The 144,179-nt window shown below is 45.4% G+C and overlaps 1 protein-coding gene across 1 annotated transcript; it reads left to right on the forward strand.

The window, feature by feature from the left end:
• The first annotated feature begins 5,216 nt into the window (after positions 1-5,216).
• LOC142905591 (exosome complex exonuclease RRP44-like) lies at positions 5,217-107,069 on the forward strand. Its single transcript, XM_076052216.1, has 6 exons — positions 5,217-5,224; positions 12,381-12,653; positions 13,637-13,818; positions 95,609-95,738; positions 96,688-96,869; positions 107,062-107,069. Exons 1-6 carry the CDS (start codon positions 5,217-5,219, stop codon positions 107,067-107,069), a joined length of 783 nt encoding a protein of 260 aa, XP_075908331.1.
• Positions 107,070-144,179: the final 37,110 nt, after the last annotated feature.

Consider the following 144,179-nt stretch of genomic DNA (forward strand, 5'->3'; position numbering starts at 1 on the left):
TTTGTCAGCTGAGAGGACTACAATATCATTCCTCTTTTTTAATTTATATAATTCAAAACGCTCATCTTTGCTGAGGTTGCTAGCTGGCATCTTAGCGTTTTTGAGGGTTGCAGCGATTTCAGATCTTGCTACGTCTGCATCGATGTGACCCAGGCCCCTGAGAGCAACGTCTACTTGGGCAATTATATCATTAACTGGTATGTGTTTAGGTGTGACTGCAAAGTTTAGACCTTTAGCTAAAACGGATTTCAGACTATCGGAAATAGAACTGTTACTGCGATTAATTACGACTTTGTTAACGTCTAACTATAAATGCACCGTTTAAAAATAAATTTATGCAAACCAACACACCTGAAGACGACCGTTTGAGTTATGTTCGAAACGTCGTGAGAATTTTTGATTGTTTTATATATATTTTATTATTTTGTTGTTTCCCTTCAACGTGACTTTACCGAAAAAAAACTAAGATTATAGTTTTAATATAGTTTAAACAAAGAATAACAACAAAAACTCAACCACTTCAAGAGAGACCTTAAACATAATGAACACCGTGTGACCAGACAACAATCCACATTAGAGATGCTGTTAGCTTGATTTTGCGTTTATTAAATGACTTTACATTACATTACTTCAAAATCAAGTCAGGAGTGCTAATCATTTCATACTATTTTTGTATGTACGTAGGGGTTATTTGACCATACTTCGATGCGGGTTGGTGAACAGGGGGGGGCATAGATCAGGAGCATAGAAGGACAGGACAACAGTTCATTTTGCTGTACTGCGCTCTGCTGCCTGCCATTTTGGCGCAGAGCCTATACCACCTGTTATGCATATCCAGGCTCAACACGGTGGCGCTTCCACGGTCTGAGCTCCTTTTTAATGTTTATTTTAATTAACTTAATTAGAACTCAAGAGATCAGGACACGTATCATTTGCGAGAGTGACCTGGGTCACAGGGTGGCCTCTATATTGAAAACTAATTTCTTTAGAACTGCTTTTTGTATTTAGATTGTTGTCCTTTCCGCGCACCTCCGATTAGCATGGTTGGCTGTGTACGGTGCGAAATAAGTTCTACATGCATACATACCACAGTGACAAAATGCAAAACATAATAAAGTACAGCAATGAAGTTAATTGAAATTGGCACGAAAACAACTGTGGTTTATGAAAAGTCGACAATATTGCACAAACATAAACAAGTGTTAGATATTAAATCGCATGTATTGCAAGTTGGCTTGGGCAGATTATTTATAGGCTGACCATTGCACAGTTATACTTATTAAAACGTTACGTAAACATTAAACACATATAGGGTGACTGATGTGCTAAGCAGGTAAGAGAAAATGTCAATCAGTGAAATCATAAAGAATCGAGAGATTAAGCATCAAATTGTGAATTAGATGGGAGGGTAACCTTTGTTGTAGATAATATTGGTCGCAAAAGCTTACGCGTTTTTTTTTAAACGTGTGGTATCTGATGGGCGTGTTCCGGTTGATTCTATCAATCGCCAGAACTGTTTTAACTTATAAATATTTACGGAGGACTCCTCACTGTGATCTTTTGTCATTTTAACAAAGCGTCAGTCTCATTATTGACATTGATGAGACACAGCATGAAACCACATCCGCAAGTTAAGCGCTATTGTTTTGGATTGCTCCTTCCCCTTCAAGCCAAATTGTATTGTGTTATGCAGTGAGTTGGTTAAAAAAATAGTTATTTCATTATTTCAGTGTGTGAGAGAGACGCTACTGTGGTGAGTGCTCATTTGAGTTTGCGTTGTCATCTCCCGGTGCTATCCCAGCTGCTGCTGCTGTCGTCGCTCTTGCTTAGATTACGCAACACGATGTTTGTCCTTTGTTTTGGTCTCCAGCTGAAAGCCGAAAGTGGGAAGATGCGTCGGCCCACTGGCAAAGTGGTCGGCATCATCAAGCGGAACTCGAGGCCGCTGTGCGGCATGCTCATGCCCAGCCCAATCAAGGAGGTGGGCTGATCTGCATGTGTGTGTGTACGTGTGGGGAGCGGTAATGTAGCGGTTAGCGCGCTGCGCTACGAATCCTGGGACCCGAGTTGGATTATATTTATCGCTCATAACCAATAAACAGCGCCAAATGTCTGAACCTGTCTTGGGCCCTTCCCTAGGTCGACTCGGCCATAAATGAGTCTCTGATGTGGCATGTAAACATCAGCGCTGTGGAGACAAAGGCGGTCGGACATGGTGCTGGCCGTACCCACCCCGTCGTTTGCCGTACCAGCTTGAATAGGTGTGTGCTGACGGCACTTGCCCAAACAGTTTGTTGAATGCCTTACTGGGGGCTCTTTGGGCGTGTTGCAGGCCACCCGCCACCTGTTCACGCCCACGGACCGCCGCATGCCACGAGTGCGGGTGGAGACAAGACAAGCAGCGTCCCTGCAGGCCCACCGCATCGTGGTGGCCATCGGTGGCTGGCTGCGACACTCCCGCTACCCGAACGTACGACTGCACCGTGACGCCCCGGACGCCGTGACACCTCACCCGTCTGTCCCGTGGTCGGCATCGTCGGGCTCATCCTTCTGTCACTTGACGCGCGGCCACGCGGCTCTGTATGCAATACAGCCGTCGAACCCAAAACACGAACGGTGACACGGTGAATTGGAAGTCAGGGTGGATGAAGTGGCACCACTGTGATATTTTTTTGTTTGAAAGCATGGCAAACTCACCTGTGATTCAACCTAGGTTATTAAGGTGTTGTAAGTTGATAGTCTCAGCCCAGTCACCAATAACTGCACCAAAAACGATATTAAATTTGGTCGTGCACTTCGATTGTTTGATTTCCATCTCTGAGAAAACTACTGCGTTTGACTGCCATGTGATGAACATTACTTTGATTGGCAGAGTGGTTGGAAAAGCACTGCCCCCCTACAATTTGGACTGCATTTCACTTCAATGGATCTTAGAAGTAGCTCTGTTATGTCTGCTCCTGTGGGTCGTCCTTGACCACGAAGGGTTTGTATAGATTGCTTGTCTTGTGCGATACCATTAACACAATGAGAAACAAAATTGGTGAAAAGTTAAATATATTGTTAAGATGTATTCTTTGGGTTGTATCTTTGTTTAAACAGATGTCGGTTAATATTCTACATAATGTACGTTAGGTACAAGGTTGGCATTGTGGTTGTGCTTTTCATACCTATTTGCCACTGCACAACCGAGTGACACCATGGCTGGCACGGTTTAGTAGGCTGCAGGTTGTTTATCCACTGCAAAAGCGGATCCATGCCATGGACGGTCAATGCTTTGAACAAGGCTAGGCACGTGCAGATGACGCTGTGGTGCCACGTCCCCGCGGTGTACTGACTGCCGTCACACAATTAACGTGTCGCTAGCCCCGCCCCTGGCCCTGCTCGGCCCCCGGATATATTTGGATGCCTTGTGGGGCCAACATACTACGGTTTGGTTCTGGTTCGACACGGCAAAAAGCCAGTGGGTGACCACAGACACTTCGAGAGATCTGCACTGTCTGGGTTCCAATGTACCAGTGGAAAAGGGATACCGGTGACGATTGGCCACGTATGTGCATATGCATGTTGAACTTCTTCCGTACCATACGTAGACAACCGTGCTAATCGTCGGTGTGCTTGTGCAGGGCCATTTTGTGCGCTCTCTGGGCGAATGTGGGGATAAGGAGACGGAGACGGAGGTGCTGCTGCTGGAGCACGACGTGCCACACCAGCCCTTCAGCCAGGCCGTACTTGCATGCCTGCCCCCTCCCACGTTCAGCATCACAGCAGAGGTACGCATGAGACGTGTGACGATATGTCAATTCATCGATTGAGTTCAATTCTTACGCCTGCGGTGTGTTGGTGTGTTCGGTCGTGCATGTGAGAATCCTTTACTTCAATGTTCTTTATTACAAGGCCCACGGGCCACTGGTGGCCCCTGGGTGGCCTTTGGTGTGGCCCATGACGTGTGGCCCCCGACGTATAGGCCCCCGACAATAGACAAATGCGAAAACAGCCCCCATCATCATCATCGTGCTGTCAAACCGCAATAGTTTCAAGATGTTTGGCCTGCGTAGAATACCTTCTAGAGGACCTCTCTGGAGCTCTCCCTCCAGTCGAGGTCCTTCCGCTGCACTGTCATGAACGAGAAGCCACGGGGCTCTACACCTTTACCGCAGACCGTATATAGAAAAGCCGTCGACCTGAAAGAAAGTCGATGGCTCGGACACATCATCGTAAGAAGAGAGGAAATTCACATCGGAGGAATGAAGGCGATGGACTTATGGAAGCACCAGGGCGGAGACCCGAGAGGCAGGCCTCGAGAGATGCGGATCAAAGTGGTGAGCCAGGATATGGAGGACTTTGCAGTAGCCGTGGAGATGGTCCAGTACATAAATGAATGGAGCAAGGGGACTACAGACTTTTTTCCTATAATGCTGTACTTGCGTTCCTGAAGAACACCGAATTGTGGAAAAATCGCATAATAAATAATATAGGGTAAAGCACAGTCCGCGATAACACGTGAGATGCGTACGCAGGCTTAACAAAGACTTCGGGTACGTGAGTAGCATCTAGAAGCATCCAGAAACATCCCGCCTTGTGTGATGCTACACCGAGGCAACCGTACAACCGCTTATTCTGCCTCGCACAACGCAGTTCTGTTCACTCGATCGCCTTTTATCCAATTCGCATCCATGTTATGAAAAAATGTGTTCCCTAATGCATTCATCGCATTATATCTGATTCACGATATGAAAACACGCAGAGTTATAGGAGAACGGACTGTACTTTCAGAATATTCAGTCGCCTATTGAGAAGATAGAACGCCATTAGAATGAAGTTGGTTTACCCATGTATGGCTCACCCTGTGTTTTGTTTGTTGTAAGGCAGCGTTTTGTTGAACCTGGTGCTGTGTGTGTCCCGTACAAGGACCAGGCTGGCAGGGAGGACCTTCGTGCGTTGTCCATCTGCAGTGTGGATCCTCCAGGCTGCACAGACATCGACGATGCCCTACACTGCAAACCGCTCGACAATGGGAACACCGAGGTATTCATTTGGTGGTGGTAATCGTGGTCACGGTCGCGGTAATTCGTGCCTATTCCTTTCATGGTTTTGTCAATGCTAGCGGAGGTTACAAGGGGAGTTTAAGTGGCACAATGATAAGTGCACTGCACATTCATCCTGTCAAGCTGGTTTAGTTCCAGTCATGGCTAACACCGGTCAGGACTGATTTCAACATGGCTTGGTTCTGGCTTGATCTGCTCCGTTGCCTCCAAAGAAGTATGAGTGGCTCAGCTGTGCCTTGGCTCAGGCTCAGCTCACGGAAATTCTGAGCGTGGCTGGGAGCATGCAGAGATATACGTGGAGGCACAAGGGACACGGAGGCTCAGGGCTGTAACCATGCTTAGAGGCAGCTTGGGTTTTAAGCGTTGCTTTGATGTGGCTTATTGAGAATTAGAATCAGAATATTTATACTGGAGGAATCCAATGAGCTATAAAGCTATTTTTCACATGTCCACTAGAGGCGGGTAAGAATGTTACAACAGCAAACAGTACAAAAACATAATAGTAGTGCAAAGTACAAGAAAGATCAACAAATAACCCAAACACAAACAAATACAACTAAACCATCCCCATCTTACCAGGAAAAGCCCACTGAGGTATTGATTTATTTTTGATTAGTGACCTGGCCACAACTGAATAGCTCAACAAAGTGGCCCATCATTTGGACATTTATAGCAGCCAAAATAATAGAAATAATCTCAATGCATGTTGCGCGAGAGCCAAGCCTGAGCCAAGCCATGGCTAAGACCCCACTGGCCTAAGTGTCCACGTCACTGGCCGAATGCCTGGTTCACAATGAATGCACCAGGTAGTAATGGGTGTGCATTTCATTTCACATTATTGTGCTTTGGTTGGAGTGGCTATGGTGGAGGTTATGCATGCATGTGGAGTGAGCAACTTCCGCCAGACGTCTAGTAGAAGGCGTCTTATTTATTAAAAGCACACAGGGCGATACACTTCGTAACGCGGCTACACCTAGGCTGTACAAACACGCAGCCCATTTGCGTCCTGTGTAGCTACGCTGGCTGGTTGACGAGCGTAGCGGTGGAGACAGAGCTGCTCTTGCAGAAGAACCAGCCACGTGGTCGGAGACGAAGAGATGACGACCGTAGCGACGCAACCAGGACCCAGACCCCACGCTAACAGCCCCGAAGTTCTGATTCGGTGCTCTTTATATCTGCCTGGAGTGGCCAAGCTCCACCTCTGGCCACGCCCCCTTTCTAGAACCTTCTAGGCCCTTCGGGATGGTTCCCAGAGCTTCTCGACTGACTCCGCCGTTGACCTTTACCCCAGATACGCCCCTTCATAATAAGGCATTATGTAATGCAGCTATAACCTTCATTACCCTTACAGGCCGCAGGTATCACCCTGTCATTACACATCCATGCATGTGAGGGTGGTGACGGTGTGTTAATGTGTGTTCTAGGTTGGGGTACACATCGCCGATGTGAGCTATTTTATCCGGCCGGGGAATGCCTTGGATGAGGAGGCATCTCTGCGTGGTACCACAGTTTACCTGTGTGAGAAGGTGAGATGTGGATTTCTTCTTGCCACAATATCAAGTGTTTTACGACCCGCCGATTTCATCCTTTCATTCTTAACTTTACGACATGATGTAAAATATTACGATGTAACGATCATCGCGGTACCAGTTTCCCCACAACTTTGTAATTGTATTTGACATTTTCATCACATTTTTTTGCGTGCTTTTCAGTACTTCCCGTATGAATAACGATAACTTAAAAATGAATTAGAATTTAAAAAATGTGCAACAACAATGCTAAATATCTCTCATGATGTTTTAAACGAGGTGATTTTTTGTGGATTTCTTATAATATGATGTACCGTGACATCATGAGCGGCAGGCTATCGGCGCAGTGGTAACACTCGTGCCTTGCAGCAAGGAGACGCTGGGTTTGATTACTCAACTCTTGTGCCTTTTTGCTTGCAGCTTTGTTTGTTCTCCCCCCTGTTAGTGAATGGGTTTCCTCTGGATTCATCAGATTTCCTCTAAATAAAACCCATACAATCTTAACTGGCATTCGCGAAAACATCCCCTTGCTGAACAGTTACCTGCAGGTGACTTAATCATGTGTGGGTTTGCTTGCAAAACACTCGTTGAGTTGGTGCATATGTATTTGCCAGATTGTGTTTATTGACAGAGAAGTTGTTGCGTTTATGTGTTTGTGCGCCTGCAGAGGATTGATATGGTGCCAGAGTTATTGAGCTCAAACCTGTGTTCCTTGAGATCCAACGTCGACCGGTGAGATGCACCAACAACTGTGAACTCGCGAGTGTGCACATTGCAACCCATACTCAGCAGCTAACGTGCGTTGTTGCCAGGTGCACATGTAATCCCATGATGCGTGGCACTGTTTAAGTGTCATTGTACAGATCCACACAAGCATGTGTACATACATAAGCAGCCAAACCAGGATGGCACAATGGTAACACATGTCTCACAGCAAGAATGGCCTAAGATTGATGCCCGACTTGGTTGCCTTTCCATGTAGATTTTGTATGTTCTCCCCCTATTTAGCATGGGTTGACTCCAGGTTATCAGGTTTCCTCTCATCGCTAACATAAACGTGTTATTACTACTATGATCCTTAACCATGGAAAGCCTCACTGAATCTCATAACTTCGGGAGGGTACTGCAAAGCTTTTGCAGTCGAACAATGGTTGCTACATATATATATTCCAGTTGAGTAATTTGTAACAACCCAAACCGGTATTTGGCCAAACATCCCGCTGCTGAAAGAATGACTCGACTACCAAAAACTTGGCAAGACCCTCCTGAAAAAGAGTCTCGAGACTTTGCGAGGCTTTCCTGAGTGAACACCCTGCACCACTCCAATGTCGACGACTCTGCCACTCGACGGTGAATGGCGACGGTGCATGTGCTGTGCGCGTGCAGGCTGGCGTTCTCGTGCATATGGGAGATGACTCCAAAGGCTGAGATTGTGAGCACACGTTTTACCAAGAGCATCATCAATTCCAAGGTGATTCCCCCCCCCCCCCCCACAGACGTTCAGTTTTTGTAAAACTCTCGTTTGCTTTCACGTGTATTGTATCGGTGCCTTGCTATGTTAGTGCAGTTGAGGTTTCCGGATGGCTGAGAGGTCAGAGCGTTGAGCTTGCACCTCTGAGTTCACAAGTGTAGCGAGATGAAACGGGTTCACAAGTGGTAGTATGTATGTTGAACTTCTTTCGCACCGTACGTAGCCAACTGTGCTAATCGGAGGTGCGAGGTAGGACATGAAAGTAGTGAGTTGATGGTCTCTGTCCAGTCAACAATCACTGCACAAAACACAGGTTTGTTTTTTTAGGTTAGATCGTGTAAATATGTAAATGTGTCATTAAACCCACCCCCACCCGACACAGCCAACTAATAAGGGTTGTCACGTAAACAGAACATGCCAATTCGTCACGAGTACAGCACACCGGTGTGTTGTACCAGTGACGAATTGGCCACGTTCTGTTTATGTGACAACCCTTACTAGTCGGCTGTGTCGGGTGGTGGCGGGTTTAACGACACATTTATGTATTTACACAATCTAACCCAAACAACCTGTATTATGGATGATATTGGTCACGAAAGCCTACGTGTTAAACTCACTGCATGAAAGACCACCAAATTACATTGCACTAAATTTGGTTAAATTCCAGCTTTGAGAATTAAAAAAATATATCAATTTTACTTTCTTTGGGTGAGCGTAACTCTCAGTGGTCATCGGGAGCCACGTAGACATCTGTTGAGTTCTGGCTTGGGCTTGGATCAGGCGTGGGCATTGTGTAATTGCGAGGACCCCATGGTTCACCCGTGGTGTGTTCATCGTATCCCCGCAGGCGTCTCTGACGTACGCAGAGGCTCAGCTAATGATGGACGACGCTGGGCGGAAGGATCCGGTCACCAGCAGCTTGCGTGGCCTCAACTCCCTGGCCAAGATCCTCAAGCAGAGGCGCATTCAAAACGGGTAACTCATTGTCAAGATCCTCATCCCCTCCACCGCCACTGGAGCGATGAGCCGTATTAATGTGTGCACCGCATTTAGTCGATCGGCAGGTCGCCTGTGGCGCGGTAAAGTGTGGTTACTCCCGTGTCTTCTAAGACATCCGGCCAGCGTGGAAGAGTAGGCTAAAATACATTGAGAGGGACTGTAAAAGGGTGTATCCCTAGAGGGGCCGCCTCTTATGGGAGCCCCCTTCTTCCAGCAGTGGCTTGAGCAAGCAATTGCAAGGCTGCACCTGTTGCTTTTTTGACCCTATGATGCATGAGGCTTGGGTGAATATCATGCACAAACAAGTGTTACAGGATTCATACTCTGTTTTTTTTCCGTAAAGTCACGTAGGTAAAACTATAAAATAAAATAACAACTAAATTAAATCACGACGTTTCGGGCGCAACACAAGCATCCTTCTTCAGGTGGGACAACCACAGCCAGAAACAATTGCTGAAGTGGGCAAAAAAGGGCTGTTGTAACAAGAGGCTATATAGGTAAGAGAGTGGGGGGGAGCAAGGGGGGAGAGATAGAGATGGGGGGTGTGGGGTAGGGGAAGTGGGGTGCTGCTAGAGGGATTAAAGGGGCGAGCACGGCAAAATGCCGGGGGGGGGGGGGGAAGTGAGTGGGGCTGGGAGTGGGAGGCTGAAGAAGCTGGAGATGCGGAAATGAAGGCAACAATAAAGAAGTTAAGGTTTTACCTGGTTAATAACATCCTTCTAGATTGGAGTGTTACAGGCTGCTGCGGGGCTACATTGTGGGCAATAGAGGACAATGCAGTGACATAAATTTTTTACTCTTCTTAATGCTCCCATGTCTGTGCTCCCCCACCTTTGCCAACGTGTACTGACCACCACGGTTAAGTACGGTAAAACCACCCCACGACCCGTATGACAGGGGGCGGCCCTCATCCAGCAGTGGATTGACTTAACGAGCTGTGCATGTTCAACTCAAATATCTGAGTTTGTGAAGTGTCTTATATTAAGATTCTGTGTTGTTTTGGCTGGACATGATAATCGCTCATGTCCCTTCTCCACCCGTAGGGCATTGACTCTGGCATCCCCTGAGGTCCGATTCCACATGGACAGCGAAACCCACGACCCGATCGACCTGCAGACCAAGGAACTCAAGTGAGTCTCGTCAACAAGACACCTCCCATGACTGCGATCCGACTGTTGTACAGATCTCTCTATCAGAATCAAAATATATATTTCTACTGGAAGAATCCGATGAGCTATAAAGCTCTTTTTTCACAGATGTCCAGTTGGGGCAGGTCACAACGTTACAACAACAAACAATACAAGCACACGTTAGGATTGCAAAGTATTGGAAAGGTAAACAAATAACTTAAACAAATATACAAATAAAACTAAACTATTTTTATCTTACCAAGTAAAACCCTGACCACAAATGATAGCTGAACAAAGTGGCTTATCACGTGGGAAATTTATTATCAGCAAAATAATCTAAGATAAAGAATCTTGACCCTTGTGGTTGATGTGTTGTGGTGGCGGAAACTGGTGCGTGTACACAGGGAGACCAACTCGATGGTGGAGGAGTTCATGTTGCTCGCCAACATCTCCGTGGCGGAGCGCATCGTAGGCGAATTCCCCGAGTGTGCGCTGCTCCGACGCCACCCGGCGCCTCCGCCTTCCAACTACGACATCTTGGTGAAGGCGGCGAAATCAAAGGTAGAGTTAGAACCACTTTTAACGACCACCCTTGTTAACTAATCGCTTAACAACGGGCCTCCATAGAGCTCAATGTGTAGGCTTAACCGACCATTTCCCTGTTAACGACGGGCTCTTGTAGGTACAGTAAATATGAATTAATGCCACGTAAAAGGAAAACAATAAAATAAATATAAAACAATAAAATTATCACGACGTTTCGACTGCAACACAAGCAATCATCATCAGGTGTGAAAACCACAACAAGAAAATTTGAAAAAGTGGCAGTTATTTTTAACGTTAGCACCACGGAGAGAGATTTGACAGTTTGTTCAGATGGACGAGTCCATCTATGTTCGGAAAAGAGGAGGGGGGAGACAAAAAATAATGGATGCGTTCTGACACCCACCTTAAGCGTGATCAATCAATTAAGACCCGAAATGGCTTATCAAATCTCTCTCCGTGGTGCTAACGTTAAAATAACCGCCACTTTTTTCAAATTTTCTTGTTGTGGTTTTCACACCTGATGATGATTGCTTGTGTTGCAGTCGAAACGTCGTGAGAATTTTATTGTTGTATATTTTTATTATTTTATTGTTTCCCTTCTACGTGAATTTACCGAAAGAACCAAGAATATGAATCCCTGCAGTCACGAAAGTTTTAAATCAAAATGAATTCATGCATTTATTAACAGTGTTTATTTTAATATGATGTGTTTATAATGTTAGTATCTTTATGTATTAATATCCATTGTTTAAATATTATAAAGTACGTTTTTTGGGTGAACAAGGGAAACTTTCGATGCTATCGGAACGAATTAAGCTTTTAACACGTATTTCCTATACTCGCTTAATGACCAAATCCTTTAATGCTCGTGTTCGTGGAACCAATTACCGTCTTTAAGAGGGGTTCTACTGTCTCTAGATTGCTGTTAACCTTCCTTCAATATCATCCTCCTCGCAAGGAATTCAGAGGTCGTCGGGTGGCTCAAATTTTTGTTTGAGGTCTTTTGGTTTAACCGGGTGAGAACTCAAGAGAACATAATAGTCTCATTTGCAAGGGTCACCTGGGTCACCCTATGACCCAGAGATTACAGCTGGGACCCTGGCTTCAAAATCCAGCAGCCACATTGAACATACTGTGTTATCAAGTGTAGGGAGTTGAAGGACTCGGCTCGTTTCCCAGCTACTCCACAGAAATAAGCAACAAAAAACCATCACGATAAATGTAGTACTGTATTTAATTTTAGATAAATTCCAGCAATGAAATGTTGAAATATCAGGTCGACTTATTGTGATGAACATTATGCTCAAAATGGGTGGGAATGTGCTACCCCCTACTGTGAAGCAGAGGTGTCTTGAAACGATGTCAGTATTGGCCTGAGCGAGCAATTGCAGGGCTGCACCTTTTACCTTTATCTTGAGATGTAGCCGTATAGTTTCCACTCGCCCTTAGAGGCAGAACAACTCAAAAGGTGTGACGAACCACAGACAACGCTGGAAGGCAGCCAGGCACTGTGCCAGATGTAGATTAATCCACTTGCTGTACTGCCTTCTCCTGGCAAGCCAGGTTATGGAAACCTGAATGCCCACAGGAAGTGCGCTGAATAACGTTTTTTTTCCAATACACCACAACCCTTGCTGCTTCCCCAGCACTGAACTACAAGCCACGTGCGGGATAGTCACCTCACAAACGCCGGTGTGCCCGATTTTTTTGCGCAGAACATCGAGATCCAGGTGGACTCGGCTAAGGCGTTGGCCGAGTCCCTGGACCGGGCGGCGGTGCCGGGAGCGCCACCATACCTCAACACTCTGCTGCGCATCCTGGCCACGCGCTGCATGATGCAGGCCATCTACTTCTGCTCCGGCATGGAGCCCGACACCCACCACTACGGGCTCGCCACCGCCATCTACACCCACTTCACGTCGCCCATTCGACGGTGACGTGCTCTGGCGTCAGGCACACGCGTTAAATCGACCTTCGCGATTATTGAGGGGACTATGTTGTTGTCTTGGTGTGGTCTGGGACTGTGCTGCCTTTCCCAAGTTTAGGAATTTATTTATTAATTGATGTACTTATGCAATGTTAACTTGTGATTACGGCACACCTCCAATTAGCACGGTTGGCTACGTACGGTGCGAATTAAGTTTAACATACAACTTGTATATCTTTTTTCTATTATTTACTTTTACTGATTTGTTTACCTTTCCTCTTCTTAGCACTCCTATCATATACCTACTGGACATCTGTCAAAACGAGCTTTTATCGCGAATCGGATTTCTCCAGGATAAAGATTCAGATTTTGAGTTATTTTTCTAAAAGGTCCTATAAACGGGAAGTTTGGCCAATTCCTTAAATGGTTGTTTGGCTTGTGTTGGGGAAAAACTAGAGGATCCGGAGAACACCAACGCCTACAAGGAGGGTGACAGTGTTCCACGTGCAGAATCAAGAATCCATTGCCGTGTTGCAGCGGCGGCCAAAAGTGAAATGCAATTCTGCCATGGATCGCTAACGATTTTGTTGTGGATCTTAAATAAGAACACAGATATGAGCAGGCAGCAATTTGTGCTACATCTGTTGACAAATAAAAAATCCTCAACAAAGAATTAAATTCATACATTAACAAAGATAATTTCCACCAGCAGATGGTGCTAGAACGTGGTATGGCCAGAGTACAGTATTCTATCACAGCGTTAAATCCATCTGAGTCATTGTTTGCGTAGCTTTCTGGTGGATCGTCAAACCCGCTGAGATCCACCAGAATGAATCGCGGTGCTTGGTGGATTAATACCGCTGCTCCGTTGGCATCTCGTGGCCATACCGCAGCCTGTATCTACTGTAAATTTAATCTTCATATTAAATAGAGGCTACAACAAATGTGAATATTGTTGTTGTTGTTGTTGTCTCCCTGTACCGTTACAGATACTCGGATGTGATTGTGCACCGGCTGCTGGCCGTGTGCGTGGGCGCCGACCCCACGTACCCGGCGCTCACCGACAAGCAGAAGCAGCAGCAGCTCTGCAACAACCTCAACTACCGCCACAAGATGGCGCAGTACGCCCAACGCTCGTCTGTAGCTTTCCACACGCAGGTGGGAGGCGGAAGTGTGGGCCACGTGGAGCTTGCACGGCGTGTGCTTAGGCACCTGATAATGCGTCCATTCGTCTCTTGAAAACCATTTTTTAAGGTCACGAAAGCAGGCATCGTATTGTGCGTGTAGTAAGAATCAATTGTTTTCTATTCACACGCTTACGTGTGGTGGTGCCGTGGCTGTACTGGTTGGCTACACTTGACATTGCTTTTCAGCATTCTTCTGTGTTTGCTGAAAAACCTCGTCACTTGGCACATTTGCCCATGATGTGACAACTTTATTTGATTGGCTCTGTCAGGTGATGGAGGATTATAGTCAATACAATTGACATTGTACCTTCACGATTGAACTCAAAATAATCCCCATGACATGATGCCAATAGCACAACTGGAATAAATTAGCGGGGGGATGCGGAAAATTACCTTAAATTTTGTTAAGTAATTATGGGCTTGGTAAGTGATGCGCGTGTGTCTGCTCTTGGCCACGTAGCGGTGATTAACGGCTGTTGTTGTTGTGGTCTCAGTTGTTCTTCAAGAGCAAGGGAGTGGTGAGCGAAGAGGGCTTCGTGCTGTTTGTGCGCAAGAACGCCGTGGTGGTGCTCATTCCCAAGTACGGCTTGGAGGGGATGGTTTTCTTTGACTCCAAAGATCTCAAGCTCAACGTTACCTTCGACGAGGAGGTAGGGCATGTGTTCACTTAACCGGGAGGCATTGGCATTTCCCGAACGGCTGAATTCTGCATTTAAACCCAGGACTGGCTTAATGCACTGGGACCCAAGCCCACTGACCATCTCTCTACGATTAGGTTTCTATCAGACACACAGACACTTGGTTTAAGGTGGAAGAACGCAGTGAGATACGAAGCTCCGTTTTTTTTGCCATTTGGCAGTGTGGACTATTACAGAGGAAGTTACACCGGTGGATACATTAGAGCCGGATGGCTCACAGGGCTATACCAAAATAAACTGAAACTGAATTAAATGATGTAAATGCGTTTCAAATATAAAACGGTCACAATTAAATTTGCTTTGGAAATAACTGCCATGACTGAGCCCGTATTGTCTCGGAGAGGACATCACATTAAAAATACAGTAAAATCCCTCAGATCCGGAAGAATTATAGAGAAAATCTAATGCTTTCTGTAAACAATGAGAAACTCGAAGGGCAGAAAAGTACTTGTAGAATAAAAACAAATGAGGGAAATAGTAGTTGATGCAAAAAGTGATCTCTAGATGGCAAAAAGCACATTTGTGATCAGTGGATCCGGTCCTTTCCAGCATGCCTTGTATGCCGCATTACATTGTCACTCTGTGTGGATAATGCACACAGCCTAATTTGGACCAGAAGCTCAAAAGGGTCAACATTTGCAGCCATATTTTAGGTATGTTCTTAACTGCAATTGTACACTCCATATAACCTAAGGGGGGTTGCATCTACTCCTTAATGATGGCCAAATAAGGCTTTAAAATTTCTTGGCTGGCCCGCACATCACGATCCCTCGGTTGGTTTGGTCATTGCAGCCATCGGCTTCTCATGCCTGGTTTTCAGCTCGCGGTGAGGTGGCCCAAGCGGTATTGCATTCGCTGTGTGTTGTGGAGGTTTGCGTTTCAAACTCGGTGGCCACTCCGGTTAATACTGTGGTGTGTATTAAGCGTAAAATATTTACAGGCTATCCGCTTTAACAGTGGACGTTAAAAGATCCTGTAACGTTATTCGTGTGCCAGCATCATGGTCCAAGGTTGGCAAATTACATGCAAATTACTTATTTGGGGAGCACATATTAATCGTTCGCCTCCTTTTACAAAAACGTAGCAGTGACCTTGAATGCAAACGTTTTGAGAATCAGTGAGGCTTTTCTGAGTGACCCTTGTAATTGTATGAATAATAACGTTGGGTTCACGTCAATCCGTACTTGTATGCAGGGCACTTGGCAGAGAGCAGTCAGCGGTAGTGTAGCGGTTAGCGTTCTGTGCTACAATCCTGGCGACTTGGGTTCGATTCCTTCGCACGGTCAACACCAGTGATGATTATCTGAACCGGTCCTGGGCCTCCCCTAGGTTGACTCGGAACTCAATTGAATGCCTGGTGCGGTGTGTAAACATCGCCACTGGGGAGACAAAGGCGGCCGGGCATGGCGCTGGCAAACCACCCCCTTGTGTGCTGTGCCGGCCTTCATCTGTGCTCCTCGCCAACAGCACTTGCCCCAACAGTCTGTTAAGGCTACATTAGAGATGTCTTTGTGTTTTGTGTAGGGCCTCACACTGTGCGTGGAGGGCATCGCGCTGAACATGTTCGACCGCGTGCGCGTGTCGCTGGATTCGTCCAACCTGCAGCACCAGCGGATCCGCATGCACCTCGTCCGCCCGGAGGTACTCACCGTGCGGCGCGACGCGCAACCTCGGAATACCACCGATTTGTATTGTGACCATGCTGCTGTTGCTGCTTGCTGCGCCAGCAGTAGTGCACAAAAAACAAACGCTCGCCGCATCGGAACGTCAGCGGGCCGAAAATTAATGACACAAGCCACAGCATAGCGCTTGTTGCCATGCAACCCAAACTGTGGGACCGTATAGTAAACCCATAGAGACACAGAGATACATAGGAGATACAGAGAGACCCATTATGATTCCTAGAGATTCATAGAGACTCATACAGATACATAGCAGTGCATTAAAAACAAGCTCCTGTACGATTGTGGCCATGCAACCCAAACTATGGACCACATTTTACACCACTGTAGTCTGCGCTCCTTCAATGGAGGGGGTGGCAAGATGACACAAACTCTCTCCTGAGGCTCTCCCGTGGCTATCAGACCCATCCATTGGCATTTAGCCCCTGAACTTAATACCCTTATAACACAGGAATAAAATATAAACTCCAGTCTTGGATGGAAAAAATATATGTATAGCTAGCATTTTGAGCTGCAGTCTGTTGTCCTATACCTCCTGTAACTGGCAAATTGGATATAACGCGATGATGAATGTATGAGGGAACGCATTTTTTTGTATAACGCGGATCTGAACTGGATTTAACTCGGTTGAATGAATGGAACTACGTCGCGCGATTAGGAATAAGCGGTTGTGTAACGGCTGCCTCGGCGTAGCATCACACAAGGCGGGATGCTGCTGGATGCTTCTAGATGCTACCCACGTTCCTTAGTCTTTGTTCAGCCTGTGTTACGCATCTCACGCGTTATTGCGGAATGCGCTTTACCCCATATAATATATATTATCTATTATAACACGATTTTTCCAAAACGCGGTGTTCTTGAGGTACGCAACTACCGTATTATAGAACAGACTGTATATCCAAAGCCTATGGGATACTATCCCTACCTATATCAGTTGTGACTGTCCGTGTGTTTAAATCCAGCTTGAAAACGTCGTTATTAATTGGCTTTTCCTGGATTCTGATTGGTTATTACTGTGAGGGGAATCATTATGATTAGCTTTTATTACATTTTGCATGCTGTGTAAAGTGTCAGTATCACTGTCATTATTGTTATTATCGGCTTTTACTTTATTTCTATTGGCTTGTATCTATACTTGAGTAGTTTTTTAATGTCCAGTGCTTTTTTGAGATATTTCGATATCCAAGGTGCTGTATAAATTAGATTTTTATTATGGCCCTAGTTCATTACACAAGAAGGGCCATTATCTGAAACGTGACCTATTTAAATGATCGTTTGGGGCTGTTGTTGATGAATGCGAGTTCTCAAAATACCAAGCTAAGTCAGGGTGTGGGAGCCTTGATAGATATCAGATGTCTTAACAAAACTCCATGAGTCTGTTCTGCATGGGTTTCCTCCGGGTTCTCTGGTTTCCTCCCATATCTAAAAAGAATCATGTGTTGAAACTGGTATTAAGGTAGTTTACGTATCGCCATGGGCGGCAGGGTGGCACATTGGTAAACCCTTGCGTCTTGCAGCAAGAAAACTGGGTTTGATTCCCAACTAGAGTGTTACTGTGTGGAGTTGTCATCTTCTCTCCCCCTGTTCCTCAAAAGTCTTCAGACTTGGCGAAGTTTTTCAGTGTTAATAAGTGTAATAATAACGTATCACTTGTGTTGGAAATACTCGCATGTGTGTGTGTGAGAGCATTGGTGTAGTGGTTAGCACGCTGCGCTATGAACCCGGCAACCCAATTCCCACTCACCGCCAACACCAGTGAGGATTATCTGAACTGCTGTTTTGCCTACCCAAGGTCAACTCTTTCTTAAATGAGTACCTGGTGCAGTGTGTAAACATCAGCACTGGGGAGAGGTGTTGGCCACTTACCCCCTCGTGGGCCATGCCGCCTAACAGCAGCACAGTCTGTTAAAGGCTTATTTTGGTGACTATCTTCGTTGTACGTTTGTGCCATTTGTGTGTCCGCTGTCACAGATTCCAGGCTACAACCCTGCGGAGTCCACCCCATGGGGCTCGCCTTCTCCCCGGCCTAAGAAACCCAGACAGCACTAGTGTATCGTGGATGCGGTGTCAACAAGATGTCGGAGGAGGTGCATGAGTGGGCACACACTCTGGGTTTTACATCTGCAGAGTTAATTAAGTGTACATTGTGCTCGCAAGCAGAGGTGAACAATTGAAAAAAAAGCAGTGGCGGTTATGAGAAATGTTACCCTGAAGTAACAGACGGTTTGCACTCTGAACTTGCAATCCAGAGGTCACCGGTTCTTCGTTCTCCTGTCGCAGCGGTTCAAATGGTAGTACAATCAGCCAATGAAGGTGTATACGCGTCAAGATGTATGAAAGGTTTAGGATATCTTATGCCCCACTTCTTTGCCAGCCAAGACACTGACCCCCTTGTGATGAAGGTGATTTCACAAAAATATTGGTTACTGAATCGGTGGTGTTTATTGACTAACGCAGCAGTGTCCAACCCACAAAGCACTGTGATCCATTCTGGTATATCTCAACATGTTCCGTGATCTACCAGCAATATATGACCAACAGTTACCCGGATGGATTTAACCGACTAATAGAACACTGTAGACATGCCAAGTGCTAGTGCGATCTATTGGTTTAAGATATATATTATTAATCCATTAATTCTTAGTCGGGGATTTTGTTTTGCCATCTGCTATAACAAGAATTGCTTTATATTAGAGGTGTTAATTCCTATTTGTCCAGAGATCCACAATCAAATCTTTTGCGATCATCCACCCATGGATCGCGATTCACATATCGGCTACCACTGATCTAACAGTTGAAAACCAGTTTAACACGTAGGCTTTCGCGACCAATATCCATAACACAGGTTTTTTGGGTTAGATCGCGTAATAAATATTTAAATGTGTCGGTAAACCCACCACCACCCGACACAGCCAATTCGAAAGGTTTGTCACATTAACAGAACGTGCCAATTCGTTACTAGTAACATCACACCGGTGTCTTGGAGAGCAAAGCCCCAACATTTATAATCTGAGTACAATGTTTCACCAGTAATTACAACCAGCTTCATCAGGCGACAGCCAGATTCGTGGCGAATCCTCGTTCCTTAATGCGCATGCATAATGTGTGTTGATTAACATATAAATAACCCAATCGGCAATGGATACCCGTAGTCATATGCATTCATTGATTCCCCTCCCAATTCGCGAAAGAAGTGCTCACAAGTGATGGCTGTCGCCTGATGAAGCTAGTTAGTGCTGGGGAAATGTTGTACTTAGATTGTAAATGGTGTGGCTTTGCTCTCCAACACACTGGTGGACTGTACTAGTAACGAATTGACATGTTCTGTTTATGTGACAAACCTTACTAATTGGCTGTCGGGTGGTGGTGGGTTCAACAACACATTTATATATTTAAACGATCTAACCCATAAAACGTGTATTATAGTTGAAAACCTACAATTGTGCCAAGTTTGTCCTGTCGGAGTGGGCCATTAGGGTGGCCACTCGGAGGGCAAAGCTCTGGGGAATCCGAGCAAGAGCTTCGAAGTATGATTGTGCACGGTGACACCCGCAGGGGTCTCGTGATGGATGGCAAATGGAAGATATTTTTTATCGCGAGAGGATTCCCTGCAAGGGATGTTAGGTTACTTATTCTTGTGAGGATGCCATTTACTGTATGAAGGGGCAGCGGTCAGCTGCATAGAACAGAGTATAAAATTCCCCGAGCTGTTGCTGTTTAAATCGTCGGTTTAATGAAGAATTTCACATCAGGTCTTTTTTACACAGCTACCCCACCCCTCATCGGACTCTGTGCAATCACACAAGGAATGTTTTTGGAAAAAATGTCGGTGTCAGAAAATTTTAAGGTTTAATCGTTTACAAATGCGCATTTCGTTACAGCTTCTCTTGTCCTTTAGACGTGCAAAGATAATTTCTGACAAAATATTGACACGTTTTCATATTGTTTCGTAAATGGTTATAACTTTGCTCACGTATATACAGTACTTGGGCAATAATTCTGAGCTCCTGGAGTAGTGGTAAAGATTTAAGGGAGTTGATGTCTTTGCGACTTTGTGTAAATGTGTTTTACATTTTTTAGCTGAATCGTATATTCACAAGCATGTACACATGAGTTATACGCGTTTATATACAAAATTAAACCGATTTCTTTTCCATGCATCTTCTGTTATTTTGGTTACTTTAAGTTACGTTTTCCACTGCTGGATGAACATCTCGCCACGTGATGTTGGATGTCAGGTTTAGTTTGACCATACTTCACCATGTTGGTCACTGTTGGATGATAATAATGTCCACTTGCAATGCACCACCGCGCAGTATTCACTCGCCTTCGAATCGAGTCCTGCACCGCCGTTTCACATGTAAATTTGATTCTCAATCCCTGGGCCAACTTGCTCCTGATTAGCATGCGATTTGCCACATTTCGATCTCGGAGGTGATTAAATGCGCCGGCTTCCAGGCTTGTTGAGCCGCTCGGAGCCCAATTAACGAAAATTGTTGCCAAAGCAAAAGCGTGAGCTCGAATGTTTGTCCGTGTTATTTTCAAACCACCAGTCGAACGCCGGCCTCTGCCCACTCCGACCGTGCGGAGGCCCTGGCCGTCGGGGAGGCCCTCATGGTGCCACACGGCAAACGTGGGGCCCGGGTGGGCGCGTCGACGGTTGATCGTGTACAGGCGGTGCAACTCCCACAAATGAAACATCACACCTTGCTGATCTCGTGTCCAGGAGCATAAACGATCATCACGCAAACTCCGGTCATCCTCGCAGCAGCAGCTCTTGGCCATCGAACAAAGACGATCACCGCTTCCTTCCGATATTAGAAGCCACGAGCTATGAACGACTCGGAGGTTCGAGCAACCACAGCCGAGTGGGAAGGCAGCAGCAGCCCAGGCGGTGAGCCAGCTCCAAAATCCCCCAAGCACTGAAGTTCTCGATTTAGTACATTGAAAAACACGACGGTAAGTGAAACAACGTAAATCGAAACCAATTTTGCCATTCACTTGAGGGGCCGTCCATAAATGACGTCACGCAATTTTTGACCTCTCGTCACTCGGCGTCACAAAAAGTCAGACCCCCCCCCTCAAATATGACGTCACAAAGCTCTGCCCCCCCCCCCAAAACCATATTTCCATTTTGAAAATAAAACATGCTTCAACTATTGTCATTGTAGTGCGTGGCGCTGCACTGATGTTGTAGGAGTGTTATAACAATTAGTGTTATAACAATTCTATACTTAAAGTTGCGCATTTTGATGTAACGTCACATTTCTCAAACCCCCCCCTCCCCCTCGTCACAAATGTCTGAACCCCCCCCCCGAGGTGCATGACCGCGTTACCGTGTTCATTCTGTGGTGAAGGGATGAGGAAAAGGAAGAGGGAAAAGCATCCAGTGTCGCCGCACGCAGGCAACGTGTTTATTACACAGTGGTCAAAATATAAAAATGCATATATATGTAGTGGGTTCCACGGACACTGGAGACGTCTTTAGAGGCAACACGGTTTATTTGTAACTTTGAACAGAACTCCCCTTAACTCCCACTATCTAGGGAGGTACAGCCTCCGGGCTAGCGTGCCCTCGCACTGATCAAACCTGGCTCTCAGCCCTCTGGCTATCTGTGCCCTAGGGGAGGCTAACTGACCCGACCCAGCCAAGGTACGGGTCCTGACCACTGGTCCGAGCTCGGCCCAGCCCTTACAAGGACGTCGGACTCGAGGTCCCAGGGTCCTAGCTAGGGAGGCTACTCTGACCCGACCCAGCCAAGGTGCGGGTCCTGACCACTGGTCCCCGCTCGGCCCCGACCCTTATAAGGATGTCGGGTCCCAGTGTCCTAGCTAGGCTGGTCTTCTGTTCTTCGTCTTCGGAGCACTGCCCCGAGCTGTCCCAGAGGTGCCCCTTTAATACACCTCTCGGGGGCTCTCCGCCCCCGGTACCGCCCCCTCTCTAGAACCTTCCAGGGGGCTCTGGAAGAACCCCCCAACCCCTCACCTGGGGCCTGGCTCAGGGTGGCACCCCCTATGGGCTTGTGCCCGCAAATGCAGGTAAGTATACCGACGGTATAGGATGTGCATTTATGACGCTACATATATGCGAGAGAGTTTGTGGACAAGAGTCTGCTCTGCGGGAAGCAAGCATTGCCATACGAATGAGATGAGCTCGCGTTTGATGCGGGCAGTCTTGAGGACGACCGTCGACAGGCACGTGTGGAGGCACGCCGTGGTCACAGCGCAGCGCCGACTCGTGTAGGTGGTGATGGCCCAGTTGTAGAGAGGAATGCTGGAGCTTGGAGCAGATGTAGCCGAATGTAGGATAGAGCATCTTGAGGAGCGTTGCCCTCAACCCCCTCCGGGAGGCCGTATGGTTTACTTGGCACTCCCGTCCCTTAGAGTCCAGTCTGATGTAGGCCTCCTCAGGTTCCAGCAGCCTGGCTTCGTAGGTCTTCATTGCACCGCTCTGCTCGTCTAGCATAGTCAGAAGGGTCATATGTGGCTGCCTCCTGAATCTTCACCGTCCTGCAAACCTTACTCGACATCTCGTTGAGGACCCGAAGAAGGGCAGTATTCTCTTTGTTTTGTTTTTTACAAAAGGGCTTGTAAGAGCTCTCGTTCCTCCCACCGCGATCTCTGGTGTCAACTTGAACGGGGGGGGGAGGGGAGACAAAGCTATGGCTTTTTTCCCAGGGGATCTGTCTTCCATGGAGCACAAAGATACAGGCGGAAGGTCCCCTTGGCCTAGCCATGAGGTCAGGCTCGAGTTGCTTACTGAGGACCCTACACCTAAGGAGGCTGTGGATCGTCCTAGGAAGCTCCAAAGTAGAAAACCAGCTTTCCAAGGCCCCCTATAAAGTGCCTGAGCCCAGGTAGAAAAATAGGAAAACTATCAAACAGGAAAGCGAGTGGTTATGTTGGGTCGAAAAAGGTAATGTTCTAATAATGTAGGGGTTGGAGCGGTCATTGCTGCTTACTCGGCCATGACGTCACTGCAACTCGTTTGATTAACACTTTTAAAATAAAAAATCACGACGCGTACTGAACATATTATTCCGAATCGGTTTTACCACCACTACCACCATGACACAGTGGCAAGGCTGGCACATCGCAGTGCAGCTGCTACGCTGAATCATATGAATAAATATAATCAAATCTAGAAATATCCTTTCTGTACCCAGGAGAGCCACATTGAGTCTCGAGACTCATTATTAGCTCCGTGCTGCATTGAGATGTTTGGACAATTTCAAGCATCAGGGTTCGGCACGTAGGAGGAAACCGGAGAAACGCGCAAATGTTGTGAAGCTGGCTTGGTGGTAGAAGTCAGTCCAGAACATTTGGCCCCACACCTATCACTGTAACGAATCAGTGTTCTACGGGGGCATTCTAAGCGAGGACTGATTGTATTAAAATCTACTTTGATCTACGAATCGTAATGTATCAATAATGTTAACGTGTAACATGCCCCACGGTTTTTCTTAATCTGGAAGGAGAGAACAACGGATGATCTGTGTGCTGATGATGTTGGTGATGATCTCGTAATGGCTGTTCACTTCGAGGAGTGGGAGAGTCTGATGGTGAACCTGGATCGTGCCAATAAGAGGTAGGGCCTTACCATTCGCCCTACCAAATAAATCAAAGCAGTACCTGCCTTGATATTTTGTATGTCTTCAAGGACTCCACCCCCTCAACTCCGCATGATAGGTAGTTGTGGAAAGAGTGGAGGTATTCCCATATCTGGGCAGTTGTTCATGACCAGCTCCAATTTCAGAGCGAAGGTCTTACTCTGAATTAGTTCAATGGCATATCCTTTTTTCAGCTGTTTAGCGCCGTATAAAAGTTACATGGCCTATCACTTCATACAAAGCTCTGGTTCTTTTCTGCCAAACTTGTCCTCTCCCTCCCAGCTATAACCTCCCGAAAGCAACATGTGACCTTTGTTTTGGCGTGACAAACACCAGTGAAAGCAAAACACCGAAAGTGTAATGACTACACATAATGCAAGAATCTCAATTGTATTTCTCAACGGGTATTGAATATGAAGTCCCAGGAGTGGTGAAGGTGCATCAGCCTGCAGACCCACAGGTGGCAGCGGTGGATTGGCTTGCAGACGTTGGGGTGGTGGTGGATTGGCCTGCAGACGTTGGGGTGGTGGTGGATTGGCATGCAGACGCTGGGGTGGCAGCGGTAGATCGGCCTGCAGACGCAGGGGTGTCGGTGGTGGATCGGCCTGCAGATGTAGGGGTAGCGGCGGTGGATCTTCCAGCAGTAGCCGACCAGTGAAGTTCTCGAATAAATTTACGCAATTTGCCGAACCTGGTGGCTTTGGCACAGGCGGTGGTGGTGGTGGATCTCCCAGCAAAAGCTGGGGAGGCAGTGGTGCATCTGCCAGCATGAGCTGGGTTGGGATGACAGCGTTGGATCTCCCGGCAGCAGCCGGGGTGGTGGTGGCGGTGTTGGAGATGCCAGCAGCAGCCGGGGTGGCAGCGCTGAATCTGCCAACATCAAGCGCCATGGCGGTGGGGGTGAATAATATGCCAGAAGCAGTCGGGGTGGGGGTGGCGATGCATCTCCCAACAGCATCCCTGGTGGTGGCGGCGGAACTGCATGTGGCTGCCAGGATGGCGTTGGAGGCAGTGGTGGTGTTGGTGGAGACCGTGGCCGTGGCTTTCTCCAGCTCCTTGAGCTATCGACGCATCATTTCCAACTGCAGATGGCGCTCCACATTCTCCCGTTTGTATACTTGAGTGCAGGGAAATCATCGACAGTTTGGTCAACATTAGCCCCTACACGAGCCTTCTAATCATCGCAACTCTTCAAACTATATCGCTTATATAATGTACATAATTTCAGTCACAACAAAAATTACATATAACACATCGGGGCTGTGAAAATTACGGCTTCGTATTGTCATGCGAACGGTGAGGAATCAGCCCAGAACTACACGGGAGGATCTTGTCAATGATCTCAAGGCAGCTGGGACCATAGTCTCCAAGAAAACAATTGGCAACACACTACGCCGTGAAGGACTGAAATCCTGCAGCGCCTGCAAGGTCCCCCTGCTCAAGAAAGGTCATATACATGCCCGCCTGAAGTTTGCCAATGCACATCTGAATGATTCAGAGGACAACTGGGTGAAAGTGTTGTGGTCAGATGAGACCAAAATGAAGCTCTTTGACATCAACTCAACTCACCGTGTTTGGAGGAGGAGGAATGCTGCCTATGACCCCAAGAACAGCATCCCCACCGTCAAACATGGAGGTGGAAACATTATGCTTTGGGGGTGTTTTTCTTCCAAGGGGACAGGACAACTTCACCGCATCAAAAGGACGATGGACGGGGCCATGTACCATCAAATCTTGGGTGAGAACCTCCTTCCCTCAGCCAGGGCATTGAAAATGGGTCGTGGATGGTTATTCCAGCATGACAATGACCCAAAACACACGGCCAAGGCAACAAGGGAGTGGCTCAAGAAGAAGCACATTAAGGTCCTGGAGTGGCCTAGCCAGTCTCCAGACCTTAATCCCATAGAAAATCTGTGGAGGGAGCTGAAGGTTCGAGTTGCCAAACGTCAGCCTCGAAACCTTAATGACTTGGAGAAGATCTGCAAAGAAGAGTGGGACAAAATCCCTCCTGAGATGTGTGCAAACCTGGTGGTCCAACTACAAAAAACGTCTGACCTCTGTGATTGCCAACAAGGCTTTTGCCACCAAGTACTAAGTCATGTTTTGCAGAGGGGTCAAATACTTATTTCCCTGATTAAAATGCAACTCAATTTATAACATTTTTAACATGCGTTTTTCTGGATTTTTTGGTTATTCTGTCTCTCACTGTTCAAATAAACCTACCATTCAAATTATAGACTGATCATTTCTTCGTCAGTGGGCAAACGTACAAAATCAGCAGGGGATCAAATACTTTTTTCCCTCACTGTATGTGAGGAGTCTGTGGGTCGCAACATCACGTACGGCTGGAAGTAGGACATTCCAGACTAAGAGGGTTCATGATGGCAATGTCAACGACACTGAACCAGCCAGCACAACTCACTGCCAATAACACATATCACATAATTCACTCTTAAGCAATTGTTCAATCAATTAATTTAATCACTACAATTAAAACCAAAGAATCTCCCAGAACAAACACTTCGCACTCTCCTCCGTCAGCCACCTGCATCGACAATAAAAACGCATCAGTCCAGCAGTGGATAAAACCTGGCGTGGGAGGTATGGGGGGGCGGCTTACACTTGCGGTGGACAGCAGGGGGGTGTCTGGATGCAGTAGCCATCGCAGATCAAGCGGTAGTACTTGTCATCGACTGCCATGCGCCAGGGTAATGGGCCTCTCCTACACCCACACACATCACACATCCAGCGGCACGCACGTCACACCGAGGAGCACGCACGTCACACACCGAGCAGGTTGCACAGGTCTCCTTTATCAAGACAAACGTGGAGCAGATTACAACTACAACTCTTCTACGCCTGTCACAATGCCCCCCTTTCCCCCCCTCCCCAGTTTATGGGGTGGCGCGGGCCTCACTCCCCCCTTCGCGTCAGCCCCTACTAATAAATGGTCCGGTTGCATTGTGAATGCACCACTCGAATGACGTGCAGTCCCGTGGCGCACTGTAACGGGCTCGTGATTTACTCACTAAAATTCAATGTAAAAAAATAAAAACGATCCCAAGACATTATGTAAAATAAAGGATGGCCATCGTTTGTCAGCATCACAGGCGAAAATTGGCATGCAAAAAAACTTCAATGGGAATCACTCAATTGGGATTGCTCGCAGCAAACAGCACTTGACCTGCTTGCAGGTTAGGTGCTGAATAACCGTGTGTCACACAGAGAACAGTTGCCACTGAGGGTGCTCTGTTCAAATGCTTGAGATGATATGTGATTATCGGGTGTAACTGTGCACACTTAAAAAATTATAAGCGAACTATTATCGTTTCAGGTGGCAGGGTGGTGCAGCGGTGATCTTTGACCCTCGCAACAAGAAGGGCCTTGGTTAATTATCCGACTGGCACTTTGCGGAGTTTTCTACGTTCTCCCCTTTGTTCTGTATGGGTTATCCAGTTTGCTCACGTAGCTAGAAAACACACTATCACAATGTAACTGGGTATTGGCCAAGCATCCCAATGCTAAAGTTACCTGCAAATTACTTCACTGGGATGACACTCGGCAGCAGAGCCGGATGATGGCTTGCTGGGGCCCTATGCCATTGGCAAGCTTAAGAGGCCCCTTCTATGAATGCCTGTATATTTTTGTAAGCAGAATGAAAATCACTGCTTTGGAGAGTCTTTTTTTCTCACCGATCTTAATTTTTTTAAACAATTATGTTAAAACTCGAAACCTTGAGTCCATTTCTTGTTTCGTATTTAGAGCCCCCCCCCCTCTCTTAATGCGAGGCCCTAAGCTGTAAGTGTAGCCGGTGTGAGCTCGCCTGTGATGAATCACACGTATAATTGTGCACTCTTATTTTCTATGGGTGGCCAGGAGAATTTATTATTATTCAAGTGAATGCAATGGTGATCAGGGGATTGGACCCAGAGCCCCACGTACACAGTAGAGTACAAGGGAACGCCCACAGTACAGATTTGAGCTGACCTCCAGATTGAGAAATTGAACTGTGTTATGACTTGGAGAGTGTTTCTGAACGCGATTGTTACCGACCCGTCCCGAAGGGAGGAGAGGGGACAGGGTGGACCGGCTGCATGAGCTTACTCTTTGGCACTGCACAGCACAACATCGCCTGCCTACTGCAAAAAACTCGGCAGGACCTTCCTGAAAATAAAAGTCTTCGGAATCAGTGAGGCCTGTCCTTCGGAGGACAGGCGTAGTCTTGGTCGTCACAAGCGAACATTTGTTTCTCCACATTAATTTGTATCCCCGGGTTACCATCAGGGCTGGGCGCTGCAAGCTTAGCTTCTGAGATCTGATGAGACTGGTAGCCGTTTTTTAAAAGGTAATTTCGGCATCTGGAGCCCAAGCATGCAACAACTTTATGCAACTTCTTGGTTCTTTCGGTAAAGTCACGTAGAATGGAAATAAAATAATAAAAGTAAAACATAATAAAAAATAAAATTCTCACGACGTTTCGGCCACAACACAAGTAGCCTTCTTCAGGTGAAGGAACAGAACTGTCGGGACGACAGCGCTTCAATAACTGCTGCTAAAATTCGCAGGGTCTTTTAAGTTAGGTGGGAGAGGTAAAGCGCCTTGACAAAGGAGTTTACATATCAAACAGGAGAATTTAGCATTGAAATAGCTGTGTTAAAGTGTTGGATCAGCAGGGTGTTAAAGTCAGAAATTAGCATGTAACTGGGAGATTAGCATGATGTTAATGTGAGGGATTAGCATGCGACTGGTCACGGAAATAGCTATGTTAAAGTCAAAATTTACATAGCAACAGAGGCATTTAGTATATGGACGCTAAAGGACTGCAACAACCTAACTATTATACAATGAAACCGATGTGAAAAAAAAACTAAGTATAAACTACATCAATATAATAAATGTACTCAATATATTCTTCAATAAGTTGAGCTATAAACATAAAGTAACTGGGTATACACTACACTATATAATGAATACCATATAGTAAACGAATTAACAAAACTAAAATATAAACTACATCAATGTTATCAATAAACTCCATATACTCTCCAATCAGCTGAGCTACTAACAATAAGTCATTATACATTACAATGCCCTATGGCGAAAAAATGGGTGGCGGTTTTTTCCTTCTTTCCAACGTTAGCACCACGGAGAGCGACGAGCCTCGTTCAGACGGACGAGTCCATCCATGCTCGGAACGGAGGAGGGGGGAGAAACAGCCACGATGCGCTGCTCTGTCCTGTGTTGCGTTACAACCATGCCATAAACTAGACTACTATACATTGTAATGTTATACCTTCCAATCTAAACTACATTGTATTATATCGTATACACAGCCCAATGTAAGCTCTAACATTATGCAGTATATTGATATGTCTCCAACTAAAATTTTCCAACATTACACGACTATTCACCATAATATACACTACCATAGACAAACCCACCCTTGAATTATAAAATGCGTTACTTTACACTACCCTATACTTTAGACTGTAAAATGTTAGACTTGTAATATTACACTATGTATTATTCTACCAACCCTACTGTATACCACACTGCTGTATATTCACTATACAATTACGATACTATATATTGCCTTATGAATTATGTTAAACATTACAATGTTATACTATTTATTATTATATAACATGCTATAAACCATACCATTGACCGTCGTGTGAAAGGTATTAAGAGGCAGTGCCAGTGAATGGACTGCGGTCTGAAAGTCACCATAAAATACAATCAATTAAGAACCGAAATGGTTTATAACATCTTTCCAATGGTTACTAAGCCAGAATCCATCTTCTCGGTTGAAATTGTCTCTGTGTTTGTATATGTGGATGGCCTCATGAACGAATCTCTCATGGTAGCCGGATGGCTTGCAGAGAACGTCCGTCTTAGAGAAGTCAATGTCATGTGAGCCCACTGAATTATAACAGTGATCTGCCACGGCTGAGGTGTTCGTCCTACCATGTTTCAAGTCTGCTTTATGTTCACGGATGCGGTCCGAGATATGTCGTTTGTTTTCTCCAATGTAACTGCTACCACAGAGGCAACTTAGTTTGTAGACGCCCGGGTACTGTATGTCTGGAACCACATCTTTTACAGACGGAACCAGATCACGGATTTTATGTACTGTGTTGAATCGGACCTGGATCTAGTGTTTATTCAGGATTTTGGAGATCTTTTTTGTGACCCCCGCAATGTAGGGTAAGGTGATGGTTTTGAATGGCTCCTCAAGAGGATTCTTCTTCATGGCTGGAGTGATGGCTTTGCGGATTGTGTAGTCGGAGTAACCATTAGCCTTGAGAGCTTGGTGTACGTGCTTGAGTTCACTGGCAATGTGTTCCTGGTCGGAAATGCATTGGGCACAATGGTATAGAGTCTTGATGAGGGAGTTCTTCTGGGATGGATGGTGGTGGGAATCCGGTTTTAAGTAAGCATCCGTATGGGTAGCTTTCCTGTAGACAGAGTGGCTCATTGAACCATCAGGTCTCCTTTTAATAAGGACATACACAAAGGGTAGCTTGCCATCTTTTTCGACTTCCATGGTAAATCTGATGGCTGGGTGTATGGAATTTATGTGGTCGAGGAATTGGTCTAGAGCAGGCCGGCCATGTGGCCAGATGATAAAAGTGTCATCCACGTACCTCTTCCATAACGTCGGGCGTAGAGTGGCAGTCTGGATGGCATCAGTTTCAAATTTCTCCATGAAAACGTTGGCCCCCGTGGTGCCTCACCACAAACGTGGGGCCCGGTCAGCCGCGTCGACTGTCGTGATCGCGTACAGGTGGTGAAACTGCCACACATGAACCATGATACCTTGCTGATCTCGTGTCAAGGAAAATAAACCAGCAGCCCGTCGTTAGCAATGGGAATGATCGGTAAGGGAACACATTGGTCTCTACAGAGGCACTCCACTATTATACACCACTACTATACAGTAAACATTGGGCTCTATGGAGGCCTATCGTTAAGGGATTACCCGTGAACATGGGGTGGTCGTTAAGAGGGGTTCTATTGTATATAACAAGTTTAAATATTTAATAAGTTAATAGAGAGTACTCAACTGAGATGGCAGAGGAGTTTGCTAAACTCACAATACAAAGACCACTGTTCCAGCCTCTGTGGTTGGACCATCTCTAGCTCCACCCACCTACCTTGATGCACCTATCTCAGGCCTATATAAGACCTTGTCTCAGCAACTTTCTCTCTCACCTGACCTGAAGACGATTGCTTGTGTTGCGATCGAAACGTCGTGATATTTTTATTATTTTTTATCTACGTGGCTTTACCAAAGGACCCATAGAATATAATCATAAACAGGTTACGTCCTCTACATGGACCCCCCCCCCCCCATTATTAATCATGAGCAGGTGACGTCCTCCAAATGGACACCCCCCTCCATTGATAATAATTAGCGGGTGACATCACTCCACATGGGGGGGGGGGGGGGCGAGGTGCCTCCTCTCCCCTCCTAAGCGTCAACTTATCAACTCACTACAAAGGCAGAACCCTCACGTAACGCGATCTCCATAACGCTATTGAGACATCTAAGTAAAAAGAACGTCATGATGAACAAGGGATTATAACCTTTAAAGGAAATAGGTCTGTCACCGCGGCCTTACAAATTGCACACAAATGGATGCAATGAATATCACTTTGCGGTCTGCTTTGCGCTTGCAAGTTTCAGATTTACTGCAATACACCCATGCTTGGACGGGCAAAAGGCTAGTAAACAAATAATCCCCTCGCCCGCTCCCCACCACGATATCACACAATGATATAGTACTTCCTTGTACAGTATACCCAATAAAGACCAAACCTAATCCCCATGATAGGTAAATTGATATACATAGAGCTTGCCGGCGATAGGTCTAAACCACGAACTATGAACTCGTGATATTCAAGGGTCTCCCGTATTTGGAATTTGCATGTTCTCCCCATGGTCACGTTGAGATAATGACTATGAATTTTCACATAAGCCACCTCGTTGAGCAATCATATGTGGCCAGGCTGCTTCTGGAAAAGAGCTATATATCTCAGTGGGCCTTACCTGGTCAAATAAAAATAGGTTGCTTACAGGAGTTGAATGGATTGCCACATCACAGGGATGTGAGGAATCGCAGCATGGAGAGGGCTTCATCCAGCAGTGGATTGAGTGTTCTTGTTGAAACGTGTGTATTTAATATTTCTCTGATGTTCTTTTAGTCTCGTGCTGATCATTCGTCCTGTTTGCCCAACATAACATTTGCCACAAGTGCAGTTAATCCTGTACAAACCTTCTGTTGATAGCTTAGGTAATACATATTTTATACCAGAAGTCGAGTTCAAGAAACATAAGTACGTTTTTATTTCAACTGAAATGTATATATACATATATAAATATACATGTCCATACAACCACATCTCAATGTCTATGTCTGGGAGAACATGCTAGTTTCTCCCTCTGTGGAGTCTCCACCACTTCTCTTTCTTCTTGTTTCCCAGCTCCTCGTCTTGGTGCTCCTTCCCTCTGTCTCCTCCTCGTTCATTCTCCTCTTCATCTTTCTCCAGCTGCCGTGTGCAGCACATGAAGCTCCAAATTGCCCAACGCCAGAAACTGTTCTTTCTCTCTCCCTTAGTAGATGGGATGTGCTTAATCTCTTTCTTCTCTTCCTGAACACTCTCTGCCCTCCAAGATTGCTCACATCTTCCTTCCTCATTCACCACTTCCTGCTTTGTATCGTCTTCAATCGTGTCGACCTCCTTCAGCTCTACCTCATTTGCCTCTAACTCAATAGCTCCTACTTCTTTTGCGTCTACCTCTATTGCCTCTACATCATTCGCCTCTACCAAAATCACCTCACTCTCCTCCACCTCAAAATCCCCTACCTCCACTTCTACCTCAATCACCTCTATGTCATTCGCCTCTAACTCATTCGGCTCTACCTCCATAACCACCTCCTGCTTGGCCTCTCCCTCAATCTCCTCTACCTCTTTTGCCACTTCCAGGATGGCATCTACTTCATATGCCTCGACCTCATTTGCCCCTTCCTGCTTTATTTCCTCCACCACGTTCTCAACTTTTTTTGCCATTTCCTGTTTGGCCTTTAGCTCATTCGTGTCTACCTCATTGATCAAGACCTGCATGGCCTTTTCTTCGATCGTGTCGACCTGAATTGCCTCGACCTGTTTCACCAACTCCCGCTTTGTATCTCTCTCAATCCCTTCTACGACATTGGCAACAACCTCTTTCACCACTTCCTGCTTGGCCACTGCATCTACCTCAATCACCGCTACCTCTACCTCACTCGCCACTTCCTTTTTGGGCTCTACATCATTCCCCTCTCCCTCAATCTCGTTTTCCTTCATCTCTTCTACTTCCCGAAATTTCATCTCAGTCCTTCGTAGCTTCCTATTCCTACGTTTCCTCTGAACACCATCCTCTCCTTCTTTCTTTGTCTCCACAACATTATCAACTTTCTTAGCCACTTCCTGTTTGGCTATTCCCTCATTCCCATCTACCTCACTTACCTCTACCTCTTTCCCTAAGTCCTCCTTGGCATCTCTCTCAATCCCTTCTACGACAATGGCCACTACCTCTTTCACAAATTCCTGTGTGGCCACTGCATCTACCTCAATCACCGCTACCTGTACCTCATTTGCCTCTACCTCACTCGCCACTTCCTTCTTGGGTTCTCCATCATTCCCCTCTCCCTCAATCTCGTTTTCCTTCATCTCTTCTACTTCCCGAACTTTCATCTCAATCCTTCGTAGCTTCCTATTCCTACGTTTCCTCTGAACACAATCCTCTCCCTCTTTCTTTGTCTCCACAATATTCTCAACTTTCTCCGCCACTTCCTGTTTGGCCATTCCCTCATTCCGATCGACCTCATTTGGCTCTACCTCTTCTGCTAATACCTGTTTTGCATCTCTCTCAATCCCCTCTATGACATTGGCTGCTATATCTTTCACCACTTCCAGCTTGGCCACTGCTTCTACCTCAATCACCGCTACCTCTGCCTCATTCGCTAATTCCCGCTTGTCATCTCCTTCTAATACCTCTACCTTATTCAACTCTACCTCATTCATCACATCCTCCAAAGCCACTGCCTCAATCATCTCTACCTCAATCGTCCCAACCTCCACCACTTCCTGCATGGGCTCTCCGTCACTCCCCTCTCTCTCAGCCACCTCTTCTTTCACTGTCTCCAGGACTTTCTTCTTGTTCTTGTGTTTCTTCCTATTCCTACGTTTCCTCTGAACACCATCCTCTCCCTCTTTCTTTGTCTCCACAACATTATCAACTTTCTTAGCCACTTCCTGTTTGGCTATTCCCTCATTCCCATCTACCTCACTTGCCTCTACCTCTTTCCCTAAGTCCTCCTTGGCATCTCTCTCAATCCCTTCTATGACATTGGCCACTACCTCTTTCACAAATTCCTGTGTGGCCACTGCATCTACCTCAATCACCGCTACCTCTACCTCATTTGCCTCTACCTCACTCGCCACTTCCTTCTTGGGTTCTCCATCATTCCCCTCTCCCTCAATCTCGTTTTCCTTCATCTCTTCTACTTCCCGAACTTTCATCTCAATCCTTCGTAGCTTCCTATTCCTACGTTTCCTCTGAACACAATCCTCTCCCTCTTTCTTTGTCTCCACAATATTCTCAACTTTCTCCGCCACTTCCTGTTTGGCCATTCCCTCATTCTGATCGACCTCATTTGGCTCTCCCTCTTCTGCTAATACCTGTTTTGCATCTCTCTCAATCCCCTCTATGACATTGGCTGCTATATCTTTCACCACTTCCTGCTTGGCCACTGCTTCTACCTCAATCATCACTACCTCTGCCTCATTCGCTAATTCCCGCTTGTCATCTCCTTCTAATACCTCTACCTTATTCAACTCTACCTCATTCATCACATCCTCCAAAGCCACTGCCTCAATCATCTCTACCTCAATCGTCCCAACGTCCACCACTTCCTGCATGGGCTCTCCCTCACTCCCCTCTCTCTCAGCCACCTCTTCTTTCACTGTCTCCAGGACTTTCTTCTTGTTCTTGTGTTTATTCCTATTCCTACGTTTCCTCTGAACACCATCCTCTCCCTCTTTCTTTGTCTCCACAACATTATCAACTTTCTTAGCCACTTCCTGTTTGGCTATTCCCTCATTCCCATCTACCTCACTTGCCTCTACCTCTTTCCCTAAGTCCTCCTTGGCATCTCTCTCAATCCCTTCTATGACATTGGCCACTACCTCTTTCACAAATTCCTGTGTGGCCACTGCATCTACCTCAATCACCGCTACCTCTACCTCACTCGCCACTTCCTTCTTGGGCTCTCCATCATTCCCCTCTCCCTCAATCTCGTTTTCCTTCATCTCTTCTACTTCCCGCACTTTCATCTCAGTCCTTCGTAGCTTCCTATTTCTACGTTTCCTCTGAACACCATCCTCTCCCTCTTTCTTTGTCTCCACAACATTATCAACTTTCTTAGCCACTTCCTGTTTGGCTATTCCCTCATTCCCATCTACCTCACTTGCCTCTACCTCTTTCCCTAAGTCCTCCTTGGCATCTCTCTCAATCCCTTCTATGACATTGGCCACTACCTCTTTCACAAATTCCTGTGTGGCCACTGCATCTACCTCAATCACCGCTACCTCTACCTCATTTGCCTCTACCTCACTCGCCACTTCCTTCTTGGGTTCTCCATCATTCCCCTCTCTCTCAATCTCGTTTTCCTTCATCTCTTCTACTTCCCGAACTTTCATCTCAATCCTTTGTAGCTTCCTATTCCTACGTTTCCTCTGAACACAATCCTCTCCCTCTTTCTTTGTCTCCACAATATTCTCAACTTTCTCCGCCACTTCCTGTTTGGCCATTCCCTCATTCCGATCGACCTCATTTGGCTCTACCTCTTCTGCTAATACCTGTTTTGCATCTCTCTCAATCCCCTCTATGACATTGTCTGCTATATCTTTTACCACTTCCTGCTTGGCCACTGCTTCTACCTCAATCCCCGCTACCTCTGCCTCATTCGCTAATTCCCGCTTGCCATCTCCTTCTAATACCTCTACCTTATTAAACTCTACCTCATTCATCACATCCTCCAAAGCCACTGCCTCAATCATCTCTACCTCAATCGTCTCAACCTCCACCACTTCCTGCATGGGCTCTCCCTCACTCCCCTCTCTCTCAGCCACCTCTTCTTTCACTGTCTCCAGAACTTTCATCTTGTTCTTGTGTTTCTTCCTATTCCTACGTTTCCTCTGAACACCATCCTCTCCCTCTTTCTTTGTCTCCACAACATTATCAACTTTCTTAGCCACTTCCTGTTTGGCTATTCCCTCATTCCCATTTACCTCACTTGCCTCTACCTCTTTCCCTAAGTTCTCCTTGGCATCTCTCTCAATCCCTTCTACGACATTGGCCACTACCTCTTTCACAAATTCCTGTGTGGCCACTGTATCTACCTCAATCACCGCTACCTCTACCTCACTCGCCACTTCCTTCTTGGGCTCTCCATCATTCCCCTCTCCCTCAATCTCGTTTACCTTCATCTCTTCTACGTCCCGAACTTTCATCTCAGTCCTTCGTAGCTTCCCATTCCTATGTTTCCTCTTAACACAATCCTGTCCCTCTTTCTTTGTCTCCACAACATTCTCAACTTTCTCCGCCACTTCCTGTTTGACCATTCCCTCATTCCCATCGACCTCAATTGGCTCTACCTCTTCTGCTAATACCTGTTTTGCATCTCTCTCAATCCCCTCTATGACATTGGCCACTATATCTTTCACCACTTCCTGCTTGGCCACTGCATCTACCTCAATCACCGCTACTTCTGCCTCATTCGCTAATTCCCGCTTGCCATCTCCTTCTAACACCTCTACCTTATTCAACTCTACCTCATTCATCACATCCTCCAAAGCCACTGCCTCAATCATCTCTACCTCAATCGTCCCAACCTCCACCACTTCCTGCATGGGCTTTCCCTCACTCCCCTCTCTCTTAGCCACCTCTTCTTTCACTGTCTCCTCCAGAACTTTCTTCTTGTTCTTATGTTTCTTCCTATTCCCACGTTTTCTCTTCATACCATTTCTCTCCCCCACTTTCTCCATCTCTTCAATCTCGTTCTCAACCTTGTTGCTATTCTGACATGTCTGCTTCACATCCTCATTATTGGTGCTGACTCCTGCCTGCTGCTGCTCTTCTGCCTTTTGATGCTGCTGCTGCTGGTGGTGGATGATGAAGCTCTTCAGCTCGGTGCTGTTCTGGAATTGCAGCAGCTCCCGCTGATATTTGGCCTGCTGCTGTGCACAATGATCCAGCAGGATCATCTCAAGCTCCAGAATCTGGCGCTTAGCTTCTAGTCTTGTGTCAACGAGGAACCTCTTTCGCTGCCCCTTCGAGCGACGGTCTGGGGAGTCACATGGGGAGGAGAGAGCAGCACCACAATTGATTCGTTAATGGGTATTTGAGTATTTCCAGTATGATAATAGGTTTTTCCCGTTTTTACTGGCAACAAAACAGGTGTTAAGATGTTAAAACACCAAACTGAAACCTTTTACAAGGAATCATGTCTGCATTAACCATGATGCTTGTGGTCAGAATGCAAACAAAAAACATACTCTGATAATATATGCATTGTCCTTGAAACTGATTGGTCCACACCAGGGACAGCTTTCTTTTGAGCCTCGTCTCAAACGGTGTTAGACCAGAGGACGCCAAAAGGCGTATTTCCTGTATGTTATTTTGGTAAAGAAACTTGGCACCATTGACAGGAATCTAACTTAACTTGAGACCGATGTAACAATGATAACACTCGATTTAAAGCTTTCGTGACTGCAATGATTCATCTTCTTTGGTTCTTTCGGTAAAGTCACGTAGAATGAGAATAAAATAATAAATTGATAAAATAAAATAACACAATAATATTCTCACGACGTTTCGGCCACAACACAAGCGGCCTTCATCAGGTGAAGGGAGCGAGACTGTCTGGTAGGACAGCGCTGGAGTGAGAGAGCCACGTTCAGATCACGGCTTTTTAAGCTGTGTGAGAGGAACAAAGAGCCTTGACGAAGGAATTAGCATAAAATTTTGCATTGAAATGGCTGAATGATTACCTTGTGACTGGTCACAGAAATAGCTATGTTAAAAGTTAAAGCATACACATCCGCAGAGGCACCCATTGTTAAAAGGAATTAGCATAGAATTTAGCATTGAAATAGCTAAATTAAGGCATACACATCTGCAGAGGCACCCCTTGATAATGGGATTAGCATAGAATTTAGCATTGAAATGGCTGAGTGATTCGCTTGTAACTGCTACAGAAATAGTTACGTTGAAGTCAGAGCATACACATTCACCGAGGCACTTAGTACAAATCAAACAGGAGAATTTAGCATTGAAATAACTAGGCGAATTTAGCATTGAAATAACTGGGTGATTTGCTAGTGACTGGTCACAGAAATGACTACACATCTGAGCTATTCACAGTACTATATAGTGAACCAATAAAAACTAAAATATAAATTACCTTCATGTTATCAATAAACTCTATATTCTCCAATCAGCTAAGCTACCAACCATAAGTCGTTATATATCACAATGCTATATGGCGAAAAAATGGGTGGATTCTTACCCTCAAATTTCCGTACCACGGATAGCTACGGGCCCCGTTCAGACGGACGAGTTCGTCCATGGTCGGAACAGAGGAGGGGGAGAGAGACAGCTGCGAAGCCCTAGTATACTCCATGTTGTAAACCATACCATTAACCGTGGTGTGAGAGGTATTAAGAGGCAATGCTGGCGAAAGAGCTGCGGTCTGAAGGTCATCGTAAAATTACAATTAATTAAGAACAGAAATGATTTAACACATCTTTCCAGTGGTTACTAAGCCTGAATCCATCTTCTCGGTTGAAATTGTCTCTGTGCTTGTATATGTGAATGGCCTCATGAACGAATCTCTCATGGTAGCCAGTTGGTTTGCAAAGAACCTCCGTCTTGGAGAAGTCAATGTCATGTGAGCCCACTGAATTGTAACAGTGATCTGCCACGGCAGAGGAGTTCGTCTTACCGTGTTTCAAGTCTGCTTTATGTTCGCGGATGCGGTCCGAGATATGTCTTTTGGTTTCTCCAATGTAGCTACTACCACAGAGGCACTTTAGTTTGTAAACGCCCGGGTACTGTATGTCTGGAAGAGCATCTTTTACAGATGGAACTAAATCACGGATTTTGTGTACTGTGTTGAATCGGACCTGGATCTTGTGTTTATTCAGGATTTTGGAGATCTTTTTAGTGACCCCTGCAATGTAGGGTAAGGTGATGGTTTTGAGTGGCTCCACAAGAGGATCCTTCTTCATGACTGGAGTGATGGCTTTGCGGATTGTGTAGTCGGAGTAGCCATTAGCCCTGAGAGCCTGGTGTACGTGCTTGAGTTCACTGGTAATGTGTTCCTGGTCGGAAATGCATTGGGCTCTATGGTATAGAGTCTTGATGAGGCAGTTCTTCTGGGATGGATGGTGGTGGGAATCCGGTTTCAAGTAAGCATCTGTATGGGTAGCTTTCCTGTAGACAGAGTGGCTCATTGAACCATCATGTCTCCTTTTAATTAAGACATCCAGAAAGGGTAGTTTGCCATCTTTTTCGACCTCCATGGTAAATCTGATGGCTGGGTGTATGGAATTGATGTGGTCGCGGAATTGGTCTAGAGCAGGCTGGCCATGTGGCCAGATGACAAAGGTGTCATCAACGTACCTCTTCCATAAGGTCGGGCGTAGAGTGGCAGTCTGGATGGCGTCAGTTTCAAATTTTTCCATGAATACGTTGGCTACAACCGGAGATAGGGGGGAGCCCATTGGGGTGCCCTCAGTTTGTTTGTAGAAAGTTCCATTCCAGGTGAAGTATGTGTTGGTTAAGCAATGTCTCACCAGGGGGGGTACATCAGTATGCAGTCCTTGATGAACCAGGTCTTCAATGATAGCGATGGTGTCAGGTACCGGGACTTTGGTGAACAAGGACACCACATCAAAACTGACAAGCAGGTCGTTTGGGGACAGGGAAATGTCTTTGATTGTCGATACCAGGTGAGTAGAATTTAGTACCGCAGAGGTGGTTTTTCCAGTGAAAGGTCGCAGTATATCAGCCAGAAAACGTGCCAGTTTGTAGGTGGGGGAGCTGATAGTAGAGACGATGGGACGAAGGGGTGTATCTTCTTTGTGTATCTTTGGAAGGCCATATAATCTTGGTGGTCTGGCAGCAGAGGGTTTCAACAAGAACTGTTTGTTCTCATCAATTAATGCTGTTGAATCAGAGATAATTTTGTTCGTTTTGGTGACCAGGCTGTTGGTGGGGTCTCTTTTTATTTTTGTATAGCTGCCATCGTTGAGTAGTTCTTGAATTTTGTTGTTATATTCTGTTTTGTCCATGATGACAGTGGCATTGCCTTTGTCGGCTGAGAGAACGACAATATCATCCCTCTTTTTTAATTGAGATAATTCAAAACGTTCGTCTTTGCTGATGTTGCTAGGTGGCAACTTAGCGTTTTTGAGGGTTGCAGCGATTTCAGATCTTGCTACGTCTGCAGAGATGTGACTCAAGCCCTTGAGTGCAACGTCGACATTGGCAATGATATCATTAACCGGTAAGTGTCTCGGTGTGACAGCAAAGTTTAGACCTTTAGCTAAAACGGATTTCAGACCATCAGAAATGGAACTGTTACTGCGATTAATTACGACTTTGTTGACGTCAATCTTTTCGGTGTGTGGATCCGATTTTTTGCTGGAGAGGTGATTGAATTTGGAAATCAAATTGTCCCTACATTTGTTCGACATAGTGGCAGCCGAAGAGGTAGTCATATTGTCTACATGTTCCCAATCCGATGTAGACATTGTTGCTGTCAATTTTAAGTGTGATTTGTAGAGTGTCTTGTCTAACTGATCGAGTTCGGTGCGTGTAAGTCTGATTTTTTCCGAGATAAGAGCGAAGCTAGTTCTAGCTAGAATTCGTTTTGCATTGAGAGAAGTTGCAACAGCAGAGGTTAGTGTAAATGCGGTTGGTATTACCTTAGAGTCGCGGCATCTCTTCAGAAAGGTGAGAGACTCGATTAGTTGAGCCTTCTTATCCCGAAGTCTGTTGAATGATCTTAAGGATGTGTGGAATCCCTCCCCGTAGAGGCGGTTAAATTTCGATTTAAAGCTTTCGTGACTGCAATGATTCATCTTCTTTGGTTCTTTCGGTAAAGTCACGTAGAATGAGAATAAAATAATAAATTGATAAAATAAAATAACACAATAATATTCTCACGACGTTTCGGCCACAACACAAGCGGCCTTCATCAGGTGAAGGGAGCGAGACTGTCTGGTAGGACAGCGCTGGAGTGAGAGAGCCACGTTCAGATCACGGCTTTTTAAGCTGTGTGAGAGGAACAAAGAGCCTTGACGAAGGAATTAGCATAAAATTTTGCATTGAAATGGCTGAATGATTACCTTGTGACTGGTCACAGAAATAGCTATGTTAAAAGTTAAAGCATACACATCCGCAGAGGCACCCATTGTTAAAAGGAATTAGCATAGAATTTAGCATTGAAATAGCTAAATTAAGGCATACACATCCGCAGAGGCACCCCTTGATAATGGGATTAGCATAGAATTTAGCATTGAAATGGCTGAGTGATTCGCTTGTAACTGCTACAGAAATAGTTACGTTGAAGTCAGAGCATACACATTCACCGAGGCACTTAGTACAAATCAAACAGGAGAATTTAGCATTGAAATAACTAGGCGAATTTAGCATTGAAATAACTGGGTGATTTGCTAGTGACTGGTCACAGAAATGACTACACATCTGAGCTATTCACAGTACTATATAGTGAACCAATAAAAACTAAAATATAAATTACCTTCATGTTATCAATAAACTCTATATTCTCCAATCAGCTAAGCTACCAACCATAAGTCGTTATATATCACAATGCTATATGGCGAAAAAATGGGTGGATTCTTACCCTCAAATTTCCGTACCACGGATAGCTACGGGCCCCGTTCAGACGGACGAGTTCGTCCATGGTCGGAACAGAGGAGGGGGAGAGAGACAGCTGCGAAGCCCTAGTATACTCCATGTTGTAAACCATACCATTAACCGTGGTGTGAGAGGTATTAAGAGGCAATGCTGGCGAAAGAGCTGCGGTCTGAAGGTCATCGTAAAATTACAATTAATTAAGAACAGAAATGATTTAACACATCTTTCCAGTGGTTACTAAGCCTGAATCCATCTTCTCGGTTGAAATTGTCTCTGTGCTTGTATATGTGAATGGCCTCATGAACGAATCTCTCATGGTAGCCAGTTGGTTTGCAAAGAACCTCCGTCTTGGAGAAGTCAATGTCATGTGAGCCCACTGAATTGTAACAGTGATCTGCCACGGCAGAGGAGTTCGTCTTACCGTGTTTCAAGTCTGCTTTATGTTCGCGGATGCGGTCCGAGATATGTCTTTTGGTTTCTCCAATGTAGCTACTACCACAGAGGCACTTTAGTTTGTAAACGCCCGGGTACTGTATGTCTGGAAGAGCATCTTTTACAGATGGAACTAAATCACGGATTTTGTGTACTGTGTTGAATCGGACCTGGATCTTGTGTTTATTCAGGATTTTGGAGATCTTTTTAGTGACCCCTGCAATGTAGGGTAAGGTGATGGTTTTGAGTGGCTCCACAAGAGGATCCTTCTTCATGACTGGAGTGATGGCTTTGCGGATTGTGTAGTCGGAGTAGCCATTAGCCCTGAGAGCCTGGTGTACGTGCTTGAGTTCACTGGTAATGTGTTCCTGGTCGGAAATGCATTGGGCTCTATGGTATAGAGTCTTGATGAGGCAGTTCTTCTGGGATGGATGGTGGTGGGAATCCGGTTTCAAGTAAGCATCTGTATGGGTAGCTTTCCTGTAGACAGAGTGGCTCATTGAACCATCATGTCTCCTTTTAATTAAGACATCCAGAAAGGGTAGTTTGCCATCTTTTTCGACCTCCATGGTAAATCTGATGGCTGGGTGTATGGAATTGATGTGGTCGCGGAATTGGTCTAGAGCAGGCTGACCATGTGGCCAGATGACAAAGGTGTCATCAACGTACCTCTTCCATAAGGTCGGGCGTAGAGTGGCAGTCTGGATGGCGTCAGTTTCAAATTTTTCCATGAATACGTTGGCTACAACCGGAGATAGGGGGGAGCCCATTGGGGTGCCCTCAGTTTGTTTGTAGAAAGTTCCATTCCAGGTGAAGTATGTGTTGGTTAAGCAATGTCTCATCTGGCCACATGGCCAGCCTGCTCTAGACCAATTCCGCGACCACATCAATTCCATACACCCAGCCATCAGATTTACCATGGAGGTCGAAAAAGATGGCAAACTACCCTTTCTGGATGTCTTAATTAAAAGGAGACATGATGGTTCAATGAGCCACTCTGTCTACAGGAAAGCTACCCATACAGATGCTTACTTGAAACCGGATTCCCACCACCATCCATCCCAGAAGAACTGCCTCATCAAGACTCTATACCATAGAGCCCAATGCATTTCCGACCAGGAACACATTACCAGTGAACTCAAGCACGTACACCAGGCTCTCAGGGCTAATGGCTACTCCGACTACACAATCCGCAAAGCCATCACTCCAGTCATGAAGAAGGATCCTCTTGTGGAGCCACTCAAAACCATCACCTTACCCTACATTGCAGGGGTCACTAAAAAGATCTCCAAAATCCTGAATAAACACAAGATCCAGGTCCGATTCAACACAGTACACAAAATCCGTGATTTAGTTCCATCTGTAAAAGATGCTCTTCCAGACATACAGTACCCGGGCGTTTACAAACTAAAGTGCCTCTGTGGTAGTAGCTACATTGGAGAAACCAAAAGACATATCTCGGACCGCATCCGCGAACATAAAGCAGACTTGAAACACGGTAAGACGAACTCCTCTGCCGTGGCAGATCACTGTTACAATTCAGTGGGCTCACATGACATTGACTTCTCCAAGACGGAGGTTCTTTGCAAACCAACTGGCTACCATGAGAGATTCGTTCATGAGGCCATTCACATATACAAGCACAGAGACAATTTCAACCGAGAAGATGGATTCAGGCTTAGTAACCACTGGAAAGATGTGTTAAATCATTTCTGTTCTTAATTAATTGTAATTTTACGATGACCTTCAGACCGCAGCTCTTTCGCCAGCATTGCCTCTTAATACCTCTCACACCACGGTTAATGGTATGGTTTACAACATGGAGTATACTAGGGCTTCGCAGCTGTCTCTCTCCCCCTCCTCTGTTCCGACCATGGACGAACTCGTCCGTCTGAACGGGGCCCGTAGCTATCCGTGGTACGGAAATTTGAGGGTAAGAATCCACCCATTTTTTCGCCATATAGCATTGTGATATATAACGACTTATGGTTGGTAGCTTAGCTGATTGGAGAATATAGAGTTTATTGATAACATGAAGGTAATTTATATTTTAGTTTTTATTGGTTCACTATATAGTACTGTGAATAGCTCAGATGTGTAGTCATTTCTGTGACCAGTCACTAGCAAATCACCCAGTTATTTCAATGCTAAATTCGCCTAGTTATTTCAATGCTAAATTCTCCTGTTTGATTTGTACTAAGTGCCTCGGTGAATGTGTATGCTCTGACTTCAACGTAACTATTTCTGTAGCAGTTACAAGCGAATCACTCAGCCATTTCAATGCTAAATTCTATGCTAATCCCATTATCAAGGGGTGCCTCTGCGGATGTGTATGCCTTAATTTAGCTATTTCAATGCTAAATTCTATGCTAATTCCTTTTAACAATGGGTGCCTCTGCGGATGTGTATGCTTTAACTTTTAACATAGCTATTTCTGTGACCAGTCACAAGGTAATCATTCAGCCATTTCAATGCAAAATTTTATGCTAATTCCTTCGTCAAGGCTCTTTGTTCCTCTCACACAGCTTAAAAAGCCGTGATCTGAACGTGGCTCTCTCACTCCAGCGCTGTCCTACCAGACAGTCTCGCTCCCTTCACCTGATGAAGGCCGCTTGTGTTGTGGCCGAAACGTCGTGAGAATATTATTGTGTTATTTTATTTTATCAATTTATTATTTTATTCTCATTCTACGTGACTTTACCGAAAGAACCAAAGAAGATGAATCATTGCAGTCACGAAAGCTTTAAATCGAAATTTAACCGCCTCTACGGGGAGGGATTCCACACATCCTTAAGATCATTCAACAGACTTCGGGATAAGAAGGCTCAACTAATCGAGTCTCTCACCTTTCTGAAGAGATGCCGCGACTCTAAGGTAATACCAACCGCATTTACACTAACCTCTGCTGTTGCAACTTCTCTCAATGCAAAACGAATTCTAGCTAGAACTAGCTTCGCTCTTATCTCGGAAAAAATCAGACTTACACGCACCGAACTCGATCAGTTAGACAAGACACTCTACAAATCACACTTAAAATTGACAGCAACAATGTCTACATCGGATTGGGAACATGTAGACAATATGACTACCTCTTCGGCTGCCACTATGTCGAACAAATGTAGGGACAATTTGATTTCCAAATTCAATCACCTCTCCAGCAAAAAATCGGATCCACACACCGAAAAGATAGACGTCAACAAAGTCGTAATTAATCGCAGTAACAGTTCCATTTCTGATGGTCTGAAATCCGTTTTAGCTAAAGGTCTAAACTTTGCTGTCACACCGAGACACTTACCGGTTAATGATATCATTGCCAATGTCGACGTTGCACTCAAGGGCTTGAGTCACATCTCTGCAGACGTAGCAAGATCTGAAATCGCTGCAACCCTCAAAAACGCTAAGTTGCCACCTAGCAACATCAGCAAAGACGAACGTTTTGAATTATCTCAATTAAAAAAGAGGGATGATATTGTCGTTCTCTCAGCCGACAAAGGCAATGCCACTGTCATCATGGACAAAACAGAATATAACAACAAAATTCAAGAACTACTCAACGATGGCAGCTATACAAAAATAAAAAGAGACCCCACCAACAGCCTGGTCACCAAAACGAACAAAATTATCTCTGATTCAACAGCATTAATTGATGAGAACAAACAGTTCTTGTTGAAACCCTCTGCTGCCAGACCACCAAGATTATATGGCCTTCCAAAGATACACAAAGAAGATACACCCCTTCGTCCCATCGTCTCTACTATCAGCTCCCCCACCTACAAACTGGCACGTTTTCTGGCTGATATACTGCGACCTTTCACTGGAAAAACCACCTCTGCGGTACTAAATTCTACTCACCTGGTATCGACAATCAAAGACATTTCCCTGTCCCCAAACGACCTGCTTGTCAGTTTTGATGTGGTGTCCTTGTTCACCAAAGTCCCGGTACCTGACACCATCGCTATCATTGAAGACCTGGTTCATCAAGGACTGCATACTGATGTACCCCCCCTGGTGAGACATTGCTTAACCAACACATACTTCACCTGGAATGGAACTTTCTACAAACAAACTGAGGGCACCCCAATGGGCTCCCCCCTATCTCCGGTTGTAGCCAACGTATTCATGGAAAAATTTGAAACTGACGCCATCCAGACTGCCACTCTACGCCCGACCTTATGGAAGAGGTACGTTGATGACACCTTTGTCATCTGGCCACATGGCCAGCCTGCTCTAGACCAATTCCGCGACCACATCAATTCCATACACCCAGCCATCAGATTTACCATGGAGGTCGAAAAAGATGGCAAACTACCCTTTCTGGATGTCTTAATTAAAAGGAGACATGATGGTTCAATGAGCCACTCTGTCTACAGGAAAGCTACCCATACAGATGCTTACTTGAAACCGGATTCCCACCACCATCCATCCCAGAAGAACTGCCTCATCAAGACTCTATACCATAGAGCCCAATGCATTTCCGACCAGGAACACATTACCAGTGAACTCAAGCACGTACACCAGGCTCTCAGGGCTAATGGCTACTCCGACTACACAATCCGCAAAGCCATCACTCCAGTCATGAAGAAGGATCCTCTTGTGGAGCCACTCAAAACCATCACCTTACCCTACATTGCAGGGGTCACTAAAAAGATCTCCAAAATCCTGAATAAACACAAGATCCAGGTCCGATTCAACACAGTACACAAAATCCGTGATTTAGTTCCATCTGTAAAAGATGCTCTTCCAGACATACAGTACCCGGGCGTTTACAAACTAAAGTGCCTCTGTGGTAGTAGCTACATTGGAGAAACCAAAAGACATATCTCGGACCGCATCCGCGAACATAAAGCAGACTTGAAACACGGTAAGACGAACTCCTCTGCCGTGGCAGATCACTGTTACAATTCAGTGGGCTCACATGACATTGACTTCTCCAAGACGGAGGTTCTTTGCAAACCAACTGGCTACCATGAGAGATTCGTTCATGAGGCCATTCACATATACAAGCACAGAGACAATTTCAACCGAGAAGATGGATTCAGGCTTAGTAACCACTGGAAAGATGTGTTAAATCATTTCTGTTCTTAATTAATTGTAATTTTACGATGACCTTCAGACCGCAGCTCTTTCGCCAGCATTGCCTCTTAATACCTCTCACACCACGGTTAATGGTATGGTTTACAACATGGAGTATACTAGGGCTTCGCAGCTGTCTCTCTCCCCCTCCTCTGTTCCGACCATGGACGAACTCGTCCGTCTGAACGGGGCCCGTAGCTATCCGTGGTACGGAAATTTGAGGGTAAGAATCCACCCATTTTTTCGCCATATAGCATTGTGATATATAACGACTTATGGTTGGTAGCTTAGCTGATTGGAGAATATAGAGTTTATTGATAACATGAAGGTAATTTATATTTTAGTTTTTATTGGTTCACTATATAGTACTGTGAATAGCTCAGATGTGTAGTCATTTCTGTGACCAGTCACTAGCAAATCACCCAGTTATTTCAATGCTAAATTCGCCTAGTTATTTCAATGCTAAATTCTCCTGTTTGATTTGTACTAAGTGCCTCGGTGAATGTGTATGCTCTGACTTCAACGTAACTATTTCTGTAGCAGTTACAAGCGAATCACTCAGCCATTTCAATGCTAAATTCTATGCTAATCCCATTATCAAGGGGTGCCTCTGCGGATGTGTATGCCTTAATTTAGCTATTTCAATGCTAAATTCTATGCTAATTCCTTTTAACAATGGGTGCCTCTGCGGATGTGTATGCTTTAACTTTTAACATAGCTATTTCTGTGACCAGTCACAAGGTAATCATTCAGCCATTTCAATGCAAAATTTTATGCTAATTCCTTCGTCAAGGCTCTTTGTTCCTCTCACACAGCTTAAAAAGCCGTGATCTGAACGTGGCTCTCTCACTCCAGCGCTGTCCTACCAGACAGTCTCGCTCCCTTCACCTGATGAAGGCCGCTTGTGTTGTGGCCGAAACGTCGTGAGAATATTATTGTGTTATTTTATTTTATCAATTTATTATTTTATTCTCATTCTACGTGACTTTACCGAAAGAACCAAAGAAGATGAATCATTGCAGTCACGAAAGCTTTAAATCGAAATTTAACCGCCTCTACGGGGAGGGATTCCACACATCCTTAAGATCATTCAACAGACTTCGGGATAAGAAGGCTCAACTAATCGAGTCTCTCACCTTTCTGAAGAGATGCCGCGACTCTAAGGTAATACCAACCGCATTTACACTAACCTCTGCTGTTGCAACTTCTCTCAATGCAAAACGAATTCTAGCTAGAACTAGCTTCGCTCTTATCTCGGAAAAAATCAGACTTACACGCACCGAACTCGATCAGTTAGACAAGACACTCTACAAATCACACTTAAAATTGACAGCAACAATGTCTACATCGGATTGGGAACATGTAGACAATATGACTACCTCTTCGGCTGCCACTATGTCGAACAAATGTAGGGACAATTTGATTTCCAAATTCAATCACCTCTCCAGCAAAAAATCGGATCCACACACCGAAAAGATAGACGTCAACAAAGTCGTAATTAATCGCAGTAACAGTTCCATTTCTGATGGTCTGAAATCCGTTTTAGCTAAAGGTCTAAACTTTGCTGTCACACCGAGACACTTACCGGTTAATGATATCATTGCCAATGTCGACGTTGCACTCAAGGGCTTGAGTCACATCTCTGCAGACGTAGCAAGATCTGAAATCGCTGCAACCCTCAAAAACGCTAAGTTGCCACCTAGCAACATCAGCAAAGACGAACGTTTTGAATTATCTCAATTAAAAAAGAGGGATGATATTGTCGTTCTCTCAGCCGACAAAGGCAATGCCACTGTCATCATGGACAAAACAGAATATAACAACAAAATTCAAGAACTACTCAACGATGGCAGCTATACAAAAATAAAAAGAGACCCCACCAACAGCCTGGTCACCAAAACGAACAAAATTATCTCTGATTCAACAGCATTAATTGATGAGAACAAACAGTTCTTGTTGAAACCCTCTGCTGCCAGACCACCAAGATTATATGGCCTTCCAAAGATACACAAAGAAGATACACCCCTTCGTCCCATCGTCTCTACTATCAGCTCCCCCACCTACAAACTGGCACGTTTTCTGGCTGATATACTGCGACCTTTCACTGGAAAAACCACCTCTGCGGTACTAAATTCTACTCACCTGGTATCGACAATCAAAGACATTTCCCTGTCCCCAAACGACCTGCTTGTCAGTTTTGATGTGGTGTCCTTGTTCACCAAAGTCCCGGTACCTGACACCATCGCTATCATTGAAGACCTGGTTCATCAAGGACTGCATACTGATGTACCCCCCCTGGTGAGACATTGCTTAACCAACACATACTTCACCTGGAATGGAACTTTCTACAAACAAACTGAGGGCACCCCAATGGGCTCCCCCCTATCTCCGGTTGTAGCCAACGTATTCATGGAAAAATTTGAAACTGACGCCATCCAGACTGCCACTCTACGCCCGACCTTATGGAAGAGGTACGTTGATGACACCTTTGTCATCTGGCCACATGGCCAGCCTGCTCTAGACCAATTCCGCGACCACATCAATTCCATACACCCAGCCATCAGATTTACCATGGAGGTCGAAAAAGATGGCAAACTACCCTTTCTGGATGTCTTAATTAAAAGGAGACATGATGGTTCAATGAGCCACTCTGTCTACAGGAAAGCTACCCATACAGATGCTTACTTGAAACCGGATTCCCACCACCATCCATCCCAGAAGAACTGCCTCATCAAGACTCTATACCATAGAGCCCAATGCATTTCCGACCAGGAACACATTACCAGTGAACTCAAGCACGTACACCAGGCTCTCAGGGCTAATGGCTACTCCGACTACACAATCCGCAAAGCCATCACTCCAGTCATGAAGAAGGATCCTCTTGTGGAGCCACTCAAAACCATCACCTTACCCTACATTGCAGGGGTCACTAAAAAGATCTCCAAAATCCTGAATAAACACAAGATCCAGGTCCGATTCAACACAGTACACAAAATCCGTGATTTAGTTCCATCTGTAAAAGATGCTCTTCCAGACATACAGTACCCGGGCGTTTACAAACTAAAGTGCCTCTGTGGTAGTAGCTACATTGGAGAAACCAAAAGACATATCTCGGACCGCATCCGCGAACATAAAGCAGACTTGAAACACGGTAAGACGAACTCCTCTGCCGTGGCAGATCACTGTTACAATTCAGTGGGCTCACATGACATTGACTTCTCCAAGACGGAGGTTCTTTGCAAACCAACTGGCTACCATGAGAGATTCGTTCATGAGGCCATTCACATATACAAGCACAGAGACAATTTCAACCGAGAAGATGGATTCAGGCTTAGTAACCACTGGAAAGATGTGTTAAATCATTTCTGTTCTTAATTAATTGTAATTTTACGATGACCTTCAGACCGCAGCTCTTTCGCCAGCATTGCCTCTTAATACCTCTCACACCACGGTTAATGGTATGGTTTACAACATGGAGTATACTAGGGCTTCGCAGCTGTCTCTCTCCCCCTCCTCTGTTCCGACCATGGACGAACTCGTCCGTCTGAACGGGGCCCGTAGCTATCCGTGGTACGGAAATTTGAGGGTAAGAATCCACCCATTTTTTCGCCATATAGCATTGTGATATATAACGACTTATGGTTGGTAGCTTAGCTGATTGGAGAATATAGAGTTTATTGATAACATGAAGGTAATTTATATTTTAGTTTTTATTGGTTCACTATATAGTACTGTGAATAGCTCAGATGTGTAGTCATTTCTGTGACCAGTCACTAGCAAATCACCCAGTTATTTCAATGCTAAATTCGCCTAGTTATTTCAATGCTAAATTCTCCTGTTTGATTTGTACTAAGTGCCTCGGTGAATGTGTATGCTCTGACTTCAACGTAACTATTTCTGTAGCAGTTACAAGCGAATCACTCAGCCATTTCAATGCTAAATTCTATGCTAATCCCATTATCAAGGGGTGCCTCTGCGGATGTGTATGCCTTAATTTAGCTATTTCAATGCTAAATTCTATGCTAATTCCTTTTAACAATGGGTGCCTCTGCGGATGTGTATGCTTTAACTTTTAACATAGCTATTTCTGTGACCAGTCACAAGGTAATCATTCAGCCATTTCAATGCAAAATTTTATGCTAATTCCTTCGTCAAGGCTCTTTGTTCCTCTCACACAGCTTAAAAAGCCGTGATCTGAACGTGGCTCTCTCACTCCAGCGCTGTCCTACCAGACAGTCTCGCTCCCTTCACCTGATGAAGGCCGCTTGTGTTGTGGCCGAAACGTCGTGAGAATATTATTGTGTTATTTTATTTTATCAATTTATTATTTTATTCTCATTCTACGTGACTTTACCGAAAGAACCAAAGAAGATGAATCATTGCAGTCACGAAAGCTTTAAATCGAAATTTAACCGCCTCTACGGGGAGGGATTCCACACATCCTTAAGATCATTCAACAGACTTCGGGATAAGAAGGCTCAACTAATCGAGTCTCTCACCTTTCTGAAGAGATGCCGCGACTCTAAGGTAATACCAACCGCATTTACACTAACCTCTGCTGTTGCAACTTCTCTCAATGCAAAACGAATTCTAGCTAGAACTAGCTTCGCTCTTATCTCGGAAAAAATCAGACTTACACGCACCGAACTCGATCAGTTAGACAAGACACTCTACAAATCACACTTAAAATTGACAGCAACAATGTCTACATCGGATTGGGAACATGTAGACAATATGACTACCTCTTCGGCTGCCACTATGTCGAACAAATGTAGGGACAATTTGATTTCCAAATTCAATCACCTCTCCAGCAAAAAATCGGATCCACACACCGAAAAGATAGACGTCAACAAAGTCGTAATTAATCGCAGTAACAGTTCCATTTCTGATGGTCTGAAATCCGTTTTAGCTAAAGGTCTAAACTTTGCTGTCACACCGAGACACTTACCGGTTAATGATATCATTGCCAATGTCGACGTTGCACTCAAGGGCTTGAGTCACATCTCTGCAGACGTAGCAAGATCTGAAATCGCTGCAACCCTCAAAAATGCTAAGTTGCCACCTAGCAACATCAGCAAAGACGAACGTTTTGAATTATCTCAATTAAAAAAGAGGGATGATATTGTCGTTCTCTCAGCCGACAAAGGCAATGCCACTGTCATCATGGACAAAACAGAATATAACAACAAAATTCAAGAACTACTCAACGATGGCAGCTATACAAAAATAAAAAGAGACCCCACCAACAGCCTGGTCACCAAAACGAACAAAATTATCTCTGATTCAACAGCATTAATTGATGAGAACAAACAGTTCTTGTTGAAACCCTCTGCTGCCAGACCACCAAGATTATATGGCCTTCCAAAGATACACAAAGAAGATACACCCCTTCGTCCCATCGTCTCTACTATCAGCTCCCCCACCTACAAACTGGCACGTTTTCTGGCTGATATACTGCGACCTTTCACTGGAAAAACCACCTCTGCGGTACTAAATTCTACTCACCTGGTATCGACAATCAAAGACATTTCCCTGTCCCCAAACGACCTGCTTGTCAGTTTTGATGTGGTGTCCTTGTTCACCAAAGTCCCGGTACCTGACACCATCGCTATCATTGAAGACCTGGTTCATCAAGGACTGCATACTGATGTACCCCCCCTGGTGAGACATTGCTTAACCAACACATACTTCACCTGGAATGGAACTTTCTACAAACAAACTGAGGGCACCCCAATGGGCTCCCCCCTATCTCCGGTTGTAGCCAACGTATTCATGGAAAAATTTGAAACTGACGCCATCCAGACTGCCACTCTACGCCCGACCTTATGGAAGAGGTACGTTGATGACACCTTTGTCATCTGGCCACATGGCCAGCCTGCTCTAGACCAATTCCGCGACCACATCAATTCCATACACCCAGCCATCAGATTTACCATGGAGGTCGAAAAAGATGGCAAACTACCCTTTCTGGATGTCTTAATTAAAAGGAGACATGATGGTTCAATGAGCCACTCTGTCTACAGGAAAGCTACCCATACAGATGCTTACTTGAAACCGGATTCCCACCACCATCCATCCCAGAAGAACTGCCTCATCAAGACTCTATACCATAGAGCCCAATGCATTTCCGACCAGGAACACATTACCAGTGAACTCAAGCACGTACACCAGGCTCTCAGGGCTAATGGCTACTCCGACTACACAATCCGCAAAGCCATCACTCCAGTCATGAAGAAGGATCCTCTTGTGGAGCCACTCAAAACCATCACCTTACCCTACATTGCAGGGGTCACTAAAAAGATCTCCAAAATCCTGAATAAACACAAGATCCAGGTCCGATTCAACACAGTACACAAAATCCGTGATTTAGTTCCATCTGTAAAAGATGCTCTTCCAGACATACAGTACCCGGGCGTTTACAAACTAAAGTGCCTCTGTGGTAGTAGCTACATTGGAGAAACCAAAAGACATATCTCGGACCGCATCCGCGAACATAAAGCAGACTTGAAACACGGTAAGACGAACTCCTCTGCCGTGGCAGATCACTGTTACAATTCAGTGGGCTCACATGACATTGACTTCTCCAAGACGGAGGTTCTTTGCAAACCAACTGGCTACCATGAGAGATTCGTTCATGAGGCCATTCACATATACAAGCACAGAGACAATTTCAACCGAGAAGATGGATTCAGGCTTAGTAACCACTGGAAAGATGTGTTAAATCATTTCTGTTCTTAATTAATTGTAATTTTACGATGACCTTCAGACCGCAGCTCTTTCGCCAGCATTGCCTCTTAATACCTCTCACACCACGGTTAATGGTATGGTTTACAACATGGAGTATACTAGGGCTTCGCAGCTGTCTCTCTCCCCCTCCTCTGTTCCGACCATGGACGAACTCGTCCGTCTGAACGGGGCCCGTAGCTATCCGTGGTACGGAAATTTGAGGGTAAGAATCCACCCATTTTTTCGCCATATAGCATTGTGATATATAACGACTTATGGTTGGTAGCTTAGCTGATTGGAGAATATAGAGTTTATTGATAACATGAAGGTAATTTATATTTTAGTTTTTATTGGTTCACTATATAGTACTGTGAATAGCTCAGATGTGTAGTCATTTCTGTGACCAGTCACTAGCAAATCACCCAGTTATTTCAATGCTAAATTCGCCTAGTTATTTCAATGCTAAATTCTCCTGTTTGATTTGTACTAAGTGCCTCGGTGAATGTGTATGCTCTGACTTCAACGTAACTATTTCTGTAGCAGTTACAAGCGAATCACTCAGCCATTTCAATGCTAAATTCTATGCTAATCCCATTATCAAGGGGTGCCTCTGCGGATGTGTATGCCTTAATTTAGCTATTTCAATGCTAAATTCTATGCTAATTCCTTTTAACAATGGGTGCCTCTGCGGATGTGTATGCTTTAACTTTTAACATAGCTATTTCTGTGACCAGTCACAAGGTAATCATTCAGCCATTTCAATGCAAAATTTTATGCTAATTCCTTCGTCAAGGCTCTTTGTTCCTCTCACACAGCTTAAAAAGCCGTGATCTGAACGTGGCTCTCTCACTCCAGCGCTGTCCTACCAGACAGTCTCGCTCCCTTCACCTGATGAAGGCCGCTTGTGTTGTGGCCGAAACGTCGTGAGAATATTATTGTGTTATTTTATTTTATCAATTTATTATTTTATTCTCATTCTACGTGACTTTACCGAAAGAACCAAAGAAAATGATAACACTGTAGGGAGGTCTGGAGGTTGACTCATGTGCCGGAGACACCTCCTCCTCCAAATAACTTCATTAGGATTATGGGCTGGTTGGGGAGGCCATATTAAGTTTGCGAGGTCTGGAAACTCCAGGCCAAACATAGAAAAACTTCTGTTATCTCAGAAAAAGTAAGATGGATTTATGGGCAAGCTGTGGAGGTCTGGCTAAATTTAAAAGATGTCCATTGTTTCACAAGAGAGAACATGAATTGGATAAGAAATATACTATTAATTCTTATACACTGGTCCATTCATACAATTAGTATATTAGTGGGCTACGTTAGAAAAGATAAAGGGAGGAGAAGAGGAGGGTGAACAAAGGGGCCAGAGAGCCAGGGGCAACCCTAATGTTTATGTTGGCTGGATAGCATGTGCTCCCGTGCATGTGAGGTTGCTCTCAACAGAAGTCATTCCTTGCACGAGAATGGCTGAAACGCTGAGTAACCACTCAGAGGTATAGTGGTTAAGCAGTGGAGACGGTATAGTGGTAAAACAGTGGAGATTTTAAAAGCAAAGTTTAAGATTTGCATTTGTCACTTTATATTGAGCCGATACATATGGCAAGTGAAATTAAGAAGACTTAAAGTGAGTTTTACAGAAAGAGAGGATACATGTGTGTCTCTTGGAGAAGGAAAGGCATTGCTCAAAACTGTGCTGCAAGGTCACGTGCCATGAATCACATGAGTTTAGAAAAAACGTGACTGTAAACCAACAAGCCTGTGAATAATTATCATGGTGAAGACACCTCTATACGTTGGATACTGAAGGAAATCCATCGTGCTACACATCGTCAAAGCCCGACAACACCTGACATTCGAGAAAGAAGTACAATTGCATCGTTCTACACATCGTCAATACCCCACCACATCTGGAAAGTCACCAGCTGCATCAAGCACCTGACTTGTATTGTTCGAAAGACACTGTGTGTAACGACTTTACATCCGCCGGCACTGCGGGTTTCTAAACGCCTGCCATGTCACCTTCTCAACACTAGCGTCTGAGACCGTCTGATACAGACTGAAAGCTTATTTCCTTTGTTGCACTGTTTGTCTTTTCATGAATGTCATATTGTGCACTGGGTTATGCCTTATTAACCTAAATTCTGAATTTAGCTATTCATGTATTTCTATTACAGTATCACATATTCTTTGGACCAAGTGTCAATTGCCTATTTGATGACTGGTACTCTGATTCTTTTTTTACAAATCAGGGACTTGTTTTAATTAAAATGTGTGTGTGTGTGTGGTTGAACGGTATAACAAATCCATGCGTTACATGTGTAGTGTTGCAGCGCCGACCTGGTCAAGGCCTACGATACAATCAGTAGGCCAGGGCTCTGGATTGTTACTCGTATTTCCGGAGTCCCTAACCCTCTGCTCACAATCATTAAGTACCTTCACGATGGTGGGCAGGCCCGGATAAAGTTGCGTGCCCGGGAGTCAGAGCAATTTCCTGTTTACAGTGGGGTGCGACAGGGATCTACTCTGGCTGACACATTATTTAGCATCATCTTCGACCACATAGTTCGAGAAGTTTTTTTATGGCTGTACCGGTGGATTTTTTAATATTTGCTACAGATACAATGGGAGGCTGATTGATGCCTGGGTGAGGTCAAGGGATGGCTCCCTACTGGTCAACCATGTTATGTACACTGATCATTTGGAAGTTGATGCTCACACTGAAAAATAGTTGGAGGTTCTGCTGCTAAGCCTGGAGCGTGTGACAAAGAGGTGGTGCCTTACCATCAGCCCCACCAAAACTAAGCACCCGCCTGAGTATTTTGTGTAATTTAATACTCCGCCCCCTCAACTACTCTTGAGGTCTCACTCCGAATCGGTCAAGTGGCATATTTTCATCAGCTTCGTAAGACTTTGGGGTATCTACCTGGTCTGTCACTCGACACAAAACGCTGGGTCTTCTTGGCCAATGATAGAATAAATGAAAAATCTGAACCAGCTTTACACTTTCAGACTGGCCTGCCTACGATCCACCCTGGGTTTAACTACGCTGGAATGTGTGAACAGCTCACAGTGAGCTCCACTGGTGGGCAGGGCTGCATTGCCTGGGTCATGTACCCTGCTTGCTCAGCCACCGCATCCCCAAGCAGCCTCTGTTTTTCCAGATAGAGGGGGCTAAATGGGCGTGGCACGGACTGGAGAAGAGATGGACTGATGCAGTACAGGAGGATACGGAACTAAGTGGACTTGCCAAAGACTGGTACCACTGGTGTCAAGATCTGCCTCTATGGAGGAAGCTCGTGAAGGATGCTTATGGGAAGTTGGTGGCAGTTGCCCTCAAGCAAAAAAGGAGGGTGAGAGGAGCGACGCTCACAACAACAGACGGTGCACTGGATGACTAAAACGCAGCAAGTTGGCACAGTAGGATGCAAAGGTGGTGCGTCTGCCAGTCATCTCAGTCAGTCAACCCATCGCACTGGGGTCTGTCCCCTGATCTCCTGTCGGCAAGCCTTCGACACTTCAAGTGGCCTCGGAGTGCACCAGGCCTGGCACAAGCGCCATGGTGACGTCTCCGTCACTTAGTGGCGAATGAGGGCTGTTGTTGTTATCTGAGTCGGTTAGGGGCCTCCCCTAGGTCCACTCAGCCTCAAATAAGTATCTGATACGGTGTGTAAACATCGCCACTTGGGAGACAAAGACGGACAAGTGTGGTGCTGGCAACCCACCCCTCGTGTGCGGTGCCGGCCGTCATAGGTGCTCACTAACAGCACTTGCTCCTACAGTGTTTCAAGGCTATACACAAGATTTCTGTCTTTGTTTGTGTCTATGTGCAGTGTCTGTATGAGTGGTTGGGAGCAGTTGTGTCTGTGGGGATCGACCTGAGTTCGATTCCCATTCACAACCATCAGTGACTAATAAATAAAACCGGTCGTGTGCGTCCCCTACATCTACTCAAACTTAAAATAGTACCTCGTGCAACGTATAAACATCAAATGTGGGGAGACAAAGGCATCCGGATGCGGTGCTGACCACCCACCCCATCATAGGTGCTAACTCGCTAACAGCACTTGACTCAATAGTCTGTTAAGGCTATACGGGGATCTGTCTTTGTATACAGGTGCATGTGTCTGTGTGTATGTCTGTGTGTGGAATTACAGTACTCACTTCCCGTCGGCTTGCTCATCTCTCCACCCTGCAACAAAATCACAGCAGCGCACGTGAGACTCTAATCATATCACAGCTTACAACCACCACCACCATCATCATTACCGTCCTCATCATTAAACATTTCGAACAGACACACATTCACATATAGATGTTCTCTCAGATTAATGTTATCCTGATACAGCGCGCGTGTGGATGTACTCACGGAAGATATCGCCTTGAAGGCAGAACGAGAAGTCACGGATGGTCACGTTTTGTCAATAGATTTCGTTAACTGTGTTAATGAAGTGTTCAACCTCACGGATGTTTGTCAATGAGGTTTACCAAGTAATTTAACCGCGTTATCGATGTTCACTGACGACGTTGTCGAAGTGTGCTCCCGAATGCGATCTTTAAGCACACAGAGCGCGCGTCCACCTCCGTCTGTAACGATCGACCGTTGCTAAGGAAGTGACGTCACTTGTTAAGGTAACGAACCCCGGAAACCACGTGGTCCACTGTATCCTCCAGGCCTGATTAGTTACACGACTGTCAAATTTTTACTTTAAACTTTCGTAACTTGCAGGAATTCATATTTTTGGTTCTTTCGGTAAAGTCACGTAGATAGAAAATAACATTTTAAGTGAAGGCAAAAAACCCACGAGGTTTCGGTGGCAACACAAGCGGTCTTCATCACGTGTTGCGATCGAAACGTCGTGGGTTTTTTCTTTTATTTTAATTTATTTTTATTGTTATTATTTTCTATTTACGTGACTTTACCTGAAAGAACCAAGAATATAGTAACGATTGTACCCTGGTCGCCACGGATGAAGAGGCCGAGCGGGCTCGGTTCAACTGTTGCCAGGTACCTCCACCACTCAGCTCGCAGCACACACACACACAGTGTCCACTATGTAAAAATCAGGCTAAACTAAACCTTTCTAGAAGTTACTAAAATAATGCTATAAAACAATGCAACAGTGATCATAAGAAATGTGATTGAAAGTTAACAATAGCGACATATATAACATTACTAAACCTAGCATCCTTCGCTAGCTGCTTGAGTCAATCCATAATAGCAGGAGTAACAATTATGTATGTTGATTAACTGCGAATAACCCAATCAATAACAGATATCCATTGTAATTTACATCAATACATTACCCCCCCTCCCCCCCCGTCTTCGTATCGGATCTGCTTACAAGCGACGACGTCACATTTATCCCCCGTCTACGTCTATTAAAGACCGAAACAGGGGAAGGATTTCACCACAACTCTGGCTGTCACCTGACGAGGCGGGTTGTTGTTGTAGTTACAGGCGAAACGTCACGGTACTTGAATTGTAAATGTTGTGGGTTTACTCTCCAACACACCGATGTGCTGAATTAGTCACTAATTGGCATGTTTTGTTTACGTGACAAACTTGACTAAGATTTACGCGAGCTAACCCAAACAAACAAAAACACCCTCTAATAAGTAAATATTTGTATTAATTCCATGAATGGACCTTGGCCTGGGACTGTGGGGATTGAGAAGTTATGGATGCAGCTTCTGTTTGTGCTGCCATCAGAATGCCCAACAAATAAATAAATAATACACACGGATTGGTGACTACAGTACTAGACCCCCAGTGCTTTTATATTTAAAAGTGTATGTGCTTTGTGGTTGCTTTATTGCGCGTGTGTACGTACTGTGTAACACTTGTTTGAACGCAGGTGATGGGGTTGTCCATGTTGGGTGTCATTACAGCCAAAAACAAGCAGCAGTACGAAGACCAGGACGCCGTGGCCGACCATGAGGACGGAAATTGGCCTCGCCCGGTCACAACGTACGACAGCAGTACAGGTTTCCCTCCACACATGCACACACCTACGAGTTTCCCACTACAGAGACGAAGGTCCCCCATATAGCCTTAACAGACTGTTGTGGCAAGTGCTGTTCGCAAGCACCAATGAAGGTCGGCATGGTATATCAGGGGGTAGGTGGCCAACACCACACCCGGCCGCCTTTGTCTCCCAAGTGGTGACGTATACACACACCGCTCCAGGTATTTATTTGAGGTTGAGTCGACCCAGGACCGGTTCAGATAAATAATCGTCACTGGCGTTGGCCATGAGCGGGACTCCAACTCGCATGTTTGCGGGGTTTGGAGCGTAGCATACTATCCACTGCGCCACTGCTACCTTCACATAACGCACACAGAAACAACACACAGGGACCCACACGCACGGACACACAGGGACCTGCTCAACATTGAAATGTGCAGCCCTTGTGTGGCGGCCTGCGTTGAATTTGGGCGTTCATCTCGTCACCCATACAAAAGGTCTCGACAATCAATGGCAGTCCCCCTTGCCCTGCCTGGCACGCACATCGGGCCAGTCACCCCACGCACAGCGCACACAACGTGCGCGTCGCGTATGCCAAATCAAGAGTCGTCCCCGAGTGTCCGGCAAATTGGACCGACTATCCCGGGCCCCGCGCTTCGGGGGAGGCCCCACGTGTAGACATCAGTGTCACATGTAATGCTTCTGGTTTAGTTTGAAGGCATCGGGGGGGGGGGCCCACGCACCCCCTATGGACGGCCCTGGTCAAAGCACACGGCAGCGCGGAGCACGCGCGTCACGCGCACGGGCCACGTGCGTCACGGGTACGTGACATCTACAAGGCAAGCACCTGCATCGCGTGGTCATCACTTGTAAGGCATGCCCTTTGTGCATGGGACGTGCGTAGTGTGTGCAACACGTGGCACATGTATGTCACACATGCGCATCGCAATGTGATGTCATGTGTACGTGGACATTTGAATCGCATGTAGCTGTCTGGTGGGCAGGACGGATCTACGCGTGGGCAAGTAAGGGGGTGGCTGAGTAAGACTGATACGGAGACACGTCAAGCCACACACTCACCACACACTCACCGGTACACTCACACACACCACATTCACCGCACACTCACTTACCGGCACACTCGCACACTGGCACTCACTGCACACTCACACACCGCACACTCACCACGCACTCGCTTACCGGCACACTGACTGCACATTCACACACACTCACCGCTCTCACCACGCACTCACTTACCGGCACACTGACTGCACATTCACACTCACACACCGCACACTCACCACGCACTCACCGGCACACTGACTGCACATTCACACACACTCAGCGCTCTCACCACGCACTCACTTACCGGCACACTGACTGCACATTCACACACACTCACCGCACACTCACTTACCAACACTCTGACTGCACATTCACACACACCGCACTCACACCGCATTCACACACACTCACACACACTCACACCGCACTCATTCACTCACACACACTCACTCACACACACTCACACAAATTTACACACACTCACCACACACTCACACACACTCACACTCACCGGCACACTCGTGTGCAAGCACACTAGTGAGCTTCCACAAGATGTGCTGCACATTAGTGAGGCCACACACCAGCAGGTTTACACATCAGTGAGCTTACACACTAGTGTGCACACACACAGTCGTAAGCTTACAGATTAGATAGCGTACACACCAGCTCACCGGTGAGGTGAGCTACACACTGGTGAGTTAACACACCCACCTGTTCACGTGCGCAAAGCTCTTAACCCTAAACCTAACATATCCCAAATGCCATGGCTAAAGTTATTTTACACACGCACGTCCATACACGCATGCGCATATGAAGGCACGCATGCACACATACGTGCACACAAACACACATGCACGCACATGTTTAAACATATACAATTCCATGGCGTTGGACTTGAGACTCCCAGAAGTGGAATCAGGACTCCTGAGTGTGCGATATAGCTCAGTGGGCCTTACTTGGTAAAATTTAAATAATTAATTTAGTTTCAGGATGTAGGGTTCTGAAGATATTTCATCTTTCAGTCCTTTCTGACCGTTTGAGTGTGGGTGAGTGAGTGACAACTACTTATGCATTTTTTGTTATTACAAATACAAGCATTTACAGCTATTGACATGAAATGTATTAACTCTGGAAGATGATGGTGATACAGGTGGTGGGTAGCGGTAGTGTAGCGTTTAGCACGCTGCGCTACGAACCCGGCGACCCGAGTTAAATTCTCGCTCATGCGCAACGCAGGTAACGACTCTCTGAACCGGTCATGGGCCTCCCCTAGGTCGACTCAGCCTCAAATGAGTACTTGGTGTGGTGTAAACATCACTACTGGGGAGACAAAGGCGGCCGGGCGTGGTGTTGGCCACCCACCTCTCGTGGGCCATGCTGGCCTTCACAGGTACTTGCTTACAGCACTTGCCCCAATAGTCTATTCGGGCTATACGGGGAGTCTTTGCTTTGGTGGTGATAATACAGATGGTGATTGATTATACAGATGGTTAGGATGATGATAATGATACATTTGGTGATGATGGTGGTGATGATGGGACTGTAAGAGTGGTCCTTGAAGATATTTACTGTGTAATATTAAGACACACTAATATAAATGTAATCATTAAAGCACAATATATAACACTTGTAATTTCTGTTGAAAGCATGTGCTTTTAATGATCACGTGTATTTGTACGTGGTTGTGCATGAATGCACGTGTTTTTATTTTCTGTATTAGGTGCTTGACGACAGCCCTTGGCCCAACAGTCTATATTGGTTGTACAGGAAATCTTTGTGTTTTGATTTACGAATGTTCCATTCACGAAATGTAGTGAAAACGAAATTGACAAATTAAGGATACTTTTCGACTTACAAAATAGAATTTCAGCGGAAACAATATATCACATGGCACGCGCCATGAGATCATCAAGCAAGAAGCTGTCATCCATTCACGACAGTGTCACGGTATCCCCATAGTGCAAAAGTAACGCCTCGTCACCTCTCCAGTCATTCCAACATGCAGATCTTTTGGTGAGTTCCTTGAAGATGTTAATTATTTTTGTTTTAAATTGATTATTATTCAACCGTTGTAATATTTGTTCTCTATTATTTTTTGCATTGTGAAATATTGGTGTTTATTTTGGGTTTATAGTAGAAATGACTGTCTGAAACACATCGCAAGTTTTTCGTATTCAATTAATGGGAAAAGCCCTTCCGATTTGCGATATTTTGTTTTACGGGCGTTTTTAGAAGAACGCATCCCTTTCGTAAGTAGAGGCATACATGTACAGGAATCCATTGCCAACCGCTAATTTACCAACCACGAAATTTTAGTAAACACGGATTGACTACTGGACACCTGTTTACTAACCACGAGCATCTCGCTTTGAGTATTCGCGAGTCACGCCGAGTAGTGAAATCAAAACAACACGATGTACCTTATGGGGGGGGGGGTTCTTGTATTTGTTCTTGTATTTGTACGAGCTGTTGTTTGTTTATGTTACCGATGTTTACGGGGAGCGTTAGTGCAGCGGGTTAGCGAGCTGTACTATAAAGCCATAAATCCTGGTATAATTTCTGCTCATGGCCAACACCAGTGGCAATTATCTGAACCATTCCTGGACCTACCCTCGGCCTCAAATGAGTACTTGGTGCATTGTGAAAACATCAGCACTGGCAGAGACAAACCCCATATGCTGTGCTGGCCTGCATAAGTGCTCATAACGGCACTTACCCAACAGTCTGTTACATGGGGGGATCTTAGTCTTGGCGTGTAAGTGAGAGTTTGTGGACTTTGCATGTTCTTCCCCTGTTGTGCACGCGTTTTCTCAGGGTTCTCAGCTTTCAAAAAAGAACAACCAATTCTAACTGTAAGATATTACCTGCAAATTACTTAAACAAGGATTACACACCGTGGCAACATCGCCCCCTTCTGTCAAAGCTGGACAGGACCCTCCTGCAAAAGAGTGAGACTTCCCTGAATAAGCAAATGTAGCACGGTAATCTTTGAAATAATAAAATAAACTATTCACCCCTAGAGTGGACAAGGTAGCGAGGGTGATTCTAGCAAGCGAGTGAGCTGTACTCGGACGGAACGGACGACGGCTCCCAGCCGACCTCTTCGCCTTTGTGGATCTTGTCATCGTTGGAGGCCGGTCTCAGCTCTGCGAGGATCGCCTCAAACGTGGGGCGCTCTAACGGCGGGTGGCTCCAGCAGCGGTGCATCACCTTGCGGCTGTGGGGCGAGGGGAGGGTGCAGTGAGGGTGCGAGGAAGGTGAATCGCGCACAAGCTCGGACTGCGCTTTCACCTCTTCCAGTGCGCGTTCGTTCTCAGAATGGTTGAATGAGTGCCGATGATGTTAATGACGTCACAGAGGGGGATGAAGGGGGTCAGGTGGCGAGGGGGGTGAGGGGGGTGTGAGTAGGGAGAGGGTCATGAAGGCATAAAATATCTACAGTATAGATTCACACAGCGGCGTCTAAATGCCACTGCATCTCCATACGTAGTGCAGAAACACTGGTCATGTTTATCTTGTAGAGAGAGAAGCAGTCTGTGGGTCTCTACAATGAGGGAAAAAGTATTTGATCCCCTGCTGATTTTGTACGTTTGCCCACTGACAAAGAAATGATCAGTCTATCATTTTAATGGTAGGTTTATTTGAACAGTGAGAGACAGAATAACAACAAAATCCAGAAAAACGCATGTCAAAAATGTTATAAATTGAGTTGCATTTTAATCAGGGAAATAAGTATTTGACCCCTCTGCAAAACATGACTTAGTACTTGGTGGCAAAACCCTTGTTGGCAATCACAGAGGTCAGACGTTTCTTGTAGTTGGCCACCAGGTTTGCACACATCTCAGGAGGGATTTTGTCCCACTCCTCTTTGCAGATCTTCTCCAAGTCATTAAGGTTTCGAGGCTGACGTTTGGCAACGCGAACCTTCAGCTCCCTCCACAGATTTTCTATGGGATTAAGGTCTGGAGACTGGCTAGGCCACTCCAGGACCTTAATGTGTTTCTTCTTGAGCCACTCCTTTGTTGCCTTGGCCGTGTGTTTTTGGTTATTGTCATGCTGGAATACCCATCCACGACCCATTTTCAATGCCCTGGCTGAGGGAAGGAGGTTGTCACCCAAGATTTGATGGTACATGGCCCCGTCCATCGTCCCTTTGATGCGGTGAAGTTGTCCTGTCCCCTTAGCAGAAAAACACCCCCAAAGCATAATGTTTCCACCTCCATGCTTGACGGTGGGAATTGTGTTCTTGGGGTCATAGGCAGCATTCCTCCTCCTCCAAACACAGCGAGTTGAGTTGATGCCATAGAGCTCCATTTTGGTCTCATCTGACCACAACACTTTCACCCAATTGTCCTCTGAATCATGCAGATGTTCATTGGCAGGGAAAAAAGTATTTGATCCCCTGCTGATTTTGTACGTTTGCCCACTGACAAAGAAATTATGAGTTTATATTTTTAATGGTAGGTTTATTTGAACAGTGACAGACAGAATAACAACAACAAAAAATCCCAAAAAATGCATGTCAAAAATGTTATAAATTGATTAGCATTTTAATGAGGGAAATAAGTATTTGACCCCCTCTCAATCAGAAAGATTTCTGGCTCCCAGGTGTCTTTTATACAGGTAACGAGCCGAGGTTAGGAGCACACTCTTGAAGGGAGTGCTCCTAATCTCAGCTTGTTACCTGTATAAAAGACACCTGTCCACAGAAGCAATCAATCAATCAGATTCCAAACTCTCCACCATGGCCAAGACCAAAGAGCTCTCCAAGGATGTCGGACAAGATTGTAGACCTACACAAGGCTGGAATGGGCTACAAGACCATTGCCAAGCAGCTTGGTGAGAAGGTGACAACAGTTGGTGCGATTATTCGCAAATGGAAGAAACACAAAAGAACTGTCAATCTCCCTTGGCCTGGGGCTCCATGCAAGATCTCACCTCGTGGAGTTGCAATGATCATGAGAACGGTGAGGAATCAGCCCAGAACTACACGGGAGGATCTTGTCAATGATCTCAAGGCAGCTGGGACCATAGTCACCAAGAAAACAATTGAGATTAGGAGCACTCCCTTTAAGAGTGTGCTCCTAATCTCAGCTCGTTACCTGTATCAAAGACATCTGGGAGCCAGAAATCTTTCTGATTGAGAGGGGGTCAAATACTTATTTCCCTCATTAAAATGCAAATCAATTTAATAACATTTTTGACATGCGTTTTTCTGGATTTTTTTGTTGTTATTCTGTCTCTCACTGTTCAAATAAACCTACCATTAAAATTATAGACTGATCATTTCTTTGTCAGTGGGCAAACGTACAAAATCAGCAGGGGATCGAATACTTTTTTCCCTCATTGTATGTGAGGAGTCTGTGGGTCGCAACAGCACGTACGGCTGGAAGTAGGACATTCCAGACTAAGAGGGTTCATAATGGCCTTGTCAACGAGACTGAACCAGCCAGCACAACTCACTGCCAATAACACATCACGTAATTCACCCTTAAGCAATTGTTCAATCAATTAATTGAATCACTACAATTAAAATCAAAGAATATCCCAGAACAAACACTTCGCACTCTCCTCCGTCAGCCACCTGCATCCACAATAGAAACGCATCAGTCCAGCAGTGGATAAAACCTGGTGTGGGAGGTATGGGGGGGGCGGCTTACACTTGCGGTGGACAGCAGGGGGGTGGCTGCATGCAGTAGCCATCGCAGATCAAGCGGTAGAACTTGTCATCGACTGCCATGCGCCAGGGTAAGGGGCCTCTCCTACACCCACACACATCACACACCGAGCGGCACACACGTCACACCAAGGAGCACGCACATCACACACCGAGCAGGTTGCACAGGGCTCCTTTATCAAGACAAACGTGGAGCAGATTACAACTACAACTCTACGCCTGTCACAATGCCCCCCTCTCCCCCCCCCCAGTTTATGGGGGGGCGCGGGCCTCACTCCCCCCTTCGCGTCAGCCCCCCCTAATAAATGGTCCGGTTGCATTGTGAATGCACCACTCGAATGACGTGCAGTCCCGTGGCGCACTGTAACGGGCTCGTGATTTACTCACTAAAATTCAACGTAAAAAAATAAAAACGATCCCAAGACATTTAAAATAAAGTATGGCCATCGTGTGTCAGCATCACAGGCGAAAATTGGCATGTAAAAATAAACTTCACTGCGACTCACTCAATTGGGATTGCTCGCAGCAAACAGCACTTGACCTGCCTACAGGTTAGGTGCTGAATAACCGTGTGTCACACAGAGAACAGTTGCCACTGAGGGTGCCCTTTTCAAATGCTTGAGATGTGATTATCGCGTGTAAATGTGCACACTAAAATAACGAAAAAATTCTAAGCAAACTATTATCGTTTCAGGTGGCAGGGTGGTGCAGCGGTGATCTTTGACCCTTGCAACAAGAAGGGCCTTGGTTAATTATCCGACTGGCACTTTGCGGAGTTTTCTATGTTCTCCCCTTTGTTCTCTATGGGTTATCCAGTTTGCTCACATAGCTAGAAAACACACAATCACAATGTAACTGGGTATTGGCCAAGCATCCCAATGCTAAAGTTACCTGGAAATTACTTCATTGGGATGACACTCGGCAGCAGAGCCGGATGATGGCATTGCTGGGGCCCTATGCCATTGTTAAGCTTAAGAGGCCCCTTCTATGAATGCCTGTATATTTTTGTCAGCAGAATGAAAATAACTGCTTTGGAGAGTCTTTTTTTCTCACCGATCTTAATTTTTTTAAACAATTATGTTAAAACTCGAAACATCGTGTCCATTTCTTGTTTCGTATTTAGAGACCCCCCCCTCTCTTAATGCGAGGCCCTAAGCTGTAAGTGTAGCCGGTGTGAGCTCGCCTGTGATGAATCACACGTATAATTGTGCACTCTTATTTTCTATGGGTGGCCAGGAGAATTTATTATTATTTAAGTGAATGCAATGGTGATCAGGGGATTGGATCCAGAGCCCCACGTACACAGTAGAGTACAAGGGAACGCCCACAATACAGATTTGAGCTGACCTCCGGATTGAGAAATTGACTGGCGGTGTTGTGACGTACAGGGTGTTTCTGATCGCTATTGCGACCGTCCTGTCCCGACGGGAGGAGAGAGGACAGGGTGGACCGGCTGCATGAGCTTACTCTCCGGCACTGCACAGCACAACATCGCCTCCCTACTGCAAAAATACTCGGCAGGACCCTCCTGAAAATAAAAAGTCTTCGGAATCAGTGAGGCCTGTCCTTGGGAGGACAGGCGTAGTCTTGGTCGTCACAAGCGAACATTTATTTCTCCACATTAATTTGTATCCCCGGGTTACCATCAGGGCTGGGCGCTGCAAGCTTAGCTTCTGAGATCTGATGAGACTGGTAGCCGTTTTGTAAAAGGTAATTTCGGCATCTGGAGCCCAAGCATGCAACAACTCTATGCAACTTCTTGGTTCTTTTGGTAAAGTCACGTAGAATGGAAATAAAATAATAAAAATAAAACATAATAAAAAAATAAATTCTCACGACGTTTCGGCCACAACACAAGTAGCCTTCTTCAGGTGAAGGAACAGAACTCTAGGATGACAGCGCTTCAATAACTGCTGCTAAGATTCGCAGCGTCTTTTAAGCTAGGTGGGAGAGGTAAAGCGCCTTGACAAAGGAGTTTACATATCAAACAGGAGAATTTAGCATTGAAATCGCTGTGTTAAAGTGTTGGATCAGCAGGGTGTTAAAGTCAGAAATTAGCATGTAACTGGGAGATTAGCATGATGTTAATGTGAGCGATTAGCATGCGACTGGTCACGGAAATAGCTATGTTAAGTCAAAGTTTCCATCTCAACAGAGGCATTTAGTATATGGACGCTAAAGGACTGCAACTACCCAACTATTATACAATTAACCGATGTGAAAAAAACTAAGTATAAACAACATCAATATAATAAATGTACTCAATATGTTCTTCAATACGTTGAGCTATAAACATAAAGTAACTGAGTATACACTACACTATATAATGAATACCATATAGTAAACTAATTAATAAAACTAAAATATAAACTACATCAATGTTATCAATAAACTCTATATACTCTCCAATCAGCTGAGCTACTAACAATAAGTCATTATACATTACAATGCCCTATGGCGAAAAAATGGGTGGCGGTTTTTTCCTTCTTTCCAACGTTAGCACCATGGAGAGCGACGAGCCTCGTTCAGACGGACGAGTCCATCCATGCTCGGAACGGAGGAGGGGGGAGAAACAGCCACGATGTGCTGCTCTGTCCTGTGTTGCGTTACAACCATGCCATAAACTTGACTACTATACATTGTAACGTTATACCTTCCAATATAAACTACATTGTATAATATCGTATACGCAGCCCAATGTAAGCTCTAACATTATGCATTATATTGATATGTCTTCAACTAAACTTTTTCCTACATTACACTACTATACACCGTAATATACACTACCATAGACAAACCCACCCTTGAATTACACAATGCGTTACTTTACACTACCCTATACTTTAGACTGTAAAATGTTAGACTTGTAATATTACACTATGTATTATTCTACCAACCCTACTGTATACCACACTGCTGTATATTCACAATACAATTACGATACTATATATTGCCTTATGAATTATGTTAAACATTACAATGTTATACTATTTATTATATAACATGCTATAAACCATACCATTGACCGTCGTGTGAAGAGGCAGTGCCAGCGAATGGACTGCAGTCTGAATGTCACCATAAAATACAATCAATTAAAAACTGAAATTGTTTATAACGTCTTTCCAATGAAATTTTGATTTAAAGCTTTCGTGACTGCAGTAATTCATATGCTTAGTTCTTTCGGTAAAGTCACGTTGAAGGGAAACAACAAAATAATAAAATATATAAAACAATAAAAATTCTAACGACGTTTCGACCATAACACAAACCAATTCCTCGACCACATCAATTCCATACACCCAGCCATCAGATTCACCATGGAGGTCGAAAAAGATGGCAAGCTACCCTTTTTGGATGTCCTAATTAAAAGGAGACCTGATGGTTCAATGAGCCACTCTGTTGACAGGAAAGCTACGCATACGAATGCTTACTTAAAACCGGATTCCCACCACCATTCATGCCAGAAGAACTCCCTCATCAAGACTCTATACCATAGAGCCCAATGCATTTCCGACCAGGAACACATTGCCAGTGAACTTAAGCACGTACACCAAGCTCTCAAGGCTAATGGTTACTCCGACTACACAATCCGCAAAGCCATCACTCCAGCCATGAAGAAGGATCCTCTTGAGGAGCCATTCAAAACCATCACCTTACCCTACATTGCGGGGGTCACAAAAAAGATCTCCAAAATCCTGAATAAACACAAGATCCAGGTCCGATTCAACACAGTACATAAAATCCGTGATCTGGTTCCGTCTGTAAAAGATGTGGTTCCAGACATACAGTACCCGGGCGTCTACAAACTAAGTTGCCTCTGTGGTAGCAGTTACATTGGAGAAACCAAACGACATATCTGGGACCGCATCCGTGAACATAAAGCAGACTTGAAACACGGTAGGACGAGCACCTCAGCCGTGGCAGATCACTTATAATTCAGTGGGCTCACATGACATTGACTTCTCCAAGACGGACGTTCTCTGCAAGCCATCCGGCTACCATGAGAGATTCGTTCATGAGGCCATCCACATATACAAACACAGAAACAATTTCAACCGAGAAGATGGATTCTGGCTTAGTAACCATTGGAAAGACGTTATAAACCATTTTGGTACTTAATTGATTGTATTTTATGGTGACTTTCAGATCGCAGTCCATTCGCTGCCACTGCCTCTTAATACCTTTCACACGACGGTCAATGGTATGGTTTATAGCAGGGGTGTCCAAACTTTTTTTCCCGAGGGCCACATACAGAAAAATATACGAAGGATTGGGCCACTCACTAGACGTGAGGTATACTGCCTCACTTCTCATGCACTAATATTGTAAAAATCAATCAAATGCAGGTAAATTACGTTTGATTATTGAACATGTTTGAAGAAAAAAAGCCTCCATCATAGCTCTTCATTAGTAGATATTAATTTTATTTTTTACAAAAAGGTTGGCAGGTAATTCTCTCAGTGACAGCCTCAGATTGGTTCTTAGGGTGCTGATCCCCCTTCATTGTCCATATGAAGGGAGAGACAAGAAGACAAATAGGGGATGTGGATATTTCAACCTTATTACACAAATAAATTATTGGGCTTGTTAACACATCAACTAACGTTTGTTAAAACAATTGTCATCAACTTTAATTGAGTGAATTTATGAAGTAATTGGGCTTATTAACAAATGAAAACGGTGTGTATATTTTTAACTCACCTGTAATGGGAATAATGTTACGTTCAGTGGGAACAGTGATGCTGCACTTTGGTCTGAAGGATAGCTGGCAGGTCAGGATTAAGTTTGGTGGTTGAGATGCGAAGGACGTCACGGAGATGGCTGTCGGTCGTTCTGGTTCTCAGCCTGCTTTTGTTCAGCGTTAACAGAGAGAATGTCTGCTCACTTATGTATGTTGAGCCGAACAGACTCATCATTCGTTTTGCATGGCGTCTCGTCGGAGGAAACTTGGCCTTTTCCAAACTCCGGTAGAAGTCAGGTAGGGAGAGAAGCTGATGCTGATTCTTCAGAGAATCATCACACTGAATTTCGATCAGTTCTAATTGCAGACTCTCCTCCACTTCTTTTGCATCCATTGAAAACGGAGCTGCAAACAGTGTGATTTCCTTCTCAATGACAGAAAAATCTTGGAAGCGCTGACTGAATTCTGTCATGAGAGATGTGATCACAGACACATATTCTCCCATTTTTGCAGAGAGCTTGGCATTTGGAAATGCGCATTGATTTCGGTCAGCGTAGGGAAGTGCGCTACATTGAAGTTGCGCAGTTGTGACTCGAAGAGACGGAGCTTCGCACGGAATGCTTTCATGTGCACATACAGCTGTGGTACCAGCTGCTCTTTGCCTTGTAGTCTCGTGAGATCAACTAAAAAAGCCAGGCCTGCCAACCATAAAGGGTCACTGATCTCATGGAGAGGTCTGCCCTTTTCTTTCAAAAACTTGTCGATATTTGATCTCAGGGAATAACACCACTGCAGCACGGAGCCGCGACTGAGCCAGCGCACTTGAGAATGGTAGAGTAGGTCCCCGTATTCAGCATCGACATCAGAGAGGAACGCTTGCAATTCTCTGTGGTAAAGCCCTCGGGCCATAATTTTTTGACATTTTTCACAACTGTGTTCATCACATCGCCAAGCTGGATTATCTTGGCACAGAGGGCTTCTTGGTAGATGATACAGTGCATTTTAACAGTCTCACCTCCGCTCTCCTGCACCTTGGCACTCACCATAGAAGCCATTCCTTTGCGCTCGCCTGTCATTGCTGGAGCCCCATCCATTGTAATTCCACACAGCTTGTCCCATTTAAGTCCAGCCTGGTTAATTGAATCTGACACAGCTTCAAAACATATCCTTCCCAGTTGTTGTCCCCTTTAGACTCCGAAGATCAAGCAGTTCCTCCGTAATGCAAAAATTCTCATCAACTCCCCGCAAAAAAATTAACAGCCGTGCAGTGTCCGTGGCATCTGTGCTCTCATCACATGCAATCGAGTAAAAATCGAAAGCACAAGCTTTATCTGACACTTGCTGTTTTAAGTTAGCCGACAAGTCTTCAATTCGCCGCACAACCTTATTTCTGGACATACTAACATCGTTAAAATCCTGCATTTTCTCCAGGCACATTCCCACGACTTTAGTGAGGCACTGTTTGATGAAGTCACCGTCTGAGAAAGGTTTCCCGTGTAGGGCAATGAGTTGAGCTACTTCATTGCTGGCTATTGTTGCATTTTCTTGAGCTTTGTTAGCACGGAAAAAAAACCCTGCTGCTGCGTTAGCAGGCTAGCTTGCCATTTGCTTTACCTTCTCTCTCCGCTCGGCGCCAGTGTAGGACGTGAAGGTCTGATGTTTCGTTTCATAATGCCGTCGTACATTGTACTCTTTCATCACGGCAACACTCTCATTACAAATCAAACAAACACACTTCCCCTTGGTTTCTATGAAAAAACATTCATTTTTCCACCGAGTCTGAAATTTTCTGCACTCGCTTGCAATCTTGCGTCTCTTCGGTTCCGGCCTTTCTGGTGACCCTGAGCAAATGTTTTCTTCGATTGCTTGCTTTGTGGAGACGCTGCCTTGTTCAAGACAATATTGCCATCTAGTGTTTAAATTAAGAAATGCAATACAGTGGGCCATAGTCCATTATATTTTTAAACTTTGATACGGGCCCATTAAAAATGGATGGCGGGCCGCAGTTGGCCCGCGGGCCGTAGTTTGGACACCCCTGGTTTATAGCATGTTATATAATAATAAATAGTATAACATTGTAATGTTTAACATAATTCATAAGGCAATATATAGTATTGTAATTTTGTAGTGAATATACAGCTGTGTGGTATACAGTAGGGTTGGTAGAATAATACATAGTGTAATATTACAAGTCTAATATTTTACAGTCTAAAGTATAGGGTAGTCTAAAGTAACGCATTGTGTAATTCAAGGGTGGGTTTGTCTATGGTAGTGTATATTACGGTGTATAGTTGTGTAATGTAGGAAAAAGTTTATTTGGAGACATATCAATATAATGCATAATGTTAGAGCTTACATTGGGCTGTGTATACGGTATTATACAATGTAGTTTAGATTGGAAGGTATAACATTACAATGTATAGTAGTCTAGTTTATGGCATGGTTGTAATGCAACACAGGACAGAGCAGCACATCGTGGCTGTTTCTCCCCCCTCCTCCGTTCCGAGCATGGATGGACTCGTCCGTCTGAACGAGGCTCGTCGCTCTCCGTGGTGCTAACGTTGGAAAGAAGGAAAAAACCGCCACCCATTTTTTTCGCCATATGGCATTGTAATGTATAACGACTTATTGTTAATAGCTCAGCTGATGGAGAGTATATAGAGTTTATTGATAACATTGATGTAGTTTGTATTTTAGTTTTTAGTAGTTTACTATATGGTATTCATTAGATAGTGTAGTGTATTCCCAGTTACTTTATGTTTATAGCTCAATTTATTGAAGAATATATTGAGTACATTTATTATATTGATGAAGTTTCTACTTAGTTTTTTTTCACATCGGTTTATTGTATGATAGTTGGGTAGTTGCAGTCCTTTAGCGTCCATATACTAAATGCCTCTGCTGATATGTAAACTTTGACTTTAACATAGCTATTTCCGTGACCAGTCACATGCTAATCCCTCACATTAACATCATGCTAATTTCCCAGTTACATGCTAATTTCTGACTTTAACACCCTGCTGATCCAACACTTTAACGCAGCTATTTAAATGCTAAATTATCCTGTTTGATATGTAAACTCCTTTGTCAAGGCACTTTACCTCTCCCACCTAGTTTAAACGACACTGCGAATCTTAGCAGCAGTCATTGAAGTGCTGTCGTCCCGACAGTTCTGTTCCTTCACCTGAAGAAGGCTACTTATGTTGTGGCCGAAACGTCGTGAAAATGTTATTTTTTATTACGTTTTTTTTTTCCATTCTACGTTACTTTACCGAAAGAACCAAGAAGATGAATCCCTGCAGTCACGAAAGCTTTAAATCTGAACTTTACGCAATAAAAAATCATAGTGTAAGATAAGACTACAATCGTTGTCTGCTGTGAGGATCTTCTGTACTCAGGGCCCCGAATGTTTGTGGCAAGTGAAAGTTTGTCTCAGCAAAATATAAGATTTCTCACAGTAGCATACCGTATGACCACACGTCGCTCTGCACCTTGTAGAGCCCATGGAACATGCTTTCTGAAGACATCCACTTTACAGGCAGAGGCACCTAATGGACATGACCGCATGGCCACAAGCACAACAACAATACATTCAGTAAATTCAGTTCAGGCCGATGCATCGCGATTCGTCATACGTTTTTTGCGTCAGGCCATATTCATCTGGCCAAATTAGCGTCATCTAGCCCTCCACTACCCTGAAGGGTTAAATGTGTAGTGACATCACGGGATGGCACTGTGTAGTGCCGGGCCTAGAGAGGCACGGCGTGCGGTGTATTGACATCGCGGATACCACTCTGGTGTGGGTGTAGTACCGGCCCTAGAGGGGCTCGGTCAGCGCTGATTGATCCCGCTGGATGGCATCACGCTTGGCGTGCAGTGCCAACCCAACAGGATAGGGTGTGGGAGTGCCGACCGTAGGAAACGGGTTACTAAATGCCATGGCACTCTGGTTGACCCGAGAGGACACGTGACCGGTTAAGTCTACAAAGGGGCCCCAAGTGGGGGCTAGGGGTGGTCACGTGGTCGGGGTCCAGATCCTGCTGCTCGATGATTCTAGAAGGTGGTCGTGGCCAAGGGCGGAGCCAGCCACGCCACAGAGAATATAAGCTGGGTCCCCCAGAGGGACCGGCGTTGTTGTTCATCCTGAAGAAACCTTTGTCTACGTCTACGTTCTACCGAGTCTCCAACACATGGACTGGGACCCGAGCTGTGGTCCCGTTCTGTCGTAGCTAGTCATGTTGTAATTAGTGTAGTTAGCCTGGTGGTCACCACCACAGGTTGTTATTCTGGGCCAGTTACCCCGTGTACCACATGGGGGGGGAGGAGGAAGGAGATTTGTGAAATTGCCCCATATTTTGAACTGTCGGCAGAGCAGGGAGATTGAATCCAATTGCCGACCTCTGGATTGCAAGTCCAGGGTGGGAGAGCCATTGAACCACCGTGTGTGGCAGCACCCCCACTCTTTTTTTCTTAGGGGCTGTGCAAAATAAAATAAAAACATTGAGTACAATTAAAGTGATGGGCCTTCTATCCCGATGATGGTGATGACATTGGCGATATTGATAATGATGCTGATGATGCTAAGTAAGGTGAAGGACTCACATTGCCCTTCACCATGTAGTTGGGGTCAGTCTGGACGTCCCGTGCCAGCCCAAAGTCGCAAATCTTTGCGATGTGTCCATGCGTTACCAGCAATTTCCTCGCAGCCAGGTCGCGGTGGATGCACTAAAAAAAAGAAAAAAATTCCCTGTGTGGCCTTCAACAAACTTGGGGCAACTTCTGTGAAGGTCGGCCACGGTACACGACGGGGTGGGTGCCCAGCAACACGCCCGGCCGCCTTTGTCTCCCCAGTGTAGATGTTTACACACCGCACCAGGTACTCATTTGAGACTGAGTCCACCTGGGGAGGCCCAAGACCGGTTCAGATAATTGTCACTGATGTTGGCTGTGAGCAGGAATCGAACTCTGGCCGTTGGGTTCGTAGCACAGTGAACTAACCACTGAGCGACCACTCGCTACCCAGACAGCCATATTAAGGGCAACAAAGACGTGCACCACAGACACAGTCAAATACAAAGACACAGTTAAACACGCACAGTCACAGAGACACAGTTAAACATACTCTTTGGTTCTTTCGGTAAAGTAACATAGGTATAAAATAAAACAAATCACGACGTTTCGGGCGCTAAACCCTGTTTGTTTGGTATGCTTCTCTCTCTGTGTCCCCTGTTGTATCTGTGTTAGTTCCCCCCTACTTGTGTGTCTGTATATACATCTGGGGTTATGTGTTTCCTCTCGTAAATTTAGCTCTTCTGTACCTAATGATGGCTGCTTGTGTTGCAACCGAAACGTCGTACGCTATTATGTTATTTTATTATTTCTTATTTATACGTGACTTTACCGAAAAAAACAAAGAGTAATTCCTGCAGTCACAAAAGCTTCGAATCAAGTCTGAACCACCTCTACGGGGAGGTATGAGGTTTGTGTCTTTGTGTTGTCTCTGCTTGTGTATCTGCCTTTGTGTCTTGGCTTGGATTTGTGTCTCTGTGCTGTCTCTGCCTGTGTGTGGGCCTTGGTGTTTCCGAGTGTGTGCTGCTGCACCCCCTTTGCTCCATGCATACCTCATGCTAAATTGTCCCATTGTCTCTCAGCCTTACCTTCTCTGCCTATTTAAGGCGACTTCACTGTGTGCGTGTCTGTGCTGGTTCACTCTACTTGGATGTCTATGTGTGTGTGCGCGGTCTGTATTTTAAATTTCATACTTAACTTGCAATTTAGCAATCTTTGAAATAGCGTAATCAACCAGACTATGCGTTAATTGTGTTTTGACCGACCGTCTGTGTTGCTTTATATGGTTTCCAAATTTTGCTAAACCCTGTTTGTTTGGTATGCTTCTCTCTCTGTGTCCCCTGTTGTATCTGTGTTAGTTCCCCCCTACTTGTGTGTATGTATATACATCTGGGTTTATGTGTTTCCTCTCTCTCGTAAATTTAGCTCTTCTGTACCTGATGATGGCTGCTTGTGTTGCAACCGAAACGTCGTACGCTATTATGTTATTTTATTATTTTTTATTTATACGTGACTTTACCGAAAAAAAAACAAAGAGTAATTCCTGCAGTCACGAAAGCTTTGAATCAAGTCTGTAGTGCCTCTTGTTAAACAGTGCTTCAGTTAAACAGGAAAATTAATAAATCCAGCAGGCATGACTTGAAAAGTAACAAAATTACATTTTGGGTGGCACTCTAAATCGTCCGGTAAATCGTGTCGCCAATTATAATTTCTGCGTTTATCTGCGCGTGTCTGTGTACCCCCAGTGGAGGAATACGTGCGCAGCTTGCTGGACAACCCTGAGTTGATTGACCGTCTGGCACTGGCCTCGGAGCAGGTGAGACTCCGTATGCGTGCATCAGCTCTGCCCCCCCCTCATATTTATGGTGCGGGCCTGTACCCTTGTCCGACCCCTCACTTCCGCGTTGCATCCAGCTGCCTCACTGAAGAAAGGGACACTTGCCTTGCGCTGAGTACGACGTTTCGCTGGTTGTAATCGCCAGGGAAACGATATACTCGATTTGTAAGTGTTGTGGGTTTACTCTCCAATACACTGGCGTGCTGCAGTAGTAACTAATTGACACGTTTTGTTTTACGTAACAAACCTTACTAATTGTCTGTGCCGGGTTAACTACGCACATTTACGCGCTCTTACCCAAAAAACCTTTATTATGGATAATATTGGTCGCAAAAGAACACGTGTTAAACAGCTCCCGTTAAGAACGTCTCATCCTCACCATCAATGGTCAATCAATCAAATAAATCCTAGATTTATAACGTGGCATATTTACCAAAAAGCAGAGACGGAAGGGTGAAACTCTAGAGGTAGCTCTTTGATATCCGCTTTTGTGGAACGTTCTCTAACACGGATGGCCGTACTGCTCTGAGATAAATCAGACTGGATCCTTCGTCTCGTTACGTGATGGCGGTTGCAAAATTGTTGTTGACGCGTGCATGTGCCGTGCGTGTGCTGTGTACATGTGCAGGATGTGGTGGAGTCCCGGGTAATCTTCCCCGAACATCTCCCGCTGTCCCAGCTGCAGCAAGGTGTGCGCTCCGGCTGGTTTGTCCAGGGAACCTTCCTTGCGAGTCGTGAGAATTACCTGGAGGGGACTCTGAGGGTGCGAGGGGACGGTGACAGTGATAAAGAGGTACACGTTTCACAAGCCTGCGTCTGGAAGGAACAATGCTGTCCGATCGTATCTGTGTGAGTTTTAAAAACAAATTTATAATTAAGCAGTGGCATAGCGTTCTTGGCATGAGCAGTAGCTCTTAACCTTTACTGCAAGGCTGCAGTAAAGGTTAAGAGCTACTGGGCTAAAATATTTGTATTTTGAACGTCTTTTGCACCCTACGTAGGTGTCATAGCCTGGCTCCTGCCCCCCCGGCCTGTGAGTCTTGGTGCAGTTGCACTGCCTGCACACTCGATAGCTACGCCACCACAACTACAGTATATACGTTAATTGTGACTACTTTAATAATAGGGTTTTCCCCTTTTTTTTCTGGCAACAAAACTGAAACCTTTTACAAGGAATCATGTGTGCATTAACCACAATACTTGTGGTCAAAATGCAAACAAAAAACACACTATGATAATATATGCATTGTCCTTGAGACTGATTGGTTCACACCAGGGACGGCTTTCTTTTGAGCCTCGACCCAATTGGTGCGAGACCAGAGGACGCCAAAAGGCGTACGCATATATTGCAAATATTATCAGTGTGTTTTTGTTTGCATTTTGACCACAAGTATTGTGGTTAATGCACACCTGATTCCTTGTAAGAGGTTTCAGTTTTGTTGCCAGAAAAAAGGGGAAAAACCCTATTATATTTTGGTACTGGCAAAGGAGGTCTAATGATGGTTGTGACTACTTTGTTAACAAAATGAATGGTCTATTTCCACCTCCAAAATGTAACGTTAAATAACAATTAGGTACATTGGCCCTTTGTTGGAAAAAAAAACCCAGTCTAGAAATTGCCCTACTTGAACATATGTTACTGAAAAACATTGGTTTCAGAAGATTCATGGGCTCATAGTCCTACATTTTAAATTGTTTATTCGTGGTATTAAAACTCTTGTACAGTAAAACCTTGGATTGCGAGCATAATTCGTTCCGGAAACGTGTTTGTAATCCAAAGCACTCGTATATAAAAGCACTCGTATATCAGTTGTGATCACGTGACGCTCGGCAGTACAAAGCTGCTCGTATTGCAAGACCCTCGCTCGTTTATCAAATTAATATTTATTAAAAATTTTGCTTGTCTTGTAAAACACTCGCAGACCAAGTTACTCGCAATCCAAGGTTTTACTGTATATGCTGCTCTCTAACAGCACTTGGCCCAGCGGTCTGTTAAGACTATACGGGGGATCTTTTTTGTCTGCGTGCAGGTGTTGATCCAGGGCCTGCAGCATTTAAACCGCGCGATGCACGACGACATCGTGTGCGTGGAGATGTTCCCCGAGGAGCGCTGGGTTGCCCCCTCCTCGCTGGTCCTGCACGATGAGGGCGTCGCAGGGGACGTTGCAGAAGAGAATGAAGAGGATGTGGTGAGTGGAGCGTCAACACTGCCGAACCAAAATCAAACCCAGACACCTGCAGTGTGCGTGTCTCTCTCCCCGTGGTCGCATGGATTTTTCTCCAGGTCCTCCGGCTTTTCCCTCCACAGTTACAATCTGACATGCACTTAGAGTATGTGGCTGCTATCAATTTCAAATGTGATAAGATACTTCACTGAACGATCATTTGTGGCCAGGTCACTTAAAAAGAGCTATAGAGCTCTCAGGGTCCTTACCTGGTAAAGTTATTTAGTTTATAGTTTTTAAATAGTTTTAATATAAATTTTGATTTAAAGCTTTCGTGACTGCAGTAATTCATATTCTTAGTTTTTTTTTCGGTAAAGTCACGTTGAAGGGAAACAACAAAATAATAAAATATATAAAACAATAAAAAAATTCTCACGACGTTTCGACCATAACTCAAACGGTCGTCTTCAGGTGTGTTGGTTTGCATAAATTTATTTTTAAACGGCGCATTTATTTATTTATAAAAACGTTAGCGCCACGCGCAACGATTTGGCAGTTTATTTAGGACTAGCCCATCTATATTCTGAAAAGAGGAGGGGGGAGACAATTTTTTATAATGTATGCTGTCTGAAAGCCACTGTAAGCGTGAACAATCAATTAAGACCTGAAATGGTTTATCAAATCTTTCCAATGATTGCTAAGATAGAATCCATCTTCTCGGTTGAAATTGTCTCTGTGCTTGTATATGTGGATAGCCTCATGAACGAATCTCTCATGGAAGCCAGATGGCTTACAAAGAACCTCTGTCTTGGAAAAGTCAATGGCATGTGAGCCTACTGAATTAGAACAATGATCTGCCACGGCCGAGGTGTTGGTCCTACCGTGTTTAAGGTCTGCTTTGTGTTCACGAATGCGGTCCGAGACATGGCGTTTGGTTTCTCCAATGTAACTACTACCACAGAGGCAACTTAGTTTGTAGACACCAGGGTATTGTATGTCCGGAATCACATCTTTTACAGACGGAACCAGATCACGGATTTTATGTAATGTGTTGAAACGGACCTGGATCTTGTGTTTATTTAGGATTTTGGAGATCTTTTTTGTGACCCCCGCAATGTAGGGTAAAGTGATGGTTTTGAAAGGCTCCTCAAGAGGGTTCTTCTTCATGGTTTGAGTGATAGCTTTGCGGATTGTATAGTCGGAGTAACCATTAGCCCTAAGAGCTTGGTGTACGTGCTTGAGTTCACTGCTTATGTGTTCCTGGTCGGATATGCATTGGGCTCTATGATACAGAGTCTTGATGAGAGAATTCTTCTGTGATGGATGGTGGTGGGAATCCGGTTTCAGATAAGCATCCGTATGGGTAGCTTTCCTGTAGACAGAGTGGCTCATTGAACCATCAGGTCTCTTTTTAATTAGGACATCCAAAAAAGGTATCTTGCCATCTATTTCGACTTCCATGGTAAATCTGATGGCTGGGTGTATGAAATTGATGTGGTCGAAGAATTGGTCTAGAGCAAGCCGGCCATGTGACCAGATGACAAAAGTGTCATCACGTACCTCTTCCATAAGGTTGGGCGCAGAGTGGCAGTCTGGATGGCGTCAGTCTCAAATTTCTCCATGAAAATGTTAGCTATAACTGGAGAAAGGGGGGAGCCCATTGGGGTGCCCTCAGTTTGTTTGTAGAAAGTTCCATTCCAAGTGAAGTATGTATTGGTTAAACAGTGTCTCACCAGGGGGGGTACCTCAGTGTTTAGTCCTTGATGAACCAAGTCTTCAATGATTGCAATGGTGTCAGGTACAGGAACCTTGGTGAATAAGGAAACTACATCAAAACTGATAAGCAGGTCGTCTGGGGACAGGGAAATACCCTTGATTGTCGATACCAGGTGAGTCGAATTTTGTACCACAGAGGTGGTCTTTCCAGTGAAAGGACGCAGGATTTCAGACAAAAAACGAGCTAGTTTGTAGGTGGGGGAGCCGATAGTAGAGACTATGGGACGAAGGGGTGTATCTACTTTATGTATTTTTGGTAAGCCGTATAATCTTGGTGGCCTGGCAGCAGAAGGTTTCAACGAAAACTGTTTAGATTGATCAATTAATGCGGTTGAATCAGAAATTCTTTTGTTGGTTTGTGTGACGAGCTGTTGGTGGGATCTCTTTTTATTTTTGTATAACTACCATCGTCGAGTAATTCTTAAATTTTGTTGTTGTATTCTATTTTATCCATGATGACAGTAGCATTGCCTTTGTCAGCTGAGAGGACTACAATATCATTCCTCTTTTTTAATTTATATAATTCAAAACGCTCATCTTTGCTGAGGTTGCTAGCTGGCATCTTAGCGTTTTTGAGGGTTGCAGCGATTTCAGATCTTGCTACGTCTGCAGCGATGTGACCCAGGCCCCTGAGAGCAATGTCGCAGCCAGCCATCGGTGGCTGGCTGCGACACTCCCGCTACCCGAACGTACGACTGCACCGTGACGCCCCGGACGCCGTGACACCTCACCCGTCTGTCCCGTGGTCGGCAACGTCGGGCTCATCCTTCTGTCACTTGATGCGCGGCCACGCGGCTCTGTATGCAAGCCGTCGAACCCAAAACACGAACGGTGACACGGTGAATTGGAAGTCAGGGTGGATGAAGTGGCACCACTGTGATATTTTTTTGTTTGAAAGCATGGCAAACTCACCTGTGATTCAACCTAGGTTATTAAGGTGTTGTAAGTTGATAGTCTCAGCCCAGTCACCAATAACTGCACCAAAAACGATATTAAATTTGGTCGTGCACTTCGATTGTTTGATTTCCATCTCTGAGAAAACTACTGCGTTTGACTGCCATGTGATGAACATTACTTTGATTGGCAGAGTGGTTGGAAAAGCACTGCCCCCCTACAATTTGGACTGCATTTCACTTCAATGGATCTTAGAAGTAGCTCTGTTATGTCTGCTCCTGTGGGTCGTCCTTGACCACGAAGGGTTTGTATAGATTGCTTGTCTTGTGCGATACCATTAACACAATGAGAAACAAAATTGGTGAAAAGTTAAATATATTGTTAAGATGTATTCTTTGGGTTGTATCTTTGTTTAAACAGATGTCGGTTAATATTCTACATAATGTACGTTATGTACAAGGTTGGCATTGTGGTTGTGCTTTTCATACCTATTTGCCACTGCACAACCGAGCGACACCATGGCTGGCACGGTTTAGTAGGCTGCAGGTTGTTTATCCACTGCAAAAGCGGATCCATGCCATGGACGGTCAATGCTTTGAACAAGGCTAGGCACGTGCAGATGACGCTGTGGTGCCACGTCCCCGCGGTGTACTGACTGCCGTCACACAATTAACGTGTCGCTAGCCCCGCCCCTGGCCCTGCTCGGCCCCCGGATATATTTGGATGCCTTGTGGGGCCAGCATACTACGGTTTGGTTCTGGTTCGACACGGCAAAAAGCCAATGGGTGACCACAGACACTTCGAGAGATCTGCACTGTCTGGGTTCCATTGTACCAGTGGAAAAGGGATACCGGTGACGATTGGCCACGTATGTGCATATGCATGTTGAACTTCTTCCGTACCATACGTAGACAACCTTGCTAATCGTCGGTGTGCTTGTGCAGGGCCATTTTGTGCGCTCTCTGGGCGAATGTGGGGATAAGGAGACGGAGACGGAGGTGCTGCTGCTGGAGCACGACGTGCCACACCAGCCCTTCAGCCAGGCCGTACTTGCATGCCTGCCCCCTCCCACGTTCAGCATCACAGCAGAGGTACGCATGAGACGTGTGACGATATGTCAATTCATCGATTGAGTTCAATTCTTACGCCTGCGGTGTGTTGGTGTGCTTGGTCGTGCATGTGAGAATCCTTTACTTCAATGTTCTTTATTACAAGGCCCACGGGCCACTGGTGGCCCCTGGGTGGCCTTTGGTGTGGCCCATGACGTGTGGCCCCCGACGTATAGGCCCCCGACAATAGACAAATGCGAAAACAGCCCCCATCATCATCATCGTGCTGTCAAACCTCAATAGTTTCAAGATGTTTGGCCTGCGTAGAATACCTTCTAGAGGACCTCTCTGGAGCTCTCCCTCCAGTCGAGGTCCTTCCGCTGCACTGTCATGAACGAGAAGCCACGGGGCTCTACACCTTTACCGCAGACCGTATATAGAAAAGCCGTCGACCTGAAAGAAAGTTGATGGCTCGGACACATCATCGTAAGAAGAGAGGAAATTCACATCGGAGGAAGGAAGGCGACGGACTTATGGAAGCACCAGGGCGGAGACCCGAGAGGCAGGCCTCGAGAGATGCGGATCAAAGTGGTGAGCCAGGATGTGGAGGACTCTGCAGTAGCCGTGGAGATGGTCCAGTACAGAAATGAATGGAGCAAGGGGACTACAGACTTTTTTCCTATAACGCTGTACTTGCGTTCCTGAAGAACACCGAATTGTGGAAAAATCGCATAATAAATAAGATAGGGTAAAGCACAGTCCGCGATAACACGTGAGATGCGTACGCATCTAGAAGCATCCAGAAGCATCCCACCTTGTGTGATGCTACACCGAGGCAACCGTACAACCGCTTATTCTGCCTCGCACAACGCAGTTCTGTTCACTCGATCGCCTTTTATCCAATTCGCATCCATGTTATGAAAAAAATGTGTTCCCTAATGCATTCATCGCATTATATCTAATTCACGATATGAAAACACGCGGAGTTATAGGAGAATGGACTGTACTTTCAAAATATTCAGTCGCCTATTGAGAAGCTAGAACGCCATTAGAATGAAGTTGGTTTACCCATGTATGGCTCACCCTGTGTTTTGTTTGTTGTAAGGCAGCGTTTTGTTGAACCTGGTGCTGTGTGTGTCCCGTACAAGGACCAGGCTGGCAGGGAGGACCTCCGTGTGTTGTCCATCTGCAGTGTGGATCCTCCAGGCTGCACAGACATCGACGATGCCCAACACTGCAAACCGCTCGACAATGGGAACGCCGAGGTATTCATTTGGTGGTGGTAATCGTGGTCACGGTCGGGGTAATTCGTGCCTATTCCTTTCATGGTTTTGTCAATGCTAGTGGAGGTGACAAGGGGAGTTTAATGACACAATGATAAGTGCACTGCACATTCATCCTGTCAAGCTGGTTTAGTTCCAGTCATGGCTAACACCGGTACAGAGTGATATCTAAAAAAACTGCCCAAGTTCTCCCCTTCACCACCTGCATTGACCATCGTAACAAAGCAAGGTCAAATGACAATCGCGACCCATTACGGCATGGAGAAGCCCTCATCCTGCAGTGGATTGACAAAGGGGTGGACAATATTCCTGTTTTTAAGTTTCCAAACATTGTTGCCTTAGTGCCCGTATTCTTGGTCTCTGCTCGGCTCAGGACTGACTTCAACATGGCTCGGTTCTGGCTTGATCTGCTCCGTTGCCTCCAAAGAAGCATGAGTGGCTCAGCTGTGCCTTGGCTCACGCTCAGCTCACAGAAATTCTGAGCGTGGCTGGGAGCATGCAGGGATATACGAGGAGGCACAAGGGACACAGAGGCTCAGGGCTGGAACCATGCTTAGAGGCAGCTCGGGTTTTAAGCATTGCTTTGATGTGGCTTATTGAGAATTAGAATCAGAATATTTATACTGGAGGAATCCGATGAGCTATAAAGCTATTTTTCACATGTCCAGTAGAGGCGGGTAAGAACGTTACAACAACAAACAGTACAAAACATAATAGTAGTGCAAAGTACAAGAAAGACAAACAAATAACCCAAACACAAACAAATACAACGAAACCATCCCCATCCTACCAGGCAAAGCCCACTGAGGTATTGATTTATTTTTGATTAGTGACCTGGCCACAAATGAATAGCTGAACAAAGTGGCCCATCATTTGGACATTTATAGCAGCCAAAATAATAGAAATAATCTCAATGCATGTTGCGCGAGAGCCAAGCCTGAGCCAAGCCATAGCTAAGACTCCACTGGCCTAAGTGTCCACGTCACTGGCCGAATGCCTGGTTCACAATGAATGCACCAGGTGGTAATGGGTGTGCATTTCATTTCACATTATTGTGCTTTGGTTGGAGTGGCTATGGTGGAGGTTATGCATGCATGTGTAGTGAGCAACTTCCGACAGACGTCTAGTAGAAGGCGTCTTATTTATTAAAAGCACACAGGGCGATACACTTCGTAACGCGGCTACACCTAGGCTGTACAAACACGCAGCCCATCTCCGTCCTGCGTAGCTACGCTGGTTGGTTGACGAGCGTAGCGGCGGAGACAGAGCTGCTCTTGCAGAAGAACCAGCCACGTGGTCGAAGACGAAGAGATGACGACGGTAGCGACGCAACCAGGACCCAGACCCCACGCTAACAGCCCCGAAGTTCTGATTCGGTGCTCTTTATATCTGCCTGGAGTGGCCAAGCTCCACCTCTGGCCACGCCCCCATTCTAGAACCTTCTAGGCCCTTCGGGATGGTTCCCGGAGCTTCTCGACTGACTCCCCCGTTGACCTTTACCCCAGATACGCCCCTTCATAATAAGGCATTATGTAATGCAGCTATAACCTTAATTACCCTTACAGGCCGGCAGGTATCACCCTGTCATTACACATCCATGCATGTGAGGGTGGTGACGGTGTATTAATGTGTGTTCTAGGTTGGGGTACACATCGCCGATGTGAGCTACTTTATCCGGCCGGGGAATGCCTTGGATGAGGAGGCATCTCTGCGTGGTACCACAGTTTACCTGTGTGAGAAGGTGAGATGTGGATTTCTTCTTGCCACAATATCAAGTGTTTTACAACCCGCCGATTTCATCCTTTCATTCTTAACTTTACGACATGATGTAAAATATTATGATGTAATGATCATCGCGGTACCAGTTTCCCCACAACTGTAATTGTAGTTGACATTTTCACCACATTTTTTTGTGTGCTTTTCAGTACTTACCGTATGAATAACAACAATGCTAAATATCTCTCATGATGTATTAAACGAGGTGATTTTTGTGGATTTCTTATCATATCATGTACCGTCACATCATGAGCGACAGGCTATCGGCGCAGTGTAACACTCGTGCCTTGCAGCAAGGAGACGCTGGGTTTGATTACTCAACTCTTGTGCCTTTTTGCTTGCTGTTTTGTTTGTTCTCCCCCCTGTTAGTGAATGGGTTTCCTCTGGATTAATCAGATTTCCTCTAAATAAAACCCATACAATCTTAACTGGCATTCGCGAAAACATCCCCTTGCTGAACAGTTACATGCAGGTGATTTAATCATGTGTGGGTTTGCTTGCAAAACACTCGTTGAGTTGGTGCATATGTATTTGCCAGATTGTGTTTATTGATAGAGAAGTGGTTGCGTTTATGTGTTTTTGCACCTGCAGAGGATTGATATGGTGCCAGAGTTATTGAGCTCAAACCTGTGTTCCTTGAGATCCAACGTCGACCGGTGAGATGCACCAACAACTGTGAACTCGCGAGTGCGCACATTGCAACCCATACTCAGCAGCTAACGTGCGTTGTTGCCAGGTGCACATGTAATCCCATGATGCGTGGTACTGCAAAGCTTTTGCAGTCGAACAATGGTTGCTACGTATATATTCCAGTTGAGTAATTTGTAACAACCCAAACCGGTATTTGGCCAAACATCCCGCTGCTGAAAGAATGACTCGACTACCAAAAACTTGGCAAGACCCTCCTGAAAAAGAGTCTCGAGACTTTGCGAGGCTTTCCTGAGTGAACACCCTGCACCACTCCAATGTCGACGACTCCGCCACTCGACGGTGAATGGCGACGGTGCATGTGCTGTGCGCGTGCAGGCTGGCGTTCTCGTGCATATGGGAGATGACTCCAAAGGCTGAGATCGTGAGCACACGTTTTACCAAGAGCATCATCAATTCCAAGGTGATTCCCTCCCCCCCCCCACAGACGTTCAGTTTTTGTAAAACTCTCGTTTGCTTTCACGTTTATTGTATCAGTGCCTTGCTATGTTAGTGCAGTTGAGGTTTCCGGATGGCTGAGAGGTCAGAGCGTTGAGCTTGCACCTCTGGGTTCACAAGTGGAGCGAGATGAACCGGGTTCACAAGTGGTAGTATGTATGTTGAACTTCTTTTGCACCGTATGTAGCCAACTGTGCTAATCGGAGGTGCGAGGTAGGACATGAAAGTAGTGAGTTGATGGTCTCTGTCGAGTCAACAATCACTGCACAAAACACAGAACATGCCAATTCGTCACGAGTACAGCACACCGGTGTGTTGTACCAGTGACGAATTGGCCACGTTCTGTTTATGTGACAACCCTTACTAGTCGGCTGTGTCGGGTGGTGGCGGGTTTAACGACACATTTATGTATTTACACAATCTAACCCAAAAAACCTGTATTATGGATGATATTGGTCACGAAAGCCTACGTGTTAAACTCACTGCACAAAAGACCACCAAATTACATTGCACTAAATTTGGTTAAATTCCAGCTTTGAGAATTCAAAAAATATAAATTTTACTGTCTTTGGGTGAGCGTAACCCTCAGTGGTCATCGGGCGCCACGTAGACATCTGTTGAGTTCTGGCTTGGGCTTGGATCAGGCGTGGGCATTGTGTAATTGCGAGGACCCCATGGTTCACCCGTGGTGTGTTCATCGTATCCCCGCAGGCGTCTCTGACGTACACAGAGGCTCAGCTAATGATGGACGACGCCGGGCGGAAGGACCCGGTCACCAGCAGCTTGCGTGGCCTCAACTCCCTGGCCAAGATCCTCAAGCAGAGGCGCATTCAAAACGGGTAACTCATTTTCAAGATCCTCATCCCCTCCACCGCCTCTGGAGCGCTGAGCAGTATTAATGGGTGCACCACATTTAGTCGATCGGCAGGTCGCCTGTGGCGCGGTAAAGTGTGGTTACTCCCGTGTCTTCTAAGACATCCGGCCAGCGTGGAAGAGTAGGCTAAAATACATTGAGAGGGACTGTAAAAGGGTGTATCTCTAGAGGGGCCCCCTCTTATGGGAGCCCCCTTCCAGCAGTGGCTTGAGCAAGCAATTGCAAAGCTGCACCTGTAGGTTTTTTTGACCCCATGATGCATGAGGCTTGGGTGAATACCATGCACAAACAAGTGTTACAGGATTCATACTCTTTGTTTTTTTTCAGTAAAGTCACGTAGGTAAAACTATAAAATAAAATAACAACTAAATTAAATCACGACATTTCGGGCGCAACACAAGCGTCCTTCTTCTGGTGGGACAACCACAGCCAGAAACAATTGCTGAAGTGGGCAAAAAAGGGCTGTTGTAACAAGAGGCTATATAGGTAAGAGAGTGGGGGGGAGCAAGGGGGGAGAGATAGAGAGGGGGGTGTGGGATAGGGGAAGTGGGGTGCTGCTAGAGGGATTAAAGGGGCGAGCACGGCAAAATGCCGGGGGGGGGGGGGGGAAGTGAGCGGGGCTGGGAGTGGGAGGCTGAAGAAGCTGGAGATGCGGAAATGAAGGCAACAATAAAGAAGTTAAGGTTTTACCTGGTTAATAACATCCTTCTAGATTGGAGTGTTACAGGCTGCTGCGGGGCTACATTGTGGGCAATAGAGGACAATGCAGTGACATAAATTGTTTTACTCTAAATTTTGATTTAAAGCTTTCGTGACCGCAGTAATTCATATTCTTAGTTTTTTCGGTAAAGTCACGTTGAAGAGAAACAACAAAATAACAAAATATATATAAAAAAAACAATAAAAAATTCTCACGACGTTTCGACCATAACTCAAACGGTCATCATCAGGTGTGTCAGTTTGCATAAATTTATTTTGAAAATGGCATATTTATTTATATATATAAAAAAATAACGTTTGCGTCACGCAACGATTGGCAGTTTGCCAGGACTAGTCCATCTATTTTTTGAAAAGAGGAGGGGGGAGACGAAATTTGTTTTTATGTATGCTGTCTGAAAGCCACTGTAAGCGTGAACAATCAATCAAGAACTGAAATGATTTATCAAATCTTTCCAATGATTGCTAAGATAGAATCCATCTTCTCGGTTGAAATTGTCTCTGTGTTTGTATATGTGGATAGCCTCATGAACGAATCTCTCATGGAAGCCAGATGGCTTACAAAGAACCTCCGTCTTGGAAAAGTCAATGGCATGTGAGCCTACTGAATTAGAACAATGATCTGCTACGGCCGAGGTGTAGGTCCTACCGTGTTTAAGGTCTGCTTTATGTTCACGAATGCGGTCCGAGATATGGCGTTTGGTTTCTCCAATGTAACTACTACCACAGAGGCAACTTAGTTTGTAGACACCAGGGTATTGTATGTCCGGAATCACATCTTTTACAGACGGAACCAGATCACGGATTTTATGTAATGTGTTGAAACGGACCTGGATCTTGTGTTTATTCAAGATTTTGGAGATCTTTTTTTTTTTGTGATCCCAGCAATGTAGGGTAAAGTGATGGTTTTGAAAGGCTCCTCAAGAGGGTTCTTCTTCATGGTTTGAGTGATAGCTTTGCGGATTGTATAGTCGGAGTAACCATTAGCCCTAAGAGCTTGGTGTACGTGCTTGAGTTCACTGCTTATGTGTTCCTGGTCGGATATGCATTGGGCTCTATGATACAGAGTCTTGATGAGAGAATTCTTCTGTGATGGATGGTGGTGGGAATCCGGTTTCAGATAAGCATCCGTATGGGTAGCTTTCCTGTAAACAGAGTGGCTCATTGAACCATCAGGTCTCTTTTTAATTAGGACATCCAAAAAAGGTATCTTGCCATCTATTTCGACTTCCATGGTAAATCTGATGGCTGGGTGTATGGAATTGATGTGGTCGAAGAATTGGTCTAGAGCAGGCTGGCCATGTGGCCAGATGACAAAAGTGTCATCCACGTACCTCTTCCATAAGGTTGGGCGCAGAGTGGCAGTCTGGATGGCGTCAGTCTCAAATTTCTCCATGAAAATGTTAGCTATAACTGGAGAAAGGGGGGAGCCCATTGGGGTGCCCTCAGTTTGTTTGTAGAAAGTTCCATTCCAAGTGAAGTATGTATTGGTTAAACAGTGTCTCACCAGGGGGGGTACCTCAGTGTTTAGTCCTTGATGAACCAAGTCTTCAATGATTGCAATGGTGTCAGGTACAGGAACCTTGGTGAATAAGGAAACTACATCAAAACTGACAAGCAGGTCGTCTGGGGACAGGGAAATACCCTTGATTGTTGATACCAGGTGAGTAGAATTTTGTACCGCAGAGGTGGTCTTTCCAGTGAAAGGACGCAGGATTTCAGACAAAAAACGAGCTAGTTTGTAGGTGGGGGAGCTGATAGTAGAGACTATGGGACGAAGAGGTGTATCAACTTTATGTATTTTTGGTAAGCCGTATAATCTTGGTGGCCTGGCAGCAGAAGGTTTCAACAGCCTCGTCACACAAACCAACAAAATAATTTCTGATTCAACCGCATTAATTGATCAATCTAAACAGTTTTCGTTGAAACCTTCTGCTGCCAGGCCACCAAGATTATACGGCTTACCAAAAATACATAAAGTTGATACACCTCTTCGTCCCATAGTCTTTACTATCAGCTCCCCCACCTACAAACTAGCTCGTTTTTTGTCTGAAATCCTGCGTCCTTTCACTGGAAAGACCACCTCTGCGGTACAAAATTCTACTCACCTGGTATCAACAATCAAGGGTATTTCCCTGTCCCCAGACGACCTGCTTGTCAGTTTTGATGTAGTTTCCTTATTCACCAAGGTTCCTGTACCTAACACCATTGCAATCATTGAAGACTTGGTTCATCAAGGACTAAACACTGAGGTACCCCCCCTGGTGAGACACTGTTTAACCAATACATACTTCACTTGGAATGGAACTTTCTACAAACAAACTGAGGGCACCCCAATGGGCTCCCCCCTTTCTCCAGTTATAGCTAACATTTTCATGGAGAAATTTGAGACTGACGCCATCCAGACTGCCACTCTGCACCCAACCTTATGGAAGAGGTACGTGGATGACACTTTTGTCATCTGGCCACATGGCCGGCCTGCTCTAGACCAATTCTTCGACCACATCAATTCCATACACCCAGCCATCAGATTTACCATGGAAGTCGAAATAGATGGCAAGATACCTTTTTTGGATGTCCTAATTAAAAAGAGACCTGATGGTTCAATGAGCCACTCTGTCTACAGGAAAGCTACCCATACGGATGCTTATCTGAAACCGGATTCCCACCACCATCCATCACAGAAGAATTCTCTCATCAAGACTCTGTATCATAGAGCCCAATGCATATCCGACCAGGAACACATAAGCAGTGAACTCAAGCACGTACACCAAGCTCTTAGGGCTAATGGTTACTCCGACTATACAATCCGCAAAGCTATCACTCAAACCATGAAGAAGAACCCTCTTGAGGAGCCTTTCAAAACCATCACTTTACCCTACATTGCTGGGATCACAAAAAAGATCTCCAAAATCTTGAATAAACACAAGATCCAGGTCCGTTTCAACACATTACATAAAATCCGTGATCTGGTTCCGTCTGTAAAAGATGTGATTCCGGACATACAATACCCTGGTGTCTACAAACTAAGTTGCCTCTGTGGTAGTAGTTACATTGGAGAAACCAAACGCCATATCTCGGACCGCATTCGTGAACATAAAGCAGACCTTAAACACGGTAGGACCAACACCTCGGCCGTAGCAGATCATTGTTCTAATTCAGTAGGCTCACATGCCATTGACTTTTCCAAGACGGAGGTTCTTTGTAAGCCATCTGGCTTCCATGAGAGATTCGTTCATGAGGCTATCCACATATACAAACACAGAGACAATTTCAACCGAGAAGATGGATTCTATCTTAGCAATCATTGGAAAGATTTGATAAATCATTTCAGTTCTTGATTGATTGTTCACGCTTACAGTGGCTTTCAGACAGCATACATAAAAACAAATTTCGTCTCCCCCCTCCTCTTTTCAAAAAATAGATGGACTAGTCCTGGCAAACTGCCAATCGTTGCGCGTGACGCAAACGTTATTTTTTATATATATAAATAAATAAATATGCCATTTTCAAAATAAATTTATGCAAACTGACACACCTGATGATGACCGTTTGAGTTATGGTCGAAACGTCGTGAGAATTTTTTATTGTTTTTTTTAATATATATTTTGTTATTTTGTTGTTTCTCTTCAACGTGACTTTACCGAAAAAACTAAGAATATGTTTTACTCTACTTAATGCTCCCATGTCTGTGCTCCCCCACCTTTGCCAGCGCGTACTGACCACCACGGTTTAGTACGGTGAAACCACCCCACGACTCGCATGACATGGGGGTGGCCCTCATCCAGCAGTGGATTGACTTAACGAGCTCTGCATGTTCAACTCAAATATCTGAGTTTGTGAAGTGTCTTATATTAAGATTCTGTGTTGTTTTGACTGGACATGATAATCGCTCATGTCCCTTCTCCACCCGTAGGGCATTGACTCTGGCATCCCCTGAGGTCCGATTCCACATGGACAGCGAAACCCATGACCCGATCGACCTGCAGACCAAGGAACTCAAGTGAGTCTCGTCAAGAAGACACCTCCCATGACTGCAATCCGACTGTTGTGCAGACCTCTCTATCAGAATCAAAATATATATTTCTACTGGAAGAATCCGATGAGCTATAAAGCTCTTTTTTCACAGATGTCCAGTTGGGGCAGGTCACAACGTTACAACAACAAACAATATAAGCACACGTTAGGATTGCAAAGTATTGGAAAGGTAAACAAATAACTTAAACAAATATACAAATAAAACTAAACTATTTTTATCTTTTTAAAAAATCTTACCTGACCACAAATGATAGCTGAACAAAGTGGCTTATCACGTGGGAAATTTATTATCAGCAAAATAATCTAAGATAAAGATTCTTGACCCTTGTGATTGATGTGTTGTGGTGGCGGAAACTGGTGCGTGTACACAGGGAGACCAACTCGATGGTGGAGGAGTTCATGTTGCTCGCCAACATCTCCGTGGCAGAGCGCATCGTAGACGAATTCCCCGAGTGTGCGCTGCTTCGACGCCACCCGGCGCCTCCGCCTTCCAACTACGACATCTTGGTGAAGGCGGCGAAATCAAAGGTAGAGTTAGAACCCCTTTTAACGACCACCCTTGTTAACTAATCGCTTAACAACGGACCTCCATAGAGCTCAATGTGTAGGCTTAACCGACCATTTCCCTGTTAACGACGGGCTGTTGTAGGTACAGTAAATATGAATTAATGCCACGTAGAAGGGAAACAATAAAATAATAATAATATAAAAAATTAAATTCTCACGACGTTTCGACTGCAACACAAGCAATCATCATCAGGTGTGAAAACCACAACAAGAAAATTTGAAAAAAGTGGCAGTTATTTTTAATGTTAGCACCACGGAGAGAGATTTGACAGTTTGTTCAGATGGACGAGTCCATCTATGTTCGGAAAAGAGGAGGGGGGAGACGAAAAATAATGGATGCGGTCTGAAAGCCACCTTGAGCGTGATCAATCAATTAAGACCCGAAATGGTTTATCAAATCTCTCTCCGTGGTGCTAACGTTAAAATAACCGCCACTTTTTTCAAATTTTCTTGTTGTGGTTTTCACACGTGATGATGATTGCTTGTGTTGCAGTCGAAACGTCGTGAGAATTTTATTGTTTTATATTTTTATTATTTTATTGTTTCCCTTCTACGTGAATTTACTGAAAGAACCAAGAATATGAATTCCTGCAGTCACGAAAGCTTTAAATCAAAATGAATTAATGCATTTATTAACAGTGTTTATTTTAATATGATGTGTTTATAATGTTAGTATCTTTATGTATTCATATCCATTGTTTAAATATTATAAAATACGTGTTTTGGGTGAACAAGGGAAACTTTCGATGCTCGTGTTCGTGGAACCAATTACCGTCTTTAAGAGGGGTTCTATCGTCTCTAGCTTGCTGTTAACCTTCCTTCAATATCATCCTCCTCGCAAGGAATTCAGAGGTCGCCGGGTGGCTCAAATTTTTGTTTGAGGTCTTTTGGTTTAACCGGGTGAGAACTCAAGAGACCATAATAGTCTCATTTGCAAGGGTCACCTGGGTCACCCTATGACCCAGAGATTACAGCTGGGACCCTGGCTTCAAAATCCAGCAGCCGCATTGAACACACTGTGTTATCAAGTGTAGGGAGTTGAAGGACTCGGCTCGTTTCCCAGCTACTCCACAGAAATAAGCAACAAAAAACCATCACGATAAATGTAGTACTGTATTTAATTTTAGATAAATTCCAGCACTGAAATGTTGAAATATCAGGTCGACTTATTGTGATGAACATTGTGCTCAAAATGGGTGGGAATGTGCTACCCCCTACTGTGAAGCAGAGGTGCCTTGAAACGATGTCAGTATTGGCCTGAGCGAGCAATTGCAGGGCTGCACCTTTTACCTTTATCTTGAGATGTAGCCGTATAGGTTCCACTCGCCCTTAGAGGCAGAACAACTCAAAAGGTGTGATGAACCACAGACAACGCTGGAAGGCAGCCAGGCACTGTGCCAGATGTAGATTAATCCACTTGCTGTACTGCCTTCTCCTGGCAAGCCAGGTTATGGAAACCTGAATGCCCACAGGAAGTGCGCGCATCCTGGCCACGCGCTGCATGATGCAGGCCATCTACTTCTGCTCCGGCATGGAACCCGACACCCACCACTACGGGCTCGCCACCGCCATCTACACCCACTTCACGTCGCCCATTCGACGGTGACGTGCTCTGGCGTCAGGCACACGCGTGAAATCGACCTTCGCGATTATTGAGGGGACTATGTTGTTGTCTTGGTGTGGTCTGGGACTGTGTTGCCTTTCCCAAGTTTAGGAATTTATTAATTAATTGATGTACTTATGCAATGTTAATTTGTCATTATGGCACACCTCCGATTAGCACGATTGGCTACGTACTTGTATATCTTTTTTCTATTATTTACTTTTAGTGATTTGTTTACCTTTCCTATTCTTAGCACTCCTATCATCTACCTACTGGACATCTGTCAAAAAGAGCTTTTATCGCGAATCGGATTTCTCCAGGATAAAGATTCAGATTTTGACTTATTTTTCTAAAAGGTCCTTTAAACGGGAAGTTTGGCCAATTCCTTAAATGGTTGTTTGGCTTGTGTTGGAGAAAAACTAGAGGATTCGGAGAACACCGACGCCTACAAGGAGGGTGACAGTGTTCCACGTGCAGAATCAAGAATCCATTGCCGTGTTGCAGCGGCGGCCAAAAGTGAATTGCAATTCTGCCATGGATCGCTAACGATTTTGTTGTGGATCTTAAATAAGAACACAGATATGAGCAGGCAGCAATTTGCGTTACATCTGATGACAAATAAAAAGTCCTCAACAAAGAATTAAATTCATACATTAACAAAGATAATTTCCACCAGCAGATGGTGCTAGAACGTGGTATGGCCAGAGTACAGTATTCTATCAGGGTTAAATCCATCTGAGTCATTGTTTGCGTAGCTTTCTGGTGGATCGTGAAACCCGCTGAGATCCAACAGAATGAATCGCGGTGCTTGGTGGATTAATACCGCTGCTCCGTTGGCATCTCGTGGCCATACCGCAGCCTGTATCTACTGTAAATTTAATCTTCATATTAAATAGAGGCTACAACAAATGTGAATATTGTTGTTGTTGTCTCCCTGTACCGTTACAGATACTCGGATGTGATTGTGCACCGGCTGCTGGCCGTGTGCGTGGGCGCCGACCCCACGTACCCGGCGCTCACCGACAAGCAGAAGCAGCAGCAGCTCTGCAACAACCTCAACTACCGCCACAAGATGGCGCAGTACGCCCAACGCTCGTCTGTAGCTTTCCACACGCAGGTGGGAGGCGGAAGTGTGGGCCACGTGGAGCTTGCACGGCGTGTGCTTAGGCACCTGATAATGAGTCCATTCGTCTCTTGAAAACCATTTTTAAGGTCACGAAAGCAGGCATCGTATTGTGCGTGTAGTAAGAATCAATTGTTTTCTATTCACACGCTTACGTGTGGTGGTGCCGTGGCTGTACTGGTTGGCTACACTTGACATTGCTTTTCAGCATTCTTCTGTGTTTGCTGAAAAACCTCGTCACTTGGCACATTTGCCCATGATGTGACAACTTTATTTGATTGGCTCTGTCAGGTGATGGAGGATTATAGTCAATACAATTGACATTGTACCTTCACGATTGAACTCAAAATAATCCCCATGACATGATGCCAATAGCACAACTGGAATAAATTAGCGGGGGGATGCGGAAATCACCTTAAATTTTGTTAAGTAATTATGGGCTTGGTAAGTGATGCGCGTGTGTCTGCTCTTGGCCACGTAGCGGTGATTAACGGCTGTTGTTGTTGTGGTCTCAGTTGTTCTTCAAGAGCAAGGGAGTGGTGAGCGAAGAGGGCTTCGTGCTGTTTGTGCGCAAGAACGCCGTGGTGGTGCTCATTCCCAAGTACGGCTTGGAGGGGATGGTTTTCTTTGACTCCAAAGATCTCAAGCTCAACGTTACCTTCGACGAGGAGGTAGGGCATGTGTTCACTTAACCGGGAGGCATTGGCATTTCCCGAACGGCTGAATTCTGCATTTAAACCCAGGACTGGCTTAATGCACTGGGACCCAAGCCCACTGACCATCTCTCTACGATTAGGTTTCTATCAGACACACAGACACTTGGTTTAAGGTGGAAGAACGCAGTGAGATACGAAGCTCCATTTTTTTTGCCATTTGGCAGTGTGGACTATTACAGAGGAAGTTACACCGGTGGATACATTAGAGCCGGATGGCTCACAGGGCTATACCAAAATAAACTGAAACTGAATTAAATGATGTAAATGCGTTTCAAATATAAAACGGTCACAATTAAATTTGCTTTGGAAATAACTGCCATGACTGAGCCCGTATTGTCTCGGAGAGGACATCACATTAAAAATACAGTAAAATCCCTCAGATCCGGAAGAATTATAGAGAAAATCTAATGCTTTCTGTAAACAATGAGAAACTCGAAGGGCAGAAAAGTACTTGTAGAATAAAAACAAATGAGGGAAATAGTAGTTGATGCAAAAAGTGATCTCTAGATGGCAAAAAGCACATTTGTGATCAGTGGATCCGGTCCTTTCCAGCATGCCTTGTATGCCGCATTACATTGTCACTCTGTGTGGATAATGCACACAGCCTAATTTGGACCAGAAGCTCAAAAGGGTCAACATTTGCAGCCATATTTTAGGTATGTTCTTAACTGCAATTGTACACTCCATATAACCTAAGGGGGGTTGCATCTACTCCTTAATGATGGCCAAATAAGGCTTTAAAATTTCTTGGCTGGCCCGCACATCACGATCCCTCGGTTGGTTTGGTCATTGCAGCCATCGGCTTCTCATGCCTGGTTTTCAGCTCGCGGTGAGGTGGCCCAAGCGGTATTGCATTCGCTGTGTGTTGTGGAGGTTTGCGTTTCAAACTCGGTGGCCACTCCGGTTAATACTGTGGTGTGTATTAAGCGTAAAATATTTACAGGCTATCCGCTTTAACAGTGGACGTTAAAAGATCCTGTAACGTTATTCGTGTGCCAGCATCATGGTCCAAGGTTGGCAAATTACATGCAAATTACTTATTTGGGGAGCACATATTAATCGTTCGCCTCCTTTTACAAAAACGTAGCAGTGACCTTGAATGCAAACGTTTTGAGAATCAGTGAGGCTTTTCTGAGTGACCCTTGTAATTGTATGAATAATAACGTTGGGTTCACGTCAATCCGTACTTGTATGCAGGGCACTTGGCAGAGAGCAGTCAGCGGTAGTGTAGCGGTTAGCGTTCTGTGCTACAATCCTGGCGACTTGGGTTCGATTCCTTCGCACGGTCAACACCAGTGATGATTATCTGAACCGGTCCTGGGCCTCCCCTAGGTTGACTCGGAACTCAATTGAATGCCTGGTGCGGTGTGTAAACATCGCCACTGGGGAGACAAAGGCGGCCGGGCATGGCGCTGGCAAACCACCCCCTTGTGTGCTGTGCCGGCCTTCATCTGTGCTCCTCGCCAACAGCACTTGCCCCAACAGTCTGTTAAGGCTACATTAGAGATGTCTTTGTGTTTTGTGTAGAGCCTCACACTGTGCGTGGAGGGCATCGCGCTGAACATGTTCGACCGCGTGTGCGTGCGCGTGTCGCTGGATTCGTCCAACCTGCAGCACCAGCGGATCCGCATGCACCTCGTCCGTCCGGAGGTACTCACCGTGCGGCGCGACGCGCAACCTCGGAATACCACCGATTTGTATTGTGACCATGCTGCTGTTGCTGCTTGCTGCGCCAGCAGTAGTGCACAAAAAACAAACGCTCGCCGCATCGGAACGTCAGCGGGCCGAAAATTAATGACACAAGCCACAGCATAGCGCTTGTTGCCATGCAACCCAAACTGTGGGACCGTATAGTAAACCCATAGAGACACAGAGATACATAGGAGATACAGAGAGACCCATTATGATTCCTAGAGATTCATAGAGACTCATACAGATACATAGCAGTGCATTAAAAACAAGCTCCTGTACGATTGTGGCCATGCAACCCAAACTATGGACCACATTTTACACCACTGTAGTCTGCGCTCCTTCAATGGAGGGGGTGGCAAGATGACACAAACTCTCTCCTGAGGCTCTCCCGTGGCTATCAGACCCATCCATTGGCATTTAGCCCCTGAACTTAATACCCTTATAACACAGGAATAAAATATAAACTCCGGTCTTGGATGGAAAAAATATATGTATAGCTAGCATTTTGAGCTGCAGTCTGTTGTTCTATACCTCCTGTAACTGGCAAATTGGATATAACGCGATGATGAATGTATGAGGGAACGCATTTTTTTGTATAACGCGGATCTGAACTGGATTTAACTCGGTTGAATGAATGGAACTACGTCGCGCGATTAGGAATAAGCGGTTGTGTAACGGCTGCCTCGGCGTAGCATCACACAAGGCGGGATGCTGCTGGATGCTTCTAGATGCTACCCACGTTCCTTAGTCTTTGTTCAGCCTGTGTTACGCATCTCACGCGTTATTGCGGAATGCGCTTTACCCCATATAATATATTATTTATTATAACACGATTTTTCCAAAACGCGGTGTTCTTGAGGTACGCAACTACCGTATTATAGAACAGACTGTATATCCAAAGCCTATGGGATACTATCCCTACCTATATCAGTTGTGACTGTCCGTGTGTTTAAATCCAGCTTGAAAACGTCGTTATTAATTGGCTTTTCCTGGATTCTGATTGGTTATTACTGTGAGGGGAATCATTATGATTAGCTTTTATTACATTTTGCATGCTGTGTAAAGTGTCAGTATCACTGTCATTATTGTTATTATCGGCTTTTACTTTATTTCTATTGGCTTGTATCTATACTTGAGTAGTTTTTTAATGTCCAGTGCTTTTTTGAGATATTTCGATATCCAAGGTGCTGTATAAATTAGATTTTTATTATGGCCCTAGTTCATTACACAAGAAGGGCCATTATCTGAAACGTGACCTATTTAAATTATCGTTTGGGGCTGTTGTTGATGAATGCGAGTTCTCAAAATACCAAGCTAAGTCAGGGTGTGGGAGCCTTGATAGATATCAGATGTCTTAACAAAACTCCATGAGTCTGTTCTGCATGGGTTTCCTCCGGGTTCTTTGGTTTCCTCCCATATCTAAAAAGAATCATGTGTTGAAACTGGTATTAAGGTAGTTTACGTATCGCCATGGGCGGCAGGGTGGCACATTGGTAAACCCTTGCGTCTTGCAGCAAGAAAACTGGGTTTGATTCCCAACTAGAGTGTTACTGTGTGGAGTTGTCATCTTCTCTCCCCCTGTTCCTCAAAAGTCTTCAGACTTGGCGAAGTTTTTCAGTGTTAATAAGTGTAATAATAACGTATCACTTGTGTTGGAAATACTCGCATGTGTGTGTGTGAGAGCATTGGTGTAGTGGTTAGCACGCTGCGCTATGAACCCGGCAACCCAATTCCCACTCACCGCCAACACCAGTGAGGATTATCTGAACTGCTGTTTTGCCTACCCAAGGTCAACTCTTTCTTAAATGAGTACCTGGTGCAGTGTGTAAACATCAGCACTGGGGAGAGGTGTTGGCCACTTACCCCCTCGTGGGCCATGCCGCCTAACAGCAGCACAGTCTGTTAAAGGCTTATTTGGGTGACTATCTTCGTTGTACGTTTGTGCCATTTGTGTGTCCGCTGTCACAGATTCCAGGCTACAACCCTGCGGAGTCCACCCCATGGGGCTCGCCTTCTCCCCGGCCTAAGAAACCCAGACAGCACTAGTGTATCGTGGATGCGGTGTCAACAAGATGTCGGAGGAGGTGCATGAGTGGGCACACACTCTGGGTTTTACATCTGCAGAGTTAATTAAGTGTACATTGTGCTCGCAAGCAGAGGTGAACAATTGAAAAAAAAGCAGTGGCGGTTATGAGAAATGTTACCCTGAAGTAACAGACGGTTTGCACTCTGAACTTGCGATCCAGAGGTCACCGGTTCTTCGTTCTCCTGTCGCAGCGGTTCAAATGGTAGTACAATCAGCCAATGAAGGTGTATACGCGTCAAGATGTATGAAAGGTTTAGGATATCTTATGCCCCACTTCTTTGCCAGCCAAGACACTGACCCCCTTGTGATGAAGGTGATTTCACAAAAATATTGGTTACTGAATCGGTGGTGTTTATTGACTAACGCAGCAGTGTCCAACCCACAAAGCACTGTGATCCATTCTGGTATATCTCAACATGTTCCGTGATCTACCAGCAATATATGACCAACAGTTACCCGGATGGATTTAACCGACTAATAGAACACTGTAGACATGCCAAGTGCTAGTGCGATCTATTGGTTTAAGATATATATTATTAATCCATTAATTCTTAGTCGGGGATTTTGTTTTGCCACCTGCTATAACAAGAATTGCTTTATATTAGAGGTGTTAATTCCTATTTGTCCAGAGATCCACAATCAAATCTTTTGCGATCATCCACCCATGGATCGCGATTCACATATCGGCTACCACTGATCTAACAGTTGAAAACCAGTTTAACACGTAGGCTTTCGCGACCAATATCCATAACACAGGTTTTTTGGGTTAGATCGCGTAATAAATATTTAAATGTGTCGGTAAACCCACCACCACCCGACACAGCCAATTCGAAAGGTTTGTCACATTAACAGAACGTGCCAATTCGTTACTAGTAACATCACACCGGTGTCTTGGAGAGCAAAGCCCCAACATTTATAATCTGAGTACAATGTTTCACCAGTAATTACAACCAGCTTCATCAGGCGACAGCCAGATTCGTGGCGAATCCTCGTTCCTTAATGCGCATGCATAATGTGTGTTGATTAACATATAAATAACCCAATCGGCAATGGATACCCGTAGTCATATGCATTCATTGATTCCCCTCCCAATTCGCGAAAGAAGTGCTCACAAGTGATGGCTGTCGCCTGATGAAGCTAGTTAGTGCTGGGGAAATGTTGTACTTAGATTGTAAATGGTGTGGCTTTGCTCTCCAACACACTGGTGGACTGTACTAGTAACGAATTGACATGTTCTGTTTATATGACAAACCTTACTAATTGGCTGTCGGGTGGTGGTGGGTTCAACAACACATTTATATATTTAAACGATCTAACCCATAAAACGTGTATTATAGTTGAAAACCTACAATTGTGCCAAGTTTGGCCTGTCGGAGTGGGCCATTAGAGTGGCCACTCGGAGGGCAAAGCTCTGGGGAATCCGAGCAAGAGCTTCGAAGTATGATTGTGCACGGTGACACCCGCAGGGGTCTCGTGATGGATGGCAAATGGAAGATATTTTTTATCGCGAGAGGATTCCCTGCAAGGGTTGTTAGGTTACTTATTCTTGTGAGGATGCCATTTACTGTATGAAGGGGCAGCGGTCAGCTGCATAGAACAGAGTATAAAATTCCCCGAGCTGTTGCTGTTTAAATCGTCGGTTTAATGAAGAATTTCACATCAGGTCTTTTTTACACAGCTACCCCACCCCTCATCGGACTCTGTGCAATCACACAAGGAATGTTTTTGGAAAAAATGTCGGTGTCAGAAAATTTTAAGGTTTAATCGTTTACAAATGCGCATTTCGTTACAGCTTCTCTTGTCCTTTAGACGTGCAAAGATAATTTCTGACAAAATATTGACACGTTTTCAAATTGTTTCGTAAATGGTTATAACTTTGCTCACGTATATACAGTACTTGGGCAATAATTCTGAGCTCCTGGAGTAGTGGTAAAGATTTAAGGGAGTTGATGTCTTTGCGACTTTGTGTAAATGTGTTTTACATTTTTTAGCTGAATCGTATATTCACAAGCATGTACACATGAGTTATACGCGTTTATATACAAAATTAAACCGATTTCTTTTCCATGCATCTTCTGTTATTTTGGTTACTTTAAGTTACGTTTTCCACTGCTGGATGAACATCTCGCCACGTGATGTTGGATGTCAGGTTTAGTTTGACCATACTTCACCATGCTGGTCACTGTTGGATGATAATAATGTCCACTTGCAATGCACCACCGCGCAGTATTCACTCGCCTTCGAATCGAGTCCTGCACCGCCGTTTCACATGCAGATTTGATTCTCAATCCCTGGGCCAACTTGCTCCTGATTAGCATGCGATTTGCCACATTTCGATCTCGGAGGTGATTAAATGCGCCGGCTTCCAGGCTTGTTGAGCCGCTCGGAGCCCAATTAACGAAAATTGTTGCCAAAGCAAAAGCGTGAGCTCGAATGTTTGTCCGTGTTATTTTCAAACCACCAGTCGAACGCCGGCCTCTGCCCACTCCGACCGTGCGGAGGCCCTGGCCGTCGGGGAGGCCCTCATGGTGCCTCACGGCAAATGTGGGGCCCGGGTGGGCGCGTCGACGGTTGATCGCGTACAGGCGGTGCAACTCCCACAAATGAAACATCACACCTTGCTGATCTCGTGTCCAGGAGCATAAACGGTCATCACGCAAACTCCGGTCATCCTCGCAGCAGCAGCTCTTGGCCATCGAACAAAGACGATCACCGCTTCCTTCCGATATTAGAAGCCACGAGCTATGAACGACTCGGAGGTTCGAGCAACCACAGCCGAGTGGGAAGGCAGCAGCAGCCCAGGCGGTGAGCCAGCTCCAAAATCCCCCAAGCACTGAAGTTCTCGATTTAGTACATTGAAAAACACGACGGTAAGTGAAACAACGTAAATCGAAACCAATTTTGCCATTCACTTGAGGGGCCGTCCATAAATGACGTCACGCAATTTTTGACCTCTCGTCACTCGGCGTCACAAAAAGTCAGACCCCCCCCCTCAAATATGACGTCACAAAGCTCTGCCCCCCCCCCCCAAAACCATATTTCCATTTTAAAAATAAAACATGCTTCAACTATTGTCATTGTAGTGCGTGGCGCTGCACTGATGTTGTAGGAGTGTTATAACAATTAGTGTTATAACAATTCTATACTTAAAGTTGCGCATTTTGATGTGACGTCACATTTCTCAAACCCCCCCCTCCCCCTTGTCACAAATGTCTGAACCCCCCCCCGAGGTGCATGACCGCGTTACCGTGTTCATTCTGTGGTGAAGGGATGAGGAAAAGGAAGAGGGAAAAGCATCCAGTGTCGCCGCACGCAGGCAACGTGTTTATTACACAGTGGTCAAAATATAAAAATGCATATATATGTAGTGGGTTCCACGGACACTGGAGACGTATTTAGAGGCAACACGGTTTATTTGTAACTTTGAACAGAACTCCCCTTAACTCCCACTATCTAGGGAGGTACAGCCTCCGGGCTAGCGTGCCCTCGCACTGGCTCTCAGCCCTCTGGCTATCTGTGCCCTAGGGGAGGCTAACTGACCCGACCCAGCCAAGGTACGGGTCCTGACCACTGGTCCGAGCTCGGCCCAGCCCTTACAAGGACGTCGGACTCGAGGTCCCAGGGTCCTAGCTAGGGAGGCTACTCTGACCCGACCCAGCCAAGGTGCGGGTCCTGACCACTGGTCCCCGCTCGGCCCCGACCCTTATAAGGATGTCGGGTCCCAGTGTCCTAGCTAGGCTGGTCTTCTGTTCTTCGTCTTCGGAGCACTGCCCCGAGCTGTCCCAGAGGTGCCCCTTTAATACACCTCTCGGGGGCTCTCCGCCCCCGGTACCGCCCCCTCTCTAGAACCTTCCAGGGGGCTCTGGAAGAACCCCCCAACCCCTCACCTGGGGCCTGGCTCAGGGTGGCACCCCCTATGGGCTTGTGCCCGCAAATGCAGGTAAGTATACCGACGGTATAGGATGTGCATTTATGACGCTACATATATGCGAGAGAGTTTGTGGACAAGAGTCTGCTCTGCGGGAAGCAAGCATTGCCATACGAATGAGATGAGCTCGCGTTTGATGCGGGCAGTCTTGAGGACGACCGTCGACAGGCACGTGTGGATGCACGCCGTGGTCACAGCGCAGCGCCGACTCGTGTAGGTGGTGATGGCCCAGTTGTAGAGAGGAATGCTGGAGCTTGGAGCAGATGTAGCCGAATGTAGGATAGAGCATCTTGAGGAGCGTTGCCCTCGACCCCCTCCGGGAGGCCGTATGGTTTACTTGGCACTCCCGTCCCTTAGAGTCCAGTCTGATGTAGGCCTCCTCAGGTTCCAGCAGCCTGGCTTCGTAGGTCTTCATTGCACCGCTCTGCTCGTCTAGCATAGTCTGAAGGGTCATATGTGGCTGCCTCCTGAATCTTCACCGTCCTGCAAACCTTACTCGACATCTCGTTGAGGACCCGAAGAAGGGCAGTATTCTCTTTGTTTTGTTTTTTACAAAAGGGCTTGTAAGAGCTCTCGTTCCTCCCACCGCGATCTCTGGTGTCAACTTGAACGGGGGGGGGAGGGGAGACAAAGCTATGGCTTTTTTCCCAGGGGATCTGTCTTCCATGGAGCACAAAGATACAGGCGGAAGGTCCCCTTGGCCTAGCCATGAGGTCAGGCTCGAGTTGCTTACTGAGGACCCTACACCTAAGGAGGCTGTGGATCGTCCTAGGAAGCTCCAAAGTAGAAAACCAGCTTTCCAAGGCCCCCTATAAAGTGCCTGAGCCCAGGTAGAAAAATAGGAAAACTATCAAACAGGAAAGCGAGTGGTTATGTTGGGTCGAAAAAGGTAATGTTCTAATAATGTAGGGGTTGGAGCGGTCATTGCTGCTTACTCGGCCATGACGTCACTGCAACTCGTTTGATTAACACTTTTAAAATAAAAAATCACGACGCGTACTGAACATATTATTCCGAATCGGTTTTACCACCACTACCACCATGACACAGTGGCAAGGCTGGCACATCGCAGTGCAGCTGCTACGCTGAATCATATGAATAAATATAATCAAATCTAGAAATATCCTTTCTGTACCCAGGAGAGCCACATTGAGTCTCGAGACTCATTATTAGCTCCGTGCTGCATTGAGATGTTTGGACAATTTCAAGCATCAGGGTTCGGCACGTAGGAGGAAACCGGAGAAACGCGCAAATGTTGTGAAGCTGGCTTGGTGGTAGAAGTCAGTCCAGAACATTTGGCCCCACACCTATCACTGTAACGAATCAGTGTTCTACGGGGGCATTCTAAGCGAGGACTGATTGTATTAAAATCTACTTTGATCTACGAATCGTAATGTATCAATAATGTTAACGTGTAACATGCCCCACGGTTTTTCTTAATCTGGAAGGAGAGAACAACGGATGATCTGTGTGCTGATGATGTTGGTGATGATCTCGTAATGGCTGTTCACTTCGAGGAGTGGGAGAGTCTGATGGTGAACCTGGATCGTGCCAATAAGAGGTAGGGCCTTACCATTCGCCCTACCAAATAAATCAAAGCAGTACCTGCCTTGATATTTTGTATGTCTTCAAGGACTCCACCCCCTCAACTCCGCATGATAGGTAGTTGTGGAAAGAGTGGAGGTATTCCCATATCTGGGCAGTTGTTCATGACCAGCTCCAATTTCAGAGCGAAGGTCTTACTCTGAATTAGTTCAATGGCATATCCTTTTTTCAGCTGTTTAGCGCCGTAAAAAAGTTACATGGCCTATCACTTCATACAAAGCTCTGGTTCTTTTCTGCCAAACTTGTCCTCTCCCTCCCAGCTATAACCTCCCGAAAGCAACATGTGACCTTTGTTTTGGCGTGACAAACACCAGTGAAAGCAAAACACCGAAAGTGTAATGACTACACATAATGCAAGAATCTCAATTGTATTTCTCAACGGGTATTGAATATGAAGTCCCAGGAGTGGTGAAGGTGCATCAGCCTGCAGACCCACAGGTGGCAGCGGTGGATTGGCTTGCAGACGTTGGGGTGGTGGTGGATTGGCCTGCAGACGTTGGGGTGGTGGTGGATTGGCATGCAGACGCTGGGGTGGCAGCGGTAGATCGGCCTGCAGACGCAGGGGTGTCGGTGGTGGATCGGCCTGCAGATGTAGGGGTAGCGGCGGTGGATCTTCCAGCAGTAGCCGACCAGTGAAGTTCTCGAATAAATTTACGCAATTTGCCGAACCTGGTGGCTTTGGCACAGGCGGTGGTGGTGGTGGATCTCCCAGCAAAAGCTGGGGAGGCAGTGGTGCATCTGCCAGCATGAGCTGGGTTGGGATGACAGCGTTGGATCTCCCGGCAGCAGCCGGGGTGGTGGTGGCGGTGTTCGAGATGCCAGCAGCAGCCGGGGTGGCAGCGCTGAATCTGCCAACATCAAGCGCCATGGCGGTGGGGGTGAATAATATGCCAGAAGCAGTCGGGGTGGGGATGGCGATGCATCTCCCAACAGCATCCCTGGTGGTGGCGGCGGAACTGCATGTGGCTGCCAGGATGGCGTTGGAGGCAGTGGTGGTGTTGGTGGAGACCGTGGCCGTGGCTTTCTCCAGCTCCTTGAGCTATCGACGCATCATTTCCAACTGCAGATGGCGCTCCACGTTCTCCCGTTTGTATACTTGAGTGCAGGGAAATCATCGACAGTTTGGTCAACATTAGCCCCTACACGAGCCTTCTAATCATCGCAACTCTTCAAACTATATCGCTTATATAATGTACATAATTTCAGTCACAACAAAAATTACATATAACACATCGGGGCTGTGAAAATTACGGCTTCGTATTGTCATGCGAACGGTGAGGAATCAGCCCAGAACTACACGGGAGGATCTTGTCAATGATCTCAAGGCAGCTGGGACCATAGTCTCCAAGAAAACAATTGGCAACACACTACGCCGTGAAGGACTGAAATCCTGCAGCGCCTGCAAGGTCCCCCTGCTCAAGAAAGGTCATATACATGCCCGCCTGAAGTTTGCCAATGAACATCTGAATGATTCAGAGGACAACTGGGTGAAAGTGTTGTGGTCAGATGAGACCAAAATGAAGCTCTTTGACATCAACTCAACTCACCGTGTTTGGAGGAGGAGGAATGCTGCCTATGACCCCAAGAACAGCATCCCCACCGTCAAACATGGAGGTGGAAACATTATGCTTTGGGGGTGTTTTTCTGCCAAGGGGACAGGACAACTTCACCGCATCAAAAGGACGATGGACGGGGCCATGTACCATCAAATCTTGGGTGAGAACCTCCTTCCCTCAGCCAGGGCATTGAAAATGGGTCGTGGATGGTTATTCCAGCATGACAATGACCCAAAACACACGGCCAAGTCAACAAGGGAGTGGCTCAAGAAGAAGCACATTAAGGTCCTGGAGTGGCCTAGCCAGTCTCCAGACCTTAATCCCATAGAAAATCTGTGGAGGGAGCTGAAGGTTCGAGTTGCCAAACGTCAGCCTCGAAACCTTAATGACTTGGAGAAGATCTGCAAAGAAGAGTGGGACAAAATCCCTCCTGAGATGTGTGCAAACCTGGTGGTCCAACTACAAAAAACTTCTGACCTCTGTGATTGCCAACAAGGCTTTTGCCACCAAGTACTAAGTCATGTTTTGCAGAGGGGTCAAATACTTATTTCCCTGATTAAAATGCAACTCAATTTATAACATTTTTAACATGCGTTTTTCTGGATTTTTTTGTTATTCTGTCTCTCACTGTTCAAATAAACCTACCATTCAAATTATAGACTGATCATTTCTTCGTCAGTGGGCAAACGTACAAAATCAGCAGGGGATCAAATACTTTTTTCCCTCACTGTATGTGAGGAGTCTGTGGGTCGCAACATCACGTACGGCTGGAAGTAGGACATTCCAGACTAAGAGGGTTCATGATGGCAATGTCAACGACACTGAACCAGCCAGCACAACTCACTGCCAATAACACATATCACATAATTCACTCTTAAGCAATTGTTCAATCAATTAATTTAATCACTACAATTAAAACCAAAGAATCTCCCAGAACAAACACTTCGCACTCTCCTCCGTCAGCCACCTGCATCGACAATAAAAACGCATCAGTCCAGCAGTGGATAAAACCTGGCGTGGGAGGTATGGGGGGGCGGCTTACACTTGCGGTGGACAGCAGGGGGGTGTCTGGATGCAGTAGCCATCGCAGATCAAGCGGTAGTACTTGTCATCGACTGCCATGCGCCAGGGTAATGGGCCTCTCCTACACCCACACACATCACACATCCAGCGGCACGCACGTCACACCGAGGAGCACGCACGTCACACACCGAGCAGGTTGCACAGGTCTCCTTTATCAAGACAAACGTGGAGCAGATTACAACTACAACTCTTCTACGCCTGTCACAATGCCCCCCTTTCCCCCCCTCCCCAGTTTATGGGGTGGCGCGGGCCTCACTCCCCCCTTCGCGTCAGCCCCTACTAATAAATGGTCCGGTTGCATTGTGAATGCACCACTCGAATGACGTGCAGTCCCGTGGCGCACTGTAACGGGCTCGTGATTTACTCACTAAAATTCAATGTAAAAAAATAAAAACGATCCCAAGACATTATTTAAAATAAAGGATGGCCATCGTGTGTCAGCATCACAGGCGAAAATTGGCATGTAAAAAAACTTCAATGGGAATCACTCAATTGGGATTGCTCGCAGCAAACAGCACTTGACCTGCTTGCAGGTTAGGTGCTGAATAACCGTGTGTCACACAGAGAACAGTTGCCACTGAGGGTGCCCTTTTCAAATGCTTGAGATGATATGTGATTATCGGGTGTAACTGTGCACACTTAAAAAATTATAAGCGAACTATTATCGTTTCTGGTGGCAGGGTGGTGCAGCGGTGATCTTTGACCCTCGCAACAAGAAGGGCCTTGGTTAATTATCCGACTGGCACTTTGCGGAGTTTTCTACGTTCTCCCCTTTGTTCTGTATGGGTTATCCAGTTTGCTCACGTAGCTAGAAAACACACTATCACAATGTAACTGGGTATTGGCCAAGCATCCCAATGCTAAAGTTACCTGCAAATTACTTCACTGGGATGACACTCGGCAGCAGAGCCGGATGATGGCTTGCTGGGGCCCTATGCCATTGTCAAGCTTAAGAGGCCCCTTCTATGAATGCCTGTATATTTTGTAAGCAGAATGAAAATCACTGCTTTGGAGAGTCTTTTTTTCTCACCGATCTTAATTTTTTTAAACAATTATGTTAAAACTCGAAACCTTGAGTCCATTTCTTGTTTCGTATTTAGAGCCCCCCCCTCTCTTAATGCGAGGCCCTAAGCTGTAAGTGTAGCCGGTGTGAGCTCGCCTGTGATGAATCACACGTATAATTGTGCACTCTTATTTTCTATGGGTGGCCAGGAGAATTTATTATTATTCAAGTGAATGCAATGGTGATCAGGGGATTGGACCCAGAGCCCCACGTACACAGTAGAGTACAAGGGAACGCCCACAGTACAGATTTGAGCTGACCTCCAGATTGAGAAATTGAACTGTGTTATGACTTGGAGGGTGTTTCTGAACGCGATTGTTACCGACCCGTCCCGAAGGGAGGAGAGGGGACAGGGTGGACCGGCTGCATGAGCTTACTCTTTGGCACTGCACAGCACAACATCGCCTGCCTACTGCAAAAAACTCGGCAGGACCTTCCTGAAAATAAAAGTCTTCGGAATCAGTGAGGCCTGTCCTTCGGAGGACAGGCGTAGTCTTGGTCGTCACAAGCGAACATTTGTTTCTCCACATTAATTTGTATCCCCGGGTTACCATCAGGGCTGGGCGCTGCAAGCTTAGCTTCTGAGATCTGATGAGACTGGTAGCCGTTTTTTTAAAAGGTAATTTCGGCATCTGGAGCCCAAGCATGCAACAACTTTATGCAACTTCTTGGTTCTTTCGGTAAAGTCACGTAGAATGGAAATAAAATAATAAAAATAAAACATAATAAAAAATAAAATTCTCACGACGTTTCGGCCACAACACAAGTAGCCTTCTTCAGGTGAAGGAACAGAACTGTCGGGACGACAGCGCTTCAATAACTGCTGCTAAAATTCGCAGGGTCTTTTAAGTTAGGTGGGAGAGGTAAAGCGCCTTGACAAAGGAGTTTACATATCAAACAGGATAATTTAGCATTGAAATAGCTGTGTTAAAGTGTTGGATCAGCAGGGTGTTAAAGTCAGAAATTAGCATGTAACTGGGAGATTAGCATGATGTTAATGTGAGGGATTAGCATGCGACTGGTCACGGAAATAGCTATGTTAAAGTCAAAGTTTACATATCAACAGAGGCATTTAGTATATGGACGCTAAAGGACTGCAACAACCCAACTATTATACAATGAAACCGATGTGAAAAAAAACTAAGTATAAACTACATCAATATAATAAATGTACTCAATATATTCTTCAATAAGTTGAGCTATAAACATAAAGTAACTGGGTATACACTACACTATATAATGAATACCATATAGTAAACGAATTAACAAAACTAAAATATAAAATAACAAAACTAAAATATAAAATATAAACTACATCAATGTTATCAATAAACTCCATATACTCTCCAATCAGCTGAGCTACTAACAATAAGTCATTATACATTACAATGTCCTATGGCGAAAAAATGGGTGGCGTTTTTTTTCCTTCTTTCCAACGTTAGCACCACGGAGAGCGACGAGCCTCGTTCAGACGGACGAGTCCATCCATGCTCGGAACGGAGGAGGGGGGAGAAACAGCCACGATGCGCTGCTCTGTCCTGTGTTGCGTTACAACCATGCCATAAACTAGACTACTATACATTGTAATGTTATACCTTCCAATCTAAACTACATTGTATTATATCGTATACACAGCCCAATGTAAGCTCTAACATTATGCAGTATATTGATATGTCTCCAACTAAAATTTTCCAACATTACACGACTATTCACCATAATATACACTACCATAGACAAACCCACCCTTGAATTATAAAATGCGTTACTTTACACTAACCTATACTTTAGACTGTAAAATGTTAGACTTGTAATATTACACTATGTATTATTCTACCAACCCTACTGTATACCACACTGCTGTATATTCACTATACAATTACGATACTATATATTGCCTTATGAATTATGTTAAACATTACAATGTTATACTATTTATTATTATATAACATGCTATAAACCATACCATTGACCGTCGTGTGAAAGGTATTAAGAGGCAGTGCCAGTGAATGGACTGCGGTCTGAAAGTCACCATAAAATACAATCAATTAAGAACCGAAATGGTTTATAACATCTTTCCAATGGTTACTAAGCCAGAATCCATCTTCTCGGTTGAAATTGTCTCTGTGTTTGTATATGTGGATGGCCTCATGAACGAATCTCTCATGGTAGCCGGATGGCTTGCAGAGAACGTCCGTCTTAGAGAAGTCAATGTCATGTGAGCCCACTGAATTATAACAGTGATCTGCCACGGCTGAGGTGTTCGTCCTACCATGTTTCAAGTCTGCTTTATGTTCACGGATGCGGTCCGAGATATGTCGTTTGTTTTCTCCAATGTAACTGCTACCACAGAGGCAACTTAGTTTGTAGACGCCCGGGTACTGTATGTCTGGAACCACATCTTTTACAGACGGAACCAGATCACGCATTTTATGTACTGTGTTGAATCGGACCTGGATCTAGTGTTTATTCAGGATTTTGGAGATCTTTTTTGTGACCCCCGCAATGTAGGGTAAGGTGATGGTTTTGAATGGCTCCTCAAGAGGATTCTTCTTCATGGCTGGAGTGATGGCTTTGCGGATTGTGTAGTCGGAGTAACCATTAGCCTTGAGAGCTTGGTGTACGTGCTTGAGTTCACTGGCAATGTGTTCCTGGTCGGAAATGCATTGGGCTCTATGGTATAGAGTCTTGATGAGGGAGTTCTTCTGGGATGGATGGTGGTGGGAATCCGGTTTTAAGTAAGCATCCGTATGGGTAGCTTTCCTGTAGACAGAGTGGCTCATTGAACCATCAGGTCTCCTTTTAATAAGGACATACACAAAGGGTAGCTTGCCATCTTTTTCGACTTCCATGGTAAATCTGATGGCTGGGTGTATGGAATTGATGTGGTCGAGGAATTGGTCTAGAGCAGGCCGGCCATGTGGCCAGATGATAAAAGTGTCATCCACGTACCTCTTCCATAACGTCGGGCATAGAGTGGCAGTCTGGATGGCATCAGTTTCAAATTTCTCCATGAAAACGTTGGCCCCCGTGGTGCCTCACCACAAACGTGGGGCCCGGTCAGCCGCGTCGACTGTCGTGATCGCGTACAGGTGGTGAAACTGCCACACATGAACCATGATACCTTGCTGATCTCGTGTCAAGGAGAATAAACCAGCAGCCCGTCGTTAGCAATGGGAATGATCGGTAAGGGAACACATTGGTCTCTACAGAGGCACTCCACTATTATACACCACTACTATACAGTAAACATTGGGCTCTATGGAGGCCTATCGTTAAGGGATTACCCGTGAACATGGGGTGGTCGTTAAGAGGGGTTCTATTGTAAATAACAAGTTTAAATATTTAATAAGTTAATAGAGAGTACTCAACTGAGATGGCGGAGGAGTTTGCTAAACTCACAATACAAAGGCCACTGTCCCAGCCTCTGTGGTTGGACCATCTCTAGCTCCACCCACCTACCTTGATGCACCTATCTCAGGCCTATATAAGACCTTGTCTCAGCAACTTTCTCTCTCACCTGACCTGAAGACGATTGCTTGTGTTGCGATCGAAACGTCGTGATATTTTTATTATTTTTTATCTACGTGGCTTTACCAAAGGACCCATAGAATATAATCATAAACAGGTTACGTCCTCTACATGGACCCCCCCCCCCCCTCATTATTAATCATGAGCAGGTGACGTCCTCCAAATGGACACCCCCCTCCATTGATAATAATTAGCGGGTGACATCACTCCACATGGGGGGGGGGGGGGCGAGGTGCCTCCTCTCCCCTCCTAAGCGTCAACTTATCAACTCACTACAAAGGCAGAACCCTCACGTAACGCGATCTCCATAACGCTATTGAGACATCTAAGTAAAAAGAACGTCATGATGAACAAGGGATTATAACCTTTAAAGGAAATAGGTCTGTCACCGCGGCCTTACAAATTGCACACAAATGGATGCAATTAATATCACTTTGCGGTCTGCTTTGCGCTTGCAAGTTTCAGATTTACTGCAATACACCCATGCTTGGACGGGCAAAAGGCTAGTAAACAAATAATCCCCTCGCCCACTCCCCACCACGATATCACACAATGATATAGTACTTCCTTGTACAGTATACCCAATAAAGACCAAATCTAATCCCCATGATAGGTAAATTGATATACATAGAGCTTGCCGGCGATAGGTCTAAACCACGAACTATGAACTCGTGATATTCAAGGGTCTCCCGTATTTGGAATTTGCATGTTCTCCCCATGGTCACGTTGAGATAATGACTATGAATTTTCACATAAGCCACCTCGTTGAGCAATCATATGTGGCCAGGCTGCTTCTGGAAAAGAGCTATATATCTCAGTGGGCTTTACCTGGTCAAATAAAAATAGGTTGCTTACAGGAGTTAAATGGATTCCCACATCACAGGGATGTGAGGAATCACAGCATGGAGAGGGCTTCATCCAGCAGTGGATTGAGTGTTCTTGTTGAAACGTGTGTATTTAATATTTCTCTGATGTTCTTTTAGTCTCGTGCTGATCATTCGTCCTGTTTGCCCAACATAACATTTGCCACAAGTGCAGTTAATCCTGTACAAACCTTCTGTTGATAGCTTAGGTAATACATATTTTATACCAGAAGTCGAGTTCAAGAAACATAAGTACGTTTTTATTTCAACTGAAATGTATATATACATATATAAATATACATGTCCATACAACCACGTCTCAATGTCTATGTCTGGGAGAACATGCTAGTTTCTCCCTCTGTGGAGTCTCCACCACTTCTCTTTCTTCTTGTTTCCCAGCTCCTCGTCTTGGTGCTCCTTCCCTCTGTCTCCTCCTCGTTCATTCTCCTCTTCATCTTTCTCCAGCTGCCGTGTGCAGCACATGAAGCTCCAAATTGCCCAACGCCAGAAACTGTTCTTTCTCTCTCCCTTAGTAGATGGGATGTGCTTAATCTCTTTCTTCTCTTCCTGAACACTCTCTGCCCTCCAAGATTGCTCACATCTTCCTTCCTCATTCACCACTTCCTGCTTTGTATCGTCTTCAATCGTGTCGACCTCCTTCAGCTCTACCTCATTTGCCTCTAACTCAATAGCTCCTACTTCTTTTGCGTCTACCTCTATTGCCTCTACATCATTCGCCTCTACCAAAATCGCCTCACTCTCCTCCACCTCAAAATCCCCTACCTCCACTTCTACCTCAATCACCTCTATGTCATTCGCCTCTAACTCATTCGGCTCTACCTCCATAACCACCTCCTGCTTGGCCTCTCCCTCAATCTCCTCTACCTCTTTTGCCACTTCCAGGATGGCATCTACTTCATATGCCTCGACCTCATTTGCCCCTTCCTGCTTTATTTCCTCCACCACGTTCTCAACTTTTTTTGCCATTTCCTGTTTGGCCTTTAGCTCATTCGTGTCTACCTCATTGATCAAGACCTGCATGGCCTTTTCTTCGATCGTGTCGACCTGAATTGCCTCGACCTGTTTCACCAATTCCCGCTTTGTATCTCTCTCAATCCCTTCTACGACATTGGCAACAACCTCTTTCACCACTTCCTGCTTGGCCACTGCATCTACCTCAATCACCGCTACCTCTACCTCACTCGCCACTTCCTTCTTGGGCTCTACATCATTCCCCTCTCCCTCAATCTCGTTTTCCTTCATCTCTTCTACTTCCCGAAATTTCATCTCAGTCCTTCGTAGCTTCCTATTCCTACGTTTCCTCTGAACACCATCCTCTCCTTCTTTCTTTGTCTCCACAACATTATCAACTTTCTTAGCCACTTCCTGTTTGGCTATTCCCTCATTCCCATCTACCTCACTTGCCTCTACCTCTTTCCCTAAGTCCTCCTTGGCATCTCTCTCAATCCCTTCTACGACAATGGCCACTACCTCTTTCACAAATTCCTGTGTGGCCACTGCATCTACCTCAATCACCGCTACCTCTACCTCATTTGCCTCTACCTCACTCGCCACTTCCTTCTTGGGTTCTCCATCATTCCCCTCTCTCTCAATCTCGTTTTCCTTCATCTCTTCTACTTCCCGAACTTTCATCTCAATCCTTCGTAGCTTCCTATTCCTACGTTTCCTCTGAACACAATCCTCTCCCTCTTTCTTTGTCTCCACAATATTCTCAACTTTCTCCGCCACTTCCTGTTTGGCCATTCCCTCATTCCGATCGACCTCATTTGGCTCTACCTCTTCTGCTAATACCTGTTTTGCATCTCTCTCAATCCCCTCTATGACATTGGCCACTATATCTTTCACCACTTCCTGCTTGGCCACTGCTTCTACCTCAATCACCGCTACGTCTGCCTCATTCGCTAATTCCCGCTTGTTATCTCCTTCTAATACCTCTACCTTATTCAACTCTACCTCATTCATCACATCCTCCAAAGTCACTGCCTCAATCATCTCTACCTCAATCGTCCCAACCTCCACCACTTCCTGCATGGGCTCTCCCTCAATCCCCTCTCTCTCAGCCACCTCTTCTTTCACTGTCTCCAGAACTTTCTCCTTGTTCTTGTGTTTATTCCTATCCCTACGTTTCCTCTGAACACCATCCTCTCCCTCTTTCTTTGTCTCCACAACATTATCAACTTTCTTAGCCACTTCCTGTTTGGCTATTCCCTCATTCCCATCTACCTCACTTGCCTCTACCTCTTTCCCTAAGTCCTCCTTGGCATCTCTCTCAATCCCTTCTATGACATTGGCCACTACCTCTTTCACAAATTCCTGTGTGGCCACTGCATCTACCTCAATCACCGCTACCTCTACCTCATTTGCCTCTACCTCACTCGCCACTTCCTTCTTGGGTTCTCCATCATTCCCCTCTCTCTCAATCTCGTTTTCCTTCATCTCTTCTACTTCCCGAACTTTCATCTCAATCCTTCGTAGCTTCCTATTCCTACGTTTCCTCTGAACACAATCCTCTCCCTCTTTCTTTGTCTCCACAATATTCTCAACTTTCTCCGCCACTTCCTGTTTGGCCATTCCCTCATTCTGATCGACCTCATTTGGCTCTCCCTCTTCTGCTAATACCTGTTTTGCATCTCTCTCAATCCCCTCTATGACATTGGCTGCTATATCTTTCACCACTTCCTGCTTGGCCACTGCTTCTACCTCAATCATCACTACCTCTGCCTCATTCGCTAATTCCCGCTTGTCATCTCCTTCTAATACCTCTACCTTATTCAACTCTACCTCATTCATCACATCCTCCAAAGCCACTGCCTCAATCATCTCTACCTCAATCGTCCCAACCTCCACCACTTCCTGCATGGGCTCTCCCTCAATCCCCTCTCTCTCAGCCACCTCTTCTTTCACTGTCTCCAGAACTTTCTCCTTGTTCTTGTGTTTATTCCTATTCCTACGTTTCCTCTGAACACCATCCTCTCCCTCTTTCTTTGTCTCCACAACATTATCAACTTTCTTAGCCACTTCCTGTTTGGCTATTCCCTCATTCCCATCTACCTCACTTGCCTCTACCTCTTTCCCTAAGTCCTCCTTGGCATCTCTCTCAATCCCTTCTATGACATTGGCCACTACCTCTTTCACAAATTCCTGTGTGGCCACTGCATCTACCTCAATCACCGCTACCTCTACCTCATTTGCCTCTACCTCACTCGCCACATCCTTCTTGGGTTCTCCATCATTCCCCTCTCTCTCAATCTCGTTTTCCTTCATCTCTTCTACTTCCCGAACTTTCATCTCAATCCTTCGTAGCTTCCTATTCCTATGTTTCCTCTGAACACAATCCTCTCCCTCTTTCTTTGTCTCCACAATATTCTCAACTTTCTCCGCCACTTCCTGTTTGGCCATTCCCTCATTCTGATCGACCTCATTTGGCTCTCCCTCTTCTGCTAATACCTGTTTTGCATCTCTCTCAATCCCCTCTATGACATTGGCTGCTATATCTTTCACCACTTCCTGCTTGGCCACTGCTTCTACCTCAATCATCACTACCTCTGCCTCATTCGCTAATTCCTGCTTGTCATCTCCTTCTAATACCTCTACCTTATTCAACTCTACCTCATTCATCACATCCTCCAAAGCCACTGCCTCAATCATCTCTACCTCAATCGTCCCAACCTCCACCACTTCCTGCATGGGCTCTCCCTCAATCCCCTCTCTCTCAGCCACCTCTTCTTTCACTGTCTCCAGAACTTTCTCCTTGTTCTTGTGTTTATTCCTATTCCTACGTTTCCTCTGAACACCATCCTCTCCCTCTTTCTTTGTCTCCACAACATTATCAACTTTCTTAGCCACTTCCTGTTTGGCTATTCCCTCATTCCCATCTACCTCACTTGCCTCTACCTCTTTCCCTAAGTCCTCCTTGGCATCTCTCTCAATCCCTTCTATGACATTGGCCACTACCTCTTTCACAAATTCCTGTGTGGCCACTGCATCTACCTCAATCACCGCTACCTCTACCTCATTTGCCTCTACCTCACTCGCCACATCCTTCTTGGGTTCTCCATCATTCCCCTCTCTCTCAATCTCGTTTTCCTTCATCTCTTCTACTTCCCGAACTTTCATCTCAATCCTTCGTAGCTTCCTATTCCTATGTTTCCTCTGAACACAATCCTCTCCCTCTTTCTTTGTCTCCACAATATTCTCAACTTTCTCCGCCACTTCCTGTTTGGCCATTCCCTCATTCTGATCGACCTCATTTGGCTCTCCCTCTTCTGCTAATACCTGTTTTGCATCTCTCTCAATCCCCTCTATGACATTGGCTGCTATATCTTTCACCACTTCCTGCTTGGCCACTGCTTCTACCTCAATCATCACTACCTCTGCCTCATTCGCTAATTCCTGCTTGTCATCTCCTTCTAATACCTCTACCTTATTCAACTCTACCTCATTCATCACATCCTCCAAAGCCACTGCCTCAATCATCTCTACCTCAATCGTCCCAACCTCCACCACTTCCTGCATGGGCTCTCCCTCAATCCCCTCTCTCTCAGCCACCTCTTCTTTCACTGTCTCCAGAACTTTCTCCTTGTTCTTGTGTTTATTCCTATTCCTACGTTTCCTCTGAACACCATCCTCTCCCTCTTTCTTTGTCTCCACAACATTATCAACTTTCTTAGCCACTTCCTGTTTGGCTATTCCCTCATTCCCATCTACCTCACTTGCCTCTACCTCTTTCCCTAAGTCCTCCTTGGCATCTCTCTCAATCCCTTCTATGACATTGGCCACTACCTCTTTCACAAATTCCTGTGTGGCCACTGCATCTACCTCAATCACCGCTACCTCTACCTCATTTGCCTCTACCTCACTCGCCACATCCTTCTTGGGTTCTCCATCATTCCCCTCTCTCTCAATCTCGTTTTCCTTCATCTCTTCTACTTCCCAAACTTTCATCTCAATCCTTCGTAGCTTCCTATTCCTACGTTTCCTCTGAACACAATCCTCTCCCTCTTTCTTTGTCTCCACAATATTCTCAACTTTCTCCGCCACTTCCTGTTTGGCCATTCCCTCATTCTGATCGACCTCATTTGGCTCTCCCTCTTCTGCTAATACCTGTTTTGCATCTCTCTCAATCCCCTCTATGACATTGGCTGCTATATCTTTCACCACTTCCTGCTTGGCCACTGCTTCTACCTCAATCATCACTACCTCTGCCTCATTCGCTAATTCCCGCTTGTCATCTCCTTCTAATACCTCTACCTTAATCAACTCTACCTCATTCATCACATCCTCCAAAGCCACTGCCTCAATCATCTCTACCTCAATCGTCCCAACCTCCCCCACTTCCTGCATGGGCTCTCCCTCACTCCCCTCTCTCTCAGCCACCTCTTCTTTCACTGACTCCAGAACTTTCTTCTTGTTCTTGTGTTTCTTCCTATTCCTACGTTTCCTCTGAACACCATCCTCTCCCTCTTTCTTTGTCTCCACAACAGTATCAACTTTCTTAGCCACTTCCTGTTTGGCTATTCCCTCATTCCCATTTACCTCACTTGCCTCTACCTCTTTCCCTAAGTTCTCCTTGGCATCTCTCTCAATCCCTTCTACGACATTGGCCACTACCTCTTTCACAAATTCCTGTGTGGCCACTGCATCTACCTCAATCACCGCTACCTCTACCTCACTCGCCACTTCCTTCTTGGGCTCTCCATCATTCCCCTCTCCCTCAATCTCGTTTACCTTCATCTCTTCTACGTCCCGAACTTTCATCTCAGTCCTTCGTAGCTTCCCATTCCTATGTTTCCTCTTAACACAATCCTGTCCCTCTTTCTTTGTCTCCACAACATTCTCAACTTTCTCCGCCACTTCCTGTTTGACCATTCCCTCATTCCCATCGACCTCATTTGGCTCTACCTCTTCTGCTAATACCTGTTTTGCATCTCTCTCAATCCCCTCTATGACATTGGCCACTATATCTTTCACCACTTCCTGCTTGTCCACTGCTTCTACCTCAATCACCGCTACTTCTGCCTCATTCGCTAATTCCCGCTTGCCATCTCCTTCTAACACCTCTACCTTATTCAACTCTACCTCATTCATCACATCCTCCAAAGCCACTGCCTCAATCATCTCTACCTCAATCGTCCCAACCTCCACCACTTCCTGCATGGGCTTTCCCTCACTCCCCTCTCTCTCAGCCACCTCTTCTTTCACTGTCTCCTCCAGAACTTTCTTCTTGTTCTTATGTTTCTTCCTATTCCCACGTTTTCTCTTCATACCATTTCTCTCCCCCACTTTCTCCATCTCTTCAATCTCGTTCTCAACCTTGTTGCTATTCTGACATGTCTGCTTCACATCCTCATTATTGGTGCTGACTCCTGCCTGCTGCTGCTCTTCTGCCTTTTGCTGCTGCTGCTGCTGGTGGTGGTGGATGATGAAGCTCTTCAGCTCGGTGCTGTTCTGGAATTGCAGCAGCTCCCGCTGATATTTGGCCTGCTGCTGTGCACAATGATCCAGCAGGATCATCTCAAGCTCCAGAATCTGGCGCTTAGCTTCTAGTCTTGTGTCAACGAGGAACCTCTTTCGCTGCCCCTTCGAGCGACGGTCTGGGGAGTCACATGGGGAGGAGAGAGCAGCACCACAATTGATTCGTTAATGGGTATTTGAGTATTTCCTGTATGATAATAGGTTTTTCCCGTTTTTACTGGCAACAAAACAGGTGTTAAGATGTTAAAACACCAAACTGAAACCTTTTACAAGGAATCATGTCTGCATTAACCATGATGCTTGTGGTCAGAATGCAAACAAAAAACATACTCTGATAATATATGCATTGTCCTTGAAACTGATTGGTCCACACCAGGGACAGCTTTCTTTTGAGCCTCGTCTCAAACGGTGTTAGACCAGAGGACGCCAAAAGGCGTATTTCCTGTATGTTATTTTGGTAAAGAAACTTGGCACCATTGACAGGAATCTAACTTAACTTGAGACCGATGTAACAATGATAACACTGTAGGGAGGTCTGGAGGTTGACTCATGTGCCGGAGACACCTCCTCCTCCAAATAACTTCATTAGGATTATGGGCTGGTTGGGGAGGCCATATTAAGTTTGCGAGGTCTGGAAACTCCACGGCAAACATAGATAAACTTCCGTTATCTCAGAAAAAGTAAGATGGATTGATGGGCAAGCTGTGGAGGTCTGGCTAAATTTATAAGATGTCCATTGTTTCACAAGAGAGAACATGAATTGGATAAGAAATACACTATTAATTCTTATACACTGGTCCATTCATACAATTAGTATATTAGTGGGCTACGTTAGAGAAGATAAAGGGAGGAGAGGAGAAGAGGAGGGCCGGGGTGCCCGGAGCCCAGAGAGTGCCCAGAGGGGCCAGAGAGCCAGGGGCAACCCTGATGTTTCTGTTGGCTGGATAGCATGTGCTCCCGTGCATGTGAGGTTGCTCTCAACAGAAGTCATTCCTTGCACGAGAATGGCTGAAACGCTGAGTAACCACTCAGAGGTATAGTGGTTAAGCAGTGGAGACGGTATAGTGGTAAAACAGTGGAGATTTTAAAAGCAAAGTTTAAGATTTGCATTTGTCAATTTATATTGAGCCGATACATATGGCAAGTGAAATTAAGAAGACTTAAAGTGAGTTTTGCAGAAAGAGAGGATACATGTGTGTCTCTTGGAGAAGGAAAGGCATTGCTCAAAACTGTGCTGCAAGGTCACGTGCCATGAATCACATGAGTTTAGAAAAAACGTGACTGTAAACCAACAAGCCTGTGAATAATTATCATGGTGAAGACACCTCTATACGTTGGATACTGAAGGAAATCCATCGTGCTACACATCGTCAAAGCCCGACAACACCTGACATTCGAGAAAGAAGTACAATTGCATCGTTCTACACATCGTCAATACCCCACCACATCTGGAGAGTCACCAGCTGCATCAAGCACCTGACTGTTGTATTGTTCGAAAGACACTGTGTGTAACGACTTTACATCCGCCGGCACTGCGGGTTTCTAAACGCCTGCCATGTCACCTTCTCAACACTAGCGTCTGAGACCGTCTGATACAGACTGAAAGCTTATTTCCTTTGTTGCACTGTTTGTCTTTTCATGAATGTCATATTGTGCACTGGGTTATGCCTTATTAACCTAAATTCTGAATTTAGCTATTCATGTATTTCTATTACAGTATCACATATTCTTTGGACCAAGTGTCAATTGCCTATTTGATGACTGATACTCTGATTCTTTTTTTTACAAATCAGGGACTTGTTTTAATTAAAATGTGTCTGTGTGTGTGGTTGAACGGTGTAACAAATCCATGCGTTACATGTGTAGTGTTGCAGCGCCGACCTGGTCAAGGCCTATGATACAATCAGTAGGCCAGGGCTCTGGATTGTTACTCGTATTTCCGGAGTCCCTAACCCTCTGCTCACAATCATTAAGGACCTTCACGATGGTTGGCAGGCCCGGATAAAGTTGCGTGCCCGGGAGTCAGAGCAATTTCCTGTTTACAGTGGGGTGCGACAGGGATCTACTCTGGCTGACACATTATTTAGCATCATCTTCGACCACATAGTTCGAGAAGTTTTTTTATGGCTGTACCGGTGGATTTTTTAATATTTGCTACAGATACAATGGGAGGCTGATTGATGCCTGGGTGAGGTCAAGGGATGGCTCCCTACTGGTCAACCATGTTATGTACACTGATCATTTGGAAGTTGATGCTCACACTGAAAAATAGTTGGAGGTTCTGCTGCTAAGCCTGGAGCGTGTGACAAAGAGGTGGTGCCTTACCATCAGCCCCACCAAAACTAAGCACCCGCCTGAGTATTTTGTGTAATTTATACTCCACCCCCTCAACTACTCTTGAGTGATGGGGTAATTGTAGAGAGAAGTTCACGTACCTGGATAGTGTGCTTATGCAAAAATTCTGGTTTGGCAGCAGAGGTCTCACTCCGAATCGGTCAAGTGGCATATTTTCATCAGCTTCGTAACACTTTGGGGTATCTACCTGGTCTGTCACTCGACACAAAACGCTGGGTCTTCTTGGCCAATGATAGAATAAATAAAAAATCTGAACCAGCTTTACACTTTCAGACTGGCCTGCCTACGATCCATCCTGGGTTTAACTAGGCTGGAATGTGTGAAGAGCTCACAGTGAGCTCCACTGGTGGGCAGGGCTGCATTGCCTGGGTCATGTAGCCTGCTTGCTCAGCCACCGCATGCCCAAGCAGCCTCTGTTTTTCCAGATAGAGGGGGCTAAATGGGCGTGGCATGGCCTGGAGAAGAGATGGACTGATGCAGTACAGGAGGATACGGAACTAAGTGGACTTGCCAAAGACTGGTACCACTGGTGTCAATATCTGCCTCTATGGAGGAAGCTCGTGAAGGATGCTTATGGGAAGTTGGTGGCAGTTGCCCTCAAGCAAAAAAGGAGGGTGAGAGGAGTGACGCTCACAACAACAGACGGTGCACTGGATGACTAAAACGCAGCAAGTTGGCACAGTAGGATGCAAAGGTGGTGCGTCTGCCAGTCATCTCAGTCAGTCAACCCATCGCACTGGGGTCTGTCCCCTGATCTCCTGTCGGCAAGCCTTCGACACTTCAAGTGGCCTCGGAGTGCACCAGGCCTGGCACAAGCGCCATGGTGACGTCTCAGTCACTTAGTGGCGAATGAGGGCTGTTGTTTTTATCTGAGTCGGTTAGGGGGCTCCCCTAGGTCCACTCAGCCTCAAATAAGTATCTGATACGGTGTGTAAACATCGCCACTTGGGAGACAAATACGGACAAGTGTGGTGCTGGCAACCCACCCCTCGTGTGCGGTGCCGGCCGTCATAGGTGCTCACTAACAGCACTTGCTCCTACAGTGTTTCAAGGCTATACACAAGATTTCTGTCTTTGTTTGTGTCTATGTGCAGTGTCTGTATGAGTGGTTGGGAGCAGTTGTGTCTGTGGGGATCGACCTGAGTTCGATTTCCATTCACAACCATCAGTGACTAATAAATAAAACCGGTCGTGTGCCTCCCCTACATCTACTCAAACTTAAAATAGTACCTCGTGCAACGTATAAACATCAAATGTGGGGAGACAAAGGCATCCGGATGCAGTGCTGACCACCCACCCCATCATAGGTGCTAACTCGCTAACAGCACTTGACTCAATAGTCTGTTAAGGCTATACGGGGATCTGTCTTTGTATACAGGTGCATGTGTCTGTGTGTATGTCTGTGTGTGGAATTACAGTACTCACTTCCCGTCGGCTTACTCATCTCTCCACCCTGCAACAAAATCACAGCAGCGCACGTGAGACTCTAATCATATCACAGCTTACAACCACCACCACCATCATCATTACCGTCCTCATCATTAAACATTTCGAACAGACACACATTCACATATAGATGTTCTCTCAGATTAATGTTATCCTGATACAGCGCGCGTGTGGATGTACTCACGGAAGACATCGCCTTGAAGGCAGAACGAGAAGTCACGGATGGTCACGTTTTGTCAATAGATTTCGTTAACTGTGTTAATGAAGTGTTCAACCTCACGGATGTTTGTCAATGAGGTTTACCAAGTAATTTAACCGCGTTATCGATGTTCACTGACGACGTTGTCGAAGTGTGCTCCCGAATGCGATCTTTAAGCACACAGAGCGCGCGTCCACCTCCGTCTGTAACGATCGACCGTTGCTAGGGAAGTGACGTCACTTGTTAAGGTAACGAACCCCCGAAACCACGTGGTCCACTGTATCCTCCAGGCCTGATTAGTTACACGACTGTCAAATTTTTACTTTAAACTTTCGTAACTTGCAGGAATTCATATTTTTGGTTCTTTCGGTAAAGTCACGTAGATAGAAAATAACATTTTAAGTGAAGGCAAAAAACCCACGAGGTTTCGGTGGCAACACAAGCGGTCTTCATCACGTGTTGCGATCGAAACGTCGTGGGTTTTTTTCTTTTATTTTAATTTATTTTTATTGTTATTATTTTCTATCTACGTGACTTTACCTGAAAGAACCAAGAATATAGCAAGGATTGTACCCTGGTCGCCACGGATGAAGAGGCCGAGCGGGCTCGGTTCGACTGTTGCCAGGTACCTCCACCACTCAGCTCGCAGCACACACACACACACAGTGTCCACTATGTAAAAATCAGGCTAAACTAAACCTTTCTAGAAGTTACTAAAATAATGCTATAAAAACAATGCAACAGTGATCATAAGAAATGTGATTGAAAGTTAACAATAGCGACATATATAACATATATTACTAAACCTAGCATCCTTCGCTAGCTGTTTGAGTCAATCCATAATAGCAGGAGTAACAATTATGTATGTTGAGTAACTGCGAATAACCCAATCAATAACAGATATCCATTGTAATTTACATCAATACATTACCCCCCCCCCCCGTATCGGATCTGCTTACAAGCGACGACGTCACATTTATCCCCCGTCTACGTCTATTAAAGACCGAAACAGGGGAAGGATTTCACCACAACTCTGGCTGTCACCTGACAAGGCGGGTTGTTGTTGTAGTTACAGGCGAAACGTCACGGTACTTGAATTGTAAATGTTGTGGGTTTACTCTCCAACTCACCGATGTGCTGAAATAGTCACTAATTGGCATGTTTTGTTTACGTGACAAACTTGACTAAGATTTACGCGAGCTAACCCAAACAAACAAAAACACCCTCTAATAAGTAAATATTTGTATTAATTCCATGAATGGACCTTGGCCTGGGACTGTGCGGATTGAGAAGTTATGGATGCAGCTTCTGTTTGTGCTGCCATCAGAATGACCAACAAATAAATAAATAATACACACGGATTGGTGACTACAGTACTAGACCCCCAGTGCTTTTATATTTAAAAGTGTATGTGCTTTGTGGTTGCTTTATTGCGCGTGTGTACGTACTGTGTAACACTTGTTTGAACGCAGGTGATGGGGTTGTCCATGTTGGGTGTCATTACAGCCAAAAACAAGCAGCAGTACGAAGACCAGGACGCCGTGGCCGACCATGAGGACGGAAATTGGCCTCGCCCGGTCACAACGTACGACAGCAGTACAGGTTTCCCTCCACACATGCACACACCTACGAGTTTCCCACTACAGAGACGAAGGTCCCCCATATAGCCTTAACAGACTGTTGTGGCAAGTGCTGTTCGCAAGCACCAATGAAGGTCGGCATGGTATATCAGGGGGTAGGTGGCCAACACCACACCCGGCCGCCTTTGTCTCCCAAGTGGTGACGTATACACACACCACTCCAGGTATTTATTTGAGGTTGAGTCGACCCAGGACCGGTTCAGATAAATAATCGTCACTGGCGTTGGCCATGAGCGGGACTCCAACTCGCATGTTTGCGGGGTTTGGAGCGTAGCATACTATCCACTGCGCCACTGCTACCTTCACATAACGCACACAGAAACAACACACAGGGACCCACACGCACGGACACACAGGGACCTGCTCAACATTGAAATGTGCAGCCCTTGTGTGGCGGCCTGCGTTGAATTTGGGCGTTCATCTCGTCACCCATACAAAAGGTCTCGACAATCAATGGCAGTCCCCCTTGCCCTGCCTGGCACGCACATCGGGCCAGTCACCCCACGCACAGCGCACACAACGTGCGCGTCGCGTATGCCAAATCAAGAGTCGTCCCCGAGTGTCCGGCAAATTGGACCGACTATCCCGGGCCCCGCGCTTCGGGGGAGGCCCCACGTGTAGACATCAGTGTCACATGTAATGCTTCCGGTTTAGTTTGAAGGCATCGGGGGGGGGGCCCACGCACCCCCTATGGACGGCCCTGGTCAAAGCACACGGCAGCGCGGAGCACGCGCGTCACGCGCACGGGCCACGCGCGTCACGGGTACGTGACATCTACAAGGCAAGCACCTGCATCGCGTGGTCATCACTTGTAAGGCATGCCCTTTGTGCATGGGACGTGCGTAGTGTGTGCAACACGTGGCACATGTATGTCACACATGCGCATCGCAATGTGATGTCATGTGTACGTGGACATTTGAATCGCATGTAGCTGTCTGGTGGGCAGGACGGATCTACGCGTGGGCAAGTAAGGGGGTGGCTGAGTAAGACTGATACGGAGACACGTCAAGCCACACACTCACCACACACTCACCGGTACACTCACACACACCACATTCACCGCACACTCACTTACCGGCACACTCGCACACTGGCACTCACTGCACACTCACACACCGCACACTCACCACGCACTCGCTTACCGGCACACTGACTGCACATTCACACACACTCACCGCTCTCACCACGCACTCACTTACCGGCACACTGACTGCACATTCACACACACTCAACGCTCTCACCACGCACTCACTTACCGGCACACTGACTGCACATTCACACACACTCACCGCACACTCACTTACCAACACTCTGACTGCACATTCACACACACCGCACTCACACCGCATTCACACACACTCACACACACTCACACCGCACTCATTCACTCACACACACTCACTCACACACACTCACACAAATTTACACACACTCACCACACACTCACACACACTCACACTCACCGGCACACTCGTGTGCAAGCACACTAGTGAGCTTCCACAAGATGTGCTGCACATTAGTGAGGCCACACACCAGCAGGTTTACACATCAGTGAGCTTACACACTAGTGTGCACACACAGTCGTAAGCTTACAGATTAGATAGCGTACACACCAGCTCACCGGTGAGGTGAGCTACACACTGGTGAGTTAACACACCCACCTGTTCACGTGCGCAAAGCTCTTAACCCTAAACCTAACATATCCCAAATGCCATGGCTAAAGTTATTTTACACACGCACGTCCATACACGCATGCGCATATGAAGGCACGCATGCACACATACGTGCACACAAACACACATGCACGCACATGTTTAAACATATACAATTCCATGGCGTTGGACTTGAGACTCCCAGAAGTGGAATCAGGACTCCTGAGTGTGCGATATAGCTCAGTGGGCCTTATTTGGTAAAATTTAAATAATTAATTTAGTTTCAGGATGTAGGGTTCTGAAGATATTTCATCTTTCAGTCCTTTCTGACCGTTTGAGTGTGGGTGAGTGAGTGACAACTACTTATGCATTTTTTGTTATTACAAATACAAGCATTTCCAGCTATTGACATGAAATGTATTAACTCTGGAAGATGATGGTGATACAGGTGGTGGGTAGCGGTAGTGTAGCGTTTAGCACGCTGCGCTACGAACCCGGCGACCCGAGTTAAATTCTCGCTCATGCGCAACGCAGGTAACGACTCTCTGAACCGGTCATGGGCCTCCCCTAGGTCGACTCAGCCTCAAATGAGTACTTGGTGTGGTGTAAACATCACTACTGGGGAGACAAAGGCGGCCGGGCGTGGTGTTGGCCACCCACCCCTCGTGGCCCATGCTGGCCTTCACAGGTACTTGCTTACAGTACTTGCCCCAATAGTCTATTCGGGCTATACGGGGAGTCTTTGCTTTGGTGGTGATAATACAGATGGTGATTGATTATACAGATGGTTAGGATGATGATAATGATACATTTGGTGATGATGGTGGTGATGATGGGACTGTAAGAGTGGTCCTTGAAGATATTTACTGTGTAATATTAAGACACACTAATATAAATGTAATCATTAAAGCACAATATATAACACTTGTAATTTCTGTTGAAAGCATGTGCTTTTAATGGTCACGTGTATTTGTACGTGGTTGTGCATGAATGCACGTGTTTTTATTTTCTGTATTAGGTGCTTGACGACAGCCCTTGGCCCAACAGTCTATATTGGTTGTACAGGAAATCTTTGTGTTTTGATTTACGAATGTTCCATTCACGAAATGTAGTGAAAACGAAATTGACAAATTAAGGATACTTTTCGACTTACAAAATAGAATTTCAGCGGAAACAATATATCACATGGCACGCGCCATGAGATCATCAAGCAAGAAGCTGTCATCCATTCACGACAGTGTCACGGTATCCCCATAGTGCAAAAGTAACGCCTCGTCACCTCTCCAGTCATTCCAACATGCAGATCTTTTGGTGAGTTCCTTGAAGATGTTAATTATTTTTGTTTTAAATTGATTATTATTCAACCGTTGTAATATTTGTTCTCTATTATTTTTTGCATTGTGAAATATTGGTGTTTATTTTGGGTTTATAGTAGAAATGACTGTCTGAAACACATCGCAAGTTTTTCGTATTCAATTAATGAGAAAAGCCATTCCGATTTGCGATATTTTGTTTTACGGGCGTTTTTAGAAGAACGCATCCCTTTCGTAAGTAGAGGCATACATGTACAGGAATCCATTGCCAACCGCTAATTTACCAACCACGAAATTTTAGTAAACACGGATTGACTACTGGACACCTGTTTACTAACCACGAGCATCTCGCTTTGAGTATTCGCGAGTCGCGCCGAGTAGTGAAATCAAAACAACACGATGTACCTTATGGGGGGGGGGGGTTCTTGTATTTGTTCTTGTATTTGTACGAGCTGTTGTTTGTTTATGTTACCGATGTTTACGGGGAGCGTTAGTGCAGCGGGTTAGCGAGCTGTACTATAAAGCCATAAATCCTGGCATAATTTCTGCTCATGGCCAACACCAGTGGCAATTATCTGAACCATTCCTGGACCTACCCTCGGCCTCAAATGAGTACTTGGTGCATTGTGAAAACATCAGCACTGGCAGAGACAAACCCCATATGCTGTGCTGGCCTGCATAAGTGCTCATAACGGCACTTACCCAACAGTCTGTTACATGGGAGGATCTTAGTCTTGGCGTGTAAGTGAGAGTTTGTGGACTTTGCATGTTCTTCCCCTGTTGTGCACGCGTTTTCTCAGGGTTCTCAGCTTTCAAAAAAGAACAACCAATTCTAACTGTAAGATATTACCTGCAAATTACTTAAACAAGGATTACACACCGTGGCAACATCGCCCCCTTCTGTGAAAGCTGGACAGGACCCTCCTGCAAAAGAGTGAGACTTCTCTGAATAAACAAATGTACCACGGCAATCTTTGAGATAATAAAAAAAAAATATTCACCCCTAGAGTGGACAAGGTAGCGAGGGCGATCCTAGCAAGCGAGGGAGCTGTACTCAGACGGAACGGACGACGGCTCCCAGCCGACCTCTTCGCCTTTGTCGATCTTGTCATCGTTGGAGGCCGGTCTCAGCTCTGCGAGGATCGCCTCAAACTTGGGGCGCTCTAACGGCGCGTGGCTCCAGCAGCGGTGCATCACCTTGCGGCTGTGGGGCGAGGGGAGGGTGCGGTGAGGGTGCGAGGAAGGTGAATCGCGCACATGCTCGGACTGCGCTTTCACCTCTTCCAGTGTGCGTTCGTTCTCAGAATGGTTGAATGAGTGCCGATGATGTTAATGACGTCACAGAGGGGGATGAAGGGGGTCAGGTGGCGAGGGGGGTGAGGGGGGGGTGAGTAGGGAGAGGGTCATGAAGGCATAAAATATCTACAGTATAGATTCACACAGCGGCGTCTAAATGCCACTGCATCTCCATACGTAGTGCAGAAACACTGGTCATGTTTATCTTGTAGAGAGAGAAGCAGTCTGTGGGTCTCTACAATGAGGGAAAAAGTATTTGATCCCCTGCTGATTTTGTACGTTTGCCCACTGACGAAGAAATGATCAGTCTATCATTTTAATGGTAGGTTTATTTGAACAGTGAGAGACAGAATAACAACAAAATCCAGAAAAACGCATGTCAAAAATGTTATAAATTGAGTTGCATTTTAATCAGGGAAATAAGTATTTGACCCCTCTGCAAAACATGACTTAGTACTTGGTGGCAAAACCCTTGTTGGCAATCACAGAGGTCAGACGTTTCTTGTAGTTGGCCACCAGGTTTGCACACATCTCAGGAGGGATTTTGTCCCACTCCTCTTTGCAGATCTTCTCCAAGTCATTAAGGTTTCGAGGCTGACGTTTGGCAACGCGAACCTTCAGCTCCCTCCACAGATTTTCTATGGGATTAAGGTCTGGAGACTGGCTAGGCCACTCCAGGACCTTAATGTGTTTCTTCTTGAGCCACTCCTTTGTTGCCTTGGCCGTGTGTTTTTGGTTATTGTCATGCTGGAATACCCATCCACGACCCATTTTCAATGCCCTGGCTGAGGGAAGGAGGTTGTCACCCAAGATTTGATGGTACATGGCCCCGTCCATCGTCCCTTTGATGCGGTGAAGTTGTCCTGTCCCCTTAGCAGAAAAACACCCCCAAAGCATAATGTTTCCACCTCCATGCTTGACGGTGGGAATTGTGTTCTTGGGGTCATAGGCAGCATTCCTCCTCCTCCAAACACAGCGAGTTGAGTTGATGCCATAGAGCTCCATTTTGGTCTCATCTGACCACAACACTTTCACCCAATTGTCCTCTGAATCATGCAGATGTTCATTGGCAGGGAAAAAAGTATTTGATCCCCTGCTGATTTTGTACGTTTGCCCACTGACAAAGATATTATGAGTTTATATTTTTAATGGTAGGTTTATTTGAACAGTGACAGACAGAATAACAACAACAAAAAATCCAAAAAAATGCACGTCAAAAATGTTATAAATTGATTAGCATTTTAATGAGGGAAATAAGTATTTGACCCCCTCTCAATCAGAAAGATTTCTGGCTCCCAGGTGTCTTTTATACAGGTAACGAGCCGAGGTTAGGAGCACACTCTTGAAGGGAGTGCTCCTAATCTCAGCTTGTTACCTGTATAAAAGACACCTGTCCACAGAAGCAATCAATCAATCAGATTCCAAACTCTCCACCATGGCCAAGACCAAAGAGCTCTCCAAGGATGTCGGACAAGATTGTAGACCTACACAAGGCTGGAATGGGCTACAAGACCATTGCCAAGCAGCTTGGTGAGAAGGTGACAACAGTTGGTGCGATTATTCGCAAATGGAAGAAACACAAAAGAACTGTCAATCTCCCTTGGCCTGGGGCTCCATGCAAGATCTCACCTCGTGGAGTTGCAATGATCATGAGAACGGTGAGGAATCAGCCCAGAACTACACGGGAGGATCTTGTCAATGATCTCAAGGCAGCTGGGACCATAGTCACCAAGAAAACAATTGAGATTAGGAGCACTCCCTTTAAGAGTGTGCTCCTAATCTCAGCTCGTTACCTGTATCAAAGACATCTGGGAGCCAGAAATCTTTCTGATTGAGAGGGGGTCAAATACTTATTTCCCTCATTAAAATGCAAATCAATTTAATAACATTTTTGACATGCGTTTTTCTGGATTTTTTTGTTGTTATTCTGTCTCTCACTGTTCAAATAAACCTACCATTAAAATTATAGACTGATCATTTCTTTGTCAGTGGGCAAACGTACAAAATCAGCAGGGGATCGAATACTTTTTTCCCTCACTGTATGTGAGGAGTCTGTGGGTCGCAACAGCACGTACGGCTGGAAGTAGGACATTCCAGACTAAGAGGGTTCATAATGGCCTTGTCAACGAGACTGAACCAGCCAGCACAACTCACTGCCAATAACACATCACGTAATTCACCCTTAAGCAATTGTTCAATCAATTAATTGAATCACTACAATTAAAATCAAAGAATATCCCAGAACAAACACTTCGCACTCTCCTCCGTCAGCCACCTGCATCCACAATAGAAACGCATCAGTCCAGCAGTGGATAAAACCTGGTGTGGGAGGTATGGGGGGGGCGGCTTACACTTGCGGTGGACAGCAGGGGGGTGGCTGCATGCAGTAGCCATCGCAGATCAAGCGGTAGAACTTGTCATCGACTGCCATGCGCCAGGGTAAGGGGCCTCTCCTACACCCACACACATCACACACCGAGCGGCACACACGTCACACCAAGGAGCACGCACATCACACACCGAGCAGGTTGCACAGGGCTCCTTTATCAAGACAAACGTGGAGCAGATTACAACTACAACTCTACGCCTGTCACAATGCCCCCCTCTCCCCCCCCCCCAGTTTATGGGGGGGCGCGGGCCTCACTCCCCCCTTCGCGTCAGCCCCTACTAATAAATGGTCCGGTTGCATTGTGAATGCACCACTCGAATGACGTGCAGTCCCGTGGCGCACTGTAACGGGCTCGTGATTTACTCACTAAAATTCAACGTAAAAAAATAAAAACGATCCCAAGACATTTAAAATAAAGTATGGCCATCGTGTGTCAGCATCACAGGCGAAAATTGGCATGTAAAAATAAACTTCACTGCGACTCACTCAATTGGGATTGCTCGCAGCAAACAGCACTTGACCTGCTTACAGGTTAGGTGCTGAATAACCGTGTGTCACACAGAGAACAGTTGCCACTGAGGGTGCCCTTTTCAAATGCTTGAGATGTGATTATCGCGTGTAAATGTGCACACTAAAATAACGAAAAAATTCTAAGCGAACTATTATCGTTTCAGGTGGCAGGGTGGTGCAGCGGTGATCTTTGACCCTTGCAACAAGAAGGGCCTTGGTTAATTATCCGACTGGCACTTTGCGGAGTTTTCTATGTTCTCCCCTTTGTTCTCTATGGGTTATCCAGTTTGCTCACATAGCTAGAAAACACACAATCACAATGTAACTGGGTATTGGCCAAGCATCCCAATGCTAAAGTTACCTGGAAATTACTTCATTGGGATGACACTCGGCAGCAGAGCCGGATGATGGCATTGCTGGGGCCCTATGCCATTGTTAAGCTTAAGAGGCCCCTTCTATGAATGCCTGTATATTTTTTTCAGCAGAATGAAAATAACTGCTTTGGAGAGTCTTTTTTTCTCACCGATCTTAATTTTTTTAAACAATTATGTTAAAACTCGAAACATCGTGTCCATTTCTTGTTTCGTATTTAGAGACCCCCCCCTCTCTTAATGCGAGGCCCTAAGCTGTAAGTGTAGCCGGTGTGAGCTCGCCTGTGATGAATCACACGTATAATTGTGCACTCTTATTTTCTATGGGTGGCCAGGAGAATTTATTATTATTTAAGTGAATGCAATGGTGATCAGGGGATTGGATCCAGAGCCCCACGTACACAGTAGAGTACAAGGGAACGCCCACAATACAGATTTGAGCTGACCTCCGGATTGAGAAATTGACTGGCGGTGTTGTGACGTACAGGGTGTTTCTGATCGCTATTGCGACCGTCCTGTCCCGACGGGAGGAGAGAGGACAGGGTGGACCGGCTGCATGAGCTTACTCTCCGGCACTGCACAGCACAACATCGCCTCCCTACTGCAAAAATACTCGGCAGGACCCTCCTGAAAATAAAAAGTCTTCGGAATCAGTGAGGCCTGTCCTTGGGAGGACAGGCGTAGTCTTGGTCGTCACAAGCGAACATTTATTTCTCCACATTAATTTGTATCCCCGGGTTACCATCAGGGCTGGGCGCTGCAAGCTTAGCTTCTGAGATCTGATGAGACTGGTAGCCGTTTTGTAAAAGGTAATTTCGGCATCTGGAGCCCAAGCATGCAACAACTCTATGCAACTTCTTGGTTCTTTTGGTAAAGTCACGTAGAATGGAAATAAAATAATAAAAATAAAACATAATAAAAAATTAAATTCTCACGACGTTTCGGCCACAACACAAGTAGCCTTCTTCAGGTGAAGGAACAGAACTCTAGGATGACAGCGCTTCAATAACTGCTGCTAAGATTCGCAGCGTCTTTTAAGCTAGGTGGGAGAGGTAAAGCGCCTTGACAAAGGAGTTTACATATCAAACAGGATAATTTAGCATTGAAATAGCTGTGTTAAAGTGTTGGATCAGCAGGGTGTTAAAGTCAGAAATTAGCATGTAACTGGGAGATTAGCATGATGTTAATGTGAGCGATTAGCATGCGACTGGTCACGGAAATAGCTATGTTAAGTCAAAGTTTCCATCTCAACAGAGGCATTTAGTATATGGATGCTAAAGGACTGCAACTACCCAACTATTATACAATTAACCGATGTGAAAAAAACTAAGTATAAACAACATCAATATAATAAATGTACTCAATATGTTCTTCAATACGTTGAGCTATAAACATAAAGTAACTGAGTATACACTACACTATATAATGAATACCATATAGTAAACTAATTAATAAAACTAAAATATAAACTACATCAATGTTATCAATAAACTCTATATACTCTCCAATCAGCTGAGCTACTAACAATAAGTCATTATACATTACAATGCCCTATGGCGAAAAAATGGGTGGCGGTTTTTTCCTTCTTTCCAACGTTAGCACCACGGAGAGCGACGAGCCTCGTTCAGACGGACGAGTCCATCCATGCTCGGAACGGAGGAGGGGGGAGAAACAGCCACGATGTGCTGCTCTGTCCTGTGTTGCGTTACAACCATGCCATAAACTTGACTACTATACATTGTAACGTTATACCTTCCAATATAAACTACATTGTATAATATCGTATACGCAGCCCAATGTAAGCTCTAACATTATGCATTATATTGATATGTCTTCAACTAAACTTTTTCCTACATTACACTACTATACACCGTAATATACACTACCATAGACAAACCCACCCTTGAATTACACAATGCGTTACTTTACACTACCCTATACTTTAGACTGTAAAATGTTACACTTGTAATATTACACTATGTATTATTCTACCAACCCTACTGTATACCACACTGCTGTATATTCACAATACAATTACGATACTATATATTGCCTTATGAATTATGTTAAACATTACAATGTTATACTATTTATTATATAACATGCTATAAACCATACCATTGACCGTCGTGTGAAGAGGCAGTGCCAGCGAATGGACTGCAGTCTGAATGTCACCATAAAATACAATCAATTAAAAACTGAAATTGTTTATAACGTCTTTCCAATGAAATTTTGATTTAAAGCTTTCGTGACTGCAGTAATTCATATGCTTAGTTCTTTCGGTAAAGTCACGTTGAAGGGAAACAACAAAATAATAAAATATATAAAACAATAAAAATTCTAACGACGTTTCGACCATAACACAAACCAATTCCTCGACCACATCAATTCCATACACCCAGCCATCAGATTCACCATGGAGGTCGAAAAAGATGGCAAGCTACCCTTTTTGGATGTCCTAATTAAAAGGAGACCTGATGGTTCAATGAGCCACTCTGTTGACAGGAAAGCTACGCATACGAATGCTTACTTAAAACCGGATTCCCACCACCATTCATGCCAGAAGAACTCCCTCATCAAGACTCTATACCATAGAGCCCAATGCATTTCCGACCAGGAACACATTGCCAGTGAACTTAAGCACGTACACCAAGCTCTCAAGGCTAATGGTTACTCCGACTACACAATCCGCAAAGCCATCACTCCAGCCATGAAGAAGGATCCTCTTGAGGAGCCATTCAAAACCATCACCTTACCCTACATTGCGGGGGTCACAAAAAAGATCTCCAAAATCCTGAATAAACACAAGATCCAGGTCCGATTCAACACAGTACATAAAATCCGTGATCTGGTTCCGTCTGTAAAAGATGTGGTTCCAGACATACAGTACCCGGGCGTCTACAAACTAAGTTGCCTCTGTGGTAGCAGTTACATTGGAGAAACCAAACGACATATCTGGGACCGCATCCGTGAACATAAAGCAGACTTGAAACACGGTAGGACGAGCACCTCAGCCGTGGCAGATCACTTATAATTCAGTGGGCTCACATGACATTGACTTCTCCAAGACGGACGTTCTCTGCAAGCCATCCGGCTACCATGAGAGATTCGTTCATGAGGCCATCCACATATACAAACACAGAAACAATTTCAACCGAGAAGATGGATTCTGGCTTAGTAACCATTGGAAAGACGTTATAAACCATTTTGGTACTTAATTGATTGTATTTTATGGTGACTTTCAGATCGCAGTCCATTCGCTGCCACTGCCTCTTAATACCTTTCACACGACGGTCAATGGTATGGTTTATAGCAGGGGTGTCCAAACTTTTTTTCCCGAGGGCCACATACAGAAAAATATACGAAGGATTGGGCCACTCACTAGACGTGAGGTATACTGCCTCACTTCTCATGCACTAATATTGTAAAAATCAATCAAATGCAGGTAAATTACGTTTGATTATTGAACATGTTTGAAGAAAAAAAGCCTCCATCATAGCTCTTCATTAGTAGATATTAATTTTATTTTTTACAAAAAGGTTGGCAGGTAATTCTCTCAGTGACAGCCTCAGATTGGTTCTTAGGGTGCTGATCCCCCTTCATTGTCCATATGAAGGGAGAGACAAGAAGACAAATAGGGGATGTGGATATTTCAACCTTATTACACAAATAAATTATTGGGCTTGTTAACACATCAACTAACGTTTGTTAAAACAATTGTCATCAACTTTAATTGACTGAATTTATGAAGTAATTGGGCTTATTAACAAATGAAAACGGTGTGTATATTTTTAACTCACCTGTAATGGGAATAATGTTACGCTCAGTGGGAACAGTGATGCTGCACTTTGGTCTGAAGGATAGCTGGCAGGTCAGGAGTAAGTTTGGTGGTTGAGATGCGAAGGACGTCACGGAGATGGCTGTCGGTCGTTCTGGTTCTCAGCCTGCTTTTGTTCAGCGTTAACAGAGAGAATGTCTGCTCACTTATGTATGTTGAGCCGAACAGACTCATCATTCGTTTTGCATGGCGTCTCGTCGGAGGAAACTTGGCCTTTTCCAAACTCCGGTAGAAGTCAGGTAGGGAGAGAAGCTGATGCTGATTCTTCAGAGAATCATCACACTGAATTTCGATCAGTTCTAATTGCAGACTCTCCTCCACTTCTTTTGCATCCATTGAAAACGGAGCCGCAAACAGTGTGATTTCCTTCTCAATGACAGAAAAATCTTGGAAGCGCTGACTGAATTCTGTCATGAGAGATGTGATCACAGACACATATTCTCCCATTTTTGCAGAGAGCTTGGCATTTGGAAATGCGCATTGATTTCGGTCAGCGTGGGGAAGTGCGCTACATTGAAGTTGCGCAGTTGTGACTCGAAGAGACGGAGCTTCGCACGGAATGCTTTCATGTGCACATACAGCTGTGGTACCAGCTGCTCTTTGCCTTGTAGTCTCGTGAGATCAACTAAAAAAGCCAGGCCTGCCAACCATAAAGGGTCACTGATCTCATGGAGAGGTCTGCCCTTTTCTTTCAAAAACTTGTCGATATTTGATCTCAGGGAATAACACCACTGCAGCACGGAGCCGCGACTGAGCCAGCGCACTTGAGAATGGTAGAGTAGGTCCCCGTATTCAGCATCGACATCAGAGAGGAACGCTTGCAATTCTCTGTGGTAAAGCCCTCGGGCCATAATTTTTTGACATTTTTCACAACTGTGTTCATCACATCGCCAAGCTGGATTATCTTGGCACAGAGGGCTTCTTGGTAGATGATACAGTGCATTTTAACAGTCTCACCTCCGCTCTCCTGCACCTTGGCACTCACCATAGAAGCCATTCCTTTGCGCTCGCCTGTCATTGCTGGAGCCCCATCCATTGTAATTCCACACAGCTTGTCCCATTTAAGTCCAGCCTGGTTAATTGAATCTGACACAGCTTCAAAACATATCCTTCCCAGTTGTTGTCCCCTTTAGACTCCGAAGATCAAGCAGTTCCTCCGTAATGCAAAAATTCTCATCAACTCCCCGCAAAAAAATTAACAGCCGTGCAGTGTCCGTGGCATCTGTGCTCTCATCACATGCAATCGAGTAAAAATCGAAAGCACAAGCTTTATCTGACACTTGCTGTTTTAAGTTAGCCGACAAGTCTTCAATTCGCCGCACAACCTTATTTCTGGACATACTAACATCGTTAAAATCCTGCATTTTCTCCAGGCACATTCCCACGACTTTAGTGAGGCACTGTTTGATGAAGTCACCGTCTGAGAAAGGTTTCCCGTGTAGGGCAATGAGTTGAGCTACTTCATTGCTGGCTATTGTTGCATTTTCTTGAGCTTTGTTAGCACGGAAAAAAAAACCCTGCTGCTGCGTTAGCAGGCTAGCTTGCCATTTGCTTTACCTTCTCTCTCCGCTCGGCGCCAGTGTAGGACGTGAAGGTCTGATGTTTCGTTTCATAATGCCGTCGTACATTGTACTCTTTCATCACGGCAACACTCTCATTACAAATCAAACAAACACACTTCCCCTTGGTTTCTATGAAAAAACATTCATTTTTCCACCGAGTCTGAAATTTTCTGCACTCGCTTGCAATCTTGCGTCTCTTCGGTTCCGGCATTTCTGGTGACCCTGAGCAAATGTTTTCTTCGATTGCTTGCTTTGTGGAGACGCTGCCTTGTTCAAGACAATAGCGCCATCTAGTGTTTAAATTAAGAAATGCAATACAGTGGGCCATAGTCCATTATATTTTTAAACTTTGATACGGGCCCATTAAAAATGGATGGCGGGCCGCAGTTGGCCCGCGGGCCGTAGTTTGGACACCCCTGGTTTATAGCATGTTATATAATAATAAATAGTATAACATTGTAATGTTTAACATAATTCATAAGGCAATATATAGTATTGTAATTTTATAGTGAATATACAGCTGTGTGGTATACAGTAGGGTTGGTAGAATAATACATAGTGTAATATTACAAGTCTAATATTTTACAGTCTAAAGTATAGGGTAGTCTAAAGTAACGCATTGTGTAATTCAAGGGTGGGTTTGTCTATGGTAGTGTATATTACGGTGTATAGTTGTGTAATGTAGGAAAAAGTTTATTTGGAGACATATCAATATAATGCATAATGTTAGAGCTTACATTGGGCTGTGTATACGGTATTATACAATGTAGTTTAGATTGGAAGGTATAACATTACAATGTATAGTAGTCTAGTTTATGGCATGGTTGTAATGCAACACAGGACAGAGCAGCACATCGTGGCTGTTTCTCCCCCCTCCTCCGTTCCGAGCATGGATGGACTCGTCCGTCTGAACGAGGCTCGTCGCTCTCCGTGGTGCTAACGTTGGAAAGAAGGAAAAAACCGCCACCCATTTTTTTCGCCATATGGCATTGTAATGTATAACGACTTATTGTTAATAGCTCAGCTGATGGAGAGTATATAGAGTTTATTGATAACATTGATGTAGTTTGTATTTTAGTTTTTAGTAGTTTACTATATGGTATTCATTAAATAGTGTAGTGTATTCCCAGTTACTTTATGTTTATAGCTCAATTTATTGAAGAATATATTGAGTACATTTATTATATTGATGAAGTTTCTACTTAGTTTTTTTTCACATCGGTTTATTGTATGATAGTTGGGTAGTTGCAGTCCTTTAGCGTCCATATACTAAATGCCTCTGCTGATATGTAAACTTTGACTTTAACATAGCTATTTCCGTGACCAGTCACATGCTAATCCCTCACATTAACATCATGCTAATCTCCCAGTTACATGCTAATTTCTGACTTTAACACCCTGCTGATCCAACACTTTAACGCAGCTATTTAAATGCTAAATTATCCTGTTTGATATGTAAACTCCTTTGTCAAGGCACTTTACCTCTCCCACCTAGTTTAAACGACACTGCGAATCTTAGCAGCAGTCATTGAAGTGCTGTCGTTCCGACAGTTCTGTTCCTTCACCTGAAGAAGGCTACTTATGTTGTGGCCGAAACGTCGTGAAAATTTTATTTTTTATTACGGTTTTTTTTTCCATTCTACGTTACTTTACCGAAAGAACCAAGAAGATGAATCCCTGCAGTCACGAAAGCTTTAAATCTGAACTTTACGCAATTAAAAATCATAGTGTAAGATAAGACTACAATCGTTGTCTGCTGTGAGGATCTTCTGTACTCAGGGCCCCGAATGTTTGTGGCAAGTGAAAGTTTGTCTCAGCAAAATATAAGATTTCTCACAGTAGCATACCGTATGACCACACGTCGCTCTGCACCTTGTAGAGCCCATGGAACATGCTTTCTGAAGACATCCACTTTACAGGCAGAGGCACCTAATGGACATGACCGCATGGCCACAAGCACAACAACAATACGTTCAGTAAATTCAGTTCAGGCCGATGCATCGCGATTCGTCATACGTTTTTTGCGTCAGGCCATATTCATCTGGCCAAATTAGCGTCATCTAGCCCTCCACTACCCTGAAGGGTTAAATGTGTAGTGACATCACGGGATGGCACTGTGTAGTGCCGGGCCTAGAGAGGCACGGCGTGCGGTGTATTGACATCGCGGATACCACTCTGGTGTGGGTGTAGTACCGGCCCTAGAGGGGCTCGGTCAGCGCTGATTGATCCCGCTGGATGGCATCACGCTTGGCGTGCAGTGCCAGCCCGACAGGATAGGGTGTGGGAGTGCCGGCCGTAGGAAACGGGTTACTAAATGCCATGGCACTCTGGTTGACCCGAGAGGACACGTGACCGGTTAAGTCTACAAAGGGGCCCCAAGTGGGGGCTAGGGGTGGTCACGTGGTCGGGGTCCAGATCCTGCTGCTCGATGATTCTAGAAGGTGGTCGTGGCCAAGGGCGGAGCCAGCCACGCCACAGAGAATATAAGCTGGGTCCCCCAGAGGGACCGGCGTTGTTGTTCATCCTGAAGAAACCTTTGTCTACGTCTACGTTCTACCGAGTCTCCAACACATGGACTGGGACCCGAGCTGTGGTCCCGTTCTGTCGTAGCTAGTCATGTTGTAATTAGTGTAGTTAGCCTGGTGGTCACCACCACAGGTTGTTATTCTGGGCCAGTTACCCCGTGTACCACATGGGGGGGGAGGAGGAAGGAGATTTGTGAAATTGCCCCATATTTTGAACTGTCGGCAGAGCAGGGAGATTGAATCCAATTGCCGACCTCTGGATTGCAAGTCCAGGGTGGGAGAGCCATTGAACCACCGTGTGTGGCAGCACCCCCACTCTTTTTTTCTTAGGGGCTGTGCAAAATAAAATAAAAACATTGAGTACAATTAAAGTGATGGGCCTTCTATCCCGATGATGGTGATGACATTGGCGATACTGATAATGATGCTGATGATGCTAAGTAAGGTGAAGGACTCACATTGCCCTTCACCATGTAGTTGGGGTCAGTCTGGACGTCCCGTGCCAGCCCAAAGTCGCAAATCTTTGCGATGTGTCCATGCGTTACCAGCAATTTCCTCGCAGCCAGGTCGCGGTGGATGCACTAAAAAAAAGAAAAAAATTCCCTGTGTGGCCTTCAACAAACTTGGGGCAACTTCTGTGAAGGTCGGCCACGGTACACGACGGGGTGGGTGCCCAGCAACACGCCCGGCCGCCTTTGTCTCCCCAGTGTAGATGTTTACACACCGCACCAGGTACTCATTTGAGACTGAGTCCACCTGGGGAGGCCCAAGACCGGTTCAGATAATTGTCACTGATGTTGGCTGTGAGCGGGAATCGAACTCTGGCCGTTGGGTTCGTAGCACAGTGAACTAACCACTGAGCGACCACTCGCTACCCAGACAGCCATATTAAGGGCAACAAAGACGTGCACCACAGACACAGTCAAATACAAAGACACAGTTAAACACGCACAGTCACAGAGACACAGTTAAACATACTCTTTGGTTCTTTCGGTAAAGTAACATAGGTATAAAATAAAACAAATCACGACGTTTTGGGCGCTAAACCCTGTTTGTTTGGTATGCTTCTCTCTCTGTGTCCCCTGTTGTATCTGTGTTAGTTCCCCCCTACTTGTGTGTCTGTATATACATCTGGGGTTATGTGTTTCCTCTCGTAAATTTAGCTCTTCTGTACCTAATGATGGCTGCTTGTGTTGCAACCGAAACGTCGTACGCTATTATGTTATTTTATTATTTCTTATTTATACGTGACTTTACCGAAAAAAACAAAGAGTAATTCCTGCAGTCACAAAAGCTTCGAATCAAGTCTGAACCACCTCTACGGGGAGGTATGAGGTTTGTGTCTTTGTGTTGTCTCTGCTTGTGTATCTGCCTTTGTGTCTTGGCTTGGATTTGTGTCTCTGTGCTGTCTCTGCCTGTGTGTGGGCCTTGGTGTTTCCGAGTGTGTGCTGCTGCACCCCCTTTGCTCCATGCATACCTCATGCTAAATTGTCCCATTGTCTCTCAGCCTTACCTTCTCTGCCTATTTAAGGCGACTTCACTGTGTGCGTGTCTGTGCTGGTTCACTCTACTTGGATGTCTATGTGTGTGTGCGCGGTCTGTATTT

Source organism: Petromyzon marinus, chromosome 55, assembly GCF_048934315.1.
Source record: "Petromyzon marinus isolate PM22_M1 ecotype Great Lakes invasive population chromosome 55, UKy_Petmar_22M1.pri1.0, whole genome shotgun sequence".
NCBI classification, from domain to species: Eukaryota; Metazoa; Chordata; class Hyperoartia; order Petromyzontiformes; family Petromyzontidae; genus Petromyzon; species Petromyzon marinus.

What these genes read in the sequence shown, in the direction of transcription:
- LOC142905591 (XM_076052216.1), top strand. An exon ending in CACGCAGGTGGGAGGCGGAA is followed by an intron (nt 13,819 to 95,608) that starts GTGTGGGCCACG and finishes GAATGCCCACAG; the next exon opens with GAAGTGCGCGCATCCTGGCC. An exon ending in TTCACGTCGCCCATTCGACG is followed by an intron (nt 95,739 to 96,687) that starts GTGACGTGCTCT and finishes GTACCGTTACAG; the next exon opens with ATACTCGGATGTGATTGTGC.